Genomic DNA, 144,179 nt, shown 5'->3' on the forward strand with positions numbered 1-144,179 from the left:
CTAGAATGCAAAGTCTGAACAAATTTTATACTGCTTTGAAGGGGCTTGCTGCTGAATCACAGAAATCCCATAATATTCAGGTTTTCAAACTGAAAGTCTCATAGAACCCCAGGCGCAGACTATTGAGGATGGGGAAAGAGTGTGAGTAGATGTGGGAAAAGGCAGAAAAGGCAAGGAAAAAAAAATAAACCCCTGTTCTCTGAAAAATAACTGTTTCAGTTAAGTGGTGATACATGGTGTAGGTTATAAAAGTCATCAATAAATAAGTGTTATCAAATAATTTATAATAGGCCATTGATAGCATGTAATGAATGGACCATTAATAATTGACAGTCTAGAAACAAACTCAGCTTTTGTTGGCTGAACCTTTAATGTGTTAGTGTGACGTGCAAGCAGTGTGCATTCTACATTATTTTTCTACCGAGTAACAGTGTGAGTAATGGGGAAATGGCAACGACGCCCACGCCAGGGGCCGACAGGGTGAGAGTCGCGGTGCGCGTGCGGCCCTTCAGCCAGGTTGGTGACGAGTGTTGCCTTGCCTTGTCGAAAATTTGACTATGACTTTATTTTTAAATTTTAATAATCAAACTTGTATTTAAGCTGCTTATCATTTATGAAATATTAAACTTATTTAAATGAACTTGTTAAATGAGTAATTTAAAGATCTAAATAATTCAGTAAATAATTTTGTTCTTTGCACAAGTAGCACAATAAAAAAAATTGACGAGAAATGCACTGTCAAGTTAATAATTTTTAAAGCCAGTGTAGTTTGGTGAATACAGACGTCATATTTTTAATGTACTCCCCCCTCCCCAATAATAGTAAGTCATAAGCAAGCAAATTGCCAAATCTGAATAAATGTACTTAACTTCTTACAAATACATTAGTCATTGACCTGTGTTGCTATAGCATTTTGTGATAAAATGGATTAGACTCATTTTAGGACCTGTAGCATTCGATTTTCTTGGATTACCAGTGCATTAGTAACAGCTTGTTCAGCAAACTTCTGACAGTCTGTTGTGGAAGAAATGCTGTACTAAAGACTGAGGCTTTGCAGGAAGATCTTTGGTTCTCCACTGGTCTGCAGTTTTATGTGAGTGATTTACTTGTAGCAGTGTGTCTCACACAAGTGAAGTACCCAGAAAAGAAATCAGGTATAGTTGTGCCTCAACAGATATCTAGGTCTTGGAGTCAGAAGCATTTGAGATGACAGTGAAGTATAAGATTTGGATAAGGGTATATATACTACACAAAACCACACAAAAGTTTATTGGATGTAACTGATCCTGAATGGGAGACAATGAAATGACTTTATAAGAGGTCATCTTTCCCACTTGTGCAACCTGCTGCTTTTTCTCATCCCACAAAATTCAGTGTTATTTTGCACATTTTTAGTATGTGTCACTTCTGACCCTTAACATTCATCTATGTTATAGAAATACTTCAACAACCAGGCAGATATATAATAACTGAAAGAATTGACTTGTGAAAAGTGAATTAAATACCTTCCCCCAAGAAAGGAAATAAGACCATTTTATATCCTAACCAATCCACACCAAAAGCAGCTATTGCAGGGGTTTTCATTGGCCTTTAATATTACTAGAATAAGTAATTGCAACTTTTAAACCAAAGGATGTAGAAGTAGACAAAAGTTACGTAATCTACACAGCCTTTAGGTCTCCTCTTCAAAAAGACTGCATTTGATTTGTCTGCCCCGGCCAGGTTGATTAGCTCATGCTAGAAATGTGGCATGGAGGAAAAAGGATGAATTCAAGAGATGATTGAAGGGAGTTGGTTATGGATCACGCCGGGGCAACTGTCTAGGAGACCTGGACTCTGCCTACTTGCTAAGTTTGTGTAGTCTTTATCTTCATTGTGGGATCAGAGAACAACTTGATGAGACTTATAAGAGGCAATGCATGCTCGGGAGCTATTGAAGTTAGATGTTCAAAACCTGACTTTTTCACTTACCCACTGTGTAGCCTTAAGCAAGATTTTAAATTCCCAGCGCCTTCCTCTCATGTGCAAAATAGAGACAGTCATACCTCACAGGGTGGTGGTTATAAAGAAGAGATGAAATAAGGTACATAAATTAGCACAGTGCATGATGAGGACTCAATATTAGCTGCTAAAGGTTATTTTTTCACCATAATCTTGTAGGGAATCACCCATTTAACCTTCAACCCTCTATGACTTGGATTGGGAAACGAGTTAAAAGCCCTGAGTGAATGTCTCTTGGATGCAAACACCAAGAAGCTGTGTGATTGAAAGACCTTTGTGCAGACACAAAGGAATGCATGTGAACCGCTTTTGAAAATTTTTCTAGCCCCTAGAGTGGTGATGGCAAACGTTTTTATAAAAACCACCCACTTTTGTAGTGCTGGTCAACCTGGTCCCTCCCACCCACTAGTGGCCCTTCCAGCTTTTATGGTGGGCCAATCATGGCGCGCCATTTGGTTGCTACAGCTACCCATCATGAAACGCCCACTAGTGGGCAGGAGGTACCAGGTTGACGAGCACTGCAAAAGTGGGTGGTTCTTATAAAAAGGTTTGCCATCACTGCCCTAGAGGTTCTGGATTGCCCCTTCCTTTGAATTTATTAGCAAAAGAAAAAGAATATTCTGACCAAATGAGCCCTTTCTCTATGTCAGCAAAATGGCCATTAATCATTCTTCCCCTTGTCACCTGATCTCCCTCCCTTGTAATTCTGTTACCTCTGTTCTGCTTCTGATAATAAAAGCTAAGGGAGAAGGAAATTCAGGAGGTCTCTCTTTTGCCTCAGTTGGCAGAGCTCCCCCTCTCGTCCTCTTAACATAAGTTTGTGTATTGAGTAGGTTTTTACCACTTGACACCAGTAGTTCCCACCGGGCTGGAGTACTACATACAATCTCTTCAGCAGTTTGAGATATAATTCACATCTTACACAGTCTCTCATTTAAAGTGTACAATTCAGTGATTTTTAGTATATTCATGGATATATGTAACCACAGTAAGTCTTAGAACATTTATTTATTTATTTATTTATTTTTTACAGGGACAGAGAGAATCAGAGAGAGGGATAGATAGGGACAGACAGACAGGAACGGAGAGAGATGAGAAGCATCAATCATCAGTTTTTTGTTGCGACACCTTAGTTGTTCATTGATTGCTTTCTCATATGTGCCTTGACCAGGGGCCTTCAGCAGACTGAGTAATTCCTTGCTGGAGCAAGTGACCTTGGGTCCAAGCTGGTGAGCTTTTTGCTCAAGCCAGATGAACCTGCGCTCAAGCTGGCAACCTTGGGGTCTCGAACCTGGGTCCTTCTGCATCCCAGTCGGACGCTCTATCCACTGCGCCACCGCCTGGTCAGGCCCTTAGAACATTTATTACCTCCAAAAATAATTTATGCCCTTTAGCTAGTTATTCCCCAGTCAGTACTAAACAACCACTGATCTAATCCTTGTCTCTATTCCTAAATTGTTCTTTTTGATGGAATAGCTTCTGAATTTTGTTTTAGAATGTCCATTTTTGAATAGACTTAGAATTAATTTTGCATATCAATCTTGTATCCTGCAACCTTACTGAATGCATTTATTCTAAAAGTATTTTAGTGGGTCCTTATGCAAGATGATCTCATCTGCAAATTGAGGTCAGTTCACTTCCTTTTCTATCTGGATGCCTTTTCTTTATTTATCCTGCCCAACTGTCCTGGCTAGAACCTCCAATACAAGACTGAATAGAAGTGTCAAGTACAAATCATCTTGTTCCTGATCTTAGGGGGTAATACTGTCTTGACCATTAAGTATGGTACTAGATGGATTTTTCTATAGAAGTTCTTTATCAGATTAAGATTCATTCTACTCCTAATTTGTTGACTTTATCATGAAAAGGTTTGAGATTTTGTCATGTGTTTTCTACACTTGTTGAGATGAGAGGCATTTTTGGTTTTCAGTCCTGATATGATGTATTACATTAAATCACTTTAAGGACATCCAAGGTTTGTTTTAGTCAGATGTAGTAAGGTGACAAACAACTCCAGGAGAATGGAGCTTGCCACACAGAGCCACTTGATGGGGAAGTATCAGGGTAGATCAGAAGGTATGAGGAACAAAGAATTGGTGTAGTAGGCTGTTTTGAGCACTTTTTTGAAAACTTGCTTATTAATTTTAGAGAGGAAGAGAGAGAAACAGACTTGTTACACTTATATATGCATTCATTGGTTGATTCTTGTATGTGCCCGGACCTGGGATAGAACTTGCAACCTTGGAGTATTGGGACGATGCTCTTAACTAGCTGAGCTACTGGGCCATGGCTTGAGCAAGATTGGATAGTTTGAGGAATTTCAGGGGGCTCTAGGGTATGGAGGTGGTCTCTAGTTGTCAGGTACCTGGTCCTGGGGTAATATAAGGCAGAGGAGATACTGGCTGGTGGGTGTGCAAGTTGGATGAAGGAGGTGTTTCGGATATGGGCTTCAGGTTGGTTGGTCTGTATGAGAGGCAAGTTGTTTTCTATCTCTAGATCATTAGCCCCTGAGAGACAGTCGCTAGGCCCCAGGATGCCAAAATATAAAATATAAAACATGATTAATACTCATTTTCAAATGTTGAACAAAACATGCATCCCTAGGATAAACTCCATTTAGTCATGTGCATAATTCTTTCTAGGTATTGCTGGATTCAGTTTGTTAATTTGCCGAGTAGTCCTATATCCAGACTTATCACAGATACTGGTGGTAATAGCGGTCATAAAAATAACATTGTTTTGGAAGAGTTTACGAAGAATTGCTTTCTTTATGTTTTTGGTAGAATTCATTAGTCAAGCCATCTTGAAGCCCTTTATGAGAAGTTTTTTTAAATTACTATTACTACTTCAATCTCTTTACTTGCTATAGGTATATCCCGATTGTCAATTTCTTAAATCAGCTGCAGTAAATTGTGTCTAAGAATTTATTTTATTTAAATCTAAATTATATCTCTTTTATGATCCTTCTTTTACTTCTTTACTAATGGTTTCCTTTAGTTCTGTGAATGTGTTAATGATAGTTCAGTCTTTTTCTGATAACTCCAGCATCTGGCCACTCTGACAGGGTCTGTTGCCTTTTTTCCAGTGTGTGGATCTTACTCTCCTTTTCTTTGCAAGCCTCATAGTTTTATTTCTTTCTTTTATTCTCTTTGCCTTATAGTTTATTAGATAATATTCTGTAGCAGATCTGGGTACTATTTCTCCCATCCCTCTGTACCTTATTGTTATTTGCTTGTTTATTTGCTTAGTGACCAACTGGGTTATTTTCCTGATGTCTGTCCTTGAGCCCCTACCTTTGTTGTTGCTCCCCAGAAAGGCCCAGATTTGGTGATGCACCTATCACCCTAAGATAACAGCAATTTTCGTAGGGTTCCTGTCCACTCCTGATACCTCTTAGCTGTTAAACTGAAAGCTGTTTTCAAAAATGTCCTGGGGCTCTGGCTGGTTGGCTCAGCGGTAGAGCATTGGCCTGGTGTGTGAAAGTCCCAGGTTTGATTCTCAGTCAGAGCACACAGAGGAAGCACTCATCTGCTTCTCAACCCTTCCCCCTCTCCTTTCTCTCTGTCTCTTCCCCTCCCACAGCCAAGGCTCCACTGGAGCAAAGTTGGCCTGGGTGCTGAGGATGGCTCCATGGCCTCTGCCTCAGGGACTAGAATGGCTCCTATTGCAATGGAGCAACAGCCCTGATGGGCAGAGCATCGCCCCCTGGTGGGCATGCCAGTGTATCCCAGTCAGGCACCTGCGGGAATCTGTCTCTCTACCTCCCAGCCTCTCACTTCAGAAAAATACAAAAAAACGTCGGAGAAATGGTGCCATGAGGGGTGCTCCTGAGACCTCTCCCTGAAATTTCAACAAATTCAACAACTAGAGACAGAAAAACAATCTCAGGAACATCTGAAATACACATATATCAAACAAAGGTATGATTGGGTGAAAGGTGGCTGAATATATAGTCTACTCTGAAGGAAATAAGACAGAGAACGGAGTATTCCGCTTTCCTCACTGACCTGAGGAAGGGCTGCTTTCACTTGGAACTGAGAGGAAGGGAGGGCTGGGGCCGTGGAAAAAGCTGGGCTAGGGCAGAGACATTCAAGCCGAGGAGAAAGTGTGCCCACAGCTCAGCCTACTTGGAGCTAATGCCAGTGGCAGACCCCGGCAGAGGTGGGCGAGCAGTTGCCTTGTTTACTCCCAGTTTCTCAGTTGGTAAGCGCAGGCAGTGTGCAAGTGGATTCATCTGCTGCTTTGGGTGTGGGTGCCCACGTTCCTGGATAGAGAGGCTGGGTTGGAGACTGTCAGCAGTGGCCCTCTGCGTGGGCTGTGGCCAGAGTCTCTGTATAATCCCGGTGCCCCGAACGGCAGCATGCAGGAAGTGCGCAGAGAGCCAGCTTCCCTACAGGCACAGCACCTCTGCCAGCCATTCCAGTGAACAAAGCACATTCCCGGGAAAGAGAACTGCGAAAGTAGTGGGGGGAAGGGCGTGTAGACAGCCTCTGGAGAGCTGACCCGCAGAGTGCTGAAAGGAGCCAAATCCACAGTCTGCTCACTGCCCGGCAGGTTTATGCTGACAGCTCTGACTGACAAAGCCTTCTTTCCCAGGCTTGCGATTTAAGCGGACCTGGAGGAGGACTTGATAGTTCTCAGGGCCTCTTGCTCTGCAGGCAGTGGCTGGGGCAACTTCCAGCCAGCCAAGACAGGTTAAAAAGTACAGTTCCACGGAACAGACCTCAGAGAACACTGTGGCAGTTAGGTGGGCTGGGCTGTAGGCTTCCCAACAAGGGAGAAGCCTGTGGAGAGCAGACCCACGGAGCACTGAGTCAAATTTAACTAGAACCAGAAATCAGCTCACTCCCTTGCCTGCTTGAGCTGGTGGCTCTTGTTGACAAAGCTTTCATACACAGAGCTGTGCTTTGAAGAACCTGGAGGAGAGACTTGGCAGCTTTTAGGGCCTCTTGCTCTGCAGGCAGTGACTGGGGCATCTTGCTACCAGCCGATACAGGTTACAAAGTGCAAAAAGCCTGAGGAGAGTAAACCCGTGGAGTGCTGAGGCATACTAGACATGCCCGGAGGATCATAGAAAGACACCTGAAAGGCAATCGGCTCCCAGCCCTGCCTGATTATGCTGGTGGCTCTGGTTGGCAAAGCCTAACCCAGAACCCTGCTTTGAGCGGGGAAGAAGGGGGGATTTCTTAGCTCTTAGAGACTCTTGTTCTCTACGCAGTGGCTGGGGCAACTTCACATCTAGATCCCCAGACTGCTGATTCAGGAAGGAGAGATTTAGGAAGAGGCTCCAAAAAAACGGACTCCCATTGTCGGAGCCTTCAAATGCTGACAAGCCCCACCTACCAACAGGACCGAGGCCTAGCTTATGTCATCACCATAGAGATACAACTGCAAATCTCTGCCTAAGAGTGCCACAGGGACACAACCTGGGGTACAGTGCCACCGGCCAAAAAGAGAGAGAAGAAAGAAAAAGGAAAAGATGACCTCTCAAAACCAGGAAAAATTTACAGTCTTCATAACTTTTTCCATTTTTTTTCTTGTATTTTTTATCTTACTTTTTTTTCACCTTGGTCATTTTATCCTCTTTCCATTTTATTCTTTTCATTTTGAACTTTATTACATTGGTGTTACATTTTCTATTCTTTTTTTTTTTTTCTATGAGTGTTACATTCCAAAAAACTTAGTTTTTCTCTCTCTCTTTCTTTTTGTGTCTTCTTTTCTCTTTCACTTTTTCTCTAATTCGAATCTCACCCAGAAACAAATAATTTTATTCTGGATTCAAATTTTTTTGTGTGGAATTTTGTGTGCTTTTTACTTCACTTTTTATATTTTTAGCATTTCCCCCAACTCCGTCTCTCCATTCTATATAGTTTTTGTTTCACTTAATACAATAGAATTTTCATTTTTCACTGTATTTTTTCCTTTGTTCTCTTTTTCATTTTTTCTTCTCTTCTCTTACACTGTTTCTCTCATTTGACCATCATTTACAAACAAATTATTTTATTCTTGATCCAAATTTTTTCCTTGTGGCATTTTGTGGGTTCCTGCCTCATTTTTTGCCTCCTTGTCACTTCCCCTCAACTCTGGCCCTCCGTTCTATGTATTTTTGTTCCACTTAGCACAATAGAATTTTTAGTTTTCACTGCATTTTCTCAAAAAATTTTTTCTTTTTTTTTTTTTTTATCAATTCTTATTATTGTTATTAACAATACCACTCTCAAATGCCACTAAAGAAAAACAAATTGAATATCATGGATACAAAAGACAGTGATGTAGCTCAGATAAATGAGGAAAAATATACAGAAATATGTTTCAATAGCTTGGAAACCTTGGAGTTAAATGACAGAGAATTTAAAATTGAAGTCCTAAAATTACTCAAGGATATACAAGAAAGCACAGAAAGGCAACTTAGGGAGCTCAAAAAACAATTCAACAAACAAAAAGAATACATCATCAAGGAAATTGCAACTATGAAAACGAATCAAACAGAAATGAAAAACTCAATACATGAACCGAAAAACGAGGTAACAAGCTTAGCCAATAGAACAGGCCAGATAGAAGAGGGAATTAGTGACATAGAAGACAGGCAACTAGAGGCACTACAGAGAGAAGAGGAGAGAAACTCATGAATTAAAAAAAATGAGAAAGCCTTACAGGAATTGTCTGACTCCATCAGAAAGAGTAACATAAGAATAATGGGTATATCAGAAGGAGAAGAGAGAGAAAATGGAATGGAGAACATATTCAAACCAATAATAGACGAGAACTTCCCAAGCCTGTAGAAAGAACTAAAGCCTCAAATTCAAGAAGCAAACAGAACACTGAGTTATCTTAACCCTAACAAACCTACTCCAAGGCACATCATAATGAAATTGGCACAAACCAATGACAAAGAAAAAATTCTCAAGACAGCCAGGGAAAAGAAGAATACAACATATAAAGGAAGGCTCATTATATTATTAACAGATTTCTCAGCAGAAACTCTACAAGCTAGAAGAAAGAGGACCCCAATATTTAAAGTCCTGAAAGAGAGGAACTTCCAGACAAGAATACAATACCCATCAAAGCTATCCTTCAAATACGAAGGAGAAATAAAAGCATTCACAGATACAGAAAAGATGAGGAAATTTATCACTAGAAAACCCCCACTTCAGGAAATACTAAAGGGGATTTTCTGACCAGATACAAAGAACAAAACAAAACAAAACTACAAGTAAAAGCTCTGTCAAGATTGCAATAAAAACAAGATTAATCTGTGACAACAAAAACAAAAAGGGAAGAGGACAAAGATTACCAGTAGCAAAGGAGGATGTGGTGCAGAAGCACTCATGAGATAATGTACTATAATGAACATAATATGTATCCTTTCCATTACTTAATGATAACTACCCTTGAAAAAACCACCACAGAAGCACATGGCTTGAAAAAAGAAGAAACAGAGGAAAGAAGTATGGAAACAACCAAACAAAAACAAATGATAGAAAAACAAAAGAGAAGAACCAAACAAGATACAAAACTATCAGAAAGCTATATATAAAATGGCAATAGGAAACCCTCAAGAGTCAATAATTACACTAAACATAAATGGATTAAACGCACCAATAAAAAGACAAAGAGTAGCTTCCAACTGTATGCTGCCTACAAGAAACACATCTAAGCTACAAGGATAAAAACAAATTCAAAGTGAAAGGTTGGAAAACAATACTGTAAGCAAATAACATCCAAAAAAAAAAGCAGGTATAGCAATACTTATATCTAACAATGCTGACTACAAGACAGCAAAGGTAATCAGAGACAAAAATGGTCATTTCATAATGATAAAGGGGACATTGAATCAAGAAGACATAACACTTTTTAATATATATGCACCAAACCAAGAAGCACCAAAATATATAAGACAGCTACTGACTGACTTAAAAACAAAAACCAACACAAATACAATCATACTTGGAGACCTCAATACACCGCTGACACATCTAATTGTTCATCCAGGCAGAAAATCAATAAAGAAATATTGGCCTTAAATGAAACACTAGAACAATTGGATATGGTAGACATTTACAGGACATCTCATCCCAAAGTGCCAGAGTATACATTTTTCTCTAGTGCATATGGAACATTCTCAAGAATCAACCATATGTTGTGCCCAAAAATAACATCAACAAATTCAGAAAGATTGAAATTATACCAAGCATATTTTCTGATCATAAAGCCTTGAAACTAGAATTCAACTGCAAAAAAGAGGTAAAAAAACCCCACAAAAATGTGGAAACTAAACAACATACTTCTAAAAAATGAGTGGGTCAAAGTAGAAATAAGAGCAGAGATCAAAAGATACATACAGACAAACGAAAATAACAATACGACATATCAGAATCTCTGGGATGCAGCAAAAGCAGTAATAAGAGGGAAGTTCATATCACTACAGGCCTATAGAACAAATAAGAGAAAGCCCAAGTAAACCACTTAACTTTACATCTAAAGGAACTAGAAAAAGAAGAACAAAAACAACCCAAAACCAGCAAGAGAAAGGAAATAGTAAAAATCAGAGCAGAAATAAATGAAATAGAGAACAGAAAAACTATAGAAAAAATTAATAAAACAAGGAGCTGGTTCCTTGAAAAGATCAACAAAATTGATGAACCCTTGGCAAGACTCACTAAGGAAAAAAGAGAAAGGACTCATATAAACAAAATCCAAAATGAAAGAGGAGAAATCACCACAGATAGCATAGATATGCAAAGAATTATTGTAGAATACTATGAGAAACTGTATGCCACCAAATTTAACAATCTAGAAGAAATGGATAAATTCCTAGAACAATACAATCTTTCTAGACTGAGTCATGAAGAAAAAGAAAGCCTAAACAGACCTATAAGCAGGGAGGAAATAGAAACAACTATCAAAAACCTCCCCAAAAATAAAATGAAAGAGGAGTCATAGTTCAGGGCCATATGACTATACTAATGAATTCTATCAAACATTTAAAGAAGACTTGGTTCCTATTCTACTTCAAGTCTTCCAAAAAATTGAAGAAGAAGCAATACTGCCAAACACATTTTATGAGGCCAACATAACCCTCATACCAAAACCTGGCAAGGACAACACAAAAAAAGAAAACTACAGACCAATATCTCTAATGAATACAGATGCTAAAATATTAAACAAAATACTAGCAAATTGAATAGAACAACACATTAAAAAAATAATTTATCATGATCAAGTAGGATCCATCCCAGAATCACAAGGATGGTTCAACATATGTAAAACAGTTAATGTAATTAATATGTAATCAACAAAACAAAGAACAAAAACCATATGATTTTACCAATAGAAGCAGAAAAGGCATTTGATAAAATACAACATTATTTTATGTTTAAAACACTCAACAAAATGGGTATAGAAGGAAAATATCTCAACATAATAAAGGCCAATTATGATAAACCATCAGCTAACATCATATTAAATGGCATAAAACTGAGGACTTTTCCCCTAAAATCAGAAACAAGACAAGGTTGTCCACTCTCTCCACTCTTATTCAACGTAGTGCTGGAAGTTCTAGCCAGAGCAATCAGACAAGAGAAAAAAATAAAAGGCATTCATATTGGGAAAGAAGAAGTAAAGGTTTCACTTTTTGCAGATGATATGATCCTATACATCAAAAACCCCAAAGAATCTACAAAAAGACTACTAGAAACAATAAACCTATACAGTAAGGTCAGAGAATACAAAATTAATATACAAAAGTTCATTGCCTTCCTATATGCCAACAATGAAACATCAGAAAATGAGCTAAAAAAAAAATCCCTTTTATGGTTGCAACAAAATAAAATACCTAGGAATAAACATAACAAAGAAAGTAAAGGACCTATATAATGAAAACTACAAAGCATTGTTAAGGGAAATCGAAAAAGATATAATGAAATGGAAAAATATTCCTTGTTCTTGAATAGGAAGAATAAATATAGTCAAAATGACTATATTACCTAAAGCGATATACATATTTAATGCAATTCCCATCAAAATTCCAATGTCATTTTTTAAAGAAATGGAACAAAAAACATCAGGTTTATATGGAACTATAAAAAACCCCGAATAGCCTGACCAGGCGGTGGCGCAGTGGATAGAGCGTCGGACTGGGATGCAGAGGACCCAGGTTCGAGACCCTGAGGTCGCCAGCTTGATCAAGGGCTCATCTGGTTTGAGCAAAAAGCCCATCAGCTTGAACCCAAGGTCGCTGGCTCCAGTAAGGAGCTATTCGGTCTGCTGAAGGCTAGCGGTCAAGGCACATATGAGAAAGCAATCAATGAACAACTAAGGTGTTGCAACGCGCAATGAAAAACTAATGACTCTCAGTGGTAGAGCGTCGGCCTGGCGTGCAGGAGTCCCGGGTTCGATTCCCGGCCAGGGCACACAGGAGAAGCGACCATCTACTTCTCCACCCCTCCCCCTCTCCTTCCTCTCTGTCTCTCTCTTCCCCTCCCACAGCCAAGGCTCTATTGGAGCAAAGTTTGCCCGGATGCTGGGGATGGCTCTGTGGCCTCTGCCTCAGGCGCTAGAATGGCTCTGGTTGCGGCAGAGTGACGCCCCAAGATGGGCAGAGCACTGCCCCCTGGTGGGCATGCCAGGTGGATCCCAGTAGGGTGCATGCAGGAGTCTGTCCAACTGCCTCCCCATTTCCAGCTTCGGGAAAAAAAAATACAAAAAATACAAAAAAAACCAAAAAACAAACTAATGATTGATGCTTCTCATCTCTCTCTGTTCCTGTCTGTCTGGCCTTGTCTATCCTTCTCTCTGACTCACTCTCTGTCTCTGTAAAACACAAACAAACAAAAAAACCCGAATAGCCAAAGCAATCCTAAGGAAAAAGAATAAAGCTGGGGGCATTACAATACCTGATTTCAAACTATATTATAGAGCCACAATAATCAAAACAGCATGGTATTGGCAGAAAAATAGACACTCAGACCAATGAAACAGAATAGAAAGTCCAGAAATAAAACTACATATATATGGTCAAATAATTTTTGAAAAAGCTGCCACAACATACAATGGAGAAAAGAAAGCCTCTTCAACAAATGGTGCTGGGAAAACTGGAAAGCCACATGCAAAAGAATGAAACTCGGCTACAGTTTGTCCCCTTGTACTAAAATTAATTCAAAATGGATCAAAGGCTTAAATATAAGACCTGAAACAATAAAGCACATAGAAGAAAACATGGGTACTAAACTCATGTACCTTGGTTATAAAGAGCATTTTATGAATTTGACTCCAAAGGCAAAGGAAGTGAAGGCAAAAATAAATGAATGGGACCACATCAGACTAAGAAGTTTTTGCACAACAAGAGAAACTGACAACAAAATAAACAGACAGCCAACTAAATGGGAGTTGATATTTTCAAACAACAGCATAGATAAGGGCCTAATATCCAAAATATACAAATAATTCACAAAACTCAACAACAAACAAGCAAACAATCCAATAAAAAAATGGGAAGAGGACATGAACAGACACTTCTCCCAGGAAGAAATAGAAATGGCCAACAGATATAGGAAAAGATGCTCATCTTCATTAGCTATTAGAGAAATGCAAATCAAAACCAGAATGAGGGGGAGGAGAGGTAGAGGGTTGAGGGCGGGGAGGGGCACAAGGAAAACCAGTTAGAAGGTGATGGAAGACGATTGGACTTTGGGTGATGGGAATGTAGCATAATCAAATGTCAATATAACCTAGAGATGTTTTCTCTGAACATATGTACCCTGATTTATCAATGTCACCCCATTAAAATGAATTTTAAAATAAATAAATAAATAAATAGAAATACTGTAGGGAAAAAAAAAACTAGTATGAGATACCACCTCACACCTGTGAGATTAGCTATTATTAATAAGACAGGTGCCCTGGCCGGTTGGCTCAGCGGTAGAGCGTCGGCCTAGCGTGCGGAGGACCCGGGTTCGATTCCCGGCCAGGGCACACAGGAGAAGCGCCCATTTGCTTCTCCACCCCTCTGCCGCGCCTTCCTCTCTGTCTCTCTCTTCCCCTCCCGCAGCCAAGGCTCCATTGGAGCAAAAATGGCCCGGGCGCTGGGGATGGCTCTGTGGCCTCTGCCTCAGGCGCTAGAGTGGCTCTGGTCGCAACATGGCGACGCCCAGGATGGGCAGAGCATCGCCCCCTGGTGGGCAGAGCGTCGCCCCCTGGTGGGCGTGCCGGGTGGATCCCGGTCGGGCGCATGCGGGAGTCTGTCTGACTGTCTCTCCCTGTTTCCAGCTTCAGAAAAATGCAAAAAAAAAAAAAAAAAAATAAGACAGGTAATAATAAGTGTTAGAGAGGCTGTGAAGAAAAAGGAACCCTCATCCACTGTTGGTGGGAATGTAAATTAGTACAACCACTATGGAAGAAAATATGGTGGTTTCTCAAAATACAAAAAATAGAACTACCATATGACCCAGCAATCCCTCTACTGGGTATATACCCCCCAAACTCAAAAACACTGGTGCGTAAAGACACATGCAGCCCCATGTTCATTGCAGCATTGTTCACAGTGGCCAAGACATGGAAACAACCAAAAAGTCCTTCAATAGATGACTGGATAAAGAAGATGTGGTACATAAATACAATGGAATATGACTCAGCCATAAGAAATGATGACATTGGATCATTTACAACAACATGGATGGACCTTGATAACATTATACTGAGTGAAATAAGTAAATCAGAAAAAACTAAGAACTATATGACTCCATACATAGGTGGGACATAAAAATGAGACTCAGGGTCATGGACAAGAGGGTGGTAGTTACTGGAGGGGAGGGTTTGGGAGAGGGGAGGGGCACAAAGAAAACCAAATAGAAGGTGGTGAAAGACTATATGACTTTGGATGATGGGAATGCAACATAATCAAATGTCAAAATAACCTGGAGATGTTTACTCTGAACATATGTACCCTGATTGATCTATGTCACCCCATTAAAATTAATAAAAATTAAAAAAAAATTAAAAATACAAAAAATAAAAAAGAATGTCCTGGGGGCATAAATTGCTCTACAAATTAATCAAATTCGGTTTCTTTGGGGGAAAAAAGTTTTTGAGATCAGTGTTTGACAATTTTTCTGACCCCAGGTAGGTTCCTCCCAGCTCTCTCACTCCCCTGCAAACCAGAGGGCCTATCATTTAACCTGCATCTTGAATCTCTTCCAGTTACTTTTCATCACTGCCTCCTCTGTTCTTGAGAGTACCGTTAGGATTGAATTACCTAAGGGGCCAATAGAAGTCCTTTCCTTTGGGAAGAGGTTTAGGTGCTATTCCCCCCCAGACAAGATCTCTCAACCAAGGCCCTGGATTTGTGGCTGGGAGAAGGCCAGCTGCTCTGAGTGACATTCCTGCTCTGGAAGTCCACAAGTTGGCCAGGGAACAGCAGCCTGAGCACCTCAGCTGGCCTCCTGTCATAGACTTCAGGAGCAAGTGAAGTCAACACCCCAGTATTCTCAGTGTTGGGGAGCTGGGTGCACAGGGAAACCCCGCACCTCACCCACGCTGTCTCCCAGGATGTAGTTCCATCAACAGGGAGATGAGGGCAGGGTGAAAAAAGCTGTGTCCTGCCCCTGCCAGGAAGAAAGCCCTCCAATTTGGAAGCAGGAAGCGAGGGAGCTCTGTGTCCTTGGCTCCAACGGTCTGGGGGAGAGTCTCCACCTTGCAGAGCCAGCAGGGGACAAGGTGGAGGGAAGGAAGGGCCTTGCTTCAAGTAGCACAGGCTGCTTTCTTACTGAATTTTGATAGATACTGCAAAATACATGTTTCCTCATTGGCTGCCTGTCCTTAGGATGATTTCCAGGGACTTCTGAATGGTTACTTTTTTATTATTTTCCCAGTTGCACTGGGAAGTGGACAGTGGGAGCTCCTTATATGGTAATGCTGGAAGTAGGTTTTCTACTACTATAGTTACTGCTATTCATATAGCTGGGTGTTAGGCAGGCTATTCTCAGAAAGTAAATATGACTAGAGACAAGCCTTTCAATAAGAGCAACTGCTTGTCCTGGCAGCTGCTACAGTAACAGAGCAAAATGAATGAAGGGTAAGTTCCTGGTTTCATTTCTTACAAGATGTGAAGACTTGGGAAGCAATTAATGTGGACCACAAAGAAAAGCTGGCATGATTAACTCTGGATTTGTAATTTGACTACAGAGAGAGAAGAATGCTGGGAGCAAGTGTGTGATTTCCATGCATTCCAGGACCACCACCATCCATGACCCGAAGAATCCGGAACATACGAAGACATTTACTTTTGATCTGGCCTATTGGTCTCACAATGGATTTCAAATGGAAAAAGATGGTGTGTTTACTGCAGTGGGTCCTACTAGTAAATTTGCAGGCCAGGTAAATTGCTTTAAAATACAACATCATTGGAAGGTTATTTTTGTTGTTGTTTTAATGAAGTGTTAACAGTATAACAGCACACTATTTTTCTATGCAAGCTTACTATAATACATGCTTCCATTTGAGAATTTGTTTTAAATTGATCCCTTTTTCATGCTACATATGAGGTACAGAAGTGCAGCTATTGTATTGCCTAAATAATTTGTAGGCATTCAAATCAATGGATTTCCCAAGGTATTGATGTATGTTGACAAAAGAATGTCAGTCAAGGCCATGCAGGTTGGCTCAGTGGTATAGCAGCAGTCTGCCATGTGGATGTCCCAGGTTCAATTCCCGGTCAGGGCACACAAAAGAAGCAACCATCTGTTTCTCCACCCTTCCTTCTTCCTCTTCTCTTTCTATCTTTCTCTCTCTCTCTCTCTCTCTCCCCTCCCCCTTTCCCCAGCCATGACTCAATTGGCTGAAGTGACCTAGTTTGTGGCCATTTGTTTGGTAGTCCTAGCAAACTAACCAGGTGACGAGGTTCTTTAAAAGCAGTCTTTCAGCCTGACCTGTGGTGGCACAGTGGATAAAGCATCGACCTGGAACCCTGAGGTCGCCGGTTTGAAACCCCAGGCTTGCCTAGTCAAGGTACATATGGGAGTTGATGCTTCCTGCTCCTCCTCTGTTCTCTCTCTCTCTCTCTCTCTCAACAATAAAAATGAATAAAATAAAAATAAAGAGTGAAAAGCAGTCTTTCACTATTGTTGTGGGGATTTGCATATTCACATGGGAAAATATGATTTTTTTTTAAATTTTATTTTATTTTTATTTTTTTATAGAGACAGAGAGAGAGTCAGAGTGAGGGATAGACAGGGACAGACAGACAGGAACAGAGAGATGAGAAGCATCAATCATTAGTTTCTCGTTGCGCATTGCGACACCTTAGTTGTTCATTGATTGCTTTCTCATATGTGCCTTGACCACGGGCCTTCAGCAGACCGAATAACCCCTTGCTCAAGCCAGCGACCTTGGATCCAAGCTGGCGAGCTTTTTGCTCAAGCCAGATGAGCCCGCGCTCAATCTGGCAACCTTGGGGTCTCGAACCTGGGTCTTCCACATCCCAGTCTGACGCTCTATCCACTGCGCCACCGCCTGGTCAGGCATGAATTTTTTTTTTTTTACAGTGACAGAAAGAGTCAGAGAGAGAGATAGATAGGGACAGACAGACAGGAACAGAGAGAGAGATGAGAAGCATCAATCATTAGTTTTTCATTGCTACATCTTAGTTTTCATTGATTGCTTTCTCATATGTGCCTTCAGCAGTCTGAGTAACCCTTTGCTTGAGCCAGCAACCTTGGGTCCAAGCTGGTGAGCTTTACTCAAACCAGATGAGCCCACGCTCAACCTGGCAACCTCGGGGTCTCGAACCTGGGTCCTCTGCATCCCAGTTCGATGCTCTATCCACTGCGCCACCGCCCAGTCAGGCAGAAAATATGAATTTTGATCTTTTCCTGCGCCATATACAAAATGAACTCAAAACTGATCAGAGACCTACAATGATACAGCCTCTAAAAGGAAGGACAGGTTAAAATGGTCATGATCTCAGACTTTGCAAAATCGTTTCATAGGACACAAACCATAAAAAACAATTAGATAAACAAGACTCATTTTAAAAATACTCTGCTCTTTGAGAGATACCAGTAAGAACATGAAAAGGCAAGCCACAAAGAAAAACATTTTCTAAAAAGATATCTGATAAAGTATGCAAAATATATAATGAATTTTTACAACTTAATATTTTTTAAAAACTGAGTTAAGTTTTTTGAAATGGCAAAAGAGCAAATCTTTCATGTAAATATAAAAGGTTTAAATTCCCTAAAGCCAATAAAAAAGTGTCCAACTTTATGAAGGAGACGGAAATTAGCACAATGAGATAATACTACACGACCATGAGAATGACAAAAATTAAAAACTGACGATGCCAAATGTTCACACGAATGCAGGATAACTGGAACTTTTAAGAGGGTGCTCATGGCAATGCAAAAAAGGCTCAATTATTTTGGAAAGCAGTTTCTTTAAAATTTAAGCATATACAGTGTGTCCGTAAAGTCATAGTGCACTTTTGACCGGTCACAGGAAAGCAACAAAAGATGATAGAAATGTGAAATCTGCACCAAATAAAAGGAAAACCCTCCCGGTTTCTGTAGGATGATGTGGCAGCATGTGTGCATGCGCAGATGATGACGTAACACTGTGTATACAGCGGAGCAGCCCACGGCCATGTCAGTCGAGATGTGGACGGTACAGAGGAAAGTTCAGTGTGTTCTGTGGCTCACTACATTCGAATCCGTGACCAAAGTGCAACGTGAATATTGGCGCGTTTATAATGAAGTGCCACCACATAGGAATAACATTATTCGGTGGGATAAGCAGTTGAAGGAAACCGGCAGTTTGGTGGAGAAACCCCGTTCTGGTAGGCCATCAGTCAGTGACGAGTCTGTAGAGGCTATACGGGATAGCTACCTAAGGAGCCCTAAAAAATCTGTGCGTGAGCCCACATCGAACTGCACTGAATAGGTATGAAACTGAGAGTTTTCCTTTTATTTGGTGCAGTTCACATTTCTAGCATCTTTTGTTGCTTTCCTGTGACCGGTCAAAAGTGCACAATGACTTTATGGACACACTGTACTTAACCACGCAATCCAGCAATTCCAGGAGAAATAAGAATATTATGTCCTCACAAACACCTGTAGACAAACAGCCATAGCAACTTTATATACAATAGTCCCAAACGTCCATCAAACCTGTGAGTGGATAATAAAGTGGTGAAATATTTATATGATAGAATACAGTTCAGCAATAAAAGGAGCTAATCATTACATGCAAATCTCAAAGCCTTGTACTAAGTGAAATAAGCCACATACAAAAGACCACCCACTGTATGATTCACTCAAATGACAACTGTAGAAAAACAAACCTATAGTTACACAAAGTAAATCACTGGTCTCCAGAGGTTGAAAGGGGCAGACAGGGCCTGGGGGCAAAAAGGCTCAAGGGAACGTTTTGCAAGTATTAAAACATTTTTAATTGATTTTAATTTATTGTGTTTACATGGATTCTAGTGTCCCCCTGAATGCATCCCCCCTCCCCCATATTCCTCTCAACATCCCCTTTGCCCCCCTCCCACCAACACCCTCACCCCTTCCCTCCAGGATTTGCTTTTCTGCTCTCTATAACGCTGGGTTATGTGTATATAATTTCACCAATCTCTTTCCCTTCTCTGATCCCATCCTCTCATCCTCTTTCCCTCTGTCCGCTTTCCCTCTGGTCCCTTTGATCCCGCCTCTGCCTCTATTCTGTTCCTCAGTTCATATTGTTCATTAGATTCGTCAAATGAGTGAGGTCATATGATATTTTTCTTTCTCTGCCTGGCTTATTTCATTTAACATAATAGTTTCCAGGTTCATCCATGTTGTCACAAAAGGTAAGATTTTTTTCTTTTTTCATGGCCCCATAGTATTCCATTGTGTATATGTACCACTGCTTTTTAATCCACTCGTCCACTGATGGATACTTGGGCTGTTTCCAGATCTTGGCTATTGTAAACAATGCTTTCATAAACATGGGGGTGCATTTCTTCTTTTGAATCAGTGATGTGGTATTCTTGGGATATATTCCTAAGACTGGGATGGCTGGGTCAAAAGGCAGTTTCATTTTTAAGTTTTTGAGGAATCTCCACACTGTTTTCCACAGTGGCTGCACCAGTCTGCATTCCCACCAGCAATGCAGGAGGGCTCCCTTTTCTTCAAATCCTCATCAGCACTTACTATGTGTCGTTTTGTTAATGAGCACCATTCTGACTGGTGTGAGGTGATATCTCATTGTGGTTTTAATGTGCATTTCTCTAATAACTAGTGATCTTAAACATTTTTTCATATGCCTATTGGCCATCTGTATTTCCTCTTTGGAGAAGTGTCTATTCATTTCTTTTGCCCATTTTTTTTATTGGATTATCTTTCTGGTGTTGAGTTTTACAAGTTCTATTTTTTTTTTTTTTTGTATTTTTCTGAAGCTGGAAACGGGGAGAGACAGTCAGACAGACTCCCACATGCGCCCGACGGGGATCCACCCGGCACGCCCACCAGGGGGCCACGCTCTGCCCACCAGGGGGCGATGCTCTGCCCCTCTGGGGCATCGCTCTGTTGCGACCAGAGCCACTCTAGCGCCTGGGGCAGAGGACAAGGAGCCATCCCCAGCACCCGGGCCATCTTTGCTCCAATGGAGCCTCAGCTGCGGGAGGGGAAGAGAGAGACAGAGAGGAAGGAGAGGGGGAGGGGTGGAGAAGCAGATGGGCACTTCTCCTGTGTGCCCTGGCCGGGAATCGAACCTGGGACTTCTGCACGCCAGTCTGACGCTCTGAGCCAACCGGCCAGGGCCGAGTTTTACAAGTTCTTTATAAATTTTGGTTATTAACCCCTTATCAGACATATTGTCGAATATGTTCTCCCATTGTGTGGTTTGTCTTTTTATTTTGTTCATATTGTCTTTAGCTATGCAAAAGCTTTTTAGTTTTAGTTTGATATAGTCCCATTTGTTCATCCTGTCCTTTATTTCACTTGCCCGTGGAGATAAGTCAGCAAATATATTGTTGCGAGAGATGTCGAAGAGCTTACTGCCTATGTTTTCTTCTAAGATGCTTATGGTTTCACAACTTACATTTAAGTCTTTTATCCATTTTGAGTTTATTTTTGTGAATGGTGTAAGTTGGTGGTCTAGGTTCATTTTTTTGCGGGTAGCTCTACAATTTTCCCAACACCATTTGTTAAAGAGGCTGTCTTTACTCTGTTGTATGCTTTAACCTCCTTTGTCAAGTATCAATTGTTCATAAAAGTGTGGGTTTATTTCTGGGTTCTCTGTTCTCTTCCATTGATCTATATGCCTGTTCTTATGCCAGTACCAAGCTGTTTTGAGTACAATGGCCTTGTAGTATAACTTGATATCAGTAAGTGTGATACCACCCACTTTATTCTTTTTCAAGATTGCTGAGGCTATTCGTGTTCTTTTTTTGGTTCTATATAAATTTTTGGAATATTTGTCTATATCTTTGAAGTATGTCATTGGTATTTTAATAGGAATTGCATTAAATTTATAAATTGCTTTGGGTAATATAGACATTTTAATGATGTTTATTCTTCCTATCCATGAACATGGTATATGCTTCCACTTGTTTGTATCTTCCCTGATTTCTTTTATCAATGTTTTATAATTTTCTGAGTACAAGTCTTTAACCTCCTTGGTTAAATTTACTCCTAGGTACTTTTTTTTTTTTTTTGTTGCAATAGTGAAGGGGATTGTTTTCTTAATTTCTCTTTCACATAGTTCATTGTTGGTATATAAAAATGCCTCTGATTTCTGAATATTAATTTTATATCCTGCCACCTTGCTGAATTCATTTATCAGGTCCATTAGTGTTTTAGACTGAGACTGTAGGGTTTTCTATGTACAGAATCATATCATCAGAAAATAATGATAGTTTTACTTCTCCTTTTCCAATTTGGATGCCTTTTATTTCTTCTTCTTGTCTGACTGCTATGGCTAGGACTTCCAGGACTATGTTGAATAAGAGTGGTGAAAGGGAGCACCCCTGCCTTGTTCCTGATCTTAAGGGGATTACTTTTAATTTTTGAAAATTGAGTATGATGTTGGCTGTGGGTTTGTCATAGATGGCCTTTATCATGTTGAGGTATGTTCCCTGTATTCCCACTTTGCTGAGAGTTTTGATCATAAACGGGTGCTGGATTTTATCAAATGCTTTTTATGCATCTGTTGATATTATCATGTGATTTTTATCCTTCCTTTTGTTTATGTGATGAATCACACTGATTTACTTGCAAATATTGTACCAGCCTTGCCTCCCAAGAATAAATCCCACTTGATCATGATGTATGATTTTTTTTCATGTATTGCTAGATCTGGTTTGCAAATATTTTGTTGAGGATTTTAGCATCTAAATTCATCAGGGATATTGGCCTATAGTTTTCTTTCTTTGTATTGTCTCATTTTGGAATCAGAATTATGCTCACCTCGTAATAGGAGCTTGGAAGTTTTCTCTCTTCTTGAATTTTTTGAAATAGCTTGAGAAGAATAGGATTTAGTTCTTCTTTGAATATTTGGTAGAATTTGCCTGTGAAGCCATATGGCCAAGGGCTTTTGTTTGTTGGGAGATTTTTGATAACTGTTTCTATCTCATTTGTTGTAATCGGTCTGTTTAGGTTTTCTGATTCTTCCAAATTGATTTTTGAAGATTATATGTTTCAAGGAATTTGTCCATTTCACCTAGGTTGTCTAATTTTTTGGTGTACAGTTCTTCATAGTATTTTCTTACAATCCTTTGTATTTCTGCTGTGTCAGTTGTTACTTCTTCACTCTCATTTCTAATTTTATTTCTTTGAGTCCTTTCTCTTTTTTTCTTGGTGAGTCTGGTTAAAGGTTCATCAGTCTTGTTTACCTTTTCAAAGAACCAACTGTTGGTGTCATTGATCCTCTGTATTGTTTTTTTAGCTTCTATGTAATTTACTTTTGCTCTGATCTTTATTATTTCCTTACTTCTACTTCCTTTGGTCTTTATTTGCTGTTCTTTTTCTAGTTCTTTTAGATGCAGGGTTAAATTGTTTATTTGAGCTTTTTCTAGCTTCTTAAGGTATGCCTGTAATGCTATGAACTTCCCTCTCAGTACTGCTTTTGCTGTGTCCCATAAATTTTGAGTTGTTGTATATTCATTTTCATTTGTTTCAAGGAAATTTTTTATTTCTTCCTTGATCTCATTGTTAACCCATTCGTTATTTAATAACATGTTATTTAATTTCCAAGTGTTTTAGTGTTTTTCAGTTTTTCTATTGTGGTTGATTTCTAGTTTCCTGCCATTGTGATCAGAGAAAATGCTTGATATGATTTCAATCTTTTTAAATTTATTGAGACTCATTTTGTGTCCTAACATGTGGTCTATCTTAGAGAATGTATCATGAGCACTCGAAAAGAATGCATATTGTGCTGCTTTAGGGTAAAATGTTCTGAAGATACCTATTAAATCCATTTGATCTAGTGTGTCCTTTAAGTCTGCTGTTTCTTTGTTAATTTTCTTTCTTGAGGATCTATCCAGTGCTGTTAGTGGGGTATCAAAATCAACTACTATTGTAGTATTGCTGTGGATCTCATCCTTTATGTTCATTAAAATCTGCTTTACATATTTAGGTGCTCCTATATTAGGTGCATAGATATTTATAATGGTTATATCTTCCTGTTGGATTGCTCCTTTTATCATTATGTAGTGACCTTCTTTATCCCTTACTATAGCCTTTGTTTTTAAGTCTATTTTGTCAGACATAAGTATTGCTACCCCAGTTTTTTTTCATTTCCATTTGCATGAAATTTTTTTTTTCATCCCTTTACTTTCAGTCTATGTGTATCTTTTGTTCTGAGGTGGGTCTCTTGTAGGCAGCATATGTATGGGTTCTGTTTTATTATCCACCCAGCTACCCTATGTTTTTTTATTGGAGCATTTAATCCATTTACATTTAAGGTTATTATTTATATGTAATTGTTTATTGCCATTTTATTCTTTCAATCTACATTCCTCTTTTACTAGATTATTTTTTCCCCTTTTTGTTCTGTTTATAACAGGCCCCTTACCATTTCTTGCATCACTGGTTTGGTTGCAGTGAATCCCTTGAGTTTTTTTTTGTTTTTTTTTTTTTGTTTTTTTATCTGGGAAGCTTTTTATTTCTCCTTCAATTTTAAACGATAGCCTTGCTGGATAAACAAATCTTGGTTGTAGGTTCTTGTTCAGCATTACTTTGAATATTTTTTGCCATTCACTTTGGCCTCAAGTGTTTCTGTTGAGAAGTCAGATGTCATCCTTATGAGGCTCATTTGTAGGTGATTCACTGCTTTTCTCTTTCAGCTTTTAGTATTTTTTTTTTATCTCTTAGCTTTGGTATTTTAATTATGATGTGTCTTGGTGTAGGTCTCTTTGGGTTCCATTTTAATGGGATTCTCTGTGATTCTTGAACTTGTATGACTTTTTCCTGCATCAATTTAGGAAAGTTTTCAGCTATGATTTCTTCAATCAGGTTTTCTATCCCTTGTTCTTTCTCTTCACCTTCAGGAACCCCTATTATGTGGATGTTGTTTCTCTTCATGTTGTCACAGAGGTCTCTTAGAGTTTCCTTAGAATTTTTGATCCTCTTTTCTTTCTGCTGTTCTGCATCTGTCCTTTCCCTTATCCTGTCTTCTAAATAGCTGATTCAATCCTCTGCTTCTTCCAGTCTGCTTTTAATTCCTTCTAGTGTAGTATTCATTTCTGATATTGTGTTTGTCACTTTTGTCTGATTCTTTTTTATGATTTCAATGTCCTTTTTGATGCCAGCTATCTCTTTGTTAGGTGCTCCTTTTGTTCATCTATTGTTGCTCTAAGATTCTTTATTTTTTTATATTTAAATTTTTAAATTAATTTTAGTGGGGTGACATTGATAAATCAGGGTACATATGTTCAGAGAAAACAGCTCTAGGTTATTTTGCCATTTGCTTATGCTGCATTCCCATCACCCAAAGTCCAATTGTCTTTCATCACCTTCTAACTGGTTTTCTTTGTGCCCCTCCCCACCCCCATCTGCCTCCCTCTCCTCCCCCACACCCCGTAACCCCCACACTCTTGTCAATGTCTCTGAGTCTCATTTTTCTGTCCCACCTATGTATGTAATCATATAGTTCTTAGTTTTTTTGGTTTACTTATTTCACTCAGTATAATGTTATCAAGGTTCATCCATGTTCTTGTAAATGATCTGATGTCATCATTTCTTATGGCTGAGTAGTATTCCATAGTATATATGTATCAAAGCTTTTTAATCCACTCGTCCTGTGACGGACACTTGGGCTGTTTCCAGATCTTCGCCATTGTGAACAATGCTGCCATAAACATGGGGGTGCATTTCTTCTTTTCATACAGTGCTATGGTGTTCTTGGGGTATATTCCTAACAGTGGGATAGTTGGGTCAAAAGGCAGTTTGATTTTTAATTTTTTGAGGAATCTCCATAGTGTTTTCCACAGTGGCTGCACCAGTCTGCATTCCCACCAGCAGTGTAGGAGGGTTCCCTTTTCTCCACATCCTCGCCAGTACTTATTCTGTGTTGTTTTGTTGATGAGCGCCATTCTGACTGGTGTGAGGTGAAATCTCATTGTGGTTTTAATTTGCATTTCTCTAATGATTAGTGATGTTGAGCATTTTTTCATATGCCTATTGGCCATCTGTATGTCCTCTTTGGAGAAGTGTCTATTCATTTCTTTTGCCCATTTTTGGATTGGATTTTTTGTCTTCCTGGTATTAAGTTTTACAAGTTCTTTATAAATTTTGGTTATTAACCCCTTATCAGACGCATTGTCAAATATATTCTCCCATTGTGTAGTTTGTCTTTTTATTCTGTTCTTATTGTCTTTAGCTGTGCAGAAGCTTTTTTTGTGTGTGCAGAAGCTTTTTATTTGATATAGTCCCATTTGTTTATCTTGTCTTTTATTTCACTTGCCTGTGGAGACAAATCAGCAAATATATTGCTGTGAGAAATGTCAGAGACCTTACTGCCTATGTTTTCTTCTAAGATGCTTATGGTTTCACGGCTTACATTTAAGTCTTTTATCCATTTTGAGTTTATTTTTGTGAATGGTGTAAGTTGGTGGTCTAGTTTCATTTTTTTGCAGGTAGCTGTCCAATTTTCCCAACACCATTTGTTGAAGAGGCTGTCTTTACTCCAATGTATGCTCTTACCTCCTTTGTCAAATATCAGTTGTCCATAAAGGCATGGGTTTATTTCTGGGTTCTCAATTCTGTTCCATTGATCTATATGCCTGTTCTTATGCCAGTACCAGGCTGTTTTGAGTACAATGGCCTTATAGTATAACTTGATATCTGGAAGTGTGATACCTCCCACTTTATACTTCCTTTTAAAGATTGCTGGGGCTATTCGTGTTCTCTTTTGATTCCATATAAATTTTTGGAATATGTGTTCTATATCTTTGAAGGAAGTCATTGGTATTTTAATCAGTATTGCATTGAATTTATAAATTGCTTTGGGTAATATAGACATTTTAATGATGTTTATTCTTCCTAACCATGAGCACGGTATATGCTTCCACTTGTTTATATCTTCCCTGATTTCTTTTATAAATGTTTTATAATTTTTTGAGTACAGGTCTTTAATCTCCCTGGTTAAATTTATTCCTAGGTACTTAATTTTTTTGGCTGCAATAGTAAAGGGGACTGATTCCTTAATTTCTCTTTCTGACAGTTCATTATTAGTGTATAAAAATGCCTCTGATTTCTGAGTATTAATTTTATATCCTGCCACCTGCCACCATTCATTTATCAGGCCTAGTAGTTTTTTGACTGTGACTTTAGGGTTTTCTATATACAATATCATATCATCTGCAAATAATGATAGTTTTACTTCTTCTTTTCCAATTTGGATGTCTTTTATTTCTTCTTGTTGTCTGATTGCTATGGCTAGGACTTCCAGGACTATGTAGAATAAAAGTAGTGAAAGGGGGCACCCCTGCCTTGTTCCTGATCTTAAGGGGATTGCTTTTAATTTTTGCCCATTGAGTATGATATTGGCTGTGGGTTTGTCATAGATGGCCTTTATTATGTTGAGGTATGTTCCCTGTATTCCCACTTTGCTGAGAGTTTTGATCATGAGTGGGTGCTGGATTTTATCAAATGCTTTTTCTGCATCTATTGAAATTATCATGTGGTTTTTCTCCTTCCTTTTGTTTATGTGATGAATCACATTGATTGATTTGTGAATATTGTACCAGCCTTGCCTCCCAATAATAAATCCCACTTGATCGTGGTGTATGATTTTTTTTATATAATGCTGGATCTGGTTTGCTAATATTTTGTTGAGGATTTTAGCATTTAAATTCATCAGGGATACGTAAAGGCACATGCAGCCCCATGTTCATTGCAGCATTGTTCACAGTGGCCAGGACATGGAAACAACCAAAAAGCCCATCAATAGATGACTGGATAAAGAAGATGTGACACATATATACTATGGAATACTACTCAGCCATAAAAAATGATGACATTGGATCATTTACAGAAAAATGGTGGGATCTTGATAACATTATACGAAGTGAAATAAGTAAATCAGAAAAAACCAGGAACTGCATTATTCTATACATAGGTGGGACATAAAAGTGAGACTAAGAGACATTGATAAGAGTGTGGGGGTTACAGGGGGAGGGGGTAGAGGGAGAGGGATAGGGGGAGGGGCACAAAGAAAACTAGATAGAAGGTGACAGAGGACAATCTGAATTTGGTGATGGGTATGCAACATAATTGAACGACAAGATAACCTGGACATGTTATTTTTGAATATATGTATCCTGATTTATTGATGTCGCCCCATTAAAAAAATAAAATTATTTAAAAAAAATAATAAATTCATCAGGGATATTGGCCTATAATTTTCTTTCTTTGTGTTGTCTTTGCCTGGTTTTGGAATCAGAATTATGCTTGCCTCATAAAAGGAGCTTGGAAGTCTTCCTTCCTCTTGACTTTTTTGAAATAGCTTGAGAAGGATAGGAATTAGTTCTTCTTTGAATATTTGGTAGAATTCACTTGTGAAGCCATCAGGCCCAGGACTTTTCTTTTTTGGAAGCTTTTTGATAACTGTTTTAATCTCATTTGTTGTATTTGGTCTGTTTAGGTTTTCTGATTCTTCCAGATTAATTCTTGGAAGATTATATGTTTCAAGGAATTTGTCCATTTCATCTACATTGTTTAGTTTTCTGGTGTACAATTCTTCATAATATTTTCTTACAATATTTTGTATTTCTGTTGTGTCAGTTATTATTTCTCCACTCTTGTTTCTAATTTTATTTATTTGAGTCCTCTCTTTTTTTCTTGGTGAGTCTGGTTAAAGGTTCATCTATCTTGTTTACCTTTTCAAAGAACCAGCTCCTGGTTTCATTGATCCTCTGTATTGTTTCTTTAGCCTCTATGTCATGTATTTCTGCTCTGATCTTTATTATTTCCTTCCTTCTACTAGCTCTGGGCTTTAGTTGCTGTTTTTTTTCTAGTTCTTTTGATGTAGAGTCAAGTTGTTTATTTGAGCCTTTTCTAGCTTCTTGAGGTATGCCTGTAATGCTATGAACTTCCCTCTCAGTACTGCTTTTGCTGTGTCCCATAAATTTTGAGTTGATGTATGCTCATTATTCGTTTCTAGGAATTTTTTAAATTTCTTATTTGATCTCATTGTTTACCCATTCATTATTTAATAATGTGCTATTTAGTTTCCAAGTGTTTGAGTATTTATCAGTTTTTCTGTTGTGGTTGATATCTAGTTTTATGCCATTGTGATCAGAGAAAGTGCTCGATATGATTTCAATCTTCTTAAATTTGTTGAGACTGTCTTTGTGCCCTAACATGTGGTCTATTCTAGAGAATGTACCATGAGCACTTGAAAAGAATGTATACTCTGTTGCTTTAGGGTAAAATGTTCTGAAGATATCTATTAAATCCATTTGATCTAGTGTGTCCTTTAAGTCTGCTGTTTCTTTGTAAATTTTCTTTCTTGAGGATCTATCCAGTGCTGTTAGTGGGGTATTGAAATCAACTACTATTATAGTATTGCTGTTGATCTTGCCCTTTAAATCCATCAAAGTCTGCTTTATATATTTAGGTGCTCCTATATTAGGTGCGTAGATATTTATAATGGTTATATCTTCCTGTTGGATTGCTCCCTTTATCATTATGTAGTGACCTTCTTTATCTCTTACTATAGTCTTTGTTTTAAAGTCCATTTTGTCTGATATAAGTATTGCTACCCAAGCTTTCTTTTCATTTCCATTTGCATGAAATATTTTTTTCCATGCATTTATCTTCAGTCTATGTGCATCTTTTTTTTTTTTAAGGTGTGTCTCTTGTAGACAGCATAGGTATAGGTCTGTTTTCTTATCCACGCAGCTACCCTATTTCTTTTGATCAGATCATTTAATCCATTTACATTTAAAGTTATTATTGATATGTAATTGTTTATTGCCATTTTATTCCTTAAAATTGTATTCCTCTTTTGCTATATTCTTTTTCTCCTTTGATCTGTTTACAACAGTGCCCTTAGCATTTTTTGCAGCCTTGGTTTTGTTGTAGTGAATTCCTTGAGGTTTTTTTTTGTCTGGAAAGCTTTTTATTTCTCCTTCAATTTTAAATGATAGCCTTGCTGGATAAAGTAGTCTTGGTTGTAGGCTCTTGTTCTGCATTACTTTTAATATTTCTTGCCATTCCCTCCTGGCCTCAAGTGTTTCTATTGAGAAGTCGGAAGTCATTCGTATGGGGACTCCTTTGTAGGTGATAATCTTTTTTTGTCTAGCAGCTTTTAATATTTTCTGTTTATCACTTAGCTTTGGTATTTTAATTATGATGTGCCTTGGTGTTGATTTCTTTGGGTTTCTCTTTAATGGAGTTCTCTGTGCTTCCTGAACATGTGAGATGTTTTCCTGCCTTAATTGAGGGAAGTTTTCAGCTATGATATGATTGAACAAAGTCTATATCCCTTGTTCTTTCTTTTCTTCTTCAGGAACCCCTATGATGCAGATGTTATTTCTCTTCATGTTGTCACAGAGCTCTCTTAGAGTTTCCTCAGACTTTTTGAGTCTCTTTTCTTTTTTCTGCTTTGCTTCCATGCCTTTATTTATTGTGTCCTCTAATTCACTGATTCGATTCTCAGCTTCATCCATCCTGCTTTTAATTCCTTTCATTGTGTTCTTCATTTCTGATAAGGTATTTGTCATTTCTGACTGAATTTTTATTATTTCAATGTCCTTTTTTATATCTGATATCTATTTAGGTGTTCATAATTACCATCTATTGTTGTTCTAATATCTTTGAGCATCCTAACAATCGTTATTTTAAACTCGGCATCTGGTAATTTGGTTTTATCTGATTCATTCAGGTCCTTTTCTGGGGATTTCTCTTGACTCATTTGTGTTGCATTTCTTTGCCTTCTCATCTCTGTGTAAAAGAAGGTCTTGGCCACTGGAGTCCACTGGGTGTGGCCTCAGTTCCCTAGGTATGGTCTGTCTGCAGGCCCGCCACCCCCTCTGCTGTTGCTGCCTAGGGCGTTTTTCGCTCTAAGATTCTTAAGCATCCTAACAATCATTATTCTAAACTCTGCATCCGCTATCTTGTTTATTTCTATTTCATTCAATTCTTTTTCTGGGGATTTCTCATTGATTATTTGAATTGCACTTCTCTGTCTTCCCATTTTGTCTCTGTATAGATTAGATACCACTCTAACTATGGTTGTTAGGTCCTGAGCTGATGATCTCTGTATCTAGCCACTGGATGTACATTCCCTGGACCTCCCTTGCCGGAACCTGGTGCATACCAGTGCGGGTCACTGCTTTTTTTTTTTTTTTTTTTTTTTTGTATTTTTCTGAAGCTGGAAACTGGGAGAGACAGTCAGACAGACTCCCGCATGCGCCCGACCGGGATCCACCCAGCATGCCCACCAGGGGCGAGGCTCTGCCCACCACGGGGCGATGCTCTGCCCCTTCGGGGCGTCGCTCTGCCGTGACCAGAGCCACTCTAGCGCCTGGGGCAGAGGCCAAGGAGCCATCCCCAGCGCCCGGGCCATCTTTGCTCCAATGGAGCCTCGACTGCAGGAGGGGAAGAGAGAGACAGAGAGGAAGGAGGCGGGGGGTGGAGAAGCAAATGGGCACCTCTCCTATGTGCCCTGGCCGGGAATCGAACCCGGGTCCCCCGCACGCTAGGCCAAGACTCTACCTCTGAGCCAAGCGGCCAGGGCCTGTGGGTCACTGCTTTTGACTGGCCCTTAGCAACATTCTTGGAGCTACAAGTGATCCAGAATTCATGACTGTCTCTGCTGGGCCCTAATGCCATTGTAACTATTAGCTGCATTCCTAGGCTGGCTTTTATCTACTCTTGGCCAGTGTTTGTGGCCTCTCTATTCCTAATGTGAGGTCTTTCTGCCAGCTCCCATCTGCCTTCACCTCCTCAGGCACTTGGGCACCAGCATAGGCTACAGCTCTGGCTGCTCCATGATGTGGGGGACTCCTTGCCTCTCTGGGCTCCACCCCCATGGATTTGTGGGGCTCTTCAGGCTCTATCCCTCTTCTTTCCAGCACAGACCACTGGATTCCACCCTTCCTGGTTACCCATGGACTGTCTTTCAGGGTTCCGCCCCCCCACTGGCATGCAGGAAGCCTCTTCGGGCTCCGTTCCTCACCTTCTTCAAGTGGGCTGCCTCGCTCCGCCCCCTACGGGCACTTGGCACTCCTCGCCGGTCTTTACCTCCTGTGGGTGCATGTGGGATGCCTCACTCTACTGGGGTCCACCCTCATGGGTGCCCAGGAGACCTCTCTGGGCTCCGCCCCCTGCCCTGCAGTGCAGGCTGACTTGCTGGGCTCTGCTTCCAACAGCAGCTACAGCCACAGCCAGGCCCTCCTGCCCTTCGGAAGGTACTCAGCAGGTTTGTTGTGGCCATGTACCATGTATCTCAGACCTCAGCACTCAAAACCTGTGTCCCTGATACACCCCCTGCTTCTAAGTGTCTCTCTGCACTGACTAGAGCAGGAGAGCCTCTGGTTGCGGTGAGGGGGGGGGGGTAATTGCTTCCCTTTGCTGGCTTGGTTCTCACAGGATGAATGGGCACTTTAGGCTTGGGAAGTGACCCAGTACAGGGGTCAGGGTGGCTGTCCCACATAGTCTCTCCCTGTGCCCCCAAGACTACACTCTCCTCCCGAAACTCCAGTCCTCTCGGCACTCCCTGCTCCTGGAGCCCCGGGTAAGTGGCCATTAATGAGGTTTCCTAAGCAGTCCCTTTAAGACGGATCCTGAGTCTGAGAGTTCTGTCTCCCTCTTGCAAACAGTAACCCAGCTCTTCTTTCAGCTAAATACTGTCCGTATGCCTCCTCTAGTCTCTGGGGCTCCAGTCCTAGGGCTGACGGTCCACAACTCTCCTGGAAACCCACCCCGCCATGAGAGACCCTCCAGGCCACCGCTCACTCCTGGGAGCAGGGCAGCCCTTTCCGTGTCTCCTCTTTTCCCTACCTGCTCAGTGTGGCTCCTTCAGTGTTGCTTGCTTATAGATTCCTCTTAGTTTAGCCAAAAGTTGGTTTTTCAAGATGATTGTTCCTAAGTTAAGTTGTAATCCATTTTGGTTCTGGGAGTTGGGAGTGTCTGCCTACTCTGTCACCATTTTCTCTCTCTAAATCAAAAGCTTTTTAACTCTCAGTATCTGCAGGTATCTGTGTGTCTGTCCATAGGAACACAGGCGGCTAGAGGGCATCTGAGAGCCAGGCAGCCAAGTGGGATGATGCAGGATGGAGGGGAGAGAGGGAGAGTGGCAGGAGGGCTGGGGAGCAAAGGCAAGTGGAGTAGGGAAGGGGCCACTATTAAATTATTTTTAAAATGTTCATTGTGGGCCCTAGCCAGCTGGCTCAGTGGTAGAATGTTGGCCCAGCAGCTGAGGCTCTATTGGAGCAGGGTTGGCCGGGGTGCTGAGAACGGCTCCATGGTCTGTGCCTCAGGGGATGAATGGCTCAGGCCACAGTGGAGCAATGCCCCAAATGGGCAGAGCATTGCCCCCTAGTGGGCATGCCAGGTGGATCCTGGTCAGGCACATGCAGGAGTCTGTCTCTCTGCCTCCTTGCTTCTCACTTCAGAAAAATACAAAAAAACAAAAAGACAAAAGAGTTCATTGTGGTGGTCATCACATGGCCAAATGCATATGTCAAATTTACATAGCTATTTATTAAATTGATAAATTTAAGGAATAAATTAATTTTACTTCAATTAGATTAGTCTTTTTCAAAATAATAAAATACTGAGGAATAAATTTAACTAAGGAGGTGAAAGACTTATACACTGAAAACTATGACACTGATGAAAGAAACTGAAGAATATACAAATAAATGGAAAGACCATTTGTACCCATGTTTTGGGCACAAACGTTCACTTAACGTTGTCCATAGGATTTTGGAAACTGCAACTTTTAAATAAAGCGACATATAACAAAACCAGTTTTACCCCAGGGTAACTGGTCACAAAAACATCAGAAAACTTTTAAATAAAGAGTCAAAAACACTTCTGCCTGACCAGGCAGTGGCTCAGTGAATAGTGTGTTGGACTGGGAGGCAGAGAACCCAGGTTCAAAACCCCAAGGTCGCCAGCTTGAGCACGGGCTCATCTGGTTTGAACATGGGCTCACCAGCTTGAGCATAGAGTGGCTGGTTTCAGCATGGGATCATAGACATGACACCATGGTGTCATGGCTTGCACTGGCTCGAGCAAGGGATCAATTGCTCTGCTGTAGCCCCCTGGTCAAGGCACATATGAGAAAGCAGTCAATGAATATACAGAATTGATGCTTCTCATCTTTCTCCCTTCCTGCCTGTCTGTCTGTCCCTATCTGTCCTCCTGTCTCTATCTCTCTTGCTAAAAAAAAAAGTCAGAAACACTTCTGATATTAAACATTAAAATAAATGTTTTTAAGAAACATTGATAAAAACAAGTCAGATAATTCTTTTTAAACCTGCTGATTCCAATGCAGGGTCAGTTGTGGCTGGAGCTTTTCCGGGCAGCTCAGGGTGTGAGGAAGGAACCCCCCTGGCTAGGACGCCCTTCCATTGAAGGGTCCCTCACACATACCTACACACTCAGAGCAGGACAATGTCAACACACCAGTTCACCTCACATGCACTTCTTTGGGATGGGGAGGAAACCAGAGTCCCCAGAGAAAACCCACACAGACATGGGAAGAACATGCAAACTCCACACAGACAGTGGTCCCACTGGGAATCAGTTTTTTTTCACATCAACATTATAAAAGCATGACATTGAACAAACCCACATCATTCGGGGAACTGTTGGATACATATTTAACGCAATCCCTATCAAAATTCCAATGCCATTTTCACAGAAATAAAACAATCCTCAAATTTATATGGAACCACAATAGACACTGATTAGCCAAAGCAATCTTGAGAAAGAACAAAGCTGCTGGTGTCATGCTTTCTGATTTCAGACTACGTTACAAAGCCATAATGATTACAACAGTATGTTATTGGCATAAAAATGGACACACAGCCCTGGCTGGTTGGCTCAGTGGTAGAGCGTTGGCCTGGCGTGCAGGAGTCCCAGATTCAATTTCCGGTCAGGGCACACAGGAGAAGCTCCCATCTGCTTCTCCACCATTTCCCCTCTCCTTTCTCTCTATCTCTCTCTTCCCCTCCCACAGCCAGGGCTCCATTGGAGCAGGGTTGGCCCAGGTGCTGAGGATGACTCCACAGCCTCCACCTCAGGCACTAGAATGGCTCCAGTTGCAACAGAGCAGTGCCCCAGATGCGCAGAGCATTGCCCCCTAGTGGGCTTGCCAGATGGGTCCTGGTCGGGCGCATGAAGGAGTCTGTCTCTCTGCCTCCCCGCTTCTTACTTCAGAGAAATAAATTTTTTAAAAAAGGACACACAGATCAATGGAACAGAAGAGAGAGCCCAGAAATAAACCCATGCATTCATTTACAACAAAGAAACCAAAGCATAGAATGGGGACAGTCTTTTCAATAAAGTGCTAAAAAAATGGACAGCTACATGCAAAAGAATGAAACTGGACCCATACCTTACACAGCTCACAAAAATTGCCTTGAAATAAAGACTTGAACATCAACTTGAAATCATAAGACTCCCAGAAGAAAACATAAGTAGTAGGCTACTAGACATCAATCTTGACAATGATCATTTGGATTTGACACTGAAAGAAACAGTAAACAAGTAGGACAACATCAAGTCATAAAACTTATGTACATAAAGGAAACCATCAAGAAAACAAAAGGCAACATACGGAATGGGAAAAAATACTTGCTGATTATATATCTGATACATTTTGAAATATCCCCTAATTTTTGTGAGCCGTATATATGAAGAATTCACACAACTCAGTAGCTAAAAACCAAAATTATCAAATTAAAAACCAAGCAGAGAAACTTTATAGATATTTTCCCAAAGAAAACATACAAACAGGTCCATGAAAAAGTGCTCAACATTACTAATTATCAGGAAGATGCAAATCAAAACCACAATGAGGCATCACATCATGGCTGTTAGAATGGCTGTCACCAAAAAGACAAGGGAGGCCCTGGCCCGTTGGCTCAGCGGTAGAGCGTCGGCCTCGCGTGTGGGGACCCGGGTTCGATTCCCGGCCAGGGCACATAGGAGAAGCGCCCATTTGCTTCTCCATCCCCCCCCCCCCCTTCCTCTCTGTCTCTCTCTTCCCCTCCCGCAGCCAAGGCTCCATTGGAGCAAAGATGGCCCTGGCGCTGGGGATGGCTCCTTGACCTCTGCCCCAGGCGCTAGAGTGGCTCTGGTCGCGGCAGAGTGACGCCCCGGAGGGGCAGAGCATCACCCCCTGGTGGGCAGAGCGTCGCCCGCCCCTGGTGGGCGTGCCGAGTGGATCCTGGTTGGGCGCATGCGGGAGTCTGTCTGACTGTCTCTCCCCGTTTCCAGCTTCAGAAAAAAAAAAAAAAAAAAAAAAAAAAAAAAAAAGACAAGGGATGCTAAGTGTTGGCTGGTGAGAATGTGGAGAAAAGGGACCCCTCTGCACTGCTGGTGGGAATATAAATTGGTGCAGCCACTGTGGGAAACAGTATGAAAGTTCCTCAAAAAATTAAAGAGAATTACCTTATGATCTGAAAATTCATCATCTTAAAGAGATATATGCACTGCCATGTTCACTGCAGCATTCTTTATAATAGCTAAGACATGGAAGCCACCTAAGTGTCCTTCAAAAGATAAATGGATAAAGAAAGTGGGGGATGGGGGTGTGAATATTATTTAGCCATAAAAAAGAAGGAAATCTTGCCAATTGTGACAACATGGATGGACTTTGAGGGCCCAGATAATAAGAGAGTCAGACCACATCCCCTCTTTCAAGCAATTGTGGGCACAGATGTCTGTGTCCTCCCCTCCCCGCCTTAAAGAAAGGATGCTCGTGGATATGTGTGTGTTGAAAAAGTGCTTTAGAACCAGCATGTCTTGTGAAAAAACAGAGTTCATCCCCAGAGGAATTAGTGTAGCGATTTTGTGATGTTGTTTGAATTATAATATACGGACAAACTAGAAAATTCTTTGACCAGCCTCTGTCCCTTGATGCCTTGCAGGTTTTGTAGACTGACTGAATTTTGCAGAACTAGCCCATGTTCTGGAGAGGCTGCAAAATCCACAAATTCATTATTGATGTAAATTCATTATTGATGGGCACTAGCTAGCTGGAGATCCGTGGTCATCCCTGGGGGTCAGTGTTTTCCAAATCGACAACACCCTTGCTGGTTTCCAGCTTTCTTCCATTGGTTCTAAGACAACATCTGAGTCATATTTCAAGTAGGCTGCATGATGCTACTTAAGGTAGAAGTCATTGGAATGTTTAGTAGGTTTTAAGGGTATTGTTTAAAGCCTGTTAAAGCTGAACATGACGCCTGCGACCTTCTTTCCAGAGGGAGGTTTTCCATGACCTCGGCAGGGGGATTCTGGACAGTGCATGGCAAGGCTACAATGCTACGCTCCTGGCCTACGGCCAGACCGGCTCTGGAAAAAGCTATTCCATGATCGGGTTTGGCGCAAACAAGGGGCTCATTCCTAAGGTGTGTGAAGAGCTCTTTCAAGCAATTGAGAACCGGGAGAGAAACCAAGAATACCAGGTATATGTTATTCTAAGAGACCTTCTTTAATAAATTTTACTCCCCATTTTGGAAGTATGCCACCCAAATGGAAGTTACTGGCATCTCCATTCTAGGATGCCTGAATCTTTATTATGTGATCACCAAATCAAGTTGCAGCTAAATACACTGAATTGCTCTGGTTCTCTGGAGACAAACCCAGGGACACCTTTGTAAAAAGCATTCTGAATGTCATAGGAGCAGACACCGTTAATACTAACGCTGATGAGGGGTTCTTGTTGGGGCTTATTTGCTGCCTTCTTCTACCGAGGTTGTGCATGTGTCCTCATCTTAATGTACTGATCTTTATTTTGAAATAATGTGTTTTGTTTCTTAATCATACCAGCATATTTTTTAAAGATTTATTTATTGATTTGAGAGAGAAAGAAACACTGATTTGTTGTTTCACTTATTTATGCATTCATTGATTGACTCTTATATGTGCCCCAACCCGGGATCAAACCCACAACAACCTTGGTGTACTGGGACAACATTTTAACCAACTGAGCCACCCAGCCAGGCCTCAGAATAGTTTCTTACTAATCCTAGCATAGAAGGCACAAGACAATTTTAGATTTATTTGAAGGTTGGTGACATTTTCTAGATGAAGAGTAACCATTAACATAATTAGCTTTAAAACATGACATTAAAGGTCAGCAAATACCTGTCAGTATAATCTGTTTCTGCTTCCTCTAAATGGCAAAAGAGATTAGATTTATGTTATGAAAATTCAATAATGCATCATCTTTCTATCTTAATTTCTTTCTGATTTTTTTTCATTGAGAGGAGGGGAGATAGAAAGACAGACTCTCGCAAGCACCCTGACTGGGATCCACCTAGCAACCCCTGTCTGGGACCGATGCTTAAATCAACCAAGCTATCCTCAGTGCCTGGGCCCATTCACTGGCTATGAGAGGGGAAGAGAGAGGAAGAAGGGGGAGAGGGTGGGATAGAGAAGCAGATGGTTGCTTCTCCTGTGTGCCCTGACTGGGGATCGAACCTAGGACATCGGCATGCTGGACTGATGCTCTATCCACTGAATCAACTGGCCAGGGCAATTTCTCCCTGATTTTTTTTTTACAGGAACAGAGAGTCAGAGAGAGTGATAGATAGGGACAGACAGACAGGAACGAAGAGAGATGAGAAGCATCAATCATCAGTTTTTCGTTGTGGCGCCTTAGTTGTTCATTGATTGCTTTCTCATATATGCCTTGACCGTGGGCCTTCAGCAGACCAAGTAACCTCTTGCTCAAGCAAGTGACCTTGGCTCTAAGCTGGTGAGCTTTTTTTTTTGCTCAAGCCAGATGAGCCCGTGCTCAAGCTGGTGACCTCGGGGTCTTGAACCTGGGTCCTTCCGCATCCCAGTCCGACGCTCTATCCATTGCGCCACCGCCTGGTCAGGCAATTTCTCCCTGACTTTAAAGTTAATGTGTCCAAGTTAAATATATTCCTTATTTAATATTTTAAAAAGTGTTTTCTTAAACTCTATGCACTGTTTTCTCTGAGTTTGTTTTCAATTATTTTTATCTCTTTCATATTGGAGCATTTCTTTTTCTGCTAATCCTTGGTCGTTTGTTCCCTCTACAACATGAGACACTCTGAAGCTGGTTGGGAGCTCTGTGGATCTCAGGTTTGACAGTCATGACTCACCGCAGGGTGACTAACATACAAGCCAGCTTTCCATGGGTGGGAGGTGGTGGTGGCAAAATATCAGAATCTTAGGGCTTCACCAGAGGCAGCCACAAGCCGTGGGTCACTTTGAAGTTCCTGGCAGCGTCCAACAATGACCTTTACCTGCACCAGAGTTCCTCCTAGGAGGCCCCAGAACCAATAGACTGGGTGGTGAGCTTCAGACCACATCAAAACATGACCCAATTAACTATACAAGCAGCACACTCAAAGGGAGATGTCAGCAGGCACCCATCCCTGCTGGGGCGAACCCTACTTCACAGGGTCAGCCCATGCACAGCAGCTCATACACTGTGGTTGGGGTCAATCCTCAGAGTCAGCCAGCCAGAGGGTAAACCCTGTCCACAGATGGACCAACAGTAACCAAGACTCTGCTCAACAGCAGGACTCACATAACCCACACAAAGGCCATGCCTGGAGCATTCATCTCAGGTGGTCAAGGGGACTGCACCACTGGACCTCACAGGACACCTACTACATAAGACCACCCCACAAAGACTGGGAGTCACAGCAGATCTGTCTAATACATACAAATAAATACAAAGGGGAACCAAAATGGGGAGATAAAGAAACAGGCCCCAAATGAAAGATCAAAAGAAATCTCCAGAAAAAGAGCTAAATGAAATGGAGGCAAGCAAGTCACCAGACACAGAGTTCAAAGTCATGGTTATAAGGATTCTCAACAGCATGAAAAGGACACAGAAACCATAAACAAGGACCAGTCAGACATGAAGAATGTAATATCCGAAATGAAGGATACACTGGAAGAAACAGTAAGTTGAATGAAGCTGAGAATTGAATTGAATCAGCAACTTGGAAGACAAGGTAGAAACAAACACTCAATTAGAGCAGCAAAAAGAAAAAAGAATGAAAAAGAATGAGGAGAGTTTAAGGGACCTTTGGAACAACAGGGGAAGGGAGAAAAAGTAGGCGGAGAAGACAACAGAGAGGAACATAGTAAAAAGAATAAAATGATAATAAATACATGCCTATTAAGCATCACTTTAAATGTAATGGCTTACCTGCTGCAATCAAAAGACATAGGGTGGATGAATGGATAAGAAAGCAAGACCCATGTATGTGCTGTCCACAAGAGACCCACCTCGAACAAAAGATACACAAAGACTAAAAGGAAAGGGATGGAAAAAGATATTTCTTGCAAATAGAAATTTGAAAAAGCTAGGTAGTGATATTTATATCACACAAAATAGACTTTAAAACAAAGGCTATAAAAAGAGGCAAAGAAGGATACTACATAATGATAAAGGAATCAATCCAGCAAATATTGATGGAATAAAGAAAGAGATTGACAATAATACAGTCATAGTAAGGGATTTTAACACCCTATTAACATCAATGAGTAGATCTTCCAGAGGCCCTGGCTGGTGGCGCAGTGGATAGAACACTAGCCTGGTGTATGGACATCCTGGGTTTGATTCCCAGTCAGGGAATACAGGAGAAAGGACCATCTGCTTCTCTCCCCTTGTTCTCCTTCTCTCCCTCTTCCCCTCCTGTAGCCAGTGGTTCGATTGGTTGGAGCAAGGCTCTAGACACTGAGGATAGCTCTGACTGGTGCTAAAAATAGCTCAGTACTCAAGCATTGACCCTCCACGGGGTTGCCATGTGGATCCCGATTGGGGAGCATGTGGGAGTCTCTCTATCTCCCCTATAGGTATTCCAGACAGAAAATTGGCAAGGAAATGGTGAAATTACATGACACATTAGACCATTTGGATTGAATTGATATTTTCAGAGCATTTCACCTGAAAGCAGCAGAATACACATTATTTTCGAGTGTACATGGGATACTTTCTAGGATAGACCACATGTTAGGACACAAAACAAGTTTCAATACATTTAAGATTAAAACCATAAAGTATCTTCTCCAACTATCATGGTAATGAAACTAGAAAACAATTACAATAACATAAACTGAAAAACACAAAAGCACATGGAGATTATATAACATGTTACTAAACAATGAAATCAAGGAATAAGTCAAAAGACATCTTGAAACAAATGAGAATGAGAACACAACAACTCAAAATCTACGGGACACAATAAAAGCAGTCCTAGTAGAGAAATTCATAGCATTACAGGCCTACCTCAAGAATAAGGAAAATCTGAAATAAACAATCTAACTTTATACATAAAGGAATTTGAAAAAGAACAACAAAGCCCAAAGTGAGTAGAAAGAAGGAAGTATTAAAGATCAGAGCAGAAAGAAACAAAATAGAGTCTAAAAAAACAACACAAAAGATCAATGAAACCAAGAGCTGGTTCTTTGAAAAGATAAACGAGATTGATAAACTTTTAACCAGATCCGTCAAGAAAAAGTGAGAGAGGACCCAGATAAATAAAATCAGAAATGAAAGAGGAAGTAACAACTGACACCACAAAAATATAAAGAATTCTAAGAAAATATTGTGAACAATTAAATGCCAGAAAATCTGAAAAAAATGGATACATTCCTAGAAACATACAATCTTCCAAAATTGAATCATGAAGAAACAGAGAATCTGAACAGACCTATTACAACCCTAAAATTGAAGCAGGATTAAAAAAATTTTTTCAAGAAACAAAAGTCCTGTCCTGGACGGCTTCACAGATGAATTTTAGCAAGCATTCGAAGAACTCCAAATTCTTCTAAAGTTATTCCAAACATATTAAGACGGAAGACTCCCCAGCTCACTTTATGAGGTCAGCATTATCCTGAGCTCAAAGCCAGACAAAGACATTGCAAAGAAAGAAAATTTATAGGAAATATTTCTGATGAACATAAGATTGAAAAGTCCTCAACAAAATATTAGTGTAAAAAAAAGTAAAATCTTAGCATTTGTAACAGCATGGATGACATAGAGGGTAGTATACTAAGTCAGAGAAAGACAAATACTATGCAATTTCACTTATATGTGGAATCTAACGAACAAAATAAACAAACAAACAAAAACATACTCATTGATACAGAGAACAGACTAAAGATTGCCAAAGTACAGGTGAGTTGGGGGACTGGGTTAAAACGATAAAGAAATTAAGAAGTACAAATTGGGAGTTACAAAACAGTAACAGGGATGTGACGTACAGCATCGGGAAGACAGTCATTAATATCGTGATAACTGTGCCTGGTGCCACGTGGAACTGGAAACAAAGGGGGTGGCTTTATAAAGTACATTCTCGCCTAACCGCTGTGCTGTACTGTACACTTGAAACTAATACAAAGTACTAGTGAATGTCAACTGTAATTGAAAAATTAATTTAAAAAAAAAATAATCTTAGGGCTTTTGCTCTAGAATAGAGCCATTCGAATTTCTCTAATCTCTTGCTTCAGAAGTGTGACCTTGGCTAGCAATATTCCAACACATGGTTTCAATAAGGACCAGTTTTTCTTTACATATGTTTGGATTGGCGGGTCAGCCATGAAGGCCATAAAGAACCACCTTTTTCTGTTTCTGAGATACACAAACACACACACACAGTTTTGCATCTGTTTTTAATTTATATTAAGAATTTTCTCCATATCATTAAAATTATTTGAGATGGTCAGAATGCATGTGAAATAGAGTTTTACTACAGTAATATTAGCCTTTCACTTTGTTGGACATTTATATTGTTTTCATATTAGTCTTTTCCCCTCCAAAGAGGACAGTTTCAAGGGAATCTCAATTTACTTTATGCTCTTTTCCACGCAGGTGACATTCAGTATGCTGGAAATTTACAACGAACAGGTAATAGTGATCCTGCTTCCTGACACACACACTTGCAGCATCATATGACACAGTCAGAACCTCTCATCTGGCCCTGACCCGCCCTGACCTCGCTCTCCAGCGTCATTTCCTGTCCCTTCAGCTCCACTCTGTGCATCAGCCACACAGAGCTGCCCTTCCTTTCCAGACATGTCATTTTCCCACATCTATCCTTTCTCTGCCTGGAACACTCCCCGCCCCTGCTTTCTCTGCCCTTAGAGAGACAGGCGAACTTTAAGACCCAGCTCAAGCATCAGCTCCTCTAACGACCGGGGGTGGGGGGGGGGGTGGGGGGGTGGCTTCAGTCAGTGTGGTACTGTACAGGGGCTGGCAAACTGTCCTCAAAGGAGCAGCTGGTTTGTGTTGTGGGCTTTGGGGCCCATGCACGCTATGGCAACCACTCACCTTTGCCCTCATGGCACAAAGGCAGCCACAAGTGCCGCCATGTATCATGCTATCAGATAGATACAAAATGAATAGACGTGGCAGTGTTCCAACAGCACTGCCATGGACACTGACACCTGAATTGCACACAATTTTCAAGGTGTCATAAAAGTATTTATTTTATTTTATTTATTTATTTATTTATTTTCTGAAGCTGGAACTGGGGAGAGACAGTCAGATAGACTCCCGCATGTGCCCCATGGGGATCCACCCGGCACGCCCACCAGGAGCGACGCTCTGCCCACCAGGGGGCGATGCTCTGCCCCTCCGGGGCATCGCTCTGCCACGACCAGAGCCACTCTAGCGTCTGGGGCAGAGGCAAAGGAACCATCCCCAGTGACCGGGCCATCTTTGCTCCAGTGGAGCCTTGGCTGCGGGAGGGGAAGAGAGAGACAGAGAGGAAGAAGGGGAGGGTGGAGAAGCAAATGGACGCTTCTCCTATGTGCCCTGGCCGGGAATCGAACCCGGGTCCCCCGCATGCCAGGCTGACGCTCTACCGCTGAGCCAACCGGCCAGGGCTATTTTATTTTTTGCCATTTAAAAATGCAGGAAAGCATTCTCACCTCCAGGATCCTACAAACACAGGTTGTGGGCTGGGTCTGGCCCACAAGCTACCGTTTCTACTCCTAGAGCAGTTAGGAAGAGTGGGGTGTCAAATGCCAGCTCTCTCTCTTACTACTCATATAACTCAGCATGACTTTCCAACCTCAGAGCTCGGTCTGCTCATTTATAAAGTAGAGAATTTAAAACAAGACACTACACATTGAGATGTACTAAATCTTACTTAAAAACTTTTCCATTGATTGTGACAGAGAAAGAAAGAAAGAAAGCTCGCAAGGAGCATCATCTCGTTTCACTTAGTAGTTCCATTTAGTTGTGCACTCATTGGTTGCTTCTCATACATGCCCTGACCATAGGATTGAACCCATGACCTCCATGTGCTGGGATGATGCTTTTACCCACTGAGCCACCAGCCTGGACCCAGATCTTACATTTCTAACATAGTGCCTAGCAAATACTAAATACTCAGCAAGTGTTTTTCCACTCTGTCCTTCCCCTTTGCACTTATTAGTGTATACTGTAAAATTTGTGTCCATATTTGTATCTCCAAATATAGATAATGAGTTCCTTGTGATTGCCTGTCTATGTGAAGCCCTTAGTGCAGTATTTGTTTTGGAATGGGTGCTCCCTAATATTTGCTGAATGGGTGAATTGAGGAAGGGATCTATCTATAATTGTAAATTTCTTATGGGCAGAGAGCATCTCCTAATAATTTTTGTGGACTCCAAGCACTATCTAGAGTCTTGCACTTATTCTTAAATATTGTAGAAGAAAGAAATCTGCAGGTGTTTTCATATTAAGGAGAGAAAATAGCTATTTTGTTTCTTATTTGTTTCCATGGGTCATTTCTTACTGCTGAAAGTTGATAATAAATTCAAATGGGTCCCTTTTAAGTGTCTATTTCTTTCAAGTTGATGGGGTTGGAAGACAGTATGGCTCTTTTATTTTGCACCAATAATTTTAGTAGGACACATTTATTTCCTTTATTACCAAGTTCTTGTGGGGAAGAATGTGGAAAAGGCACCTCACTGTGGTTCCCCTACTGATGCTTACTGATGGTCATTTCTGGAATTCTGTGTCCTTGTCTCTCAGATAAGAACACTGGACATTTTAAGTCCATAGTCTTTTCATGCCTCATAGTCTATGAGCCTCTGGTAGTTTTCTGTTAGGTACATCAACAGTCAGGTAAAATGAAATTCATTAGATACCTTTCAGGTTTCTGACATCATACTAGACTCTGCGCATGAATAAAACCCAAGATGTGATTCGTGCCTTAGATAGGTTTAGTGGAAGATAGAACACCCCTCCAGACACTAATATGTTGTATGTGCCACATCAATGGTGAAGAGAAGACACAGATGGGGTGGCGTACCTAGAGCTGCCTGGACTGTCTGGTGGCTGCCCACAGAGCAGTCAGACTGGGCCTTGTAAGTTTGGTGAGGCAGGAGGGGGGTTGGGACTGCAAACAGGGGCACTTTAGGCAGCAGGATGCATATTAACAAGTCCAGGAATACCTGAAAGTTCGTGGCATTTACAGGAATGGGCTGCCGGTATAGCCAGGCTTGGATGCATGGAGGAGAAAAGGGAAGCATCAGATGGAGCTGAAGACAGGTTACCAGAATGCAAGGGGCCCTTGTCTGGAAGGCAATGGAGACTCAATGGAGGATTTCTATAGGGAAAAGCGATAATCAGAGTAGGGGTTTGAAAAACTGGGGCTTAGGTTTCTCTTAGCAGCAGACTGAGGTTGGATTTAAAGGCATGCCAACCAGAGGCGAGTGAGGAGGTTCTCACAGCAGCCTGGGTAAGGGATGACGTCTGTGATCATTGGTTTTCATCTTTGGGTACAGCCGGGAGGGTCCTGCTGCCAGGAACTGCCCTGTCTCTGGGCCCCTATATCTCCCTTCGTCCAGATAAACCTTCCTACCTTTCCCCCAATAAGCCTTATTCAGTCACATCTTCACCCTACCATGCCACATCCTGCAATTTATGAGACTCATTGGAAGTTAGAGAAAAGGCACTTTGATTCTAGGACTTAAAGCCATAGACCACCACAGCTGAGGACTACTTAGAGACAATTTAATCCCATCCTCTCCTCTTATGAAAAGAAAACTGGGAATGTAGGAGGCAGAACCGGGTCTTCTGATCCCCAGCCTAGAACTCCCTGCACTTTTAGCACCAACTACCCCTGTGGGGCCTCTGGCTCCCCCAGACCCCTATAGTCCCATAGCATGGCCCTAGTTTGCCTTGTGAGAGGGGGTCTTTGTGGGGGTGGAAAACCCAACATGGACTTTCACCCAAGACCGTGGTCTAAGTGTGACATTGCACAGACTTCCAATAATAAGATCCAAAGAAGTAGTACTCATATTCTCTTATTAGGTTTGATTGTAGCAAATACTATTTGGATTGAATGAGTTTCCCTTGGAAGTAGAGGTTCTAAGTGGCCGCCGGGTTTAAGCTAGGCAGAACAGATCTTCCGCTTCCATTAGGTATCGTCAGTGTCACTCACTTCCTGTTTTTATTTTCATCTCTCCCTGTTCTTAGTAAAGTAAGATTTCATTACTTTGAAATAGAGAATTTGTGATAATTCAGAAAAGGATAGGATAATTTATTTTTATATTATTTCCAAAGGAGCTGCTGATCACATAAACGAGTTATCAAGTTGCTAGGAGATTTACACTAGTAAGAGAATGATGTTTTCAGGCACAGAAAGTTTAGAAGCTCCTCTTTGAAGTCAGGTAACGGTGAATGCCTATGAAAATATTTCATTATGCTACCCAGCCGTTCATCAGCGCCCTGCATGCGGAGTATCACACATTATTCGTAAGCCCAGCTCTGGTTACACGGTTCCATCAACAAGCATTCAATGAGGGACTACTACATGTCTGGAAAAGTGTTAGTAAAGAGACACGGTCTCACCTGAAGGGAGTTCATGGTCTAGTTGAAGTGTTCAGTACTTGAAAGTAACAAAACTGAGTTTCTAAAAACAAGTTTTGCTTCTGACTTCACTAATTACAACAGCTTCCCCTATTTCCTTGTTTGCCACTTCTCCATTTTTTACTTAGATTATGAGGTTGCCTGTTATCTACAGAAATCCTACACTCATTTATTCATCCAAGAAATATTTGTTGAGCACCTCATATCCCAGGCAGAGCTCTACCAGTAGACAAAAACCCCTGGCTTCCCAGAGTTTACATTTTCCCACAGGTAAGAGATCTGCTGTCTAGAACCAAGAAACCCAGAGGGTTAAGGGTAAGGGAGGACACGCAGCTGGGCTTTTATGTGGACGGACTGCGGTCCGTGCCTTGTGAGAACTATGCGCAGATTGAAAGGCTGATGGAACAAGGGACAAGGGTCAGGACCATGGCCTCCACCAACATGAACGCCAGCAGCAGCCGGTCCCACATGGTCATCACCCTTCAGTTCAAGCAGGTGAGAGCTGAGTGAATGCCACTGTCCCCGTCTCCCACCCAGGGTGTTTGTGGGAATGCCTCCTAGTAGCATATTGAGCTGGAGAATATTAAGAATCCTTTCAGATTTGACCTATGGATTAAGGTGGCTACTTCGAGTTATGAGGTTGTAATGTCAGAAGCAGGAGAAAGTGAGGCACTTGCTCTTTCCCCGCCTGTCCCCCACATCTGTGCCCACCCTGGCTCACTGTCATGATGACCCATGAACCTATGGGACCACCAGATATGACAGCCCCTTTCTGCTTTGGGAAGTACCAAAGCATAGTCTTTGAAACCAGCTAATCCATGTAACTCTTTACTAACCAGAATCTTTGGTAAATGAGAGCATTCTTTTGTCCTTCCTACTCCTTGGTGTGGCGATGGAGAGAAATCTCTACAGTGTCACCAGTTTGATTCAGAAGTGGTCAAAGTCAGCCCTCCATGTCTGCAGGTTCCAATTGTGTAACACATACTCTGGTTTCTCTTCAGATCGCATAAATCTTTCGCCTTTTACCAATTGTGTAACACAAATCTTGGGAAAAAAGTTCCTTTGTTGCTGATGGGTACTACGGGGTTAGGTCTGCCCTGGTTGCATCTGTATTGAACCTGTACAGGTGTTTTTCTCATCGTTGTTCCTTAAACAATAACAATATTTACACTGCATTAGGTACTATAAGTAATCTAGAGATGATTTAAAGTGTCCAGGAGGATGTAGGTAGGTTATGTGCTATTTTATGAGGGACTTGAGCATCCTCAGCTTTTGGTACCCAAGAAGGGTCCTGGCATCGATCCCCCCCACCCAGATCTCGAGGGGAGACTGTGTTCATTAAGCCTGGCTGTTAACAATTAGCTATGATTTGACCGCGTCTGTACCCTAAGCCACAGCACTGGGAATGGAATAATAAATGAAGGGTGTGCTGCTCTAAGCAGGGCCATGGATGACTTCATGATCAGCTCCGGAACTTTGGGAAGTAACTTCTGCTTCCTGAGTCTGTTTCCTGTTCTGTAAAATGAGGTGAAGAGCTCTCCTCACAGGAAAGTCAGTAGGCTTGATGAAAATACTGCCTGTTAAAGAACTCTGTAACTTTTAAGTATGAGTCACTTAATTTGCCAGATTAGGAAAACTTGTAAACTTTATAAATGGTTTGCCCTATTTTTTACCTTAATATTTTAGAAGAGAAGAAATCATCTGAAAAAAAAATGGGTATAAAGATCTATAGAGATCAATACTGTTGATTGGTGTCAGTAATAACAGCACTTGTTACTGTACGCCGGGCATGGTTAAAACCATTACATCTATTTTATCTTTTGCTCTCCACACATCCCAACACTGTGCTGATCCCTGTTTTACAGCTGAGAAAGCTGAAACTCTGAAAAGTGAAGTTACCTGCTCAGTCATGTAACCAGGAAGGGCGTCTGGAGGGTTTTAAAGTCCATGTTCTCTCCATGGCACTACACACTGATTAGTTACTTCTTTTGCAGATTTCACAATATTTTACATTTAAAATGTTTATTAACTGTAGCAATACCAGAGCAATAATTGGTATCCAATAAATCACTATAAATAGCTTTGCAGAATTGGAAAGGGGCAATTGAGACACACTTGGGCTTCGTACTGTACTATTGTAAAATGTCATTGTTAAAAGGATGGCATTGTGATTTGTAAGTTTTATTATATCCTTTTTTTTTTAGTGTGAAATGAAATTAGAAAAAAGTATTTTAAAATGTAAACTAGACTGACCTCCTGGGTAGCCTGCTACCTCTCTAATAGCATGATGTGTGTTGTCTTCCTACAGGTTTTCCCAGACAGAGGCCTCACCAAACAGTCCTGCATCAATCTGGTGGATCTGGCTGGGAGTGAAAGGCAGAAAGCCTCAGGGTCCGAAGGAGACAGACTGCGGGAAGGATCGCACGTCAACTTAAGTTTAACCAATTTAGGGAATGTTATCAGGTCAATAATCAGTGAAGAGATATTTATTAGTGCCATAAAGTGGCTTCAGATACCAAAAATTAGATCAATCATAGGTTTTGACTCATGCCTGTCTGGTCCTCCGAAATGTTTTATTTTAAACTAGTTAGTTCCTTTTAAATAAAAAGAACACTAATAAAACTACCACTCAACCCAAGAAATAGTTAAATACTTGGTGTTACTTTCCTGTGCTTTCCTTGGAGGTATCCATCATCTTGAATTTTATGTTCATCTCTCTCTTTCTCTATCTCTTCCTCCCTCCTTCCTTCCCTCCTTTCCTTCTTTCTTTCATCCTTCTTTGTTTTATCATATGAATATTATTATTTAGTAGCACTCATTTTTGAACTTTATAAAAAGGAGTGTAAAATATATTGTCTTCTGAATCTTGCTTTTTTAAGTTAGGGTATAAATTAAACTAAATACAATGCACAAACTTTAAATGTTCAGCTTAATGAATTATATGTGTTATCACCCATATCAAGATATAGAATATTTCTTAAATCAACAAATAACAAGTGTTGGCGAGAATGTGGAGAAAAGAGAACATTTGCCTGACCTGTGGTGGTGCAGTGGGTAAAGCATGGACCTGGAATGCTGAGGTCACCAGTTCAAAACCCTGGACTTGCCTGGTTAAGGCATATACAGGAGTTGATGCTTCCTGCTCCTCCCCCCTTCTCTCTCTCTCTCTTTCCTCTCTCTAAAATGAATAAGTAAAATATATTAAAAAAAAAAAAAAAAGAAAAGTTAACCCTTGTGCACTGTTGGTTGGAATGCAAATTGATGTAGTTACCTTGGAAAACAGTATAAAGATTCCTTAAAAAATTAAAAATGGAACTATTTTTTGACCTAGCAATTCCACTTCTGGGTACAGATCTGAAGGGGGGGGAAATGCACTCCTATATTAATTGCATTGTTATTTACAATAGCCAAGATATGGAAGCAGCCCACATTCCCATCAACAGATGAGTGGATAAAAAAGCAGTGGTACATATATAAATAGAATATTACTCAGTTATAGAAAAGAATGAAATCTTACCATTTGCTACAGCATGGACTGACCTAGAGGGTGTTATGCTAAATGAAATGGCAGACAGAAAAAGAGAGATACCACATGATTGCAATTATATGTGTGATCTAAAGAACAGTATAAATGAACGAAGAGAATTGAAAGAGACCCATAAATACAGAGAACAGACTGATGGCTGACTGAAGGGAGGAGCGCTGGGGGGCTGGGTGAAAAGGTGAAGGGATAGAGAAGCACAGACTGGCAGTTACAGAGTAGCCGCAGAGTGTCAAGTACAGCATAGAGAATATAGTCAACAATATTGTAATAACTATGCATGGTGCCAGGTGGGCCTTTAAAATATCAGGCAGATCACTTTGTCAAGTACCTGACTATCAATCTACTATGCTGTGCACTTGAAACTAATAATAATAATAATAATAATAAAAGAAATACTAAATATAAACCAGACTTGAAAAATAAAATGAAAAAATAGTAATAGATAACAAAACAATAATGGGAAGATAGAATAAAAACTAGATAAAATAAAAGTGAACAAGGAGGAGAGAACAGGGATAAAATTTTGACTTCTCTGAACAGATTTCATTTTAGATTTCACTTTCAAACCAGGTAAATATATTAAATACTTATAAAACAATAATAAATTTACACAGGATTTTTATAAATAAAAGCCAGGTGAAATAAAGGGAAAAGAAAGATTTAGAACATTTTCAAGACCTATTAAGCTCCCTTCTAACCGCTCCTAGCTTTCACTCCCACCAAGAGAAACTGATCTTTGTCAGCAAAGATTAGTTTTGCCTGATACCATGATTATGGTTTATATTTTGCCTTTTTTGTTTTAAGAAAATTAGAGTCAGAAAGGTATCTCCCTATATTACACGTTAGTTCCCATCAAACTGGAGTTGGTTTCAGTGTATATAACAGACATTCTTTTCTTTAGTTTTTTTTTTTTCTTAGTAAGAGAGAGAGAGAAATGGACAGACAAGAAGGGAGAGAGATGAGAAATATCAGTTCATAGTTATGACAACTTAATTGTCCATTGATTGCTTTCTCATATGTGCCTTGGCCCCAGGGGCTCCAGCCAAACCAGTGACTCCTTGCTCAAGCCAGCAACCTTGGGGTCATATCTATGATCCCACGCTCAAGCCTGTGACCTCACTCAATCTAGTGAGCCTGTTTACAAGCCGGATGAGCCCAAGCTCAAGCCAGTAACCTCAGGGTTTTGAACCTGGGTCCTCAGTGTCCCAGGCCAATGCTCTATCCTCTGCACCACCACCTGGTCAGGCTCATTAGTTTTCTTATAGATGATCAGTTTTCCCAGTTACATTTGTTGACTTTTCTCTCCTTTCGCCAGTGAGCTGCTATGCTGCCTCTGCCATATACCAAAGTCCAATACACACTTCACTGTTTCTTGTCTCTTTGATCAGTTGGTCAAAGTCTAAATATCATAAATACTTTACTCTCTTCCTCGATAATACACAGATCCTCATCCTACATATGTAATTGTTGATATGTGATTCAATTCTCTTCTTCTTTTTATTTTTTTAAGATTTTATTTATTTGGCCCTGGCCGGTTGGCTCAGCGGTAGAGCGTCGGCCTGGCGTGCGGGGGACCCAGGTTCGATTCCCGGCCAGGGCACACAGGAGAAGCGCCCATTTGCTTCTCCACCCCTCCCCCTCCTTCCTCTCTGTCTCTCTCTTCCCCTCCCGCAGCTGAGGCTCCATTGGAGCAAAGATGGCCCAGGTGCTGGGGATGGCTCCTTGGCCTCTGCCCCAGGCGCTAGAGTGGCTCTGGTCGTGGCAGAGCGACGCCCCGGAGGGGCAGAGCATCGCCCCCTGGTGGGCAGAGCGTAGCCCCTGGTGGGCGTGCCGGGTGGATCCCGGTCGGGCGCATGCGGGAGTCTGTCTGACTGTCTCTCCCCGTTTCCAGCTTCAGAAAAATACAAAAAAAAAAAAAAAAAAAGATTTTATTTATTCATTTGAGAGAGGAGAGAGAGAAGGAGAGAGAGGGAGAGATAGAAAAGAGAGACACAAGGGGGTGGAGAAGGAAGCATCAACTCTCATATGTGCCCTGACCAGGTAAGGCCAGGGTTTTGAACTGGCGACCTCAGCATTCCAGGTCAACGCTTTATCCACTGCGCCACCACAGGCCAGGCTCTCCTTCTTTAACCCCAAAGACATTACTACTTTATACAGTGTTTAGTTACATTATTTTGGGAAGAAAATTATTCACTTCTTAAATCTCAGAGCTGCTAAAATCAATTGTATATTCTTTAGCATTTCCTTAGGGATTTTCTGCTGATGGCAAACTCCCAGTTTTGTTTCTTCCCCCAATCTGCTAGGTTACAGTTTTAGATTTCTTTTCTCTGTGATTGTTTCTCACACAGGGCACAACCTCCCCCTCCTCCTCACCATCTTCAGGGCAGCACTGCTTTCTCTGTAGTCCCTGGAGCGGGGTGGGGACAGGGACATGTTCTTCTCAGTCACTCTTATGTCTGGTGCTGTAGTACTATGGGGTCCTGACTTTCTGGGCTGTTCCTAAGGCTGTGTGACAAAGGCAGGAAACAGACTGAACCCCTTCCCCACTCCTCTCCACACCCTATTGCCTGCCACCCTCTTCGCTGGATCCTAACCCTTCCCTGTACACAGATCCACACTAGCCCGTGGGCTCATCAGGGTTTCAACACAGGTGTTAGGGGGTCAGTCCTTCAGGTCTGGGCTTCCTCTCTGCTCTGGCTTCTACGGGTCCATCTGGGAGAGAGGGCCTACTGAGCTGGTTAACTAGCTTCAGTTGTCTTTTCAGAAGGTGTCTCACGACTGGGTGTTATTTTGAGTCATGTCTCTGATCAATGAGGGTGTTATTTTGAGTCATGTCTCTGATCAATGAGGTCAAGGAGGAATGTGAGACCCCTCTTTGACTTAGCCCCCGAGAGGCAGAGTTTTTCTGATGCATGTTTTTAACACGCTGTTTTGGGTTTTCTTTCTCTTTCAGTGCTCTGGCTGACACAGCCGTGGGGAAGAAAGTCTTGCACATTCCCTACCGAGACTCTGTTCTGACCAAACTGCTGCAGCCTGCCCTGGGTGGGAACAGCAGGACTGCTTTGGTACGTGATTTTCTTACAACCTTTTAGACTGCTTCAGCCATTATTGTTGTTGTTATTATTACAATTATTCTCCATAGACCACTAACATAACACATGGCACTAACATAGCACATTCTCACCTATTATCTCCTGACTCCTGGAGCTCCTTCTACTATAGTCGTTTAGAGAAAATTTTACATTGATGACTTAAATTTTTTAATTCTTTTCTGTAGTTTTCAGGTTCTCTACAAAGAACATAGTATATTGCTTATATTTTCAGAAAAAAAACTAATCAATTAAAAACAACCAATGTCATATTATTCTAAATCAGCAGTCATTTCATGGCAAAGGTGGAAATTAATTGGACTGTTAGACCCACACAGATATTCACTCTAGAAAGTAGCTGAATCATGTCCTCTCAGCAAAGACCCCAGACTCTTTTTCTTCTTTTCTTTTTCTTTTTTTTTCTTAAATAAGAAGCGGGGAGGCAGAGAGATAGACTTCTCCATATGCCTGGACCAGGAGATCCACCGGGCAAGCCCACTAGGGGGTGATGCTCTGCCCATCTGGGGCCGTTTTTCCATTGCTCTGCAACTGAGCATGGAGCCATCTTCAGCCTGGGGGCCAACTTGTTCCAACTGAGCTATGGCTGAGGGAGAGGAAGAGAGAGAGAGAGAGAGAGAGAAGGGAGAGGGGGAGAGATGGAGAAGCAGATGGTTGCTTCTCCTGTGTGCCCTGACCAGGAATTGAACCCAGGACATCCACATGCCAGGGTGACGCTCTACCACTGAGCTAACTGGCTGGGGCAACCCCAGACTCTTTTTATTTATTTATTTATTTTTATTTTTTTACAGAGACAGAGAGTGAGTCAGAGAGAGGGATAGATAGGGACAGACAGACAGGAACGGAGAGAGATGAGAAATATCAATCATCAGTTTTTCATTGCGTGTTGCAACACCTTAGTTGTTCATTGATTGCTTTCTCATATGTGCCTTGACCGCGGGCCTTCTGCAGGCCGAGTAACCCCTTGCTGGAGCCAGCGACCTTGGGTTCAAGCTGGTGGGCTTTTTTGTTTTTTGCTCAAACCAGATGAGCCCGCGCTCAAGCTGGCGACCTTGAGGTCTCGAACCTGGGTCCTCTGCATCCCAGTCTGACGCTCTATCCACTGCGCCACTGCCTGGTCAGGCCCAGACTCTTAATATTGAGTGTTGACCAAGTGGGTGCCATGTACAATGTATTAAATTTAGGGTGTAGGAAGGGCCAAACTGGGGAAAACTCTGCCTCCAGCCTCGTCCTGGCCTCCAGGCTGCTGTCCTGGTTATAAGAGAAAAGCTCACTGCTGGGACCTGTCATAGGCATCTCTCTTCAAAATGTGGAGGAAAACACATCTCTTCTCTTTATCATCTAATCTTGCCTAACTATTTTAAATATTTCATTCTAAAGCTTTTCTGATTGTGGCTCTCAATGGGACCCCAAGAACCTGGAATAAAAGGTGGCCCATAAGATACCCTCTGAAAGGTAGACTCCAAAAAGGAATCCAACAGGTCTGAGCAGATGTGTGCAAAGTCACCTGAGAGAGAAGGTGACCCCCAGGTCTGCGAGACAGGGCCCTGACGGAGGCATTACAGTGCTTTAACAAACTATGGGTCAGGTAGGACGTCATCAGGCATCTCAGGAGGCAAATAATAAAGAGAAATTGCAAAGCCAACATCCAAGCTCCAGCATCTCTGTGGCTCCCATCCCTGTTTTAGCATATTTATCTTAAAACCTCATTTTTCTTTAGCATTACCAAAGTAGAGATAATAACAGCCTCCCGTTGAAAATACAGGTGGTCCTTGACTTACAATTGTTCAATGTGTGATTGTCCGACTTGATGATGGTGCAGAAGTGGTATGCAGGCAGGGAAGTTGTTATCTTTTCCCTGGCCAGTGATGTGCAGGGCGCCTCCACCCAAGAGGCTGGGCAGCGAGCGGCAGCTCCATCAGCCACACAGCCGCGAGTATACAGGACCAGTGTGTATTGTGCTGCATTTTTCTGCATATTGTGTTTCGTGTTTTCGCATCCCACCATGTTTACAAAATGCCTGCCTGTGTCTCCTGCCTCTGGAGAGAGGAGGAGAAGGAAAAAGGCAATGACTCTTGAGATGAAACTCAAGAAAACTGCCCAACTCTAGCCTCATGTAAGTACTCCGGGCACATTTAAGCCAGGCTGGGCTAAGCTGTGATGTTCGGTAGGTTGGGTGTATTAAATGCATTTTCAACCCACAATGGACTTATCAGGATGTAACCCATCCCAAGTTGAGGAGCCTCTGTATTGCTATGATGATTAAATGCAGTATATAAAAGAACAAGCTTGGCCCTGGCTGGTTGGCTTGGTAGAGCATCCGCCTAGACTGTGGATGTCCTGGGTTCAATTCCCAATCAGGGCACACAGGAGAAGTGCCCATCTGTTTCTTCACCACCACCTCCACTCTCTTTCCCTGGCTCTATTAGTTGGAGCGAGTTGGCCCCGGCTGCTGAAGATGGCTCAGTGGCCTCCACCTCAGGCACTAAAAAAAAAAGAGAAAAAAAAGGCTTGGTTGCTGAGCAATGGAGCAACAGCCCCAGATGGGCAGAGCATCGCCTCCTAGTGGGTTTGCCAAGTGGCTCCTGGTCAGGCGCATGCGGGAGTCTGTCTCTCTGCCTCCCCTCTTCTCACTAAAATAAAAAAAAAAAATTAAAAAAAGAACAAGCTTTAAAGGCTGCAAAGCTAAACAAAAGATTAGTCACCAGCCTCTTGTGCTCCGGATCATGGCCTCCAGGTCATGGATTACACCACATGGGTCACTCCATGGGTCACCACATAGGCAGTCACATTCCCTCCTGTTCACCCTCAGTGACCCTGCCTACCTCCAGTCATCACAAAGTTTGTTTTCTCATTTGGATTCTAGAACAATGAATCCAAAGTCAATAGCCAGACTTACAGGCCTACAAGTCATGAGCACCTTTTATTTTTTATGAGCAACTTTTATTGGTCTCTGTAATGCTAATAGTCAACTGTCATGTAAACCCTGAGTAAATCTTCCAGGGACTCCATGCTGAGGACCGTGAAAGGAGAGGTCTTCAAGCCAGGTGTTCAAGTTAATCAGGGCTGGTTCAAGTCCCAGCTCTGCCCGTTACTATCTGGGTGACCTTGGGCACATTGCTTTTCTCCAAGCCTCAGTCTTCAGAGTTGTCAACTTTGAACAATACTGTAAATAACACAATGTTCTAGGAATGTTACTACATAAAATTAACAATAACATTAAGCCCCTAAATAAAAAACAAACCCTGGACAAGAATGTGATGTTAAGGGGGGTGGGGGTGGGGGTGGGGGTGGGGGGTGGGGGAGGCGAGGAAGGAGAGAGGGGGTCGGGGAGGGGTGGGGCACAAAGAAAACCAGATAGAAGGTGGCAGAAGACAATTTGACTTTGGGTGAGGGGTATACAGCATAATCAAATGTCAAAATAATCTGGAGATGTTTTCTCTGAACATATGTACCCTGATTTATCATGTCACTGCATTAAATTTAATAATAATAAAAGAAAACCCTGAAAGGAATGCTTTCTTACAGATAGCAGCCATAAGTCCGGCTGACATCTGCTATGAGGAAACTTTATCGACATTAAGATACGTTGAGAGGTACATTTATGAATATTTATTACCTACATAGTTCTAAGTTCTAAAGCTAGCAAGCTCTTCTAGTATCCTGGATGAGTTGGCATATGTTGGGAAGGGGTCCAGGGGGAGGTATAACGAAACGATTTTTGAGAGGAGTGAGGAAATTAAACAAGAAGAAATAGAATTGGGGACTCAGGCCCCACCCTGTGCCTGCCTGTCACCCAGTTCTGGGACTGGGAGGAAGCCTGGGCTCCCATTTTGACCCTTAGAGGTTAGAGCATGCTCAGTGTCAAGGGGTCTGGGGCCTGATTGTGTGTTTCTCTTTGCACTTGAAAGGGCTAAAAAGGTCCGGAACAAAGCTGTGGTCAACACCTCGGCACTGGTGAGAGAGTCGCGGGCAGAGAACAGCAAACTGCTGCTCCGATGTGGACACTCCAGGATGGCAGGTAAATTGAATCAATGCCGAGTCCAAACCAGCCGCCAGAGGGCGCTCTAGGAGCCTTGTCCAGGACATTTTGGCCCTGACTTTGGAAAAACAAAATACAAACAACAACAACAACAAAAAGCACTTCAAGATAAATGTAGACTCACATGAAGTTGTAAGAAATTGTGTTCCTTCCCTTTAAAATGGTCGTTTTAGTCTATTTTATGGCCATTTTTGAGTCCTTAACTTCTACTTGGACGACTTTATCCTCACCAGAGTTGGACCGAGGCCATTTGACTTTTTATTCCACTGATGGCCTCGTGTGATGTTTCAAGAGATGTTTGAAGCCCAGGAAGTGTGAACAGCAGCACCCTTTCCTAAGACAGCTCGACCAGTGGCCGTGCATTACTGTCACCTGGGGAAGGGGCAAGTCATTCTTAAAGTGCCCAGGTGACGCGGCTGTGCAAAATCAGCGAGAACCACACGCGAGTTAAGGCCTGGCTTTCAGAGTGGCAGCACGGGGGTGTATATAATCTCACGTTCATTAATAATTTAGAATGAGATGGATAAAAACAGCAAAATATAGAACTAAGTAAAATTGCCAAAAGCATTCAGCATTCACTCAGTGTTACGGTGAAGTCCAAACCTTCCTATGCCAATGCTCTGGCCTGAGGTCGCTACCCTGCTCTCAGTACCTGGTCCACTCCCCCAGCAGGGCTGTTTTTCCCCAGAGGGACGCTCTGATGGGGGCACTTCTACTGACCAGACACAGCCCTGCGCACTCGGGCACACCCTTGCCCCCCACACGGCAGGCGCCTCCATGCGCAGCCCAGAGTGCAGATCGCCCCATCAGGTAAAGCTCCGAGCCCTACATCCTAACTCACTCCCACTTCAGCTCCAAAAATGCGCTTACTAAGTTCCAGTCCATGCCTATCCTCGTCCAGGCATGGCTGTGCTTGGTCCCAGAACTCTGTACCACTGAAAACTGGGCACGCTTGACCTAAATGGCATCTAACTCATTGTCCATAAGCATAGACACAGACTGTGAAAAACGTGGAATAAATCATTCTTCCTAAATCCCCTGGCCCGAGAGGAATTCCCTCGAACCACAGTATCAAATGGAACTCTTTTCACATGCCTACACGAATAAAAAACAGAACATGCCTCCTCCTACGAGCACCTCCTTGCTCTAGTTTCCTCAGAATTAAAAGGTGATAGAACTCTGCAGAACTTACCGAGTGATTTCTTCACAGGTCTGTACAGTTCGGTCCCCGCCTCCTGCCGAGACCCCTGGGTCTTGACTGAGAACGGGACTCACTGTAGCCTAACCTTCCCCAACCTGTGGCATGAACATCTCCCCTTCCAGAGCAACCAGCCGATTTGCTGGCGGAACTCGGGCTTGGGCCTCACACTCATCAACTGACCTGGGCGCACCTGCTGGAGCAGGCTCGCGAGGAGTGGCAGCAGCACCACGTGGCCGTCGCCCAGGTGAGCTTCACCGCGTGCACCTGGAAGTGCAGCCCACCCTGTAGCCAGACACGCACCGCTGTCTGCGCAGCTGCTGCTCAGGTGGGCGGCTGGGTGAGGGCTTCTTCAGTGAACGGGACATGTGACGTACACTAATGTTCTCGGCAAATTTAGGGAGAGACGGGACCGCAGCAATGGGAAGCGAGCCCAGAGGCCTGGCTGCGTATTGCCGAGCCAGGGGAAACTGGGCCCCTGTGGGGCGCGCGGAACCATGCTGTCTACCCTGACGTTCACAGCTCGCACGCACGTGGGCTGCGACGGGAATTTCGTGCATGGGTCAGGGAGAAGCCCTCTCTGACTCCTGTCAACAAACACTACCACGACGTTACACCCCAAGAGCCACAGGCTGTGAACAAATGCCAAAGTCACGGGCCTGACCTGGCACACTACGGGAGTGGTGGGAGGGGACCAGTCTGACTTCTGAAGGCTCCGGAAGCCCAGGGTGGATGTGAGCCTCTGGCGGGGCAGTGAAGGAGGGAGGCGGTGTATGGCATCAGGGGCCAGGTTAAGTTAGGGTGCAAGGATTCTAGAGGGATGGGCACAACATGGGGTGCACACAGCAGCTGAATGTGTTGTTAGAGTAACAGCAGTTTATGTAAGGGGTAGCTGGGTTTTTGACTCTCACCTGAAAGGGTCAATAGGCATCAGAGTGCAACACAGGATTTGGAATTCTGTGTGGACTGCAAAGTGGGGAGAACTTTTACCCTTTTTACTCTTTTTTTTTTTTTAATTTTTAAATTTTATTTAGAGAATTAACTTTAACATGGTGACATTGATCAATAAGAGTACATAGATTTCAGGTAAACATTTTTTATAGCATTTGAACTGTTGATTATGATGTATACCCATCACCCAAAGTCAAATCATTTTTCATCACCTTGTATTTTTCCTATTCACACCTTCCCTCACCCCCCACCTCCCTCCCCCACTTCCGCCTCCCCCTGGTAACCACTTCACTTTTATCTATGTGCATGAGTCTCAGTCTTATATCCCCTATGTGTGAAATCATACAGTTCTTAGCTTTTCCTGGTTTACTTATTTTACTCAGAATAATATTCTCAAGGCCCATCCATGTTATCATAAATGTCTCTATATCATCATTTTTTTTTTCTGTATTTTTCTGAAGCCGGAAACGGGGAGAGACAGTCAGACAGACTCCCGCATGCGCCCGATAGGGATCTACCCGGCACGCCCACCAGGGGGCGACGCTCTGCCCACCAAGGGGCGATGCTCTGCCCCTCCCGGGTGTCGCTCTGTTGCGACTAGAGCCACTCTAGCGCCTGGGGCAGAGGCTGAGGAGCCATCCCCAGTGCCCGGGCCATCTTTGCTCCAGTGGAGCCTGGCTGCGGGAGGGGAAGAGAGAGACAGAGAGGAAGGAGAGGAGGAGGGGTGGAGAAGCAGATGGGCGCTTCTCCTGTGTGCCCGGGCCGGGAATCGAACCAGGGACTTCTGCACGCCAGGCCGATGCTCTACCACTGAGCCAACCGGCCAGGGCCTATATCATCATTTCTTATGGCTGAGTAGTATTGCATTGTATATATGTACCACATCTTCTTCATACAATCCTCTGTCGAAGGACACTTTGGTTGTTTCTATGTCTTGGTCACTGTGAACAATGCTGCAATGAACATAGGGCTGCATGTGTCTTTACATACCAATGTTTTCGAGTTTTGGGGGCAGATACCCAGTATAGGGATTGCTGGGTCATATGATAATTCTAATCTTAATTTTTGAGGAACCACCATACTTTATTCCAGGCCTTCTTTACTCATTATCGGAACTTCAAAATGTAGAAACTGTCCTCTTTGCGCAATAGCAATCTATTGATACTGTATTCAAGAATGACATGCACTTAGGTAACTGGGGAGGCCAGTACAACACACCAAACCACATTGCCACCCACATCTGCTGTTCTGTGAGCTGGCCAGCAGGACATGTGGAAGACATTTGGGTAGCAGGTCAAATGGAGACCTAGGGAAGGATTACCCACATTAGGTACAGAAGGGGCACCCAGAGACCCCAAGAGCCTGAAGGAAATGGTGGAGGTTGAAGTCAAAGTGGAGGGAACAATGTGAGGGCAGCTGGTAAGGGGACAGAGAGTGGGAAACTGGCTATGCTTCAGAACAGCCCTCTGTAGATGAACTCAGGCCCCTGACCACAGACCTGCTGAGGGTCTCACCCCTGCGACCAGAGAAGCCCCAGCCCCACCTGGCTTTCCTCCTCTCGGTTTGCTTCACTAAAGTTGATTCGACAGGATGTGGGCTTTGAAGAGAAGTGGCTAGGAAAGGAACAATGTTCTCTTGAGTCTGCTGGCCCTGACTGGTGACAGGGACCCTTTCCATTTCTCCTCCAGGAGCGGCAGATGCTGAAGACCCTCCCTCACCTCCTCAACGTCAACGAGGACCCACAGCTCACCGGGGTCCTCAAGTACTTCATTCAGGCTGGTACTTATCCTCTGGACCCACCTGGTCCTGCTCATGCTTCCTGTCCCAAGAGCATGATTCTTTTTTTTTCTTATTCTGCTAAGATATATATATATATAACATAAAGTTCACCATGTTAAGCATTTTTATGTGTGTAGTTCAGTGGCATGAAGTACTTTCCCATTGCTGTGCAACTGTCACCCCATCCGTCTCCAGAACTTTTTCATCGCCCCGAACTGAAACTCTGCACCTATTAAACACTGGCTCCCCATTCCCCTCTCCCCCAGGCCTTGGAAGCCACCCTTCTACTTCTTTTCTCTATGAATCTGAATACTGTAGATACCTCATGAGTGAAATCAGACCCAGTATCTGGCCTTGTGTTTGGGTTCTTTCACTCAGCATAATGTCCTCAAGGTCCAGCCGTGTGGTAACATCTGCCAGGATTTTCTTCCTATTTAAGGCTGGATAATATTCACTTGTCTGTGTAGATCACATTTTGTTTATCCATTCATCCATTGGAAAATGGTACAGAATTACAGTCACATCTAGCTTTCCCCACCATAGCTTTGTGAGCACCCAAGATAGGAGGGGGCTTGGCAAGCTGACAGATGGGCAGGGGTGGTGCTGTCAGCACTGGGCAGCAGCAGAGCCTCCCAGACCAGGACTTCCTGGTGGCCAGAGCTCAGTGCAAATCCTCGGGCCCAGATTCAACAGCTTTTCTTCCTCCAGGATTCCTATGAGGAAGGTGGACCTTTTAAAAAGTTAGGAACCCCCCCATACACACACGCATGCAAATACAAAGACAAAAAGTACAATTATTCCCAAAGTTAGAGTGATGTCCAAGTACCGTTCTGATTAAAACTCCCAGTGGGGAAATCCCTTCACATGATCCTACTGGAGAGGAAATGGTGATCCCCAAACACCAGAAATATTAACTGAAGGTCAAATCCTGAAAATACTTGAAAATAAGTTATACCAATTCTTCTCAGGTTCATGTGATGCTGGTCAGGCTGAGTCCAATGCCCTCACTCTCCAAGGTCTGGGGTAAGTGGACACAAAGCATCTTTGTCCAGCATTAGAGATCAGTGATCATGCAATCTGGAGGGATTCTCAAAATCCATTGAGTCATGGGCAGACCAGCGCACAGATTCTGCTGGGTGACCGAGAACAAGGAATTCCCAGCCCTCCCTTCCTCACTGGCCTGGGCAGCCCGACAGATGCAGACTGGGGTGGGGGTGGGGCGCGCTCTCTCTCTCTCGCGCTCTCTCTCTCTCTCTCTCTCTCTCTCTCTCTGTAGTCCCTCCTGCTGCGCTAACCTGGTTTCCCTGGCTCTGACCTCGGGAGAAAAGGGAGAGTCAGTTGCTACACTCTGCGTGGTAATTCTTCACAAATAGACAGAAAATCTGGCAGGAAAGGAAGAGAGCGAAAGGGACAGGCCCACGACAGGTTTCTCATGGCCACTGCCAAACGCAAAAGCTTCCTCCAGTCTCTTTCTGTGCTTGCCGCCCTGGCCAGTGGGTCCACACTTTGAGGCGACCACCTCCCCAAGGACACCCTCAGGATTCCCTAGGGGACCCCTGGGCAGCCCTATGGTGGGTTTTATAAGCTCAAAGCCGCCTTCCATCTCTGTGGCTTCTCTATTTGGGGGCTTCCACTCTAAGGTTCCCTCTCCTCCTTCCAGGACCACTGTGTCCTAGACTGCCCCCAGATTTCTAGCCAATAGGCTTGATCAGCTTTTTAAAGAGATAGGCCTTACTGACCATCCCCCACCCACCCCAGCCCTCCCAAACCCTCTTGGGCCAAAGCACCTGCCCTGAGGGTGGGGGGTCAGTTCTGGGTGAGGGGCAGCTGCCAGGCCCCTTCTCCTGACTCTGCCCGGTGTTCCCCTCCTCTCCCTTCCAGTCCACGTCTGAGAGGGCTTCTAGTTCAACACGCAGGCCTGTAGGCTGCCCAGTGTCTTTCCCACAGGACCCCTGGGCCCCACGCACACAGGGACTGTGGATGGACATGTATCTCAATATCCATAGCATTCCATGACATCTAACAAGCCCAGGAACATTCTAGAACAATTAGGAAGCTAGCCATTCAAGGCACACAGATGACATTCAGGAGCAGCCAAACTGACCCCTCTGAGATCCAGACCCAAACCTTGTAACATATAGAGTCTGGGTTTATATAACAAAGACTCAGAAACAGATCTAAACTTCCCCGTGACACATGAGGCTCATTATTAGTTACCTTCTCACACATCTCTTCTGAAACATCTTGGTATTCTTCTCCCCTCTACTCAGTCCCAGCAGCCTGTGAGCTTTTGACGGCTCTAGCTGTGACCCCCGCATCTGTCTCCTGGCACCTATCAGCACTCCATTGGTGTTGGTTCTATTATATAATATAACAATTGCTGGTTGTCTCCCGACTCCGTGTGCAGGGCCCCTTTGTACCCAGTCCTCCATTGCTGCCTCCAGGAGCCCCCAAATGCTTTGAGTCCCTCTTTAGCAGCTGGGGAGTCTCTTAAGTGTGCAAATGAGAAGGAACAACATAAACCATTTACTAAAATCATAATTTGTTTTTGGTCACTTAGACAAACTCGTTTTTTTAGAATTTCAGATAAACATGCTTCCTTCACAAATTTGGATGGTAAAGTGACAGTCACTCCATACAACAAATGCAATGTTGTCGTTAACGGGGTGCCAATCACGACCAAGACGAAGCTGCAGCATTTGGTAAACTGTCCTTCAGGGCCACAGGATTTCCTCAGTCGGACGTGCTGGAGTGGGGGCTGGGCAGGGCTGGGGGCTAAGCACCTCGTGTCCCTTTGCTACGGTGATATTAAACACGATAATGACATGGTCTCAGCTGTGGAGTTGGGAGATCTGATATTAATTCACTGTGTGTTCTGGGAAGTCACTTCACCTCTTTGCATCTCGCCTATAAGACAGCGAGGGATGCCTGACCAGGCGGCGGCGCAGTGGTTAGAGCGTCGGACTGGGATGCAGAGGACCCAGGTTCAAGACCCCAAGGTCGCTGGCTTGAGCGCAGGATCATCTGGTTTGAGCAAAAACTCACCAGCTTGAACCCAAGGTCGCTGGCTCCAGCAAGGGGTTACTTGGTCTGCTGAAGGCCCACAGTCAAGGCACATATGAGAAAGCAATCAATGAACAACTAAGGTGTCGCAACGCGCAATGAAAAACTAATGATTGCTTCCCGTCTCTCTCCATTCCTGTCTGTCTGTTGCTGTCTATCCCTCTCTCTGACTCACTCTCTGTCTCTGTAAAAAATAAATTAATTAAAAAAAAAGACAGTGAGGGATGAGCTAAGTGGTCACCAAGATCCCACCCAACTCTCACATTTGATGACATTTTAGATTTTTAATTTTTTTACAGAGACAGAAAGTCAGAGAGAGGGATAAGTAAGGACAGACAGATAGGAATGGAGAGAGATGAGAAGCATCAATCATCAGTTTTTCATTGCGACACCTTAGTTGTTCATTGATTGCTTTCTCATATGTGCCTTGACCGTGGGCCTTCAGCAGACCGAGTAACCCCTTGCTCAAGCCAGCGACCTTGGGTCCAAGTTGAGCTTTTTGCTCAAACCAGATGAGCCCGCACTCAAACCGGTGACCTCGAGGTCTCGAACCTGGGTCCTCCACATCCCAGTCCGACGCTCTATCCACTGCGCCACTGCCTGGTCAGGCACATTTTAGATTTTTTATAGGCCTGCCACTGAGTGGGACTGTGTAGCAACTTTAAACATTGTGTTCTCACCATCTCCCCCCCCACCCAGCACCGCAGGGGTTCCCCAGCTTCCCCACAGCCCAGCCCCCTTCTCAGTCCTTTCTCCACACTGGAGCCCCACAGCCTGTCAGATAAGTGATTAGGCCACGCCCTTCTGGAAATTCTCTGGTTACAGCCCTGTTAGGACACCCGCGGAGCTGCCCCTACCTCCCTGCCTCCTCTGGCCTCACTGCTTTGCAGGAGCTTCCCCTGGTCACTGTAGGTTGCTCAAAACATCCCCGGACCTGTTTGGCAGCAGCCTCTTAGCCTCCTCAAAACTTCTGCCTTGAAGCCTCACCTTGAAGTCTTCCACATTAGAAGAGGACTTCTCTAGTCCCCGGTGTGAATCAGGCCCCCTTACACTCTGCAGAACTGCCCCCCCCCCCTTGAAGCAGCTCTACAGGTCACTACATTGTTAGTCTATAACGTCCTGGAAAGGAGGGTTGGGTCTCTTTGGTCCACTGGTTCCTAGTGCCCGATGGAGAGTCAGTGCTCTGTGGAATAAAGAAAGAAATAAGCAAAAACATGCACACAATAGCAAGAGGCCACCCCTTCTTTCCTCCTTTATGGCTCTCTTCCCATGGTCCGGGCTGGTTGCACAGCCTTGGCCTTCCTAGAGAAGGCTGACCTCAGAGGGTGGGTCGTGTGACGTCAGCAACCTTCCGCTGAGCTGACCCTCTCTGCCCTAGGACCGCATTATTTTGGGATCCAACAGTGCCTACCTGTACATCGGGTTTCCTTCAGAGCGAGCCAGTGAGGACTGGAGCCGGTTTGACTATGACTTTTTCCAGCTGGAGAGAGCAGCTGCCCAGGGCATGAGCGTGGACAAGCTCGGTGAGCAGCCCTGGGCCCCACCTCTGGCATTTTCCAAGGGGTGATCTGAAAGCACCTGCTTTCACTGTGTGCTCTCCTGCTTTCTTTGGGAAAATAATCTTTCATTTTGTCAAACTACAAGGTTAAGAAACTTATTATTTCTATACAAAGAGAGAGTGAACACATGTCATAGATCTAATTCATTAAATTGTTTCTCTCATGAAAGAAGGTATAGATGATTCAAAGGAATAGAGAGGAGGATGGTGGTGTATTTTTGCCTACAGAGGGCAGAAGGTTGAAATGACATTGCTGAATCAGACAAGCTAATTAATGATCTTCAGGGCAATAATCTTCCACTGGACAAAGTCATTTTAATTTGCCAATCTTAGTAACTATACAATGTTACATTCCTTTGGTAAATCAGAGACTCCTGACACAAGGCTCTACTATGACATTGAAAGGACAGTCATTCGGCCTGACCTGTGGTGGCGCAGTGGATAAAGCATTGACGTGGAATGCTGAGGTCACCAGTTCAAAACCCTGGGCTTGCCTGGTCAAGGCACATATGGGAGTTGATGCTTCCTGCTCCTCCCCCCTTCTCTCTCTCTCTCTCTCTCTCTCTCTCTCTCTGTCTCTCTTCTCTAAAATGAATAAATAAATAAAAATAATTTAAAAACACTGAACTTGAAAAAAAAACGACTTAAAAGAAAGGACAATCATTCTTTTACTTCTCTGCTTGGGATCCTTTGTCTTGACATCTTCTCTCTGCCTTTGAAAACCTGTTCTTCTGAGAACCTCATGTGGCTGTCCGGCAGCCTGTCCTTGGTGCTCAGACATGTCCTGCCCTCGCTCTCTGGAGCCTCTTGCTGTGGTGGTGGAGCATCTGTGCATGATTCTTAATTTGGAAACAATTCTTGAAATGTACAGAAATATTTCAAAAGTAACTCCTAGAACTCTCATACACACTCACTCGAAATTTCAAATTTGTGTTCTAACATGTTGCTGTATTTGCTTCATTATGTGAGTGTGTAAGGATAAATGTATACACTGTATGTAATATTTTTCTGACCAATTTGAGAACAAGTCGCAGACATGATGCTTCTTTATCCCCAAATGCTTCGTTGTAGCTTTCTTAAGGAAAAGGACATTCTCTTACATAACTACAATACAATTATCAAAATCAGAAAAGCCACATTGATACAATTATCTAATCTATGGACTTTGCTCATGCTTAACTGTTTCAATAACATCCTTTCTAAAGATAAATTCAGGTCCAGAGTCCAGTCCAGGGCCACATGTTGCATTTAGTCGTGTCTCTTGGTCTCAATTCAGCAGAATTTATCTTTTATGCCTTTATCTTTCATGACCTTGACGTTTCTGAGGAGTTGAGCTCAGGGGTTTTATGTAATGGTCCATAGTAGAGTTAGGCTGAGGTTGTAGGTTTGGGGAAGGAATACTACAAAAATGATGCATGTCCTTCTCTGTGCCTCACTTCAGGGGGCAAATGGTGTCTGATTGTCCACTATTGGTGATGTCACCTTGGTGAAGGTGTTGTCTTCCGGGTTTCTCCATCTAAAGTTACTCTATTGTTCTAATTATTAAATATTTTGTGGGGAGGAACTTTGATATGTAGAAATCCTACTACTTTCGTCCACTAGTTTTATCATCCTTTGGTCATTCTCGCTTGGATTGTTTTTATGATTTTGTCAAATGGTGTATTTCTAGCTCTACCATTTCTCCTACCTTTTTGTGAAAAATCTTTACTGTAAGAAAGTTTTCTCTCCTATTTATTTGCTTATTCATGTCAATATGAACTCATAGAATCCTGATCTACTTGATGGGTTTAACCTGTTTCTTTCATAAATTATTTGAATGTGTAAATGGCCCCAGATCTGGCCAATGGGAGCCCTTCAAGGTGGGTTGTGCGTCTTTCTGACCTGTCCTCATAGCTTATTTTCTGGCACACACAGAAAAAATGTTCCAGTTTCATCTCATGGGCTCTCGTTCCCAGCTCTGGAGTCAGTTACTGCTCAAGGATCCAGATTCCTTTTAGTGGAGAACAGAATTTATAAATCAAAATCTGGTCCAAGGCATGCAACTGTTATAGAATATATCCGTGTGACATGTAGATAGCCTCCCCCACACACATATTTATAGCTTCACCTATATCTATAAAACTATGAGTTCATTCTGGTACCTCCAATTCCAATTCAATATTACAGGGTTAATTTTAGGTTTCCCTTCGTGAGGTAACCTCTAATGTAACACATTACATTTTTTGTCCATCTGTCCTCTGGTTTCCATCCCAGCTCCCCTTTTAAACGTTTGTCCCAGGAGAGTCTCCTCTCTCCTGCATCATCAAATGCTCTCTGTAGATCATCCTGTCACATGCAGACATGCTCCACTATGTCCCACCACAAAAACAAACCCCTACCTTGACCCACATCCCTCTCTAGCTGTTGTCACACTTCCTTTTGGTCATTTTTTATAGAAAACTAATAAGCTGTCTCCATTTTCTCATTCTCCTGGGCACGCCTGAACCTGCTCCAGCCTGCTTTCTGTTCCGACTGTTCCTTAACCCTGTGCCCTCCGTGGTCCAGATCTCGGAGCCCTTGTCTGCATGCATCGTACTATGGTCTCAGCTACATTCTGCACCACAGCAGGATGCACCACCTTTGTGCAAAACAGTCCCTCCCCCTACACCAGAGCTTTTTTCTCAGAACTTTTACAAAATAAACTGGTTTGAAACTCACCTCCTTGCTCATTTGCTATTGAAGTTTCTGCCCCAAACCAAATCAAATTGTGTGGCACCAAGCCTGGATACTCTGTCTCTTCATTTATTTGTTCTCAGCGTTGGCAGCACACCTGCTTTCCATCCCAGGGCGAGGAGGCTGAACAAGCCCAGACCCTGGACTAAAAGTGCTCAGCACCTACTGAAGACTGTGGGCTCTCAGCAAAGCAGCTTTTTAATCACATGGTTGTAACTTTAAAATGTAGACATTTGATGAACAACCAAATGAATGAATGAATGAATGAATGAAGCAATGAGCATATCTGTTTGTGCCTAGCCAAACAGCATCCAGAACAAGAGACTGACTCTGACTTGCATCCTGACCTTCCCCAGGGGCCAGGCATGGCGGCAACGGGAGGGCAGACCCCAGTGTCCTGGCTGTGTTTCAGGACTACATTAAGCTCATGCCGCTGGTGGCAGAGGCGAACCAGATGAGTGAGGAGCTAAGGAAGGTGAGCGCTGGGAAATGGCGTCAGGCCCCAAGAACAAGGGCCTCGGAGAACGGGTTCAGCTCCTCACTCCCATGGCCCCCAACGGCCTCATGGTATAGAGGGAGACACGGAGGCCCCAGATCCCACAGTGAGCTAGTGACAGAATTTAGGCCAACATCCAGGCCTTCCCTGTCCCAGCCCCTGGTGACCTTTCTTCCCCTCTAGCTGACCACAGCCACTACAGTCACCAGGACGCAGACTGACATGTGCTCGCCACAGCCGCCCCATCCCGCACAGAGGAGCCTCAGCACAGGCATCCTGATGGCTCCTATACCACAGAGGGACCGGGGCTGGGGTCGGGTTAGCTCCCTGCTGACCCAGGATCCCAATCATAAGGAGACTTGCAAGAGACTGAGTCACTTTGGTGAGGACTGCAAGTGTCAGTTCCAGAATAGTGAGGAGTTCTGGTGCTTGGTTATAGCTCTGGGTGGGAATTTCAGGAAACAAGAGCTGGATCATCTTCTTCTGGAAAGCCTGAGTGTGGAGAGACTGAACAGTGGCCAAGGTGCCGCTGCCTGATAAATGTAGGACTATTAGTAAGACGTGTTTCTCTTACCAGGGACTTAAAATGGAACTGAAAGTGAAGAATTTAGCATCATCAGATTCCAGGGGCTATGACCTACAAAAAGAGGTCATGGTGAAGGTGACCAACCAAAGGACTCACGAGGTGAGGCCCCCTCGGGGGCGGGCGTGAGCCCCCACAGGGGTTTCTGAGGGCTTCCCTAGGGACAAGGTTAGAGTTAAGCAGCTACAGCCTGTGGAGACCCGGCTAAGGGGCAAGATGTGTTCTGAGTGTGAGCTGGGAGTCTGGGCACAGACTATGGGGAGCGGAGACCCTGCATGTGTTTCCCCTGCTGGGCCCCTCTCTCCCACACGGCACTGAGTTCTGGGATCTTTCCTAACCACCAGTAACGAGCCCTGTTTGTTTTTCAGCATAACTCAAAGGCATTAGTTCTAGCAGTGAGCATGAAAGTTTATCTAACTGATAAAAGTGTCCATGTGCATGTGATTGTGTATGTACGTGCACGTGTGTGTATATGTGAGAGATATGCCATTCAGAAGCAATTGGGAGATCCACACTTTCCTGAAGAATCCAGGAAAGCCTGTCTCTCAACTCTGCTGGTAGACCGTTCCCATTCCTCCCTAGACCTCAAGACCTGTGTCCTCTCCCTCTAACAGGAAAGAGCAGGCTCATCCTTCGGTGTTCCTTATGTGTCATGCTTTGGATTAGCCACCTAGCTGAATGCTCACTCCTTAGCCCAGCTGCAGAGGATGTGCCCCTAATTCTCAGGTGACCTGTGGGAGAGGTACTCCTTTCCAAACCCTCGGCACACACACGACCCTCCTTAGCAACAAGCCCCTGGAGGGGCTCACCTGGGCTGGGGACGTTTTAGTCTCTGGATGATTTGCTGGGTTTAACTTTTCTGCCCCTTGCCCTAATGTTGACAAAATTTTCTAGATAGGCCCTGGCCGGTTGGCTCAGGTAGAGCGTCGGCCTGGCGTGCGGGGGACCTGGGTTCGATTCCCGGCCAGGGCACATAGGAGAAGCGCCCATTTGCTTCTCCACCCCTCCCCCTCTCCTTCCTCTCTGTCTCTCTCTTCCCCTCCCGCAGCCAAGGCTGCACTGGAGCAAAGATGGCCCGGGCGCTGGGGATGGCTCCTTGGCCTCTGCCCCAGGCGCTAGAGTGGCTCTGGTTGCGGCAGAGCGACCCCCCGGAGGGGCAGAGCATCGCCCCCTGGTGGGCAGAGCGTCGCCCCTGGTGGGCGTGCCGGGTGGATCCCGGTCAGGCGCATGCGGGAGTCTGTCTGACTGTCTCTCCCCGTTTCCAGCTTCAGAAAAATACAAAAAAAAAAAAAAATTTCTAGATAAAGATCAATTTTAAAAAACTTTTTAAAATTGTGAAATATGACACAAAGAAGCCTGTAAATGTGTATGTTCACATTATATAGTGAATACGTGCATTTGTCATCTGTTCAAGGGGTGTCACATCGTGTCTGCCACCTTGGAGCCTAACCAGCCCCCAGGCCTTGAGCAGCAGGGAACGGCCTGAGTCAGGGCCACTGCCGAGTCTCAACTTCTGAGCCCCAACTTCTGAGATGGTTTCCTTTCCTTCCTCCTCCCTTCCTTTGATCAGCTCTGCCTAGGAGGAAGGAAAGGGACGTAGTCTCAGTCCACTCAGGCTTCTATAGCAAAATACCAAAGATGGAAAGGCTTCAACGACAGACATTTCTCACAGTTCTGGGGACTGGGAAGTCCAAGATCAAGGTACCAGCTGGCCTGGTGTCTGCTGAGAACCCTCTTCTTAGTTCATAAGGTGACCGTCCTCACATGGTGGACAGGCAGGGAAGTGATTTGAGGTCTATTTTATAAGGGCACTAATCCCACTCACAGGGCTCCACCCTCATGACCTAACCACCTCCCATAGGCCCCACTTCCTAAAACCATCACACTGGGGGTTATGTGTTGACATACATTCACTTGTGGGGACACAGGCGTTCAGTCTGTAGCAGCATGTGTGATGCTGGCTCACCTCACAGTGGGTCCAGGTGCAGACACAAGTGGCACTTCTAGTGGTAAACCTTGCAAATGTTCACCCACAGACCATGTGCACCGGGGATGCCACCACAGCTCCTGGGAGGAGATGGCATCAGCCACAAGGCAGTTTGTGTGACTCTTGGTCACACATTACAGACACGTTCAGGAGCAAGCCAGGGCCATGTGAAGGCTGGGAGGGTTTTCTACACTGGGAAGGCTGCCAGCTTGAGGCTACTTTCCAGCAGTACCTTCCCAGAGGCTGTTGGCTCAGGTGAAAGCATTTCCAGCCAGGGAGTCCATGTGCCAGGCCTGCGGGCCCTCCTGCAAGGGTGTCCCTGCCCGTCCAGTCCTGCCGAGCCTCGCTGACCTGTTGAGGATAATATCAGTTTTACCTGCCGCAGGGCCTGTGGTCTGATGCCGCGAGTCATGATGCAGTGGACTGATTCCCTTATCTGATTCCCATGAACTTAGTACTTTACTCTTTGAAAACCCACACCAGCCAGAAGCCCCTTGAACTTTGCTTCCTGTAACACATGCCACTGCCATTCAGACTCTGCAACGCCCCTGGAGAGGAACACTACGTTCTCCACTTGACTGGAGGCAAACGGAGAAAGAGGGAAGTCTTTTTAGTATCTGCAGGAAGTCCATTTTATGAAGATATGTAACACTTGAAAGAATGACTTATGTTAGTTTTTTGTTGTTTTTCAAGTTGCTCAGAGAAGGAATTGCTGGTTTTACATGGTCACCACTTCTGATGTAACATTTATGGTCAAGAAATTTTGTCTAACTGGAATCCCTTATCCTGAGGCTAATACACTCATCCTCTCTCTCAGTAGCCAGTGTTGATAGAGGCCCCGTCCCTCACCTAGGAGGGACAGACAGTGGCAGGCTGCTGTCCTGGACTTTCTGCTCACACATACTGTTCTGCAGGTTAGAGTCCCAACACACATCTTACTGGGTCAAAAGTGAGGTGCTGGCTGGGCTACTCTGTTTTCGGGAGGCCCGAGGAAGAATCCATTTCTTTGTCTTTTCAAGCGCCTAGAGGCTGCCAACCTTCCTTGGCTCGCCGCCCTGTCCTCCACCTTCTAGGTCAACTGACAGCATCTCTCTGACCTGATTCTGCCACGTGGCTTTTCCTCTGACCCTCTATCCTGCCTCTCTCATCCACATTTAAGCCCCTGTGATTACACAGGACCGACCTGGATCATGCAAGCTAATTCCCCTATTTTAAGGTCAGTTATAAGCAAACTGAATGAATCCCTCTTGGTTCTGGAGACTGAGACACGGTCAGCTTTCAAGACCATTGGTCTATATACCACAGGCACCAAACCTTCCTTTCTCTTGGGAGAGTCCCACCTCCTTCATCATCTCCTCTAAGTCAAGTCCTGGGCTGCAGCAACTCAAGCAGTGCTAAATAATAGGTCAGAACTGCATATGGTGCACTTTAAGGACCTCACCCAAGCTGAGTTTGATAACATGGTTATGTGATCTTGGCTACCAAGATCCCAGCCCATCAGAAGAGGCATGCTAGGAAAAATCGTAGAAATGAACTGTTAGAGCAACAGATGAAATCAAATACTGGTGGTTTACCTCTGTGTTTTCAGGTGTGGGTTTGGTCAAAAGCCAAGTTCATCAACAGGAAATTCCTGATGGAGGAATTGTACCAGCACCTTCTAGACGGAGAAGACAGCCACATAGCCCAGGAAGACGACCCTTTCTGGGATCCTGTCGAGGTCGTCCACTTAGGCTCAGCGCATATCTGGCTCCAGTCACTGGCCTACTGCATGCAGTTTGAGGAGCAGGTGGAGTTCCTGAACTGCGACGGGCTGGCGGAGGCTGTGCTGCACATCCATGTGACCCCCTGCTCCCCAGCAGGACGGTGGGTCTCTCCTCCCCCACCGTGCTAGTTCCGGATTGGTCACACGGAGTAAACTCAGAGTGAGCCTGAGTGCTCCTGGGTGTGGGGGGTCACCTTGGTACCCCAGAAAGGTCATTAATGACTTGACCTCATCAAATCTGATATTTGTCATGGCAGCCAATCAGCTGACATGGAATATTTAAAATCCATGCCTAGCAGTATTCAAGCAGCTCAGCACTGCCCTGGGGGACCAAAGGGACAGGGAGGACATCCTGCAGAGTCAGGAGAAGCTCGGGGTGAGAACCAAAGACCTGGGCTGGCGCCCCCTAACGGGCACTCAGAGTACAGCAGCCAGGGTGGCACCTATGAGGTCTGGTGTCTACCACACAGTGATCTCTCTCCCACACTGAACTCCCCACTCACTGGTGAGCCCCAAGAGCCAAAAGCAGAAAGCTCACTCCTTCTCCATCCTTGGCACAGGCGCAGTAATTTTTCTGTTCCTTTTCTCAAGGTGGGGGGTTGGGGGATCTTTTGTTTCCTTGTCTGGCATCCCTCTGTCCTGTTATCCACCCTTTCTGTGAGTACAGGCTTTGTTTGAATTCTTCTCCACTACCTTTCACACTCCCCATTTCCTCTCTTTAGGCCAGAGGCAATTTAGGCAGTTTTTATAAAAGTGAAAGTCCCACAGCAATTCAAAGCAGAGGGTGGTGTGTATCTGGCCTAGGAGCCAGGGTCCTCACACTTCCAGTGCAATATTTGTGTGAAGAGGACACAGGCTCAAGAGGGAGTATGAGAACCGCAAGGTCCCAGGACTCAGAGACCTAGCCGGCCATCGAGTCACCATGTTTACAGGGACTCGAAACTACTTTCTGGTCACTTGACTACCTCAGGCTTCTAGGCTTCCTAGTGGTTCTATTTCCTATCACGAATCAAAAAGGTGGAATTCTAGTTTATAGGTGTCTGTCTTTTGGAGCTTGGTTGACGTAGGAGAGGTCCCCTGTTGGGAAGCTGTCCAAACTGCTTTTTGAGCTTGTCGGCCTGGGGGCGGGGGGGGGTGACACTGAAGAACTCAGCAAGGAAAACGGGGTCTTGAGAGGCCGTCTCTGGGCCATCAAGCTGGCTCCCCTTAGGTGGCAGCCTCTCTGTCCCAGTGGGAACCTCACTAGGTCTCCCCTGCCAGTTTAACACCCACACCTGGGTGTGTACTATATGCAGCTGTCACAGAGTCCTGCCTCCTCCTTGGGAAGGTCCACATCTTACCCGAGTGCCAACATTGAGTGGGCTCCCATTAAGTGTCTCTTGAACAAATGAATTCTTGGTAATTTTACCTGTTCTTCCTTCAGTGAACATGGCCATCCCTTAAGGAGCCTATATATTTCCCTTTGACATCACCACCCCGACTTGCTCGGGCCAGGCTAACCTGTGAGCAATGTTCCCTTCTTCTGTTTCTAGAGCATGTGGTGAGGAGGATGTGGTTATTGACCCCTTGGAGCTGTTGGGCAAGAGGATGGATTTCCAGATCCGCATTGAGCGGTGCCTTGGTGCCAAGTGGCTGAAGGAAGATGCGGAACGGGGCATTCAGATGGGGTACCAGCCACCCTCAGGGCTGTGGGGCACAAACAGCCCACTCTCTGGGCCGCAGGGGAGGGAGTCTTTCCTCAGTTTTTAAAAATGAGTTTACCGTGAAATTTTCTTAAGTTTCTCTGCTTGCTCAACCCCAAAATGACTATATCCCTGTCTGTTTAATAAAGAGAAAAGCCACGTGTCCCTCCAGGTCGATGACTGTAATCACTGTGTACTAATCCTTCTAAGTAACTGAAGAGGGTGGAGTCAGAAATTTTAATTATCAGGAAAATATCCAGTAAAATTATATTATCTAAGTAGAATGGTAGTTTTTGTTTTTTACTTGGAAACAAAAGGCTGTGTTACAATGTGTCAGAATTACCACATCTGCTTACACTAATTAGGCTAAAAGGATATTATTAAAAGATAAAGCAAGAAAAATTAAGGGAGACTTTGAAGAACAAAAACCACCCACCCACCTCAAATAGAAAATGAATTTCAATTCTGGATTACCTAAAGTAGAAAGTATTTATCGCCTGACCAGGTAGTGGCACAGTGAATAAAGCGTCACACTGGGACACAGAGAACCCAGGTTCGAAACCCCAAGGTCACTGGCTTGAGAGCGGGCTCACTAGCTTGAATGAGGGGTCACTTGCTCTGCTGTAGCCCCCTGATCAAGGCACATATGAGAAAGCAATCAATGAACAACTAAGGTGCTGCAACGAAGAATTGATGCTTCTCATCTCTCTTCCTTCCTGTCTGTCTATCCCTCTCTCCATCACACACACACAAAAAGTATCAGAAAATCCTTTTTTCATCCACGTGGTGATGACATTCGTGCTGAATGGCTGAGTGCTGGAGGCGGTGATTGTGAGGCGCAGTGGAGACCATCCCTTGTCACTAAGCAGTGCAGGCTACAAGTCCTGGGCTCATCTGGTCCTTTTCTTTATACACGTGTCCCTCCCGGTTTTATGTGTTCTTTTCTCAGGTACAGAATCTATGACCTTCCACACCCTTTATATACCAAGCCTGTATGGAAAATTGCGAATCCCCAAATTGAAGAGTCTGTCCAATTTACGGCCCTAAATGCATCTCAGGAGTTTCTAAATTATTTACAGACAAATGCTCTCATTGTTGACTTATGGGGTCTTCAAGGTACGAAGTTTACTTGTTCTGCATGAGGCATTCTCCGTCAGACATCATATCAATATAGCCAAGGCCACAGAGGAGGTGGAGGAGGGAGGTAGCTAGGGTTTTGACAGCAGTAGCTGAGAGCCATCTTCGCCTGGGTCCCTGGACTCTAGTCCACAGGTGATGATGTAGTTTAACATCTCACTCTCTGGGGCTGGACAACCCAGATGTTTCCTTCCTTGATGGTATCTCCCCCACACTGCAGAGGGCTGTGCTGGACTGATCTGCTCTCAGCTGGGTCTCGTGGTCACAGCTGAAGGCCACATCATGGTGGACACCAAGAAAATTTCTACTCTGGTGGATGGAGGCCAGGTGTGTACATTTCTGTGACATTAAAATGGATGTCACAGATGACTAGGAAATCTCATTAGACAGGTGCTGGGGGATCATCAATGTTCCTTCTCCTTAACAAACGCTCTTGATTACTCCTGTGTACCCTGAGTGAGCCACCTCCCCCATCTTGTTTTCATATGGCAGTAAACACTGCCAGACTCAAAGGACATGCAAATGACCCAGTAAGAGGCTAATGTGACCTGTTTTTTTTTTGAAGACGCCATCAAACCAGATATCAGAACTTCACCTGAAGCTGCTCAAGTTAGAACAGGAGACAGAGCTGCTCAGGAACATCAACAGAGCCCTCCGAGAGGAAAACATGTTTCTCAAAGACTCACTTGACAAAACTGGTTCTTGCCAGCAAGGTAAGAGGCTGTCAAGACGTGCTGTTCAGCTTCTCTGTAAATGCCCACGTTTCAATGTGCATTTGTCTAAGAAATGAGCTTGTAGATCAGTGCCTCCAAATCTTGTTTCATAGAAAAAGCAGCCCAAATCAGTGCCTGATAAACGCTGACGCCGTGGAATGCCACCATGATTCATAAATATATGAATACCTGGATCAATACACACATGAGTAACTGCTGGCTTTTCTTTGCTCCAGCACACAAGCCTCCAAATACCCAGACGGGAACTGGGATGACCACGCGGCTGCCACCAGCTCGAGAGGGGAAGCAGACAAGCACTCCGCAAGCCAGCTATGACAGAGAACTGGCCACAGCTCTGAAGGTGTTCTACCAGAGCATGAACATGGCGAGAAGACAGTTCCTCAAAGTGAGGCACTACAAGCCTCCTGTACGTAACCAGAATCCTGGGAGCCATATAATTCATCGTATTAAGATAGTATAGGAAAGTAGCCTGACCAAGTGGTGGCACAGTGGGTAGAGCATCAGCCTGGGAGGCTGAGGACCCAGGTTCAAAACCCCAAGGTCACCAACTTAAGCATGGACTCATCTGGCTTGAGTGTGGGGTTGCTGGCTTGAGCATGGGATCATAGACACGACCCCATGGTCACAGGCTTGAAGCCCAAGGTTGCTGACTTGAGCCCAAGGTTGCTGGCTTGAGCAAGGGGTGACTCACTGTGCTGTAGCCCCTGGTCAAGGTACATATGAAAAATCAATCAATGAATAAGCAATCAATGAACAAGTAAGATGCCGCAACGAAGAATTGATCTTCTCATTTCTTTCCCTTCCTGTCTGTCTTGTTCATATCTTTCCCTCTCTCTGACTCTGTCTCTGTCACAAGAAAAAAACATACTATAGGAAAGTACAATTGGGCTCCTGAAACTGGTATAATTGTGTTAACTAGTGGCACCCTAATAAAGTCAATTAAAAAATAAGTTATAGGAGAAAAATCATGATTCGTTCAATAGATGCAGAAAAATCACGTGATAAAATCTGGTGTCCTGTCATAATAAAAACTCTAAGCAAACTAGGAATAAAATGAACATTTGTAATCTGATGAAGGCAATCTTAAACAGGCGCTCAGCAAGTATGCATAACAGCAACTCACAGAGGGCTCTCCCTGCACACCGGGAACAGTCAGGGATGCCAACTCTCTCTGAGGCTGCTGGATACTACTTTAGGTGTTAGCCAGGGCAGCAAGGCAGGAAATACAAGGTATAAAGATTGGAAAGGAAAAAAAATAGCGCACATTTATATGATACTAATTAAGTGCTTGCAGTTACTGACTCAATTCTCACAACAACCCTATAATGCAGTACTATGATTAGCTTTATTTGATGAGTCTAGACCAGGGGTAGTCAACCTTTTTATAACTACCGCCCACTTTTGTATCTCTGTTAGTAGTAAAATTTTCTAACCGCCCACCAGTTCCACAGTAATGGTGATTTATAAAGTAGGGAAGTAACTTTACTTTATAAAATTTATAAAGCAGAGTTACAGCAAGTTAAAGCATATAATAATAATTACTTACCAAGTACTTTATGTTGGATTTTTGCTAAGTTGGCAGAATAAATCTTTATAAAACAACTTACTATAGTTAAATCTATCTTTTTATTTATACTTTGGTTGCTCCGCCACCGCCCACCATGAAAGCTGGAACGCCCACTAGTGGGCAGTAGGGACCAGGTTGATCAGCACTGGTCTAGAGCACTGAGAGGGTAAGTGACCTGTGTAGGGATACAAACTAGTAAATAGCAGTGTTTGCCTCCAGACCCAGCCACGGCTGCTCCACATTCTCTATTCTTCCCCACTGCACTGGGCCACCTGTTGATATTCCCAGATGGCATGTTTATATAAACAGAAAATCCAAAAGTATTTATAAGTATATAGAATTACAATGCTTCTGAACACAAAAATCAATACTTAAAAAATTAACTACATTAAAACACAACAGCACTAAGCAGAAACACTTTAATAAAACATACCATTTATAACTGCATTAAATATAGGAACTGTAGTAAGTCCTCAGTTAATGTACATAGGCTCTGCAACTTTAAGAGAAACAATGTATAATGAAAGCAATTTTACCACAGGCAAATGATATAAACAAGAGTTAAGTTCCATCAGCATCTCACCAACATTTTAGTGAAGTGACATTGAACAAATCGACTTGATTCAAAGACCTGCTGTACTGAGGCCTATGTACTATATACTTCTATAAAACTAGGTATGTCTATAGCAGCAGTTCTCAACCCGTGGGTCGCGACCGCGGCGGGGTCGCCTAAAGCCATCGGAAAATACATAATGCATATCGGGTATTTACATTCCGAATCATAACTGTAGCAAAATTACAGTTATGAAGTAGCCACCAAAATTATTTTTTGGTTTGGGGTCACCGCAACATGAGGAACTGTATTGCGGGGTCACAGCATTAGAAAGATTGAGAACCACTGGTCTATAGAGAACATTTAAATCCTTGTTTGAGAGACGTTAAAGATATAAAGAAGGAAACATGCCATGTCTCCATGGTTTGGAAAAGCTGCTACTGTAGATCTGTCCAGTCTCCCTGAGGCTCAATGGAATGCCAATCAAATGTAATGGAAGCTGATGAGATGATTCCATAATTTAGATGGAACTGCAAAAGCCATGCCAAGACCAAGACCAACACCCAAAACAAGGTTGGAAGACTTGCTCTACCTGATATCTAGGCTTATTTTAATGCTATTATAGAAACTAAGGTGTGGCCCAAATATAGGGTAAGATAACCAAAGGAAAAGAACAGAAAGCCCAGGAATAGATACAGTTAGGACCGAAGACTTGATACAGGACTGAGGTGGAACCACAGATGAGGGGCAAGGATGGCTTTGCAATAACTGGTGCTGTAGAATTAAAAATATGTACATGGAAAAGTGAAATTGGAGTCTTATCCAAAACTATACCCAGAAGTCAATTCTGGTGAGAATTAAAGACCTCAATGTGAAAGGTAAAACCCCAACGCTTTTTAGAAGTTCCTTTAGGAGACTCTTCATGTATGACTTTATAGTCGAAAGGATTTCTTAAACATCACACACACACAAACCACCTAGCATTAAAGAAGAGTCACCTACATTAATAGACAATATAGGAATCAACTCTGTTTTGCATACTCACAACTGAGAACCTACTTTTGTCTGGCCTTGTATATCATTCCAATCTGAAATGTGTGCAGTATCTCTCCAATTTTTCCTATTGGCAGTAACTAAAGGGTCAGTCAGGTGGCCTTCCTGAACCAAACATACTCCCAGGAACATACAGCCTCTGCTAGCTACTTTCAAATGCAGCTTTCTAGGCCAGAGGGAGAACTTACTAGGCACCCCACTCACACATACAGTATTTTCACTCTAATGATGTATGTCTACTACTATCATTTTTTTTTTTAGGAAGATGATCAAATGCTTCGACCATTTGTATATCAACAGTCGCAAATGTTAAAGGACTTTGGGGACCTATTTGAATCCAGCTTGTGGAAACTGAAAAATGATGTAGCCCTTATAGTAAAAAAGAAGAGAGAATGTTTATTGTATAACAAATAATGATACACCAACTGAAAACACTGAGCTTTGAATTGTGAAGATTACTTGAGCAGCTAAGAAGCTTAATGATATAGAATTGTGACAATTCCAGTGCCATATGGACTTTTCCTGGATATGGACTTTTCCTGGACTCCTGCTCCTTGGGACAGCTCCTAACAGACTGAACTGGGGTGGGGTTGCATTTATCAGGGACTTGGCATGGTGTTGGGGCCAACTTGGACTTGGTGAACTTGTTAAGGACACTACTCTTTTATGGATTCTTGTTGTATTGGCCAAGAGTTTGCTTAAAGGCTTTTATCACTGTAAAAAAAAAAAAAAAAGAAGACTGGATAAAGAAGATGTGGCACATATACACCATGGTATACTATTCAGCCATAAGAAATGATGACATCGGATCACTTACAACAAAATGGTGGGATCTTGATAACATTATATGGAGTGAAATAAGTAAATCAGAAAAAAACAAGAACTGCAGGATTCCATACATTGGTGGGACATAAAAACGAGACTAAGAGACATGGACAAGAGTGTGGTGGTTACGGGGGGCAGGGGGAGGGAAGGAGGGAGAGGGGAAGGGGAGAAGGAGGGGCACAAAGAAAACTAGATAGAAGGTGACAGAGGACAATCTGACTTTGGGTGATGGGTTTGCAACAGAATTGAATGAGAAGATAACCTGGACATGTTTTCTTTGAATATATGTACCCTGATTTATTGATGTCACCCCATTAAAATTAATAAAAATTTATTTATTAAAAAAAAAGCTTAATGAACTTGGCTATCAGAGCTGAATTATAGAATCAATGTATTAATCCATTTTCTAATTACTCAACCTGTTTTTTCTACCATTTTTAAAGCAAAGCTCTTCTCCTTCATTTTGATTTAAAATCACATAAAAATGAATCCATATCCAGGTTGAAGGTGAAGAGGGAGATACCAGAGGTAAACGGCCAGCACTCTGAGCTCTGGGATCAAACTGCCTATGGTTAAGTCCTAGTTAAACCTGTCACTTATGAATTGTCTAGAATTGTGTAGTTTAAGGCAAATGACTTCCCTCTCTAAGTCTCTCTTTCCTTTTGTTATACGGGAATGAGAACAGTTAATAAAGTAAAATAAAGCCCTTAGAATAGTTCCTGGTACACAAAAGCAAACTGCCAGTAATATTTTCATGGTAAACAGTTTGAACTATCAAACAGAGCCCTTCTGGTGAGTTTCTTGCTGTCAGACATAGGGCCCAGTTGTTAATCATGCCCTCATTTTGTATCCTTGCTTCTGCACATCTTCCTGATATTAGAGATGATAAAAACTTTCCTCAGACATCAAGAACCCCAAAGACTCTACAAAAAGATTACTAGAAACAATAAGCCAATATAGTAAGGTCGCAGGATACAAAATTAATATACAAAATTCCATAGCCTTTCTATATGCCAACAATAAAACATTAGAGAGAATGAACTCAAAAAAATAATCCCCTTCACGATTTCAAAACCCCCCCACAAAACCTAGGAATAAACATAAAGAATGTAAAGGACCTATATAATGAAAACTACAAAGCATTGTTAAGGGAAATTGAAAAAGATATGAAAAGGAAAAATATTCCTTGTTCTTGGATAGGAAGAATAAATACAATCAAAATGGCCATATTACCCAAAACAATATACAAATTTAATGCAATTACCATCAAAATTCCAATGATATTTTTTAAAGAAATAGAACAAAAAATCATCAGATTTATATGGAACTATAAAAAACCCCGAATAGCCAAAGCAATCCTAAAGAAAAAGAATGAAGCTGGGGGCAATACAATACCTGCCTTCAAACTATATTATAGAGCTACGACAATCAAAACAGCATGATATTGGCAGAAAAATAGACACTCAGACCAATGGAACAGAATAGAAAGTCCAGAAATAAAACCACATATATATGGTCAAATAATTTTTTTTTTTTGTATTTTTCTGAAGCTGGAAACGGGGAGAGACAGTCAGACTCCCATATGCACCCGACCGGGATCCACCCGGCACACCCACCAGGGGCGACACTCTGCCGCGACCAGAGCCACTCTAGCGCCTGGGGCAGAGGCCAAGCCATCCCCAGCGCCTGGGCCATCTTTGCTCCAATGGAGCCTTGGCTGCAGGAGGGGAAGAGAGAGACAGAGAGGAAGGAGGGGGGGTGGAGAAGCAAATGGGCGCTTCTCCTATGTGCCCTGGCCGGGAATCGAACCCGGGTCCCCCGCGCATGCCAGGCCGACGCTCTACCGCTGAGCCAACTGGCCAGGGCCTGGTCAAATAATTTTTGATAAAGGGGCCAACAACACACAATGGAGAAAAGAAAGCCTCTTCAACAAATGGTGCTGGGAAAACTGGAAAGCCACATGCAAAAAAATGAAACTCGACTAGTTTATCCCCGTGTACTAAAATTAATTCAAAATGGATCAAAGACCTAAATATAAGACCTGAAACAATAAAATACATAGAAGAAGACACAGGTTCTAAACTCATGGACCTTGGTTTTAAAGAGCATTTTATGAATTTGACTCCAAAGGCAAGGGAAGTGAAGGCAAAGATAAATGAATGGGACTACATCAGACTAAGAAGTTTTTGCTCAGCAAGAGAAACTGACAAAATAGACAGCCAACTAAATGGGAAATGATATTTTCAAATAACAGCTCAGATAAGGGCCTAATATTCAAAATATACAAAGAACTCATAAAACTCAACAACAAACAAACAATCCAATAAAAAAATGGGAAGAGGACATGAACAGACACTTCTCCCAGGAAGAAATAAAAATGGCCAACAGATATATGAAAAGATGCTCATCTTCTTTAGTTATTAGAGAAATGCAAATCAAAACTGCAATGAGATACCACCTCACACCTGTGAGATTAGCTATTATCAACAAGACAGGTAATAGCAAATGTTGGAGAGGCTGTGGAGAAAAAGAACCCTCATTCACTGTTGGTGGGAATGTAAAGTAGTACAACCATTATGGAAGAAAGTATGGTGGTTTCTCAAAAAACTGAAAATAGAACAACCTTATGACCCAGCAATCCCTCTACTGGGTATATACCCCCAAAACTCAGAAACATTGATACGTAAAGACACATGCAGCCCCATGTTCATTGCAGCATTGTTCACAGTGGCCAAGACATGGAAACAACCCAAAAGCCCTTCAATAGAAGACTGGATAAAGAAGATGTGGCACATATACACTATGGAATACTCCTCAGTCATAAGAAATGATGACATCGGATCACTTACAACAAAATGGTGGGATCTTGATAACATTATACGGAGTGAAATAAATCAGAAAGAAACAAGAACTGCATTATTCCATACGTAGGTGGGACATAAATACGAGACTAAGAGACATAGACAAGAGTGTGGTGGTTGGGGGGGAAGAGGGGGGAGAAGAGGGAGGGAGAGGTGAAGGGGAGGGGGAGGGGCACAAAGAAAACTAGATAGAAGGTGACGGAGGACAATCTGACTTTGGGTGATGGGTATGCAACATAATTGAATGACAAGATAACCTGGACATGTTTTCTTTGAACATATGTACCCTGATTTATTGATGTCACCCTATTAAAATTAATAAAAATTAAAAAAAACTTTCCTCCGGTCCCACAAATTAGGACACGGCTGAGACTAGATCCAGACCAGCCCTGACAGAGGAAGCAAAGTTAGGATGAACAGGACTACCACCAGGAATCTTCCTCTTCAAGTTAGAGACCCTCTTCCTTCCATACAGGTAGCACAGAAGGGACTGCTCACACAATAATAGCTATGTCATGCTTCTCACTGTACAGCAGAAATTCCATAAAGGAAGTGGCTGCCCTCTTTACATAAATAAAGCACAGAACACTTTGTGTGTTTATTATAGGCTTACCACAAAAGAAAAAGTCCTGTGCTGTGCCTTATTTTAGGGCTATAGTGGAAAACCTAGTTAAAATACAAAAAGTAAATCAGAGAAAAATTTTGCTTAGGTAGTGAAAACCAACAGAAACTTACCAGCTGTATCATTTTAAGGACATAAGGTACCATAAAATGACACAGGTACCAAGTCGGGGAAGACCAATGACAAGCACAAGTGTCAGCTGTACACAGGAAGCACATTTCTAACCACTACTCAAATACCTAGGCAGGTCAGACACAAAACCACCATTCAATTGACAATCCTTTATTAGTCAACTTAGGTAAGTCCAAAGTCAATCAGGGTAGATGGGTGAAAAACTAGGCAAAAATAACAAAAAAGTGCAGTTTCATTTGGCAAAGGCCCGCACCATATGTAGAGAAAGAAGGTCACCGGAGAATAAGGTCCGCTCAGTATTACGGCAAGGAAGCCAGCAGGGCGGCCCTGACCAGCTGGGGTGCCCAGCCAGGAACCGGTCAGCCAGGTGCAGAGACACCATCCCACCCCCATCTGCAGGCTCGTTCATAAAAACTGACCATGATCTTCAGTGAATACGTCAGCCAAATACCAGTTCTCTCTCACAAGCAATAAATCAGCTAAGATTTGACATCTAGGGTAAGCTAGTATCATTTCCTGCTTTAATGTGTACATATTTTAGATTTGGTGATCTTTTCCACATATTGGCAGACAGGCTTATAAAAGAATTTCAGATACCAAAAGAAAAAAAGAGCTATAATTCATGCATTCTTATGACTCTGGTTAATTCTTTCAGTGTTTAGACTTCAGAGGTGCTAATGACACTAAATTCAATGCCTCGCTGGTTGAGTCTGTCAATCAGCTTTGTCTTGGAGAAAGCTGCTCCCGGCGTGAAGACCCCGCCCCTGGAAAACAAGAACAAGATACAACAGTATGCAAGGCGCTACGCCTTTCCTCCGCTGGAGGACTAGCTAGCAGGTTCTACAGAGCTCAGGGAAACCTCCTTCTTTTGATTCTATTATGGAACAGTTTTGGTTCTACTCCTAAAGTCAGTCAAATGAGCAAGCAGCTACCACTTGTGGGGAAGCTGGTGCCCAGCATGCCTTTGGTTCAGCAACTAGTGCGACTGTTTCCAGAAGATGTGTGCTCAGGGCTCGAGCGGCACACATAGGGTCATCAACCGCGCAGCTGCTATTCATAAAGACAGCCCTCAGATCAGGATGACTACACAGAGACCAGAGTGAAATAAATACAGGCCATCAGTTATTTATGAACCATAAATAAGAGACTGACTGAATGAAAAAAAGTTTCTTTCAATGTAATGGCTTGAGGTAAACGTTAAATGTTTTCAAAGGGTATAAAAAGTATTTGAAAAAATTTAATTAGGTTTCACTTTAGTTTTTATGTTTATTACTTAATACTATTTTAGTTCCTAAATTTATACATTCTAAGCCTGAGGGCCTATGCTCTTTCTGTGAAGCTGGCCTATTTTTAGGTAGCAGCTAAATGCTCCAGTAAAGTAATCCCCCAGGAGGATGCCATGAGTCGACTCACACTGGTGTCATGGTGCCCACTGCCAGCAAGCTACCAGTTGGCACTGATTACAGAGAGCCTCCTGTTAACATCAGGTAACAACAGGGACCTTTTCTGAGCAGTCAACTTTGGATCTGAGCTATTTATACAAGGAACCTAACTAAAATGACAGGGTTCTTCCCTCTCCTCTCATAAGGAATTTCTTTCTCACAATTTTAATATACCTCTATCTTTGTACCAAAGGAACTGTAAATGCTTATGTGCAGACCCAATGCCTGAAAATTAAATAAAAAAAGAAATCTAAAATAAAACAGATAAAAAAGATTTTCAAATGAGAAGAAAACCAGACTTACGGCTTAGGAAGCTCAGAGGCATCATTTAGGAGAGTCAGGGCTGTCTGGACCATGGCTATGGGCGTAGCTACGTAGCCAGCCTCTGCAGAAAATGGTTGGTCAAATGAAAAGAAAGTATTCTTGAAGTATGCATTCAACAGCACCCAAAAATCAAAGAGTAGGCTTTCTGTCTAACTCTAGGTACACAGTATTATCTCAAAAAATACTTTGTTCACTTAATCACAAATATAACAATAAACATTTATATATAGCACTTATGAAGTGTTAGGAACTGTATTAAGTGTTTTAAATTTACTAAACTGATTTAATTCTCCTAGCAAATTACATTAAATTAGCACTACTTTTATCCCCATTTTTCAGATGAGGAAACTGAGACACAGACAGGTCAAGTGACTAGGTCAAGTGACTAGGTCAAACTCACAAAGTTAGGCAGTGGCCGAGCAGACCTGCCCCCAGACAGCTCTAACCCACCGCACTGTACTGCCTCTTGACCATAATCAAAGCCAATGATCCTAGGATTTCTTGTTTCTCTATTAATACACTAAACTTCACTTTTAAAAAAGGAACTCAAACCTGGAAACGCTGAGGTTGCTGGTTCGAAACCCTGGGCTTGCCTGGTCAAGGCACATATGGGAGTTGATGCTTCCAGCTCCTCCCACCCTTCTCTCTGTCTCTCCTCTCTCTCTCTCTCTCTCTCTCTCTCTCTCTGTCTCTCCCTCTCCTCTCTAAAATGAATAAATAAATAAAAAAAAATTAAAAATAAATAAATAAATAAAAAATAAATAAAAATTTAAAAAATAAAAAAGGACTCAAGCCTGACCAGGTAGTGGCACAATGGATAGAGTGTTGGACTGGGATGCGGAGGACCCAGGTTCGAGACCCCAAAGTCCCCAGTTTGAGCACAGGCTCATCTGGTTTGAGCAAAGTTTACCAGCTTAGACACAAGGTCGCTGGCTAAAGCAAGGGGTTACTCGGTCTGCTGAAGGCCCACAGTGAAGGCATATATGAGAGGGCAATCAATGAACAACTAAGGTGTCGCAACAAAAAACTAATGATTGATGCTTCTCATCTCTCTCCATTCCTGTCTGTCTGTCCCTATCTGACTCTCTGTCTCTGTAAAAAAATAAAAATAAAAAATAAAATAAAATAAAATAAAAAAGGACTCAAATTCTTTTTTTTTTTTTTGTGGCGGAGACAGAGAGATTCAGAGAGAGGGACAGATAGGAAGGGAGAGAGATGAGAAACATCAATTCTTTGTTGCGGCTCCTTAGTTGTTATTGATTGATTTCTCATATGTGCCTTGACTGTGGGGCTACAGCAGACCGAGTAACCCCTTGCTCAAGCCAGCGACCTTGGGCTCAAGCTGGTGAGCCTTGCTCAAACCAGATGAGCCTGTGCTCAAGCTGGAGACTTCGGGGTCTCGAACCTGGGTCCTCCATATACCAATTCGACGCTCTATCCACTGTGCCACCGCCTGGTCAGTCAGGACTCAAATTCTTAAATGCTGGGTAACTTTAAAAGAAGTCTAACTTCAAGAAGAAGTAACTTTAAGCAAGTTGGACATTAGTGTTTACACTGTGTCAAACAATAAAAACACAGTGAACTTATCCTAACAACCAGGAGAGGAATATGAAATGAAGGAAAGCTGAAAAGGTATCTTTGCCATCTCGCTCGATTAAAACTGCAAAACAAACCCCTGTTGCCTATCAGGGATGACAGTAACTAAACTTATAATTACACTATAATTCACTAGTGGGACTATCTGTACAGTTCTCGAAAATTCATAGCAAAAGTTCTAGAACTTTTTTGGACAACAGTTCCTTTGAACAACCTAACAAAAGCTTTTACTCTCCCCAGAAAAATGAACATGTGCAAACCCATTTTATAAACAATGTCAGGGTAACAGACTCTAGAGAAATCTAGGATCAAACAGATAAATATCAACCAGTACCTTGTCTTTTTAATATTAAAATATGCCATTCAGAATTGAGTCATACTAAAAAAGAGAAGGAAAGATACACTAATAAAATTGAATTATACCAGTAATTTCGATTCTTCTTTTGACAGAATCATTTACTAGTAATACTTTAAAAATCTGTGCAAATGCATTTCCAAAACAATTATTCTTTGAAAAGAACAGCATACCATGTTATAGTTTAAGACAATTTAAATTCCCAAGCATTCTTAAGTCATATGTGAAATACCTGGTCCTTTCACCTGAGTACAAATTCTGATATTGGGCCTGTTCTTATCGATATCAGAGCCTTGGCTATATCCTTGACCAAAGAATGTCATTGTAAATGATGAGGCATCCATCTGAGAAAAAGGAAGCAAAAGGTTTATTTAAGAAATGTGTCATTTCCTCCTGAATACAATTTAATCTACTCTCCTACTTCATATGAGACTATCTCAATAAATAAAAAACATTAATTTTCTATCTGCCAGAATATCCAATAATCCTTTAAGCATGGAGCAAAAGTTAATTGTCTGAAGATGCAAGTTTTGGTGACTGGTGTGATGCTGGGGGAGGAACAGGATGAGACAGTGATGAACCTTATATTGTGGCTTACAGAGAGCACCACTAAAATAGGCAGTTTCAGGGCAAAGGCTGAGATAGTTTTTATTTTAGGGTGACAGAATATGACAATCTGGTTTTAGATATCTGTTTGAGGTGACAAGACAATAATAGCCAGCAAGTAATGGCAATATGAGCTTGAGGCCCGGATATGTAATTGCTCCACTTAGAGATGTAAAAATTCAGTTCCATTTTAGAAGACTTATCAAAGCATCTCTCATAATCACTAAATCACTAAATAAGATCAAGAATTCAGTCATGGTCAATAAATTTTCATTAAGTAACAACTAAAGGTTAGATACTATGTTAGGCTCTGAGACATAAATGTAATATGGTCTCTGCCTTCTTTAATGTATATACTATCTATACACAATATGAGATACAAAAGATTCAGGCTTCGTTCAGAGGAGGGTATTATTAATCTACTGAGAAAGAAAGCTGGGTTCTGAAGTGGGTTTACACATGTGCACACACACATACACACACATGCTCTAATAGAAGTGTATTACACAGAAAAGTAGGGTGGATGCCAGAAAGGAAAAACCATTATTTAAATGCGAATCCAAAGAAGAATGAAGCAAGAAAAGAAAATTATAGGCCAATATCCCTGATAAAAATAAATGCAAAAATATCAACATAATACTAGCAAACCAAATTTAACAATACATTAAAAAGATCGTACACCATGATCAAATGGATTCCAGAGACGCAGGAATTATTCAACATCCACAAATCAGTCAATGTGATACCTCACATTCACAAAATGAAGGATAAAAATTACATGAGCACCTCAATAGAAGCAAGAAAAGCATTTAGTAAGATTCAATATCCATTTATGATAAAAACTCTCAACAAAGCAAGTATAAAGGGAATGTACCTCAATATAATGAAGGTGGTATCTAACAAGCCCACAACTAACATTATAGTCAAAGGCGAAAAGCTGGAAGCTTTTCCTCCAAGATGAGGAGCAAGACCGGGATGCCCACTCATGCCACTTTTAGCCAACAGTATTGGAAGTTCTAACCAGAGCACTTAGGTAAAAAAGGAAAAAAAAGAAAAGAAAAAAAAGGCATCCAAATTGGAAAAGAAAAAGTAAAACTGTCACTATTTGAAGATGACATATTACTATACATAAAGAGTTCATCAAAAAGCTGTTAGATAAAAAAATTCAATGAAGTTGCAATATATAAAATCAGTAACAAAAATCAATTACGTTCCTATATACTAGTAACAATTTATCAGAAAGAGAAATGAAGAAAACAATATCATCTGTGTTTTTTGGCTAATTACTTCACCTTCCTTCCCACAGACACAGTCAACAGTGTGGTGATGGCCAGAGGTGAGGAAAAGGTGGCCAGAGGTGGGGAAAATGGGGACAGAAAGAGATGTTGCTAGGGCAGAGGGTGCAAGATGCAATGGGCAGATGATGTTTTGTTGAGTTGTGCACTTGAAACCTATACAGTTTTGTGAACCAATGTCATCCAAACAAATTCAATTCAAAACAAAAGAAAATATAGACTGGCCTGTGGTGGTGCAGTGCGTGAAGCATCGACCTGGAACGCTGAGGTCGCTGGTTCAAAACCCTGGCCTTGCCTGGTCAAGGCACATACGGGAGTTGATACTTTCTGCTCCTACCCCCTTTTCTCTCCTCTCTCTCTCTCCTCTCTAAAATGAATAAATACAATCTTTAAAAAAAATCTTTAAACAAAAGAAAACAATCCTATTTACAATTCTATCAAAAAGAATAAAACCTAGAAATAAATTTAACTAAGGAGGCAAAAGACCTGTATATTGAAAACTGTAAGATATTAATGAAACAAAGTGAAGACGCTACATATAAATGGAGAGATATTCCATGCTCATGGATTGGAAGAATTAATAGAGTTAAAATGTCCATACTGCCCAAAGCAATCTACAGATTCAATGCAATCCCTATTAGAATTTCAATGGCATTTTTCACAGAAAGAGAACAACAACAACAAAAAATCCTAAAATCTGTATGGATCTGCTAAAAACCCTAAAAGCCAAAGCACAGGTCTGGAAGCTGAAGCCATTACACTCCCTGCTTTCCAACTATATTACTAAGCTTCAGTAACCAAAACAGCACAGTGCTGGCATAAAAACAGACACAGAGATGAACAGAACCGACCTAAAGCTCACGTGCTACCTGATCTGAATCCTCTCAGCTCAGCACACATTCAGCTTTAGAACCTTCGAAAGTCTGTAGGCCGCTACTACCAATTAATCAGAGCTGGCATGAAAATGAAACCTGCCATCTAGGACTACTAGGTCACGAAGGGCCTCACACCTCCAGAGATGGACTTTCAGCCAGGGTGCTCTCGTGGTGTGAACCGGAGTCACTCAAACTTGACCTGGGACCTTCCTCCCTCTACATCAATGATCTATAGCCTTGGCAGTGTACCTGTACTACTAGGGAGCTTTAAAAAAGCCAGAAGCTGGCCCTGGCCAGTTGGCTCAGCGGTAGAGTGTCGGCCCAGCATGTGGAAGTCCCGGGTTAGATTTCAAGCCAGAGCACACAGGCGAAGCGCCCATCTGCTTCTCCACCCTTCCTCCTCTCCTTTCTCTCTCTCTCTCTCTCTCTCTTCCCCTCCACAGCCAAGGCTCCATTGGAGCAAAGTTGGCCCGGGTGCTGGGGATGGCTCCATGGCCTCTGCCTCTGGCACCAGAATGGCTCCAATTGCAGTGGAGCAATGCCCCAGAGATCGCCCCCTGGTGGGCATGCCATGTAGATCCTGGTTGGGCCCATGTGGGAGTCTGTTTGCCCCCGCCCCCCTCCCACTTCTCATGGGGGGGGGGGGGGGGCTGAAGCCCATGCCGCATTCCAGACCAATAAAATCCGAGTTTCTGGTCAGCAATTGGAGGCTCTCTCTTTGTGGCCCCATTCTACACCTACTAATTCAAAATGTCCAGATGCAGGGTTAGGACATGTATATGGAAAAAACTCCTTGGGCGATTCTGACATATAAAGCCCCAGGTAAGAATCGATGCCAGGACAGTAACAAGTCAGAGAATCATTTTCAAGAAGGTGACAACAGGGCCAGGTCTGTGTCACAGATCTCTTCAACAGCCGTGGGAAGATGGATTAGAAAGGAATCATAGGAAGGCTGTGAACAGTTCAGTCAAGAGATAGGGGCCTGTACTAGTCAAAGAAGTGAAAGACAACCCAGAAAATGGGAGAAAATATTTGCAAATCACATTGTGATAAGGGATTAATATTCAGAGTATATAAAGAACTCTTAAAACTCAACAGCAGGCCCTGGCCCACTGGCTCAGTGGTAGATCATTAGCCTGGCACGTTGGAAGTCCCGAGTTTGATTCCCAGTCAGGGCAAACAGGAGAAGCGCCCTTCTGCTTCTCCACCCTCCCCACCCCGTATCTTTTTCTCTTCTCCTCCTACAGCCATGGCTTGAATGGTTCAAGAAAAGTTGGCCCCTGGGCATTGAGGATGGCTCCATGGCCTCGGCTTCAGGGACTGAAATAGCTCAGTTGCTGAGAAATGAAGCTGCGGCCCAGATGAGCAAAGAATCACCTGGGAGGGGCTTGCTGGGTGGATCCCGGGTGGGGTACATGCAGGAGTCTCTCTGCCTTCCTATTTCTCAATTAAAACAACAAAAACAAAAACTCAACAGCAAAAACACAAACAACCTGATTCAAAAATGGACAAAGCACCTGAATAGACATTTCTTTAAAGATGTTCAGATAGCCAATGAGCACATAACAAGATGCTCAACATCATTAATCATCACAGAAATGCAAATCTAAACCATGAAATACTACCTCACACCTATTACAATGGCTACTATCTATAAAAATATAAAAAAGCAAACACACAGGAAATAGCAAGTGTTGTAAAGATGTGGAGAAGTGGGAACCCTTGTGCACAGTTAGTAAAAATGTGAAATGGTGCAGCCCCAGTGGAATAGTTTGGTGGTTCCTCAAAACATTAAAAATAGAATTACCAAAGGACCCAATAATTGCTCTTTTGGGTATATACCTAAAGGAACTGAGAGTAGGGTCTCAAAGAGATATCTGCACACCCACGTTCTTGCAGCATTACTCACAATAGCCAAAAGATAGAAGTAACCCAAATGTCCATGGACCGACAAATGGGTATGCAAAACGTTAAATCCCTGCTTAACTCAGAGAGTGGAAGAGAAGTGGGCCAAGGGTGGAGCCCTTGGAATAATTTAATCAGCAGCAGAAGTGGGGATATAGCAAAGGAAGAGAAAAAACAGCAGAAACTTTGAGAGCAATAATCTCAGAAGCCAAAGGGAGTATTTCAAGGACAGTAACGTCAAAGATAGCAGACAAAATAGCTCAGAGCACTCGATGCTCTTGTAGCAGTTGTATGGCCACTGAAGTGTAAAGGAAGAGGGGAGGTTTTTTTTGGGTGGGAAAGGACACTGGCATAGCTACAGGATGAGGAGAAAGAACCTACAGAGAGACAGGAGGAGAATTTACAGGAGAGAATAGGAATACACAACCTATGGAGTCAGGAAGGATTCTAATCAAAAGGAGCAGTAATGGTACAGTGGATGGAGCATTGGTCTTGGATGCTGAGGAGCCAGGTTTGAAACTCCAAGGTTGCTGGCTTGAGCGTGGGATCATAGACATAACTCCATTGCTGCTGGCTTGAGCAATGGGTCACTCGCTTTGCTGTAGCCCCCCAGTCAATACACATATGAGAAAGCAATCAATGAACTAAGATGCTTCTCATGTCTGTCTGTCTCTCTCTCTAAAAAAAAAAAAAGGTAGCAGTAATAGTAAAGACTCTGGTTTGACTCTAGGAGCCACCAGACTCGCTATGTGAATGAAGGCAAATACATTCCTCTGTGATTATTTCTAAACCATACAAAGTGGAGAGGATTAGTATCTTCACCTAGGTGGTTGTGGGAGGACTAAATGAAATGTAGAGCAGTAACCCTGTGCCTGCGACACAGGAGTGGCTGAGCATTAAAGTGCACAGGTGGTGGGGTTAGTGCTGTACAGGACACTACTTCTTTGAGAGAGCGGGAAACAAGGTGGCAATGGAGCGCCGACCACAGCTCTGAGAACAGGAAACAAAGGGTACACACACACAGATGTTCTCAGCTCCTTGAGTGAGGGGGGGCTGCACACAGGAAGACAGCTGGCATTGAGGAGAGGTTGAAAGAAGCCCCTGAGAGGAGATGAAGAGATGACTGATGAAAAGCAAAAGAATCAGCAAGTGATGTTAATGGTTTCAGTGAGGGAAGCATGAATCTGGGGTGCTGCCATCCTCTCAGCAGTGGAATCCCTCCCACCTGCCTCACAGTGCTTGGTGTAAAGGAGATGAAGGTGAAATGACTCATGGCTGACTCGGGATCTGTAAACCAAATGGTCCAAGATGAAGGCAGGTTGTTGAAAATACTGGACAGGTGATAATTCCATTTATCTACCATAGGGATCCGGGATACATAGAAGGGGGAGGGGGAGGGGGAAGAAGAAGGGGACGGGCAGCTTGGGGGAGGGGGTAGCCTGGGGGAGAGAAAGAGAAGGGGTGAAAAGGAGAAAATAACAGGAGAAACATGAAAGAGTAAGATTATTTGAAATCTTGAAGAAGTAAAGAGAATGCAATTTGTGGAGTCAAAGGCTGGGTTCTCATCTCAGCTTGGCCATTTACTCACTGTAGGACTTGAGGCACATTTCTTAACCTTACTGTGCATCAGTTTCCTCATTCATCAAATGGAAAGAACACCCACTTTAGAGGTGTTTGAAAAGATGAAGTGATCTAACTTATGTAAGGAATGTAAGCATGTCTGTTCCCTAGTAATGCTCCATCAGTCTTAGCTGTTACTTTCACCACACTGAGGAAAAGTAAAAACCAAATAAAGAGAGACCTGGATACAAAAGAAAGAGTTACCTGTTTGTGTGTTGGTCCTTGTTTTGAAAAATAACCAAAGGAGAAGAGCCATGGGAACTAAAGGAGGGAAAAAATCCTTAGTGATTTTTGAAAACTTATGAAAATACTTTTAGATGTAATTTAATAAAAATATTACTTACTTTTATGAGAAGCTGCCTTCCAATGCCAAACCTCACAAAGAATAAAAAGAAAAGTCCTGCAAACATCAGCTTAATGGCAGAAGTGATACCTCCCACAGTGACATAAGCAGCGTACTGAACCTAGATGAGGAACGTCAAGTCAATGTTACTCTCTACTTGTGTAGGCCGGCTCATATAAGAATGTCAGCTACTTATAACTTATTCTGTAGTCATAAATATCAAACAAACGCAATTTCCACTTAATGACTATGCTATGTTCTGAAAGCTTGTTCAGAAACAGACATTGGGAACATATTTTTAAGAGAACTTGGTCCAAATAGTAATTAGCTTCCTCACTTTGAACTTGAGATACTTTCAAATACTCTTTGAACTTGAGATACTTTCAAGTCTCAGTAGAGAGAGAAATTGTGTACTTCCCTCAAAAAAAGGAGCTGGGTGATCTTCGGAGGTAGCGAGGAGAGGAGGCGAGTACCCAGATAGAAAGATTGTTCTAGCAGTTGAAACTCTGCACAGGGACTGTCCGGTGTTTATAAACCAGGGTTTCCTGTACTGAACTTGTTGCTGTTGTATTACATTAAAAAGGTATTCAGCAGGCCAGATATAAATTGTGGGGGGGGGGGGGGGGAGGCTATTACCAACCCCATAACATGCAAAATGCTCTATTTTACTGAATCAGTATTCTTCTGGAAACTGAAGTATGCATTATTTAGCTGTTTCTTTTTCTGCTTTATAAACATAAAAATTCTAAATAACCTGTTGGGGAACTATAACAAACATAGAACACTCTCTATTAAAAAATAAATTATGTACGCTTACAGGCGATTGCTCTAAATTTTCATGCAAGTAACGCTGAGTTCGCTTCACAACAGACACATCTGCTCCCAAGAAAGGAATGGAGTAACTGCTGAGTTCTCTGCAGTAAGAAATCGGCCACCTGTAAGAAAGATCCATGTTGCATTTTCTCCATTTACGGTGACCACAATTTTAACTGATAAATTCCTGAATAGAAATTTTAACTTTTCTTGAGGCAGTAATAACAATGAAGATGGCAGATCTGCTATCAATATTTCAGTGTTTGTCCTTTGTTCTCTACGCCTATACCCAAACAAGTGACAGGTGAACACAGTAGTATCTTCACATCATGGGCACTTAGTACATGTAGTTTAACTGTTTTACCCCATCAGTTTCACTGGACAATGATAAAAAGAACACTCATTTCAACAGCCAGGCTCTGAGGGTAGAGTTCTTACATATAAATGCTGTTGATTAATCTACATAAGGTCATCACTTTAAATTGGTGGTTTTATGGCACAAAATTTAATTGATTTTTATCAATTTTGATATTGACAGTGAAAAGTCAAAAAATTCATTTTATCCAAAGGTACAAATACATTATTATATATAAAGTACTTGAGTTTACAGTAATGTATTACTTATACTTATCTTTTAAAACAATTCTGGACTTACAACCAAATAGTCTCCAGGGTTTTCTTAGTAGCATACTTTATTCATTGCCAGATCAACACAAAATACTTAGACTATGAGTACTAGAAAACAGATTTGGAATTAATCTACCTTCTTTTTAATTTTGGACCAACAATTGGGACAGGTTTCAGATTTGACTGAGTTCGTAGTTTTTTCAAGTTACTTTGATCTCCAATACCATAAATTGCTGACTTCCAGGTACCATCATGAATGCACAAGCCCTGATAAAATAATTCAACAGTTAAAGAAACATATCTTAAGGGATAGTTACAAAATGTAAAACCAAGTAAGTTATAATCAGCACAAAGAACACTTCCTCTCACGTGACCAGGTGGTGGCGCAGTGGATAGAGTGTTGGACTGGGATGCAGAGGACCCAGGTTCGAGACCCTGAGGTCACCAGCTTGAGTGCGGGCTCATCTGGTTTGAGCAAAGCTCACCAGCTTGGACCCAAGGTCACTGGCTCGAGCAAGGGGTTACTCGGTCTGCTGAAGGTCCATGGTCAAGGCACATATGAGAAAGCAATCAATGAACAACTAAGGTGTTGCAACAAAAAACTAATGATTGATGCTTCTCATCTCTTTCCGTTCTTGTCTGTCTATCCCTCTCTCTCTGATTCTCTCTCTGTCTCTGTTAAAAAAACAAAAACAAAAAAACAAACCAACACACAAAAAAAACTTCCCCTCTATTTACTCATGGCATATCCTGGTCATCTTGAGATGAGTTTTCATGACCAGCTAGGCAACAATAACACTCATTAGTTTGGTCATATTCTATATTTACACCAACAAATATCCTTTCTTCTTCTCTCTTACCATTATTTATATTCTTTTCAATAAGCCATCGCACTTTACTTCATAATTTTCACTCAACTAGTTGAATATAGTCCTTAAAAATTAGCCTCTCTAATCACAATCCTTATATTGATTCCTTAAAATTTCAACATATATTCACAACCACATTCATGCATACGTACACAATACTGTTGCCCTATTTCTTCCCCATAGTATTCAGTGCCCCACCTGCCCCTAACACCCCTCTTGTAGCCCCAAACTATATGTCTTCCACAGAAGTGTCGATAATTTGTTTTTCATTTTAAGGCTTATTAATATGATGTATATTTTAATTTCTTTCCCCAATTCCTCAGTTTCTTACTGATACTGGCCCAACATTGAATCCTTGTGCGATCACACCCACACTTGCAGTAACCCACTCAGTTCTCAGTTCTTTCGTGAGACTCCAAGCGCTCAGTACCTTACACTCATACAGTGCAATTACGCCTTCCGCAACCCTAACCTCCGACTCCGGTAATAAATGAGTGGCGGAAAGGAGAGCACAGGCGAGCATGTCACACTGGAACTTACTGTCTCAGTGCTGACCCTTCTTCACCTATCTTCTAGGTGGGCCTTTTAATTCTCCATTATATAAATATTTCAAAAGTAATTTATAATTTTGATTATATATAACTGTATTACGTCCTGCCTTATATGCTGTTTACCTTGTTTGAATGGATAAAGTCATTTAGAAAGATTCAAAACCAGTTTTGTCACAAGACTTTGATAAGCCAGAACAAGGGAACCAATGAAACCATCAGAAGAGTTGGGTTTTCAAATCGTAGCCTTGACGACACCAAAAGGCAGAGAGGCACCAAACCTAATTTCCATTTTGGTACAGATTAATTTCTTCTGTTTTGTTAAAGCTAGAAAAGAGTTAAAAGTCTTAAGGGTTTGATTTGTGAAACTAGTCCAAATCTGGGCCTAGACTATTTGACCCATTTACAAATGTAAAGATTTCCAAACACCAGGAGAAAACAGCTTTTTAAAAACCTAAGAATAACTTTCTTGACAAATAAGGCATCCAGAAGGTAAAAATTACATTCCATTTAAAATATCTTTTACTTTATTTCTCTAAAAAAATATAACATAAAAAAGGTACACAAAACATAAATGTACAATTTAATGGAATTATGAAACAAACATCCATGTAACCCAGAAGACCTTCCTTCTGTAATCAAGAAAAATCCTTGCTTTTCATTAGAATCTTATCACCTAAGTAATCACGCATAAACAGTATAGTGAGTTTTGCCTATTAACTTTATAGAAATGGGATCATAGAATATATGGTATATTCCTTCGAGCTCAAAATTGTGATGTTTGGATTCATCATGTGTTAGAAGTAACTTCTACTCCACAGCTTAGCTAACCTTTCCTTTTTCTTAATGTGTCTTCTGATAAACATTCTCAATTTTAAATGTATACAAACTTATCACTTATTGTTTATATTTAATACCTCTATGTCTCTTTTAAAAAGCCATTCCCTATACAGCATGGTGACTAATACTGTACTGCATATCTGAATGTTGCTAAGAAAGATCTTAAAAGTTCTTATCACAAGAAAAAAAAATTGTACGTATGATGACAGATGTGAACTAGCTTCCCTGCCACGTCTCAAGCCCACACAGAGGAACAAAGAAGATGTGACAGAAACAGAAAGATAAAAAAGAAAAAAACAGATCTGATAATACCATTTTACATCTAGATCCAATCATACTATTCAATGGCAGGCGTTCAGTTATATGAATCATAACTATATGTGTGTGTGTGTGTGTGTGTGTGTGTGTGTGTGTGTGTGTGTGTGTGTGTGTTCATTAGTCTGAAACCACAATCCACACATACAGAACCATGGCTCATTACTTAAACATGCTCCACATTGTCCCATAGTGATGTCTCTACCATACCATTTCCTCTCCCTTACCCATAGCTCCACAGCTTCTCTAAACATTCTAGATCTCCAGCCTCCCAGTTACAAATACTCTCCAGTCTCAGAGCCCCACAGTATTTGATCTGATCGCTGTCATAACGGACACTTTCTATATCCTGCCAAGCTAAATTATCTCTTTAAAGGCAGGGTTTGAATTTTCTGCATTCATGTATCACTCTATCTTGCACAACTATGTATACTTGCACCACTACACAATACTTGTTGAATGAAGATTTTTGAAAGAGAACAAATACTTATGAAGCATCAAGGAAAGGCACAAAATTGTGTTAAACACACTGGCAATAAAAGTACTATCATAAAAAATGGTCTCATCCCAGAAATACAACTATCTTATGTTCCCAAATAGACTATACAGTCAGTAAGATTATGTTTTACATCATACATTTCTTGTATCGCCAGAAGAGCACCAAGTTAGGAACAGACTAAAAATGCATTCACTCTTTTCTGAGGTGGTAATTGTCTTGACTGACAACACTTATGCATAACAATGACAGAGACTTCAGTTAGGGTCATGGTCATTCATTCTAAGATAATAAATTGTGTAGTTGTTTTAAAAATAGAGTCTAGCCTGACCAGGCAGTGGCGCAGTGGAAAGAGCATCGGACTGGGATGCAGAGGACCCAGGTTCGAGACCCCGAGGTCGCCAGCTTGAGCACGGGCTCATCTGGTTTGAGCAAAAGCCCACCAGCTTGAACCCAAGGTCGCGGGCTCCAACAAGGGGCTACTTGGTCTGCTGAAGGCCCGCGGTCAAGGCACATATGAGAAAGCAATCAATGAACAACTAAGGTGTTGCAATGTGCAATGAAAAATTAATGATCGATGCTTCTCATCTCTCTCCATTTCTGTCTGTCTGTCCCTGTCTATCCCTCTCTCTGACTCACTCTCTCTGTAAAAAAAAAAAAAGAGTCTATTCTTAAAGCAAAGGAATTCTCAGCAATCTAGTATCTTTATTTATTTTTTATTTTTTTATTTTTCCGAAGTGAGAAGTGGGGAGGCAGTCAGACTCCCATATGTGCCCCACGGGGATCCACACCCCCCCCCCCCAGCATGCCCAGCAAGGGGCGATGCTCTGCCCATCTTGGGCATTGCTCTGTTGCAGCCAGAGCCATTGTAGCACCTGAGGTAGAGGCCATGGAGCCATCCTCAGCACTGGGGCAAACTTTGCTCCAATGGAGCCTTGGCTGCAGGAGGGGAAGAGAGAAACAGAGAGGAAGGAGAGGGGGAGGGGTGGAGAAGCAGATGGGCGCTTCTGTGTTCCCTGGCCGGGAATTGAAGCCGGGACTTTCACATGCTGGGCCGACTCTCTACACCAGGGGTCTCAAACTCGCGGCCCGCCGAACAATTTTGTGCGGCCCGCAGACTAATCCACGAAGTTCAAAATATTTTGGATAAAATTAAGTAAGCCTAGGGGCCTACTTGTATTTTTCATTTCTCTAGCATCCTAGCTAGATATTAGCTTAGTTAACAGCAGTTGTGATGCGAACTACAGTTTCTGGTCGTTTTGTGACACTGAGTAAACTGCATGTACGATTGTGCTTGTTGTACTGATTTTTTTTTGTTTTCAACTGCAGTGAGAAAAGTGTTGCATAACAGTTGCCTTTTGTAGACCTAGTGCGGCCCACCGAACGGCTGTGATCTTGCTCTGCGGCCCACATGCTGAGTTGAGTTTGAGACCCCTGCTCTACACTGAACCAACTGGCCAGCGCTATATCTTTATTTTTTTTAAATTAAACACACTGACTTTCATATACTAAAAATTACAAATATATATTAATTAATTGAAATAATTTTTTAAGAGGCAGGTATTATTTTCAAATTGTTTTCAGTACTAACATAGAAGACACCTGACAAACAGAAAAACTAACCTCGGGTCCTGAATGTATAGTCAGGAAACTTTCCACTGCAGTCAAAATACCTACAAGAGTAGGGAAATGGTCAAAGTAAAATCAAATAAAATCTCTTTAGCCAGGACAAGTGACAATAAACTATTCCTACTTATTTAGGGACTGCTTTTACTAAGCTTACAGCTGATATTTTCAGAAAATCAATGCTGATAACAGTTTTATTGGAAACAGATTTATTTTATTTATTTATTTATTTATTTTTTAAAATAAATTTTTATTAATGTTAATGGGATGACAGGGTACATATATTCAAAGAAAACATGTCTAGGTTATCTTGTCATTAAATTATGTTGCATACCCCTCGCCCAGAGTCAGATTGTCCTCTGTCACCCTCTATCTAGTTTTCTCTGTGCCCCTCCCCCTCCCCCTAACTCTCTCCCTCCCTCCCTCCTGCATCCTCCCTCCCCCCACCCCTGGTAACCACCACACTCTTGTCCATGTCTCTTAGTCTTGTTTTTATGTTCCACCAATGTATGGAATCATGTAGTTCTTGTTTTTTTCTGATTTACTTATTTCACTCCGTATAATGTGGAAACAGATTTAAAAAGGAGCTGCAGCCAGGTAAATTGTCAGAAAAGAAGAGAAAAATATGTATGGCTTTCATGAAGAAAATATCTAAACTATAGACTGAAAAGACTTTTTTAGATAGAGACACACCAGGTCTATGAATTGAAAGACTAAATATTTTAAAGATGCTCAATTCATGTTTTTCTTTTTATTGGGAACAGTTCTGGTGTTGCACTTTTAAGTACAATGTTAGCTATTGCTCTCTGACATTTATTATATTAAGAAAGTATTCTATTCTTCAATTTATAAAAATCTGAAATCAGTAAATGATAAGAATTTTCAAATCATTTATTGAGATGGGTACATACTTTTCACCTTTGATATTCTAATCTGATGATTATGTAACTTACTAATAAACAATGGTCTTGATATATTTTTCTTTTAAAATGTCACTGGGTATTTATTAAAACTGTATTTAACACTTTAGAACAAGCACAGCTATATTAAAAATTAAAAACAAAGCATGTTTTTAATATTACCTATTCATAATTATGTTTCTTTTCCCAACCAGATTTTAGCTCACCACAATTGCAGACATGAAACCTTTCTATTGTTAAATGCAGTTATGAAAACTGATCCATACTTACCATTTATTTTATTGCTGGTATATATTACTCCCAGATCTGCTGGAATGGAGTCAAAGCCACTGCTTCCAATGATATAGACTCCCTTTTCTGCTGCTTTTTCATGATACTTCCAATACATTAGTTCCAGAAACTAAAAATTCAAGACAAAACATCTGAGTCAGGGCCCTGGCTGGTTGGCTCAGCAGTAGAGCGTCGGCCTGGCGTGCAGGAGTCCCGGGTTCAATTCCCAGCCAGGGCACACAGGAGAGGCGCCCATCTGCTTCTCCACCCCTCCCCCTCTCCTTCCTCCCTGTCTCTCTCTTCTCCTCCCGCAGCTGAGGCTCCATTGGAGCAAAGATGGCCCGGGCGCTGAGGATGGCTCTATGGCCTCTGCCTCAGGCGCTAGAATGGCTCTGGATGTGACAGAGTGACGCCTCAGAGGGGCAGAGCATCGCCCCCTGATGGGCATGCCGGTGGATCCTGGTCGGGCGCATGTGGGAGTCTGTCTGACTGCCTCCCCGTTTCCAGCTTCGGAGAAATGAAAAAACAAACAAAGAAAAAAAAAAACATCTGAGTCAGAGCTATATAGAAACATCTTGACCAATATTAAATGGTTACCTTTAAAGACAAAGCAAATAAAATTTGAAAATGCTAACCAGTGTGGCTCTGCAGTGAAATACGAACTGTCAAATGGTTTTATTTTAAATTTATCTACTAATTTGAGAGAGAAGAAAAGAGGAGAGAGAGGAAATAAGGGTGGGGTGAGAGATGGGGGAGGGGGAGACAATGGAAAGGGAGGACATGGGCGAATGGAGAGAGAGGGAGGGGGAGGGAGAGAGAATACCATCGGTTTCTGTATGTACCCAGGCTGCGGATTGAACCTGCAACCTTTGTGTATCGGGACAGCCCTCTAACCAACTGAGCTATCCAGTTAGGGCTGTCAAAATGCTTCTTCTCACTCTTTTGGCAAAAATTTATCACATGTGCCAGGTGCTGATCTGACTTAATGACACTATTACTTTTTTAAAACTAATATCTCTTATAGAAATACCTATTAACACAGGAAAATACAAAAAAAGCAAAAAAGGATATCCCAAATCACATTACCCAGATGAACTTCATTATAGACATATTTCTATACACACCCACACAAAATAGAAAAACAGAGTAGCAGGAAAAGAGGGAATGTGAAAGGGGAATAATGTCTATTCAAATCTTTTGCCTATTTTTAAAAATTATTTTTTTAGAACAGTTTTAGACTTACATAAAAGTTGAGTAGATTTCCCAAGTACCATCTACCCTGTTTCCCCTATTATTACATTTTACACTATTTGTTAAAATAAAACAAAACTGATACATTATCATCAACTGAAGTCCATAAATTATTCAGATTTCCTAAGCTTTTACCTAATCTCCTTTTTCTGTCCCATTCAGGACACATTACATTCATTGTCATGCCTCCTTAAATTCCTTTTGACTCTTTACAGTTTCTCAGACTCTTCTTGTTTTTGATGATCTTGACGTTTTTGTGGCATACTGTTCAGGTACTATGTAGAATGCCCCTCTCACTGTCATTTACTACATGTTTTTCCTCACGATGAGACTGGGGTTCTAGGTTTTTGGAAGGAAGACCACAGGGGTACAGAGTGCCATTTCATGACATCATATCAAGAATACATACTATCAATACGGTTTATCACTTGATGTTGACCTTGCAAACCTGGGCAAGGAAGTGTTTTTCAGGTTTTCCACTGCAAAGTTATTGTCTTTTTCCCCTCCTTTCCATACTGTACTCTTAGGAGGAAGTGACTTTGTGAGGCCCACAAGTGGGAGTGGGGGTTACGCTCCCAATCCTTGAGGACAGCAGAGCTACATAAATCATTTGGAATTCTCCTGCATAGATTTGTCTTTTTTCATCCCTTTGCCTATATTTAACTGGATTATCTGAATTTGTATCATGACTTATAAGTCTTCTATATGTATTCAGGATCTTTATTAGGGTTTTTTTTCTTTTTTCTTTTTTTTGTATTTTTTGTATTTTCCTGAAGCTGGAAACGGGGAGGCAATCAGACAGACTCCCGCATGCGCCCGACCAGGATCCACCCGGCATGCCCACCAGGGGGCGATGCTCGGCACATCTGGGGCGTCACTCTATTTCATCCAAGGCCATTCTAGCACCTGAGGCAGAGACCATGGAGCCATCCTCAGCGCCCGGGCCAACTTTGCTCCAATGGAGTCTTGGCTGCGGGAGGGGAAGAGAGACAGGGAGGAAGGAGAGGGGGAGGTGTGGAGAAGCAGATGGGCGCTTCTCCTGTGTGCCCTGGTTGGAATCGAACGCGGGACTCCTGCACACCAGGCCAACGTCTATCACTGAGCCAACCAGCCAGGGCTCTTTATTAGGTTTTGATATTACTTTCATGATAAATTTTCAGCCCTGGCTGGATGGCTCAGGGGTAGAGCATCAGCCCCATGTGTGGAAGTCCTGGGTTCGATTCCCGGTCAGGGCACACAGAAGTGTCCATCTTCTTCTCCATTCCTCTCCCTTCTCCCTCTCACTCTCTCTCTCTTCCCCTCCCACAGCCATGGCTCAAATGGTTCAAGCAAGCTGGCCTTAGATGGCTCCATGGCCTTTTCTCAGGCACTGAAGTAGCTTGGTTGCTGAGCAATGAAGCAGTGGCCCCAGATGGGCAGAGCATTGCCATGTAGGGAGCTTGCTAGGTGGATCCCAGTCAGGGTGCATGTGGGAGTTTGTCTCTCCGTCTCCCTGCCTCTCACTTGAAAAAAACAAAAACTTTTAATCATTTTCTCTGCTCTGGAATATTTTAAACAAGATAGGAATTGGTTTTTGTTTCACTCACGCTTCCTAACTCTTAGTAAATAAATTTTGGTAATTTATCTGTTCCTAGTATTTTCCAATGTACATTATCAATTGTTAAACTCAAGCATGTACTACATTGGCACAATGACTATAGGGACATACAAGCTTACTGTTTTAAAGGAGGTAGTGCAGCTTAGTGCTATTAACACATCACTTCCTGGCCCTGGCCGGATGGCTCAGCGGTAGAGCGTCGGCCTGGCGTGCGGGGGACCCGGGTTCGATTCCCGGCCAGGACACATAGGAGAAGCGCCCATTTGCTTCTCCACCCCCCCTTCCTCTCTGTCTCTCTCTTCCCCTCCCGCAGCCAAGGCTCCATTGGAGCAGGATGGCCCAGGCGCTGGGGATGGCTCCTTGGCCTCTGCCCCAGGCACTAGAGTGGCTCTGGTCGCTGCAGAGCGATGCCCCGGAGGGGCGGAGCATCGCTCCCTGGTGGGCAGAGCATGTGCTGGGTGGATCCCGGTAGGGCACATGCGGGAGTCTGTCTGACTGTCTCTCCCCGTTTCCAGCTTCAGAAAAAAAAAAAAAAAATTAACACATCACTTCCTACCATCAGGCAAACCTCAATTCAAGTCCTAGCCTTTCTATTTACTAGCTGCATGACTCTGAACAAGTTATTTAATCTTTCTAAACTTCAATTTACTCATCTAAAAACAGGGGAGAAAGGTGACACCTACTTTATAGGAACATTTTTAAAAGGTTATCTGAAATGCTTTGTAGCACACTGCAGAGCACATGGCAAGCACTCAGTGAATGTGAACATTCAAAATTTTTACGTTGAGGGGATTTGACAGTTATTTTTCTGTAATGCTGTAAAGGTATCTGATTTTAAAAAGGGAATTTATAATGAAAGTTACCAAAATAAGATTCTGAGAATTCACAGCACATTATTTTAATTAATTCAGTTTATAGCACGCAGTAGCTATAAAAAATCAGCATAGCCTACATAAAAAGGACTTGAAATAAGTGAGATTGTGGGAAGGAAAAAAATTCAAGAAAACTGAAGCAAGACCTTACCATCATGCTCTCCTGGAAGCCACCAATGGGCTACCATCTCTGAGCACTGGGGAGGAGGCTTCAGCTTCTAAAACGTCTGCAAAATTGCACCCACTATTTTCCACTTTAATAGAAAATTGTGCTATTGATTCTGATTTGTTTTTCAGTTTACATACCTGAGGTTCTCCAGAGATGTCGATACAGCTAGTCCCATTTTCAATACATGCTTTTACTACAGGTTCTCCATAAAACCGATACTGGGGGAATGAAGAAAACCAACAGTTTACTCCTACTTAGCAAGCTCAAATGAACGAAATACCATTCAGTTTTGGAAGTACAGTCTTTGTTATTAAGAATTCAAATATTAACAAAGTAACCTAAAGATAAATTGAGAAAATCATGTAACTGCAATGCAACAGCTCACACAGGGCAATACAGAAGAACATCTGCGTACCTCTAACTGAAGACAAAATGGGAAGTTTTATACAAGTGATTCATTTAAGCTGAATTCTGAAGTAGAATAAGGACAAAGTATTAAATAAATGCAAAGGTGTAAGAAAGAAGGCTGTTCAGGACACCTGAAGCACAGGGTAGCTGAGGGGAGTGGTAGGCGAGGAGTCTAGAAAGAAGCACTTGGGCCCTATCAGGAAGGACCCTGCATGCCATGCTATCAACACTGAACTTTATCTGTTCTGAGAGCATCCATTTTCACAGTATAAGTAAAAAATTTTAAAAACCCACAAAAATAAAACTCATAGACACAGGCAACTGTATGGTGATTAGCAGAGGGAAAGGGGCATGAGGGGAGGTAGAAGACAGTAGAGGGGGATAAATAGTGACAGGAGACTTGACTTGGGAGCTAAATACACAATACAATATACAGATGATATACAATATACAGATGATATAGTATAGAACTGTGCACTTGAAACCTATTTAATTTTATTAGCCAACGTCACCCCAATAAATTCAATAAAAATTTAAAATAAAATAAAAATCAACAGAAAACAGTAAGGAAAAAGGGATGGATGCTAAAAGTGTGAGGAAAAAGAAGTTGTAAGACTGCTGCTTCCAAGAGTTACTCATCAGGTAAAGAGTAAACAGAAAGTTGGAATAATCGTGATGGGTTTTTTCCAGAGTGCTGGGGAGGGAAGGGCAAAAGAGCTGGTGAAGAGTATATACAAGAATAATACAAGCCTGACTGCTGGTGGTGGCGCAGTGGATAGAGCGTCAACCCAGAACACTGAGGATCCTGGTTTGAAGCCCTGAGATGCTGGCTTGAGTGGGGGCTTGCTAGCTTGAGCACAGGGTCACTGGCTTGAAGCCCAAGGTCTCTGGCTTGAGCCCAAGGTCTCTGGCTTGAGCAAGGGGTCACTGGCTCTGCTGGAGCCCCCCAGTTAAGGCACATATGAGAAGAAATCAATGAACAACTAAAGTGAAGCAACTACTTACTTATCTCTCTCTCTTTCCTCTCTCTCTCTCTCTCTCTCAAAAAAAAAAGTAATTCAAGCAAAGGACCACAGAATCTAAACTAGTTAAGAATGAGATAAAGCTAAATAAACAAAAATTTAAATATATCTTTACTTGCCAATAATCGAAACACCTTCCTGCCTTCATTTTTTTTAAAGATTTTTTTTTTTTAAGTCAGAGTACGGGAGAGACTCTCACAAAGGGCCACCTGTGATCCACCCAGCAACGTCAGTCTGGGGCAGATGCTCTTCCCCTCTGGGGCCTCTAAAGAGGAGGCTCTATGCAGCCATCCTCGGTGCCAGAGACTGACGCGCTCAAATCAATAGAGCCATCCTGCCTTCGTTTTTAAAATTATCAACAATTTTCTAGATGCTCAGTGTTTAAATGTTTTACCAATTGTGACAGCTTCCTCAAATCAGTAAAGGCCATCAACATTCACCATTACATAGGTCAAAACTGTCTCTTTCACATGTAGTAAGTCCAAGAGCAAAAGTTAGTGGTTCTCTCAAAATACACCCCAACTGGAAGACTTCTCACAGCTCTAACACTCCTAGCCGGTACCTGGCTTGCCTGGACCGTTCCACTGCTACTCCTCTACCACTTATTCTTCCTATCAGAAGTCAAAGAACTTCAAAACTGTAAATCAACCCATGCCCTTGTTTCCAAGCATCCAACGACTTTACCATATTTATAAGAAAATCTAAACCTTGACCAGTCAGACCCAATGATCCCTGGGTATCTCCCCCTTCCCTGCCCTGCTCACGGCCTAGCCACACTGGCCTCTCACATGCTCATCTCAGGAACACCCTTCTCCTCATATACCTGCTTTACTCCCTCACCTCTCACGTCTCCAGCAAACGTCAGTTTCTCTCGGAGACCTTCCCTGACCATCCAACAAAGGCTGATGTGTCCATCTCCTAATCTCCTAAACTACTTTATTTTTTTCCAAAGCACTTATCACTACTTACTATAACCTTATTTTTCATCTCCCCCACTGGACTAGCTCCACAAGAGAGTCAATTTTGTTCACCATTATGTCCCAGGTACCTAGACTAACAAGTTTACACACGTATAACAAAAATTCAATAAATACTGAATAAATGAATGAGTCCTTTTTCAGTCTCTATTTTTGTACAAGTTTTTAACAAATATATTTGTAGAATAATATTGAAATATAATTTATAGATAAATAAAAAGTATATTAGAAGTACATGCTCAAATCCAGACATTTTTAGTTAAGGAGTATGCAGTAAAGAGAAAAAAAGCTTGGCAATGATAGCTGTAAATAATAATCGAACCAAACAAGCCAGCACACATTCCTTGAGTATGGTGTCACAGAGTGCCTGTCACTCTCTCCCTCAGGAGATTTTGGTCATATCTATCTGCTAATCACAAGAAGTGAAAACTCCCCGTATGGGGTTAAGGCTCTGAACCATCTCTTCTGTCTCCTGCCCTTATGTTCCTCTGGAATATAAAATGCCAGATTGTGCTAGAAATGAATAGTTTGTTCTGATTCAAAGAAGGGCTGATTACTTACTGGCCCTACACAATTGAGGACAACTGCTGCCTGTTTGGCCATTTCATCAAGTGAGGCTGGATTAGTGATATCACAAATTATCGTTCCAACTTCAGATGACAGCGCCGGTCTTCCTGAAACCAGAAATAAATCATTTTAAGTGAATCCTGATGCAGTATTAGATCTTCCAGATCTAATCAGTGATGGCAAAATCCTGAAAGCTAACTCTCCCTTTCAAACAAAAGATAAAACTGTTATATAATAAAAAAAAGGGAAAATACTATGGAGGGTGACTAAAAACATTACTAACCTTAAAGAATATATAGTAACATAAGTAATGTGTAAATGATAATCATGTGTTAAATTACAATTTTATAATTGTTTAGATACTGATAAGATGACTGTCCTGACTTCCTCCCTGCAAAGAATTAAAAAAGTTTCTCAACAGGTACTAAACAATTACATGTGATAAAATGTTGTGGGTTGCGGGAAGTTATTAATATCAATATCATGAGAACAAAAGAGGAGGCAGGTGAAAAGCACAGTCTAGGTAAGAACACTCATGCTCATAAAAAGGAAATAATTGGAATTCATTGAATCAAGAGAGAAATGCAGGTTTTGATATGGCAAGGTGTGTTTCTACAATAACCTGATCTGGGCATCACTAGGCTGTAGTGTACAGCCTTATCGAACAGGAAAAAGACAGATATATATCTTCTTTTAATATACCAACAAAAAAATTTTTGAGAGAGAAGAAGGCAGAGACAGAGAGGGAGAAGCATCAACTTGTTGCTTCATTTAATTGCTTCTCATATGTGCTCTGTCTGGGGCTCCAACCAGCCACCTCAGGGTCAAGCTGGCACCCTTGGGGCCAAACTGGAGACCTTGGGATTGGTAACATTGAGATTGGCAACCCAGAGCTCAAAGCCAATGATCCTAGGCTTGAACCAGCGACCTTGGCACTTTGGGGTGATGTTCTATCCACTGCGCCACTGGCCAGGGCTGGAAGAATATATTTTAATAGTGATTTTTTTTTTTTTTGAAAAGTAAAGAAAGACCAAAAAGCTCTTTGGCCAAGATCCTATATATATATATATATTTTTTTTTTTTTGTATTTTTCTGAAGCTGGAAACGGGGAGAGACAGTCAGACAGACTCCCGCATGTGCCTGACCGGGATCCACCTGGCACGCCCACCAGGGGCGATGCTCTGCCCACCAGGGGGCGATGCTCTGCCCCTCCGGGGGGTCGCTCTGCAGTGACCAGAGCCACTCTAGCGCCTGGGGCAGAGGCCAAGGAGCCATCCCCAGCACCCGGGCCATCTTTGCTCCAATGGAGCCTTGGCTGCGGGAGGGGAAGAGAGAGACAGAGAGGAAGGGGGGGGGTGGAGAAGCAAATGGGCGCTTCTCCTGTGTGCCCTGGCCGGGAATCGAACCCGGGTCCCCCGCACGCCAGGCCGACGCTCTACCGCTGAGCCAACCGGCCAGGGCCAAGATCCTATATTTGGTAGTGGCAGCACAAAGATAACTACATGGTACCTTCTCTACATAACCACAAACAAAACAGATGCTACAGTCCCACCATGAACAGGGCTTTGTGGGGAATGATAATTAAGTGTGATGAAACCTGAACAGGCTCTGGCCAGGTAGCTCCATTGGTTATAGTACTGTCCAGACATGCTGAGGTTGCCAGTTGAATTCCCTAATCGGGGCACATACAAGAATCAACCAATGGCAGAATAAATAAGTGGAACAACAAACTGATGTTTCTCTCTGTCTCTCTCCCCTCCTCTCTGTAAAAATCGATAAATAAAATATTTTTAAAATAGAAGAAAACTGAAGAGAAGAATACAGTATACTCAGAACTCTAACAGGTGCTATTGTCCACACGAGGGGAGACTAGAGACGGAAAAGCCCAACTTTTTTTTTTTTTTTTTTTTTTTGTATTTTTCTGAAGCTGGAAACGGGGAGAGACAGTCAGACAGACTCCCGCATGCACCCGACCGGGATCCACCCGGCACGCCCACCAGGGGGCGACCCTCTGCCCCTCCAGGGCGTTGCTCTGTTGCGACCAGAGCCACTCCAGCGCCTGGGGCAGAGGCCAAGGAGCCATCCCCAGCGCCCCGGCCATCTTTGCTCCAGTGGCGCCTCGGCTGCGGGAGGGGAAGAGAGAGACAGAGAGGAAGGAGAGGGGGAGGGGTGGAGAAGCAGATGGGCGCCTCTCCTGTGTGCCCTGGCCGGGAATCGAACCCAGGACTTCTGCACGCCAGGCGACGCTCTACCACTGAGCCAACCGGCCAGGGCCAGAAAAGCCCAACTTAAAGGCTACCGAGTCCTAAAGTAGAAGATGTTTTTTGCCCACCAAGAAGACAGTTTGTGTATGTGTCTTTCTCTCCCCCACATCTGCAGTTAGAACAAGATCTGGCGTAGAAAAGACCACACAATAAAAACCTGTGGAATGAATGCTGAAAAATAGATAAACGCACAAACCAGAAATACAAACTTTGGGGCAGGAGGTGGGAGGTGGATAAAAAGCAAGCCTGCTGGCCCTGGCTGGGTGGTCCAATGGATAAAGCCTGGACCAGGCATCAGAGGGGTACCACCTTTGGTCAGGGTACAAAGAGGAGCAATTAATGAGCGCACAACTAAACGGAACTAAGTAAAATGAGTTGATGCTTCTCTCTCTCCTCTCCTCTCTCTAAATTCAATGGAAAAAAATTGGGGAGGGAGGAGTAAGTCTGCCAGAGGATTCTTACGACCTAAATACTATAAGTAAATAACCACAACACCGTTACCAGTAACTCTTAAGCCCTCTCTCCACCTCTAAAACACTAGACGAAGGGAGAGTACTTTCCTGCAGACACCGACGCTGTACTTCTCTATCCCACCAAACTCGGGAAACCTGCTGTAGAGGGGGACGGAGCGAAAACGAAAAAACTAGTTCTCTACTAATTCGCCAGGGGGGCTCCCCAAACTAAAGGAGAACTTCAAAAGGCCGAAAGAAATGAATAGTTTTCTTTTCACGTGGGGGGCAGAACAAAGCCACGACACTGTTGAGGGATCGCTGTCCTCCTGTCCTCGGGCAGGGTTCGGGGAGCCCGGGGCCGCACCCAGGGAGGAGAAACGCGCGTTCCAGGGGACGGAGCCCTGCGGCCCGGACAGGAGCTCCGGTGTGGCGGCGGGCCCGGTCCCCGCGTCCCCTTTACCCAGCTTCAGGGCCGCCCTCGCCAGCACTCCCTGCAGCTTCTCCTGAGAACGGCCCGCCACGGCCCAGGTCAGACGGGAGCTCCCCTTCGGGTCCACCTGCTCCCGGGCCACCTCCTCGGTCACGAACTGGCCGGTGAAGCCGGAGGCGCCGAACACCACCAGGTGGAAAGGCCTCTCCTTCGTCGCCATGACGAGCACACAGCGAGCCCAGACCCGGGGCGAACAAAGTCCACGGCGCCTGCGCCTTCGCAGCGACCACAGTACCAGGCGTAACAACCACTTCCGTACTGACAGCCACAGCCGCCGCCGCAGCGCTCCCGACGGCCCCTGCGCGCCGCCGAGCTGGGGCCGCGGCCGCGCCCTCGTCGCGGACGCCGCGGCTGAGTTGCGTTCCCGGGCGGTTTCCGCGCAACCGAGCCGCTTCCGGGGCTGGCGGGACTGCGGACCTATTGGAGGGCCCTCCGACCTATAGGAGGGCCCTATAGGAGGGCCCGCTCGGCTCTGACCGCCGGGGCCTCGCATCGCGTGGCCTGCCCGGAAGCTGCCGGCGGCGGCTGTGCTGCAGGCGGGTGTTGCGCGAGGGAAGAGTTTGCGAAAACCTGAACACTGGAGGGGACTGCGCAGGCCAAGACCTCTTTTTGTTTTCGAAGCACGTTGGACAAGTGCTGTCTGGGTCCTGGGGTCTCCACGGATCATCTCAGCGCTGTCTGGGGCCCAGGCCTGCTCCATCACCTGGGCACCCGAGCCCGGGATCCCACCTCTTGTCCGCGACACAGTTGTTAAATGTGGAAGCTGCGTGGGGAGATAACTCCCAGAGCGATCTCGCCATTTGGGCTGCGAAGTTAAGTGGTGTTCAGGAAATCCTCAAAATACAAAAGAAATCAAGTTTTTTGACCAATGTTATTCATATATGTAAAAACATTAATATAAATAAATGACTACTAAGTAAAATAAATGGGGCGAAGAGGCAAGTTTCCCAATACAGAGGTATTCCAAATAAACTCCCTGCCCCGCTTTGACTATAGGTTTTGCTAAGTGAATTGCTTCCAACAAGTAGAATATAGAAAGGGAGGATATACTTGACAGTATTGAAATCTGGTAAACACTACAGTCGTCCGAATGATCAAGTTTAACCTCGTCTGGGATAAGTCATGTTGATAGTATGCAACCTTGAGATGATGTAATAAGAAGGACACTTCACCTTTCTGGTTTTCCTCCCCAATCTCAGGACCTCCATTTAACCATGGTGAATATTCTTTAAAATATCTAAAAAGTATTCCAAAAGTATTCCTCAAACTATCAAAGTAATCAGAAACAAGGATAGTCTAAGAAACCGTCAGCAAGAGGAGCCTGGGATGACTAAATTCAATGTAGCCTTGAACAGAAAAAAGACATCAGAGCAAAACTAGTGAAATCCGAATAAAGTGTGGAGTTTAGTTAATAACAATGTACCGATATTGGTTCCTTAATTGTAACAAATATACCAAATTAGTGTAAGATAATAACAATAGGGAAAACATGAGGGATATAAGGGAATGCTCTACTTTTCTGTACTATGCTCTTTCCAACTTTTCTGTAAGTCTAAAATGATTCTCAAAGTTAAAAAGAATTAAAAACCCCATTTATATGCATTTGTTTCAGACACATGTAAATACGTTCTCTCGTTTAATGCCATTCATCAGTAAGCATTTCCAGGGAGCCTATTCTGTGTTGAGCCCTAAAATAGATCCTGGGAACACAGTGAGTCCCTACTTGGGGAATAAACAGTTAGTTGTAGTACATGTGACACAGGAGAGGAACTATCTCTGGGGCAAAAGAAACACTTTTCCTAGGTCACAAGGTGAGGTGATCTATGATAGAGACCCCTGAGTGTGCAATAATGGATACAATTCACTGAGGAGGAAATCTTCGAGAGGAAGCTGGCTGTGACTCAAATTAGTAGGGTGTAGATATAAAAGGATTGAAAAAGGGACAGGTATTCATTTATTGATCCAGTAAGCATTTATTAGGTGTGTCATATGTACCAGGTTCAGAAACCAGGGTCAGACTTTGAAGTAAAGTAGTATTTTAATAAACATCAAGAAGTCACTTGATAAAATTCAACATCTCCTGATTTTCTAAATTTTCATTAAAATAGGAATAGATGGGTGTTTTTTAAAGTTATGAAATCAGTGGTCGCTTTGGCAGCACATATACTAAAATGATAAAATCATACAAAAAAAGGTAATGCCAATAACAAAAAATACCCATAACACACAGAACCTAAGAAAAAATATTTCAGTTAGTAAGTCTTCTGGGCAGCTATCCCTGAACACATTTTCTTCCCTGTCTCCAAAGTGGCCACTTGCCTAAATTTGGTGTTTATAATTCCTGTTCCTATCTTTCTATTTCTGCCATATATATATTTCTAAGCATTATCATATTGTCTTGTAATACTTTTTAAATAAATGCTAACCACTTTGCATGACCTTCATGATGTCTTTAGCTTAGTCTCAAATGGTTCAGAACAAAATATGTGTGGTATGTGTGTGTAGAGGAAGAGAGTAATACATGCAATGTTACAATGCTTTAGGACAATTTTTGCACAATACAAATTATGCTATAATGAAATTCTTGTGCATATCTTCTAGAGCGCAAATGCAAGAGTATATCTTGATACTGTATATGTCTAGGAATGAAAATGGTTAGTCCTAGAATATTAATATATGAGATGTAATTACATTGCTCTCCAAAACAAATGTACTAGTATACATCCTCAGCAGGATATGCGAATTCTCTGTTGTTTTACATCCTTGCCAACATTTGGTATTGTTCAAACTTTTAATTTTTGTCCATCTGGTGAGTGTAAAATGGTAGATGCTCACATATTTATTGAGCACCTACTATATTCTAGGCAGTGGGAATAAAATACTAGGGATACTGCAATAAACAAACCAAAGCCCCCTCCCTGTTCTTACAGAATTTACATAAAATATAATCTTATAGATATGCACAAATTTGCAAAAATATCTATGAAGAATTCTCATTACAGCATTGTTTGTAATAAAAAACTAGAAGCAACTGAAATGTCCTTTTATCAGAAGTCCTGTTAAACAAAGTATGGTATCATATCAAGTCAATAGAAATTACAGTATGCAGTTAAAAAGAATGAGGTACGTTTATGTATAGTAATATGAAAAATTGTCCAAGGTATATTGTAAGTGAAAAGAACAAGTTTCCTGACAATCTGAGAACACATTAAGATGAAAAGAATGAGTGTATATGCATACAAAAGGTTGGGACAAATCTTAACAAAAATGACAAATCTTAATAAAGCAATAGCTGTAAAATGCTTGGAAACATACCTTACATATAGTCACTGTGTTGGCTATTACTAATAATAGCAATAGTGATTGTTATTGGTAAATGGGTTTGTATAAATTATGCAAGAGGAAAGGGACTTACTTGTACCTTTTACCTGTGTATACGTTTTAAACATTTTCTTGGAACAAATTCATACTACTTTTATAATAATAATTTTTAGAAAAGGGGAAGGTGCTGGCTCTGCAAGAGGGGCCAAGGAGTAGCTATAGGAATCACCCTTCATTGTCTGCAGTCTGCCACGGAGGCCAGGTTCCTATTGCCACCAGGGCGTGTTTTTTTGTTCCACTGTAACACATAACAATATGAATGAACTTCATAAACACTAATTTGAGAAAAGAAAGAGTAAATCTCTATAATTCCATTCATTTAAAGTTCAAAAACGGGCTACATCAATCTATGGTGGTAGGAGTCCTGGAAAAATTTGCTTTTGCACTGAGCAGTCCCAGAAAGTCAGGTTCTTCTGGAAGTAATCCTCTATTTGAAGGATTTTAGAGGAATATATTCTCTCTAGGGACCGGCACAGAAGTTCATTTTGGCTCTAAGGGGAGAACCAAGGAGAAGGAAAGCCTTTATTCGTACAAGGGAAGACAAGGTTGACATATGGACGAGGCTGCTGGCCACCATTTCATGAAGTCAGACATCCAGCCCTCTGAGGGTGAAACCACACATTCATCTTCATTATAAGTATTCAGACTCTGGTTTCAGCCCAGCAGGGAACGGGAAGTTAGGTTCACTGGAAGCTTATCAGGCTGATATATCACGGAACCAGAATATGTCCTGGCTACATGACGCCTCAAATAAACACTTAAACATTTGTAGGGGAGGTAGAAGAGGGTAAAGGGGGCATAAATGGTTATGGAAAGAGACTTGACTTTGGGTCATGAACACACAATACAATATACAGATGATGTATTGTAAAATTGTAAAATAAATACTTAAATATTTTTCAAAGTGGAAATAACAGTATGTGAAACTTAGGTCTCCCAATTGTTTGCCGTTGTGATGGTTAACTTTAACTGGCTAGGCTACAGTATCCAGATTTTGCCACTCACGAGTGCACTTGTTGCTCTGAAAGTACTTTTAGAAAGTATTTAGGCTTGATCTGTGGTGGCACAGTGGATAGGCTGTTGAGACCACTGTTTTGAAACACTGGACTTGCCCTGTCAAGGCACATATGGGAAGCAACTACTACGAATTGATGCTTCTCATCCCCTCCCCAAGCCAATAAATAAAATCTTAAGAAAAAAAAATTTAAACCAGTAGACGTTGAGTAAAGCAGATTACCTTCCATAATGTGGATGAGCCTCATGTAATCAGTTGAAGGCCTCAAGAGGAAAGACTGAAGTCCCCTGACGAAGAAGAAATTCTGCCTCTGAACTGCCTTTGGGCTCAAGATTGCAACATTAACTCTTTCCTGAGTCTCTATCCCAATAGCCTGTCCTGCAGATTTTAGATTTGCCACAATTGCATGGGCCAGTTCCTTAAAATAAATTTCTCTCTCTATTTTTCTCCCCTATACCCCCACCACAGACCCTATTGGTTTTATTTCTCTGGAACTCTGACTAATATAGTTGGTTTAACTCAAATGGAGCATATTTGAATCAAATCAATTAGCTATTCCAAGAAGCAGTCTATGGATACCTGTGAGTACCTTCATGATGTCCTGGCCACAGCATGTTAGGAGAGCTATGTTACACTGTGGGGGCATTTAAAGTTTCAACTGGTGTGTTAGTCATGAATAGGTCAAGTGTTTTATTTTTTTTTTCCCACAGAAGACATCTAGAAGGCTTAGGGAAAACTTGGCAAACAGAATTTTGCAACATAGACTTCAGAGTCAACAAACAGGCAAAACTGGAACTGCCCTCATTAAAACCATCATATAAAATCATGATTAAACATATCAGAATAATTTGCTTGCTAGTGCCTAAAGGCTTTATGACTCTCAATAAATGATAGATAACAGATAAAAAAACTTCTAGTGGGCATGCGTGCTGCTACTTAAATGGTCATACTATAGACCAGCAGTTCTCAAATGTCATCGTGTATCAGAATCGCCTGGAGGTTCTGTTGAACACAAATTGTAGGATCCCACCTCAAGAGTTTCTGATTCCATAGGCTTAGGACAGGATCTCAGAATCTGCGATTCTACTGAAGTCCCAGGTAATGCTGATGATCTTGGTCCAAGACCACATTTGAGAACCTTCTGATATAGAAGATTGATTCATGAGAAAAACTACAGAGAATAGGAGGGACGCTGTACCTTTGGTAGGTATATTTAGCACCCACCAGAACCCCTCATCTGAAAGTGCCAAATTATTTCAACACAATGATCATTTATTGAGCATTTGCAAGCACCAAGCTAGGTGTCATGCAGCCAAGAAAATATTCCTTGGTCTGTTCTGGCAAAGCCAGCACCTGGAAGGATGCGAGAGTGAGTGAGAGAAAGAAACATCAATTTGCTGTTCCACTTATTTATGCATTCATTGGTTGATTCTTGCATGTGCCCTGACAACCTTGGTGTATCGGGATGACACTCTAACCAACTGAACATCAGGACAGATCTTTAATTATCAAAAGAATTATGCCTACAACCCCACCAAAGATTTTTAATAGTTGTTTTTGATCCCTTCTGATCTTCATTGACACATGTTCATAGTTGGTGAGTGTTCTGAGGTAGAATATCAATGCAATTCTATGTTCTCCTTAACATTTTTGGATGAGCATGTTTCTGATTTCACATTACATTCAAATTAATGAAAAAATTCTGCATAATTCTGATAGACAATTAAAGAACCTCTCTATAGATGTGCATTTAGACTGTTTCTAATTTGTCACTATTAGAAATAATGCTACTATACACATCTTTATAGGGAAAACTTTCTTCTTCTTTTGAATAATTTTAATAGTGTACATTCCCAGATCTGTGATTATTGAGTCAGAAGACCTTGAGATATATTTTCTATTTGTGCTGTTTAACCAGGGAGCCGAATGGGTACAACTTAAACATATTTGCACATAGCAGTACTACATGAACCTGAATGGCTTATTATAGCTATTGCCAGGATCAAGGTCTGCCAAAAGCAACATCCTGGTGAATGTGCACAGTTTTCAGAATTGGGAGCGGAGTGCCTTTCTTCTTATGAATCACAGCAATGAGGAACAGGTTATGTATTCTTCCTATGCAGTAAATAGGTCCTGATTCACCTTTTATGTGGCAGAAAAGGATTCTCCCAAGACATTCAGGCATTACTTGAATATATTCAACTCAAGGGCCACTCTATCTTCTGCCTCCTGATAAAAAGTGCTGTTTTTAAATAAATGCTTTAGTAAGAAGGAAAAATTTTGTCATTAAAATTTTTTTCATTAGATTCTTTCCCCCAATGTTTATTTATTTTTATTTTTATTTTTTACTTTTATTAATTTTTAGAGAGGAGAGAGAGAGAGAGAGAGAGAGAGAGAGAGAGAGAAGGGGGAGGGAGGAGCAGGAAGCATCAACTCCCATATGTGCCTTGACCAGGCAAGCCCAGGGTTTTGAACCAGCAACCTCAGCATTCCAGGTCGACGCTTTATCCACTGCGCCACCACAGGTCAGGCCCCCCAATGTTTATTTTTAAAAATTTCAAACCTATTGGCCCTGGCCAGGTGGCTCAGAGGATAGAGCATCCACCTGATGTGCCAGAGGGCACAGGTTCGATCCCGTCAGGGAACGTATGAGAAGCGATCAATGAGTTAACAATTAAGTGGAACAACTAGATGAAACAAGTTGATACTTCTCTCTCTCTCCCTCCCTCCCCTCTCTTTCTTTCTCTCTCTCTCTCTCTAAAGCCAATGAAAAAATTTTAAATTCAACCCTGTTGAAAAATAATATAATGGCCTGACCTGTGGTGGCGCAGTGGATAAAGCGTCAACCTGGAAATGGTGAGGTCGCCGGTTCGAAACTCTGGGCTTGCCTGGTCAAGGCACATATGGGAGTTGATGCTTCCTGCTCCTCCCCCTTCTCTCTCTCCTCTCTCTCTCTCTTCCCCTCTCTCTCTCCTTTCTAAAATGAATTTAAAAAAATTTTTTTTAAATAAAAAAAGAAAAATAATATAATGAATGCCCATATACTTTCTTCATTCACAAATTGTTAACATTCTCTTACCTTTTCTCTCTAGCCTCATATATATATATATATATATATATATATATATATATATATATGAATCATTTGAAAGTTGTAGACATAGAGAAACTGACCTCTAAATTTTCTAGAACTTATTTCCTGAAAACAAAGATATTCTCCTGTATAACCATAACACTAGTATTCACACTCAAGAAATTTGACATTGTATAAATTTCAGATGCATTCAAATTTCAAATAGTCCCAAAATGTCAAATAAGACTTTTTAAAAGCCAGGACCCAACTGAGGACCATGTATTTCATAGGACCATTCATTTCATTTGACTGACATCTCTTTAACCTCCTTGAATCTAAGAGACTCACCTCACCTTAAAAAAAAATTATTTTTCACCTGACCAGGCAGTAGCACAGTGGATAGAGTGTTGGACTGGGACGTGCAGGACCCAGGTTCAAGACCTCGAGGTTGCCAGCTTGAGCACAGACTCATTGGGTTTGAGCAAAGCTCACCAGCTTGAGCCTCAAGGTCACTGGCTTGAGCAAGGGGTTACTCGATCTGCTGTAGCCCCCAGGTCAAGGAACATATGAGAAAGCAATCAATGGACAACTAAGGAACCGCATCGAAAAATTGATGTTTCTCATCTCTCTCCCTTCCTGTCTGTCTGTCCCTCTCTCTGACTCTCTCTGTCTCTGCCACACACACACACACACACACACACAAATCATGACATTAACATTTTGAAGAGTTTATACTGCTTGTCGCATTGAATCTGGATTTGTTTGATTATTGTCTCAGGATTGGATTCAGGTTAAACATTTTTTGGCAAGTCGACTACATTGGTGTTTTGGGTTGGCAGAATTCTAAGATGATTCACAAATAAACCTTCCCCTTGTGTAATCTTCTCCCCCTAAGTGTGGGCAGAACCTGTGAATACTGTATTATGTTACTTAATATGCCAAGAGGGATTTTGCAGATGCAATGAAGGTTTCAGTTGACATAAAACAGGAAGATAATCTGAATGGACTTGACCTAATCTCATAAAACCTTTAAATTAGAGACAGGAGGCCCTAGCCAGTTGGCTCAGTGGTAGAGCATCAGCCTGGCATGCAGGAGTCCCGGGTTCGATTCCCGGCCAGGGCACACAGGAGAGGCGCCCACCTGCTTCTCCACCCCTCCCCCTCTCCTTCCTCTCTGTCTCTCTCTTCTCCTCCCACAGCCAAGGCTCCATTGGAGCAAAGTTGGCCAGGGCGCTGAGGATGGCTCCAAGGCCTCTGCCTCAGGCGCTAGAATGGCTCTGGTTGCAACAGATCAACACCCCAGATGGGCAGAGCATCAACCCCTGGTGGGTATGCCGGATGGATCCCGGTCGGGCGCATGCAGGAGTCTGTCTGACTGCCTCCCGGTTTCCAACTTCAGAAAAAAATAATAATAATAAATAAATAAATAAATAAATAAGAGACAGGAGAAACTAAAGAGTCAAATCACAAGAAAGATTCAAAGTGTGGTTGCTGGCTTGAAGACAGGTGCTAAAAGCCAGCAAGGAAATAGGAGACCTCAGTCCTACAACCACAAAGGACTTGAATTCTGCCAACAAGCAGAATGACTATAAAAGCAGAATTTACGCAGAGCCTACAGACAAAAGCATTTTGATTTAAGTTTTGTGATATCCTGAGCAGACAGTACCCAAGCCTGCCAACTCACATTTTTAACCTAGGATTCTTCTCAAATCTATTTTTTCTATGTGAGATAGGGTATCAAGATTTATTTTTGGCCATATAAATATCCAGTGTTTTCATCAACATTTATTTAAATAGATATATTTGAAATTGATCTTAAAAAAGTGACAGCTGAAAAACATTGACAAGCCACTTGAGGAGTTCAAACACTAAATATTTGGTGCTATCAAAGGTGTTAATGTTATTTTTCTTAGGTGTGATAATGGTATCATGGTTAAGTATTCTAAATTTTTATAGAGATATGTAGTGAATTTTTTTACAGATAAAATGATATAATGTCTGGGATGGCTTCAAAATAATCCAAGATACTTACTGGCATCAAAAGTTAAAACCATTTTGCCTGACCAGGTGGTGGCTCAGAGAATAAAGTGTGGGACTGGGATGCGGAGGACCCAGGTTCAAAACCCTAAGGTCTCTGGCTTCTGAGCAGGGTCGCTGGCTTGAGCAAGAGGTCACTCGTTCTGCTGCAGCCCCCGGTCAAGGCACATATGAGAAAGCAATCAATGAACAACTAAGGAGACTAAGGAACTGCATGAAGAATTGATGCTTCTCATCTCTCACCCTTTCTCTCTGTCTGTTCCTATCTGTTCCTCTCTCTGTCTTTCTCTCTGTCTCTGTCACACACACAAAAAAGTTAAAACTATCTCAGCACCCTAATTATAGGAGTTATTTCTTCTAATCTGGAAAGAATCTGTTATGAAAATTACAATATTGTCAAGACAAGTAAGGAGTTATGTGTTACGTCCAATAATACATATTTAGCCATGTTGACTGAAGCTTATTACACACCCACCTCTAGCTGTCAGACACACTCTTTCCGGTTTTGCCATCTGTTCTCTGCACATGTGAGTTGCCCATCCACATGGGAGGTGATGACTCAGTCTTCAGGGAGACTGTGTTTTGGTTGCTCCATGATTCTCATTTCCACCTTCCATGAACATAAGCAGAGACATGAAGAATCCAGGCTTGGTGCCATCCAGACCCAGTTTTGCCACTGCCCCATGGGACATACTTTTAGACTTGTCTACATTTATGTGACATCTATGAACATTCCAGGAAATAGTGGGGTTTGCTGATTTTTAGAATTTTGTCTTTGGTCTTTCTCTCTCTCTCTCATTCGTGCACATGCACAGATGGAAAATTCATTTCCAAAATAGTTTTTATTCATTTTTTCTGTTTTACATGTTCTCTGAACCTAATAACATTGTTTTCTCCAAGATCTTTCCTAAATTCTAGTGAGAAAAGAAATCACCATTACTGCAAATTGGAACATTTCAAATAGTAAATATACTCACAAATAAAGATGATATAACTTATCAAACAAAAGGATAAATACTTTGGGACATAATATATCCCATAATAAGTTCTGGGACTTCTAAATTAATGATTATGACTTAGTTGCCATTCTTGTTTTATGAACACAAAACTCTTCATATAAAAAGGAACTATCTCATTTAATTAGCAAACAACCTTGTGGTGTGGATATTCTGACCTCTGTTTGCGCCCATCGAAGCCGCACATGTGGCTGTCCTTCAGCACTCTGAGTTTTATTTCCAAGACCGTCATTCTCTTTCTGGAGCTCCCACTCTGTGAGAAATGGGCCTTGCTTTCTCACTACTGAGCAGTGTCCCTTAAAAAACAGACTTTGTGGGAGCCAGTAGATGGTGTTCTTTGTTTCCTCTTGCCCAAAGGAATATGGTTTTTACGTTTTTTATTTGTTTGTTTTTTTAATTTATTTATTTTTTACAGAGACAGAGAGTGAGTCAGAGAGAGGGATAGACAGCGACAGACAGACAGGAATGGAGAGAGACGGGAAGCATCAATCATTAGTTTTGCATTGCATGTTGCAACACCTTAGTTGTTCATTGATTGCTTTCTCATATGCGCCTTGACCATGGGCCTTCAGCAGACTGAGTAACCCCTTGCTGGAGCCAGCAACCTTGAATTCAAGCTGGTGGGCTTTTGCTCAAACCAGATGAGCCCGCGCTCAAGCCAGCGACCTCGAGGTCTCGAACCTGGGTCCTCTACATCCCAGTCCGACACTCTATCCACTGCACCACCGCCTGGTTAGGCGGTTTTTACGTTTTTTTAAATGTTTTCATTGATTTGGGTGGGGAGTATGGAAGAAGAAGGAGAGAGAGAGAGAGAGAATTAATTTGTTGTTTCACTTAGTTGTTCCATTCAGTTGTGCACTCACTGATTGATTCTCCTACGTCCTCTGACTGGGGATCAAACCCATGATATCGGCACACTGGGGTGACACTCTATTCAGTGAGTAACCCAGCCAGGGGCCAAGGCTACATGTGTTTTGACTGATATATGTGCTTCCAGGATGAAAGCACGTTGGGCAGTCTCATAATAATGCCTCCCACAGTCCTGGCTATAAATAGTGTCTCTGCCCTCCACAGCCTTAGCTTAAGCTGTATTTGAATCCTATGGGAGTCATTTAGGAAACAAACTGAATCTGTGTTTTGTTCTTTTCCTGAAAACATTCACATAAAATAAAAATCAGTGTTTTTAGCCCTGGCCAGATAGCTCAGTTGGTTAGAGCATCGTTCAGATATGCATAGGTTGCTGGTTCCATCCCCAGTCAGGGCACATACACGAACAGGATGTTTCTGTCTGTCTGTCTCTTTCCCTTCCTCTCTCTTTAAAATCAATAAATAAATTTAAATAAATAAATAAAACTGTGGAACCTAAAAGAAAAATCAGTGTTTTAGACCAACAGGAACACTTATCAAAATATGAGTTTCCACCTGCCTGTGGACACTACCAGCTGACCCATCCAGAACACAAAGCTGAGCTGACTGATGAATGTCTTTTTTAATTTAAATTAAGTGAGTGGCAGAGAGGCAGAGAGACAGGTTCCTGCATGTGCTTGGATCCACCTGTCAAGCCCCCTACTAGGGGGATGCTCTGCTCATCTGGGGCCACTGCTCCATTCCTTGGCAATTGAGCAATTTTAGTGCCTGAGGTAAGGCCATGGAACCATCCTCAGTGCCCAGGGCCAGCTTTGCTTGAACCATATGAGCCATGGCTGTGGTAGAAGAGAGAGCGAGAGAGGTGGGTGAGGTGAGGGGGGTAGAGAAGCAGATGGTTGCTTACTCCTGTGTGCCCTCACCGGGATTGGAATCCAGGACATCACACACCGGGTGGGTGCTCTACCTGATGAGGGCCAGGTGAATGTCTTTTCCTGCCGAAACAAACCTGTAAAATCTAGAAGAGGGGATCACGTACTCAAATGCACAGACACAAACACAAGGATCTAAGATCACGAAGCATCAGGTAAACATGACAGCAGCAAAGGAAACTAACCAAGCTCCCTAAATAACTGACCCTAAAGACATGGAGATCCATGAACTGTCTGGCAAAAAAATCAGAATAATCCTGTTAAACAAAGTCAGCAAATTTCAAGAACACACAGTCAACAAAATTTAAAAATAAAATACATGAGCAAAACTGAAAAGTTTAATAAATAGAAACCATTAAAACAAACAAACTAGAAATCCTAAAGAATACAGTGACCAAACAGAAGAATTCAATAGAGATTCGGGGACCAGGTGAGAAAGGGACTTACTTCCCTACATAACTTCCATGCTGCTCACTGTTCCGGGTGGAGAGTGGCTCATTTTCACTCACCTCCTGTTCCAGGGGCGTGTCCTGCCTGTCCATCAGCCCTTACAGCCCTGCCCAGGCCTCCCTCTTCCTAATTTCTGAAGGACGTGCGGAATGTCTGGAGGGAAGGTTCATGGGTATGGGGACCATCATAGTGCATGTGTTTGAATTCACCTTTACTCATCTCAGATGACAAATGTGAAGGCTTTTGTCTCAGTCTCGTATAATCAGCTAATAAAAACAAGTCCAGAGGTCTTACCTGTGTCCCTAACCACAGTAAAATTTCCTGGTTGCTTAGTTTCCATTTGATTTTTCACAGGGCTCTCTGTATTCCCAGTAGGCAGGAGTAGGCACCTTCATAAAGTAGATGGGAAAAATAGACAAGGCCCCAGGAGAGGTTTGCCAATCGGCAATTCTCCTACAGGGGAAACCGCCCCCCCACCTCCTTTTCTAGGGGTAGCAGCTCTGCTCATAACCCACCAGGTGGCGCTGCTGAGAGACTACCCACCTCATTTAAAGACCCAGCACATTCCCACGTGGCTGTCCGTTACTGTCCTGGCTTATTCATTGATTTTTCCATCTCTTCAAACAAACATCCTGACTGCTACCAGGAACCAAGATATGGAAACTGATAATGATTAATAATTAATAATATCACCTGACCACTTACAAATGCCTTTTCGGTAGCTATCAGGCCCAAGTGGAGCTGGGAGGTTGGGAAGGATAAGCAAGAATGTGGTGGGCCAGGTGAGGGTGGGCTGCACAGGCAGGTGGGAGTGCGCAGGGGCTTGTGGGTGAGGGGCCCCCGAGCCAAGGTCCAGGGTGGGACTGACCACACCCTTCCCCAAACGGAGGGCGGCAGCCAAGATGCCCACTTCTTCAGATGCGTCACGCGTGTTTGCCTTCCTGCGGTGTCACGCGAGGTGCCCAGGACAGTGTAAGGTGTGAAGAGAAGGCTGAGATCAGGGGACGGACAGACGGACAGACCCACATTTAATCTAGCTCAGCCGGCTGCTACTTCAATGACCCTGAACAAGTCACTTCATGTTTCTGACTTCCAGTTTCTTCTTCTAGAAACTGGTTGAGGATATTTACTTTCATTTGGGGGGAGGTATTCTGCCAAGTTTAAGAATCAGCAGACCTGGGTTCAAGTTCTGAGCTCTGCCACTTATTAATTGTGTGTCCTTGGCAGTCAGCGAACCTCACTGAGTCAGAGTTTCATCTCTAATATGGAGATTTAAGATCTACCTCATAGGATTAATGAAAATTTAAGTAATATGTTTTAAACCCTGGGCCTAGGACATAGTGGGTGCTCAATAACTATTATTTGCTCCCTTTTAACTCACCCAGAAATACTCTGTCAGAAATATTGTTTAACAATGTATGCTGTTTTGTATGGCTCACAAATGTTGTACCTGTTTGCCTTGTCTCCACAACAACTTCATAAGGTCATGGATCATGTTACATAGGTCTGTGCCCAGCACTCAGCACAGAATAAACAGATCTCCAGGCCAAGTACCCAGCAGGGACACTCAGATGCTGGCACCCTTATTGATCCAGCTACTATCTGAGGAGCCACTAGGCTGAGGCTTATACATTCTACAACTTTTCCTTTCAGGACTTGAACTTTCTCTGTACCGATGTTCTATCATAGAGGATGCTCATCAGATCACAGAGTGATTCTGTGGCTACAATAATAATAATAATAGATAAGCTTTATTGAATGTCTCCCTAGTACCAGACAATGGGCTTTATATGCATTATATTTAATCCTCATAACAGCTTTAGGAGGTGATTTATTATTATTTTCTTTCTACGGGTAAGGAAACAGGTTCAAAGAGGTTAAGTAACAAGCTGAGTGTCACACAGCTAGGAATATATAAAGCGGGAAAACTAGGATTTAAGTCCAGGTCTTTCTGACTCTAGAGCTCTTGCCCATGGCTATTCTGCCATCCTGTTTCCAAAGTCATTTGACAAGCATGCTAACACCTCACACAGTGCCTGGCACATAATAGGTACTCAAAAAAGTTGGCTGTCTTCCTTTAATCAAGAAGTGTAGATACTGAGTCTAGGATGAAACAGGCCTTTTGGTGAACAAGGTGGTATAAAACGTTATCCCTACCCTTGGTGATACACTAGTGAGTCATAAGTTCTGATGCACTAAGAAAACCCTCCAATACCTGAGGATTTTCCAGCTGAGCGCCTGGAAGAAGGCTTGTTTCAGGCAGGCTGTGAGAAGGGGGATGTTGCATTCTCACCTCAGTGTGCATTGCCTTGTGTGAAGATGTCACCATTAGGTACAATGCTCCCAGAAGGTCTCCTTCCCAAGGGAGCGGGTAGGAAGGCAAAGAGTCGGTACAAGGGTCATTCAAGGACTTGGAAGCTCAACTTGGTTTTCTTGAGAGACAGATGCCTCTGTATCCTCTGTCCCAACCCTGAAACCTACAGCCTGCAACCATGTGTTGGTCTTGGGAATCTCTTCCTTGGGGGGAAAAAATATGAGCCTATCACAGAGCTTATTTTTGAAACAAACACAGTTATTTTGAGCAACTATCCCCAGGAATCACTCTAGCCCAACTTGTGGCACAGGAACAAAGTCACCAAGTCCTCCCACCATCAGAAGGAATGCATCTGGAGGGTGAACCCAAACACAGGAGGGGGGGGAGGGGCCCTCCCTTGGCCTCTTTTTAATCCATCCACCTTACTGGGGAAAATGAGATGCAAGAGAGACAGCAGTGAAGAGAACTAAGCAATTCTTTTCAAATTGGCAATTACCTGACCACAAAATAAAGGCAAAATCACCAAGTCCTCTGGGTTTTGTGTTGGTATTATCCTTGCTGCTGAGGGTGATCGTGGAAACCAGCAGAGATGTCACAGCTTGACACCGACATCCCCAGCTTTGAGAACATATCCTGTAGTTACTCTGGAGTGAGCCTTTTAAAAATAGAAGCCATCTTGAACCTGAGTGAACGGACCCCAAAGTTCTGCTTTTGCTGAGTTTGGAAACGTTTCTGTTTCTCTCCTCTGGCTACACAGAATCTAATAACGCATCAAGAATTAGTTCTGGCAAAGTCTAGAAAATGTTATATTTGGGCTCTTTTAAGTTGCCAAAGATGGAAACCTAAGTCAACAGAGGTTGGGTATGGAAAAAGGAGAGGTGTGTGCAGGGGATTCATTAGCCTATATGGGGGGAAAGGGCTAAAGCTGTTCTGAAAATATTCAGAGACTCAAAGATGCATTAGGAGTCTCTCTGTTTTGCCACCTCTCACCATGGTGACCCTGTGGACAGATGTCACATTCTAAGCCCCCTCCTGGGCAAGGGGTGTGACTACCAGCAGTCCTGAAGTAACACCTTCACTTTCTTTCTCTTTCAGTTCAAGGGAGAGACATTGCTTTAGTCACAATAGTTACCCTAGCTGACCACTTGGGGATGCCAACCAGTACGTGTTGCTATCGTCCCCATTGCATAAATGAGGGCACCAATGCTTAGAGAGGTTGAGTGACTTGCCCAAGGTCATTCAGGGGACACAGGATGGAGCTGGGCCTGGAGCCCATGCCCTGTAATGACAAAGCTGTCATCATGATCGCTGTACAGCTTGTGTTACCAGAACATTCCCTCTTTGGGGGTGGGACTTTGATTCTTACAAGGTTGTTTTTCCCCAATCAGTTGTCACAATGCTTTCCATGTAATTGGAATTTAATGAATATTATTTGAATAAATGAATACAGAATTCATATAATAGGTAAAGTCATCACAGTAGCCTTCTGTACTCAGAGATTGTCCCCAGAAAATCCAGTTGTTTTGCTATCTCTAGAAACTACCCTTGGCCTGACCTGTGGTGGCGCAGTGAGATAAAGCGTCGACCTGGAACACTGAGGTCGCCGGTTCGAAACCCTGGGCTTGCCTGGTCAAGGCACATATGGGAGTTGATGCTTCCTGCTCCTCCCCCTTCTCTCTCTCTCTCTCTCTCACTCCTCTCTCTCTAAAAAAATCAATAAATAAAATATTAAAAAAAAAAAAAGAAAGAAACTACCCTTGCCTGTCTTTGGGTATGAAGTCTGTGTTTATTTGAGAATGTGTGTGTGTGCTCTGGCTACCCTGGCCAATGTTAAGATCACCCACATTATGTTGGGAAAATCAGATAAATGCAAAAAAATAAAACTAGATCATCTTCTTTTTTTTTTTTTTTTTTTAAATTTTTTTTTTTTTTTTTTTGGTATTTTTCTGAAGCTGGAAACGGGGAGAGACAGTCAGACAGACTCCCGCATGCGCCCGACTGGGATCCATCCGGCATGCCCACCAGGGGTGACGCTCTGCCCACCAGGGGGCGATGCTCTGCCCCTCTGGGGCGTCGCTCTGCCGCGACCTGAGCCACTCCAGCGCCTGGGGCAGAGGCCAAGGAGCCATCCCCAGCGCCCGGGCCATCTTTGGTCCAATGTAGCCTTGGCTGCGGGAGGGGAAGAGAGAGACAGAGAGGAAGGAGGGGGGGTTGGAGAAGCAAATGGACGCTTCTCCTATGTGCCCTGGCCGGGAATCGAACCCGAGTCCCCCGCATGCCAGGCCGACGCTCCACCGCTGAGCCAACCGGCCAGGGCCTAGATCATCTTCTTATGCCATATACATAATAAACTCAAAATGGATCAAAGACTTAAACGTAAGACTCAAAAGCTAGAAGGAAATGTAGGCAGTGAAACCTTTGATATTTCTCTTAGCAATATTTATTTTTTCTGATAAATCTCCTTGGGCAAGGGAAAAAAACAAACAGAAGTTAACAGGACAACATCAAACTAAAAAGTTATCACACAGCAAAGGAAACCATCAACAAAATGAAGAGACAATCTACCAAATGAAAGAAGATATTTGCCAGTGATACATCTAATAAGGGGTTAATATCCAAAATTTATAAAGAACTTGTACTGCCCAACACTAAACCCCTCTCCCCTAAGCAATCCAATTAAAAATGGGCAAAGGATCTGAATAGACTCTTCTCCAAAGAGGATATACAAGTAGCCAACAGACAGATGAAAAGATGTCCAACATCACTAACCATTAGAGAAAGGCAGATCAAAACTACAGTGAGGTATCACTTCACCCCTCTCAAAGTGGCTATCATCAAAAAGTCCACAAACAAGTGTTGGTGAAGAGAAGAGGGAACCCTTTCATGTACTATTATTGGTGGGAATGAAGACTGGTGAAACCACTGTGGAGACTGTAGGAAGGGTCCACAAAAAATTAAAAATGGAACTGCCTTATGACCCAGCTTTCCACTTCTGGGTATCTGGAGAAATCGAAAACACTAATTTGAAAGAACATATGCACCCTTATGTTCATTGCAGCATTATTTACAACAGCCACGCTATGGAAACAACCCAGTGCCCATCAATAAACAAGAGGATAAAAAGGCAGAAATACATAGATACAATGGAATATTATTCAGCCATAAAAGGAAGGACATCTTTCCATTTGTGACAGCATCGATGGATCGAGAGGGTATCATGCTAACTGAAATAAGTCAGAAAAAGACAAATACCAGATGATTTCATTTATACATGGACTCTAAAGAACAAAATAAACATAACTGAAACAGACTGACAGACATAGAGAGGGGTCTGCGGGTTGCCAGAGTGGAGGGGTGTTGGTAGACTGGGTGAAAGGAGAAGGGATTAAGAAGTACAAATTGCCTGACCAGGCAGTGCCGCAGTGGATAGAGTGTCGGACTGGGATGCGGAGGACCCAGGTTCGAGACCCCGAGGTCGCCAGCTTGAGCGTGGGCTCATCTTGAGCAAAGCTCACCAGCTTGGTCCCAAGGTTGCTGACTCAAGCAAGGGGTTACTCGGTCTGCTGTAGCCCCACGGTCAAGGCACATATGAGAAAGCAATCAATGAACAACTAAGGTGTCACAACGAAAAAAACTAATGATTGATGCTTCTCATCTCTCTCTGTTCCTGTTGTTTGTCCCTATCTAGCCCTCTATCTGACTCTCTCTCTGTCTCTGTAAAAAAAAAAAAGTACAAATTAGTAGTTACAAAGTCATAGGGATCTGTGCACATCATAGGAAATATAGTTAATAGCATTGTGATAACTATGTAAGGTACCAGGTGGGTACTAGAAATATTGGGGAGAACACTTTGTAAAGTATGTGATTGTCTAACCACTATGCTGTTTACTTGAAACTAATGCAAAACAATATTAGATGTAAACTGTAAAAAAAAAATAGCATGAATAAATAAATAACTACATTTCAAAAATTAAGATTACCTGAATTAAGTATATAGTACATATGATGTTCATAGCTACTAGATTTAGGAAGGCAGCATTATTCTAAGAGATTACTAATTGGTTACTTATTTAGCAGTTAAAATTCTGTATAATTGCTCCTTCACACATAACCTTGGTTGGCCCAGTCTTATGTAGTTACATACTAAATTTGATCTTTTATAATAACAGTGGACTGGATGTGCACTAAAGGGAACTGTGTATCTGGATGCAATAAAAGCTTAGGATATTGTTACAGGCTGAATTGTGTCCTCTAAAAATTTATATATTGAAGTCCAAAACCCCTGCACCTCCAAGTGTGACTCTATTTGGAAACAGGGCCTTAAAAGAGGTAATTTAGCTAAAATGAAGTCATATGGGTAGGTCCTACCTGTTATGACTGGTGTCCTTGTAAAGAGGAAATTAGGACACAAACAGACAAAGAGGGAAGACTATCTGAAGGCAGGGAGAAGATAGACATTTGCAAGGAAAGGAGAGAAACCTCAGAAGAAACCAAACCTGCCAATACCTTGATTTTGGACTTCTAGCTTCCAAAACTGTGAGAAAATAAATTTCTGTTGTGTAAGACACCCAGTTTGTGACATTTTGTTATGGAAGACACAGCAAACTAATACAGACATTAAGGTCTTTTTTTTTTTTTTTTGACAGAAACAGAGAGAGAGTCAGAGAGAGGAATAGATAGGGACAGACAGACAGGAAGGGAGAGAGATGAGAAGCATCAGTTCTTTGTTGCAGCTCCTTAGTTGTTCATTGATTGCTTTCTCATATGTGCCTTGACCAAGTGACCCCTTGCTCAAGCCAGCAACCTTGGGCTCAAGCTGGTAAGCCTTGCTCAAACCAGATGAGCCCGTGCTCAAGCTGGCGACCTCGAGGTTTCGAACCTGGTCGTCCGTGTCCAGTCCAATGCTCCATTCACTGCGCCACCACCTGGTCAGGCCAGACATTAAGGTCTTGATCTGGGAAAGGGCCCTGGAGGACATTCAGTCTATCTCATCTTGGGAGTCTTGATTTGACCCCTTCACTCATCCCTTGTCTTTTCAGTAGTCTGTCCTTGAACATCTCCTTTTTGAAGAGCTCCTCCCCTTCCCAGATGCCTATTTCATTTCAGGCACTTTGACAAATAGAAAGCTTTGCAGAATAAACAAAACATTGGTGCAAATTCTGAAAGCAGCTCTGCAGTGTGATAACTCTCATGGCACAATTTCTTCACAGGCTGGGTTCTCTGGGGAGCAGGCTGTGAAGTGGACTTCAGCATGCAGGAAGTTTTTTAAAGGAGTATCCCTGGGATAAGCGCCCATGGCAGAGAGGGGACCAAAGCAGGAGTGGGTAGGGAAGAGTCAGGATGCAGTACAGGCTCAAGGACAGCCGTGGCCAACCCACAGGGATCTCCAGAGTTAGAATGCTTTCCGGAATTGTGACGGTTTGGGCTAAGCTGGCTAGGTCTTCATACCTTGGCTTTGCTCCATCGTTGGATGTGAGCTGCTCTGGGAAGGGCTGTGGTCTTGAGAGGCAGCTTTCAGAAGCTGAGGCAATACCTAAAGCCTATAACCAGTAAGCAGAAGAGTAAGCTCTTCGTCAAGGCTTAGTCTTGAGAACCTCTAAATTGAAGAACAACAATGTGAGCTTGCCACGGAGCTTATTTATGAAGCAAACTCACAGAGCTATCTTGAACGATTATTTCTAAGAATCACTGTAGCCCAATGGGACTGGAGCTGGTCACCATGTAACCTCATTGCAGTGAGCACCCCTAGCAGTGGAGGCAACAGGTCTCTCCTTAAAGGGGATTTTGGTCACACTGCACCGTGTTCACCATACATTCCGGTTTCATAAGGTAAATTTGTATTAATGCAGCCTGAAGCATACGAGGTCACATATCACTATTAACTTCTGATGATGACCCATGAAGCCACTTAATTATTCATATGGGTGATATCTGCCTGGAGAGAGGCTCTGGAAGCCCTCAACAGCTGTAAGATTGATTTTCTGAGAATAAAAATTAAATATTTTTTATGTTTGTAACCTGTACAGGCTTCTCCCTGGTCTTCATTAAGCTGCCCCAAATAAGACTCCATTTGCACAAGAATGTTATTAAGCAATGATGTATTGCCTGTGTACTAGGTGGACTTTTTTGAACAAGAGATGTGTATTTCAAAGGGAATTAAATTCCACTCACCAAATAGGAGGAGGAAGAATTTCCGTTCCCTGCAATGTCAGGAGTTGTGTGAACATCTGAGTTAAAATAGCACATTTTCAATTTATTCTTGTGGTGCTCTAGCCCCTTATTGACTGGGGAAGTACTTAGCTGTCTGGGGGGCCCTTCATTAATCTGGCTTTATGGGAACAGAGGGGAATGTTTCCACAGAAGTAGAATTGGAGCCAAAACAAACATTCCCAAACAGCATCAAGCCAAAGGGCTGAAGGAGAAAACAAGAGAAATATGAGAGTTGAGCTTGCAGCCCAGAGTGTGGACCACATTGCGGAGGCAAAGCCCTGGGAATTTGGGCTTTCGGGTACAGTGTGCTTGAAGCCACATCCGCAGGACACAGGACGGGAAGGGTGGTGCCCACCTGCCTTCTCTCTTACTTTGCACTGTTTTCAAGACACATATAGAGATCTTGATAAAAACAATCCCATCAAATTAAAATCCTAACGACTGCCCTACCTTTGCCCTGACTCTCTTAGTTCTCTTCTACTTCTCTTTTCTAAAACAGTAGGAACATAGCAACAAAGACTTGGAGGCCCAGGTTTCCATGCAGAGATTTACCATAAAGCTAGAAGATGAAGTGAATCATGTGGGCTTTGTTGACAAGAGCATGCTCTCTTAGTCTGCAGCCCTGATTGGTGAATCGGAGTAGGAAGCCTGGCTCTGATTGGCAGGAGAATTGGGGTGGTGGTGGTGCATGCCCTGATTGGTGGAGAGGAGGAGGAAGTCAGGCTCTCATTAGCAGAAAGTTTTCCCAGTACAAGCCAGGTTTACCCCGTGCAAATTCTCATTGCCTGTTCTAAGCCTCTTCTCTCTGGCTCTCACTCCCTTCAGCATGGGGTCCACCTTGGAAGCTGTCTGGGTGCCCATCAGTCCCTCCCCACCCTAGAGGGAGACTGCCATGGGGTTAGCCCTCATGAGTTCATTAATGAAAGAAAGGTGGGCTCCAGGACACCGGCCCTGCACTTTCTTCAAGGTGAGGGTCCAGCCCTTTGGTTTACTGGACTTTTGGAAAATGCAGCATTAATTGTCCAAGACAGGCTCTGTGCCCTTTCCAGCCCCAGGTCCTAGCCCCTCCTCCATCCGGTGGCCCTGAGCTTCCACCGATCTTTTGCTGGGACTGAGCCAAAAAGCATTCTTTCTGGGAATTATGTGAAGTCTCAGAAAGGAATCCATGGATTGAAGACCGGGGTTTCTCTCTGAGGTCTTCTGACTTGTCCCGATTTGTCTTTGTTGGAATAGGAAAAATTTTCATTTTTACCAGAGTATTCCACGGAACTAAAAAAATTCCATCGAAAAATAATATAGGGAAAAGGCAATACCGTTAGAAACGGGACCTGGTATTGTTAAAGAGGTGAGGACCACGAAGGGTCTGCATTCTATAAGCAACCCCAGAACTAATGCTGCGGCTGATTGTGCATTCAATCACTCTCATAGCTAAGACACCAGTGGGCACTGTGAGGTAGCAGAAAGGCTGCCGTCAAAGGTTCCCCGGGACAACTGCCTCTGGGCCTCTGAGAAGGGCAATGCAGGTGCCTCTGGTCTCCCCCCAGACCCTACCCTCTCTCAGGCTTGCATTTTGTGATTTTTAAAATACCATTTCAATGTTTTCCACTAACATTTACTGTTATTTAAATTATTGACCTCTGAAGTATTTATGCTTTGCTAGACTGAGCAACAACTAGATAGATAGAAAAAAATTATATGCACACACTCATCAATATGCATGATTTCTAAAATTCTATTATCCTTTATTGTTTTATCCACTATTCTTATTTGCTTTTCCCTCTGACAAATCCAGGATGCTTTGCAGATGTGCAGGCAGACATGGCCTTTACTGAGTCCCACATTCGAATGTACAATGGGCGGCCCTGGCCGGTTGGCTCAGCGGTAGAGCGTCGGCCTGGCATGCGGGGGACCCGGGTTCGATTCCCGGCCAGGGCACGTAGGAGAAGCGCCCATTTGCTTCTCCACCCCCACCCCCTCCTTCCTCTCTGTCTCTCTCTTCCCCAACCGCAGCCAAGGCTCCATTAGAGCAAAGATGGCCCGGGCGCTGGGGATGGCTCCTTGGCCTCTGCCCCAGGCGCTAGAGTGGCTCTGGTCGCGGCAGAGCGACGCCCCGGAGGGGCAGAGCATCGCCCCCTGGTGGGCAGAGCGTCGCCCCTGGTGGGCGTGCCGGGTGGATCCCAGTCGGGCGCATGCGGGAGTCTGTCTGACTGTCTCCCCCCGTTTCCAGCTTCAGAAAAGTACAAAAAAAAAAAAAAAAAAGTGTGCAATGGGCAGGGAGCTCAGAGGAGGACTCTTCCCAGGACACGCGGCTCTCGCTCGGCTCTCGCTCTGTACAAAGAGCCTGGCATCTGTCACCTGTGTGCACATGGCTGCAGCACTGGCCTCGCTTGCCCCTCAACCCTCCTCTTCCTGCCCTCTTGTCAATTTATCACAGAACGGAAGAGACCAGATGGACCTGCGCCACAGCTCACACTAATGCACTATTTTCGAGTCATCATCCTGAACAGAAAATGGGGCTTGCTGTCCGGCAGAGGTCAGACAGAGAGGACGAAACTCTCATCCTAAGCAACCGGTCTCCCGGACTGAAAACAGAAGATCGGAGGGGCTCACAGTTGCTGCGGAAAAGGCAGTGGCAATGGAAAACTGAGCTCAGGAACATACACCACACGAAAAAGCCATCTTTTATCACAAAAGGAGGGAATGAATAATTTAGTTTCGGTGAGGTGCCGACAGTAGTATTCTCCCTGGAACAAGGCCTGAATAAAAAACAAGATGACTAAGAGCTGAACAAAGTGGGTGTTATCACCCGTATTTATTAGCTGTTGCTATCTGAAAACCAGGAGAAAAACAGTCTTGGGAGTCTGGCCCTGGAGTGTGATAAATACCCATAGGACACACAGTACACAGGTAAAACACGATTTTTTTGCATTACATCCTAAGCTCTGATTACATTTTCCCTTTCATGAAAGATTAAAAACATTTTTAAATTCTAGAGACTCAAGAGCTTTGAGTACCACAAATGTCAACGTATTCTGGCCAAATTCTGCCCCTTTGCAGACACACTGATCTCACAGCAGTGCTGATGCTAAATTTTGGTTTACAGACACAGACAGCGCAGATGCCGAGGAGATGCAGAAAAGGGAGCTGAACTGCCCCGGAGCTCCTTGTGTTGAATCCCCTGATTCTCTCGCCCTGATGAACCTCTCCCACTGGTCCTCAGCGCCTGAGCCATAAGACTGCCAGATTTAGCAAGAAACATAGGATACCTGGTTAAATTTGAACTTCAGATTAACAGCAAGTAGTTTTTCAATATAACTCTGTCTTATGCAATAACTAGGCATGCTGGACTTTATCTGGATCCTAGCCATCAAATGTGTACGTATGGTTGGCCAGGGAAGCCCTCTGCCTCCCTACTGGGATCCCCTGAGCCTCTCACACAAGCACAGGATGGCTACACACCAACGGTCTCAGTGCCTGTGGCTCACAGATATGAACTGCTTCTGTTATCTCTCCCACAGGTAAAACCCTGAGTAACTGACCCAGTTACAAAGTTGTAGGTAACAGAAGAGCAGTAAGAAGAGGATGTAGTGGCAGCCCCCCCCCCCCAAATAGCCTATAGCTATTTCCAGCTTCTTGTTTAGAAGTGGAAAACCTTTCACTAGCTCTTGTTGAGTCTGATCTTAAAGGAGGAGGGATCACTGAAACTCAGATCCCAGCTTCATTTCTGACACAACAGAGCATACTAGACAGTATCTATAGTGGCCTCCTAATAAGTCTAAATGAACATTATTTTAAACAGCCAGGCAATGTTTATACAAGATCTGTTGGCTGATCTGTCTTGATTTGCAGGAAATAGATCCTTTACCAAGTCACTTTGTATATGGAACCACCTGTGGCAGTCTCTTCCTCAAGAAGGTGCTTGGGGCACAGTGGATGCTTCAAAATCTATGGGTCGATTAGTCTATTCTGCCTCTAACCTCCATATACAGCTTCAAAGAACTCCCATTCAACCTAATGCAACTACTGCATTGATCCACCAAATACAGATATCTAAGTTAATTTTTCTCAATGATGGAAAGTAGATTGCTTTTGGATATTCAAAGAACAAGCAAAATTTGAAGTTTTAGAAATTACATATACAACGAAACCGAAGTCTCAAGAGAAGGCTGAGCAGCTTGTTAATATGATCTCATTCATCATTGGGATTCCCAGTCCAGGGATTGCCTCTCCTCTTTGGCCCTCATGTACCACCAAACAATCCTATATCCTGAGCTGTCCCCCCAAGGTCGACCAAACTACTATTTCTATCCCAATTATATTAATTATATTTATTTTTCCAATCAAGAAAAAATGAAATTGGGGGGGGGGGAGCAAATTGGCTCTATATACAGTCACTTTAGGACCAAATTCCTATCCAGACCAGAAGCTTAGGCAAGAATTTTTTTCTTCTTTGTTTGGTTTGTTCAGATCTTATCAACCCCCCAGTCTTGTACTTGGAAAATAAGAACCAGCGTTTTACAGGCTGTCGTCATTCCAATGAATGATGTGAGCCTTCACTGCTCCCTAAGTGCTTATCTCCTTCCTGACCCTTGATTTAAAGTGATTAAGAAAAGTAGTAAAATCACAAAACCTCACTTTTGATCAATGCATTCCAGACAGAGGGAGATCAGGTTGTCCTTATAGAGTATCTATAATTAGATTGGGTTTGGAATTTGGACAGCTGCATTGATTGGAAAATAAAAAGCAAGCATCATTATACATCACCATCTCAACATTTCAGAAGGATCTAGAAGGATCAAAAAGTTGTGAACAACAATAAAAAACTATGAACAGAACTTGGACTGAAATCAAGGCATTTTGAACCAAGTTGCCTTTATTGCAACACTCTGTTAAGTAGCTAGTTGAGTGGTTAGGTCTTGTACAAACGAGGGGTGATACTTGGAAGCCACCAAATATTCTTTCTAGCCCAATTAAGCAACAATGGTGAAAGGGAGTAAGGTATTCTGATACACATTAGGGACTCCCTTACCCCTCATAATACCTTGAAATGACATGAAGCTACAAGTTGAATTTTTTTTAAAATAGCAATGTTATTGAGGCATAATTTATGTCCACAACTGCACTGATATACAGTAAAGTGTATAACTCAATGCATTATGAGATGTAGATACCCATGAATTGAGGGCAATCAAGGTTCATTTCTATCAGTCCCTAAAGTTGCCCCATGACCATCCTCCTACTATTCTTCGCCCCTCAGGGAACCACTGATCTCTTTCTGTCACTATGAACGAGTTTGCATTTTTGAACATTTTATATCAATGGAAACACACAATATATACTTGTTTCTGGTTTCGGTTACTCGGAGTGATTATTTTGAGATTCACTCATGTTAATTCATGTTACTCATGTATCCATTACTTGTTTTTTTTTAATTGCTGAAAAGGCTTCTATTGTAATAATGAAGGAAATGGGTCTTCCCAGTTTTTGGCCATTATAGATAAAGCTTTAGCTTTTACATTTAGATTCATTTTTTCCAAGTTAATTTTTGTTTTGTGAAAGATAAAGGTCTAAGTCTTCTTTATTACCAATGGGATATGCTGTCGTTCCAGCATTATTTGTTGAAGACTTCCCTTTCCCCCATTGAATGACCTTGGCACTTTGTAGAAGACCGTTTGGCGATATACATGTGGATCTATTTCTGAAATATATTACTTCCGCCGTACCATGGTTGGTGAGTGTAGCATTCAGTCTTGAAATCAAGAAGTATAAGTCCTGCTTGACCAGTGGTGATGCAGTGCATAGAGCACCAACCTGGGATGCTGAGGACCCAGGTTCGAAACCCCAAGGTTGCCAACTTGAGCGTGGACTCATCGGCTTAAGTGCAGGGTCGCCAATTGAGCATGGGATCATCAATTGATCCCATGGTCACTGGCTGTGGCAAGGGATCATTGGCTTGGCTTGAGCCCCCTGGTCAAGGCACATATGAGAAGCAATCGATGAATAAAGTAATACAATGAGTTGATGTTTCTCATCTCTCTCCCTTCCTGTCTCTCTCTCTCTCCCTCTCTCTCTCTCTCTCTCTCTCTATATATATATATATATATATATATATATACAGATTTTATGCATATTTTAAATGTCTTTCATGTTTTTCATTATTGTAAGTAAAATAAATTTATTCATTAATTTTAAATTTCATGTTTCATTTGCTCATTGCTAGTTTACAGAAACATTTGATTTTTCTGTGTATTGTCCTTGCACCCCGTGACCTTGCTAAACTCACTTTTTTAAAAAAAATTTATTTATTCATTTTAGAGAGAAAGAACAAGGAGAGGAGCAGGAAGCGTCAACTCCCATTAGTGCCTTGTCGAGGCAGGCCCAGGGACTTGAACCAGTGACCTCAGCATTCCAGGTTGATGCTTCATCCACTGCATCACCACAGGTCAGGCAAAACTCACACATTCTATAGAATTTTATAGATTCCTTACTATTTTCTTTATAAAAAATCATGTCATTTGCAAAAACTTTTATTTCTTCTTTTCTAATCAGTGTGCCTTTTTCTTTCTTTTTCTTGCTCTGATCATTTCTATTCAATATTATATTTACAGTGGACATTCTTGCCTTGTTCCTGACCTTGGGGAGTAAAGCAATTGGTCTTTCTCCATTAGGGTTTTGATATCAGCTGTAGATTTTTCAGAAATGCAGAAATGCCCTTGATCAAGTTTACTTCTAGTCCATTTGCTGAGTTTTTTAAAATGAATAGCATAGGAATTTTATACATTTATTGGTATGTTCTTCCTTTTTTTTGTTAAAATGGCAAATTATACTGAGTGATTTTTGAATGTCAAACATTGTATTCCTGGAGTAAATCTCACTTGGTTATGATAGTATACTATCCTTTTTGCATATTATTAGATTGGATCTGCTAATATTTGTTAAGGATTTTTGTGTCTAAGTTCATGAGTGATATTATTGGGGCTTTTGTTACCTTATTGTCTTTGGTGTTAGTATCAGAGTAAAACTGATCTTACAAAATAACCTGGCAGGTATACTCTCCTTTCTGAAAGAGTGTTTTTTAGGATAGGTATTGTCTTCCTTAAATTGATAGAATTTATTGGGGAAGCATCTGAAACTGGAGTCTTGTAAAAAGACTCTTTTACTCTGTAAAAAGGTTTTCAGTTGTTCTATTCAGACTTTGAAGTTTGAAGAAGGTTCATGACAAGAAACTTTCCACTGCTGGAAGGCCCACCAGCTATTAACCCCACAAATGATAACTAGAAATGACAAGCAATAATTACTAGAACTTTGGCTATGAGAAGAGATTCTCGTTTATCAAGTTGCTATGCAGGCGGACAGAACTTCTATTCATCATGGCATCTGGCACCTGGGAGGAAAGAATGAGCTCAAACTTCCACCCCCACACCCTTCTGACCCTTGATTTCTTCACTTTTGTTCCCCCTTCACAAGTTCATTCTCCTTACTGTTAGATTCAGGGAGTACTGGGGCTGCCAAAGAGTGTAACTATTGAAGGACAGTAAGTGCTGATATGGCTCCTGTGAGGCTGGGAACAAAGAAGGTCAGAGACCCTTATCAGAAGTTTAGGTTTGAAATTCGCCACTAAGCTAAAACCGGCCCCTGTTGCTATGCCGGCCCCTGTTGCTATGCTGCATGTGACCTCCCTAGCCAATAGCTAAACTGCCACATCTGCTTCTGTACTATGCTTGCTCACTTAGGATATATAAGGGCCTGGCTGTAAGCTCCAGGCGCGGCTCCCATTTGCAGCTCCTTGTGGGCACGGTGTCTCCGGACATCTCGGGAGTTTGCCCCTGCGCAGGTTAAACTGGCCAATAAAGTAACATCTTAACTCCTGAAAGTCTCCGTTTGTTCTCATACCCGGTGGATGCTACATTTTGGGGGCTCGCCCAGGATTCTCTCTTGGCGGAGTTTTGGGTCGGAAACTGGAAGGACAGCTCGAGCTGAGTAGGTATTCACGGAGGATCCTCATTTGGTTTGGTTTTGGGCTCCAGAGCATATAAACCTGAGGTAGTAGGTGGGACGCCACTGGTAACCTACCCAGGGTTTTCAGAACGGGACGCCGTTTTCTGAAAGGAATTGTTAACTCTAGGAGTTAACTTTAGGAGTGACCGGTCACATTAGGAATCCATTTTGCGCTGCGCTGCGCTGCATTTTGTCTGAGCTCAAATGACTGAGTTGAGTGTGAGAGAGACAAGTGTGTTCCTTGTGTTAATAGTGTGTGTTGCCTGTATCCTACCCTTTCTCATTATTCTTGAGTCATCTAGGATGGGACAATAGGAGTCTGTGCCGGGATCCCTGCTCGAGTACCTGTTGAAGAGTTTTTCTGATTTCCAGAAGAGGGATCAGGGGTACGGAGGTCCGCAGCCGAGTCCAGGTTTCCTCCGGACCTTGAGCCAGCTGGAATAGCCTACATTTAATGTAGGATGGCCCACAGAGGGCACTTTTGACCTTCCAATTTTGTTTGCTGTCAGAGCCACGGTCTATAGGGCTCCCCATCCAGACCAATACCTGTATATGGATGTGTGGGTAGATACAGCCATTTTTCCTTCTCCTCTGGGAGGTGCAGCCATTTTGCCTCCTCCTCCGGGAGGGCAGCCATTTTGCCTCCTCCTACGGGAGGGCAGCCATTTTGCCTCTCTGGGAGGCGCCGCCGGCACCAGATGCTGGCCCATGGGCACCTCCTTGCCTCATCTATGTGCCTTTTTCCACTAGTGATTTATACAATTGGAAACATCAGAATCCCCCATTTTCCGAGAAACCTCAGGGACTAATATCTCTCCTTGAGACCATTTTTAGGACCCATCAGCCCACATGGGATGATTGTCAGCAGATTTTACAAACCCTCTGAAGAAAGGGACAGAATAATGAGAGAAGCTGCTAAGGCGGTATTAGGAGAAGAAAGGGAAACTTAGGAGGGAAGAAGGGAAATAGAAGACATTCTCCCATCTCAACCTCCTACCTGGGACCCTAATACCGCTGGGGGAAGGGACGCGCTCCTCCAGTATTGCCGGGCTCTGTTGAGGGGGCTCAAGGCAGCAGCTAGAAAGTCAACCAACTTTAGCAAGGTAAGTGAAGTCATCCAGGGAAGAGAGGAATCCCCAGCAGCCTTTCTAGAGAGACTCATAGAGGCTTATAGAGTATATACCCCTCTAGATCCTGAAGCAGAAGAGAATAGGAGATTAGTAAATATAGCCTTTGTGACTCAGGCCACATCAGATATTAGGAAAAAGCTTCAGAAGATAGAGGGATTTAAAGGAGAGAATAGAAGGAAGCTATTAGAGATAGCCCAAAAGATGTATGTCAATAGGGATGATCCGGAGGTTGGCAGGGTGAAGGAAGTTGCCAAGATCCTGATTGCTGCCCAGAAACCTCCTCCCAAAGGGAAAGGGGGACAGCAAAAGGGCCAGGGACAGTGAATAGCAAAAGATCAATGTGCCTATTGTAAAGAGAAAAGGCACTGGAAAAGAGAGTGTCCAAGGTTGAAGGCCGACAGCCAAGGGCCAGAGGTCTTGCTCCAAACCTTAGACTGATGGGGCCAGGGCTCCATTCCTGCCAGCTCCCAGGAGCCCATGGTCACCTTAACAGTCGAAGGAAAACTAATAGACTTCCTAGTCAACATGGGAGCCACCTACTCAGTCCTAAAGAAACCACAGGGCCAGATGCAGAAGACAACTACTAAGATAAGAGGGGCAACGGACAAAGCAGAAGCCTACCCATGGGCCACCGCAAGAATTACTGACTTAGGTCGAGGCACCATCACCCATTCTTTCCTAGTCATTCCAGACTGCCCTTACCCACTGCTTAGAAGGGACTTATTGCAGAAACTTTAGGCCACCATAACCTTCCGACGGGAGGAAAGCCCTATGGGGAACAAAGAGGCAGAGGTCAGCATGGAAGTAACTGTCCCACTGTCTGAAGAACACTTACTTGCCACCGTCCTAGAAGGTAAGGAGGCTGAGGAAAGGGTTCCAGACACACTGCGTGCCTGGGTACTTGAGGTTTGGGCGGAAACCAACCCCCCCAGGTTTGGCTGCTCACCAACCGCCTGTCCTGGTGCAACTGCTTAGCACTGCTAGACCGGTTAAGATCAGGCAGTACCCAGTCCCAGCCCGAGCTAAACAGGGAGGGCAAAGGACATTATCCAGCCAGCGAATTCAGATGGTCTTGCAGATCCCCGAGCCTACTAACAAGAGACAGGTACAAGAATTCCTGGGTGCAGTAGGATACTGCCGATTGTGGATATTAGGCTTTGCAGAACTAGCTGAACCCCTGCACGAACTGACCAGGGGTAAGGAAAAGCAGTTCACATGGACAGATAAGAAGAAGCAAGCGTTCCAAGCGCTGAAAGAGGCCCTGGCGGCTGCCCCAGCTTTGGCCCTGCCAGATCTGGCCAAACCCTTTCAGCTATTTATAGCAGAAAGGGATAGGGTAGCCTTAGGAGTACTGAGCCAGGAACTTGGGCCGTAGAAGAGGCCCGTCGCCTATCTGTCCAAGAGACTTGATCCTGTAGCCTCGGGATGGCCAACATGTCTGAGGGCAATTGCTGCTACCTCCATACTAGTCAAGGAGGCTAGTAAATTAACTTTAGGGCAGGACATCAAAGTCATTGAGGAACACTACGTAGAGCAAGTGCTGCGAGC

The 144,179-nt window shown here is 42.8% G+C and overlaps 2 protein-coding genes and 1 non-coding gene across 3 annotated transcripts; 2 read left to right on the forward strand and 1 right to left on the reverse strand.

Annotated features, from left to right (window-relative positions):
- The first annotated feature begins 447 nt into the window (after positions 1–447).
- Positions 448–80,997, forward strand: LOC136388174 (kinesin-like protein KIF28P). The gene is made up of 23 exons (XM_066360145.1): positions 448–516; positions 16,183–16,374; positions 36,917–37,120; positions 42,517–42,552; positions 46,780–47,004; positions 48,818–48,972; positions 53,007–53,118; positions 56,689–56,756; positions 57,072–57,181; positions 58,526–58,647; positions 61,040–61,130; positions 62,099–62,153; positions 63,709–63,832; positions 65,572–65,716; positions 68,820–68,938; positions 69,537–69,644; positions 73,118–73,392; positions 74,824–74,958; positions 75,923–76,089; positions 76,331–76,437; positions 76,676–76,823; positions 77,060–77,250; positions 80,279–80,997. The coding sequence occupies exons 1-23, from the start codon at positions 448–450 to the stop codon at positions 80,429–80,431; spliced, it is 3,111 nt and encodes a 1,036-aa protein (XP_066216242.1). The 3' UTR covers positions 80,432–80,997.
- Positions 35,560–35,634, forward strand: TRNAA-CGC (transfer RNA alanine (anticodon CGC)). The gene has a single exon. It is a non-coding gene; the product is annotated as a tRNA-Ala (tRNA).
- Positions 80,998–84,591: 3,594 nt separating the features above from the next.
- SCCPDH (saccharopine dehydrogenase (putative)) lies at positions 84,592–112,507 on the reverse strand. Its single transcript, XM_066381576.1, has 12 exons — positions 112,182–112,507; positions 109,000–109,112; positions 106,169–106,249; positions 102,143–102,272; positions 100,950–100,999; positions 96,395–96,525; positions 95,636–95,753; positions 94,820–94,939; positions 94,680–94,736; positions 88,407–88,518; positions 86,203–86,284; positions 84,592–85,221 (listed from the first exon to the last, which is right to left on the reverse strand). Exons 1-12 carry the CDS (start codon positions 112,369–112,371, stop codon positions 85,116–85,118), a joined length of 1,290 nt encoding a protein of 429 aa, XP_066237673.1. The 5' UTR covers positions 112,372–112,507; the 3' UTR covers positions 84,592–85,115.
- Positions 112,508–144,179: the final 31,672 nt, after the last annotated feature.

Source organism: Saccopteryx leptura, chromosome 1 (genome assembly GCF_036850995.1).
Source record: "Saccopteryx leptura isolate mSacLep1 chromosome 1, mSacLep1_pri_phased_curated, whole genome shotgun sequence".
In the NCBI taxonomy this organism is placed as follows: domain Eukaryota; kingdom Metazoa; phylum Chordata; class Mammalia; order Chiroptera; family Emballonuridae; genus Saccopteryx; species Saccopteryx leptura.

What these genes read in the sequence shown, in the direction of transcription:
- LOC136388174 (XM_066360145.1), top strand. Translation starts at nt 448, where the DNA reads ATGGCAACGACGCCCACGCCAGGGGCCGACAGGGTGAGAGTCGCGGTG. An exon ending in CAAGTACTTCATTCAGGCTG is followed by an intron (nt 61,131 to 62,098) that starts GTACTTATCCTC and finishes AATTCTTCTCAG; the next exon opens with GTTCATGTGATGCTGGTCAG. An exon ending in TGAGGCACTACAAGCCTCCT is followed by an intron (nt 77,251 to 80,278) that starts GTACGTAACCAG and finishes TTTTTTTTTTAG; the next exon opens with GAAGATGATCAAATGCTTCG.
- SCCPDH (XM_066381576.1), bottom strand. Translation starts at nt 112,371, where the DNA reads ATGGCGACGAAGGAGAGGCCTTTCCACCTGGTGGTGTTCGGCGCCTCC. An exon ending in GGTCCAAAATTAAAAAGAAG is followed by an intron (nt 95,754 to 96,394) that starts GTAGATTAATTC and finishes TCTTTCTTACAG; the next exon opens with GTGGCCGATTTCTTACTGCA. An exon ending in TACTCAGGTGAAAGGACCAG is followed by an intron (nt 86,285 to 88,406) that starts GTATTTCACATA and finishes CATTTTCTGCAG; the next exon opens with AGGCTGGCTACGTAGCTACG.